At 38.0% G+C, this 144,179-nt stretch overlaps 3 protein-coding genes across 7 annotated transcripts; all 3 read left to right on the forward strand.

The window, feature by feature from the left end:
* The first annotated feature begins 889 nt into the window (after nucleotides 1–889).
* chd4b (chromodomain helicase DNA binding protein 4b) lies at nucleotides 890–45,695 on the forward strand. Of its 4 annotated transcripts, none has more exons than XM_057833799.1 (40): nucleotides 890–1,110; nucleotides 1,212–1,447; nucleotides 1,954–2,072; nucleotides 10,629–10,880; nucleotides 10,955–11,070; nucleotides 14,079–14,178; nucleotides 14,246–14,432; nucleotides 14,677–14,792; nucleotides 14,869–14,992; nucleotides 15,067–15,239; nucleotides 18,332–18,577; nucleotides 18,649–18,852; nucleotides 18,920–19,131; nucleotides 19,626–19,757; nucleotides 19,836–19,935; nucleotides 20,075–20,266; nucleotides 22,048–22,248; nucleotides 22,345–22,482; nucleotides 23,985–24,106; nucleotides 24,213–24,386; nucleotides 25,522–25,663; nucleotides 25,746–25,995; nucleotides 26,082–26,206; nucleotides 26,269–26,361; nucleotides 26,439–26,580; nucleotides 29,388–29,557; nucleotides 29,627–29,816; nucleotides 30,295–30,381; nucleotides 32,970–33,061; nucleotides 33,145–33,278; nucleotides 34,686–34,830; nucleotides 34,926–35,082; nucleotides 38,211–38,296; nucleotides 38,377–38,602; nucleotides 38,684–38,722; nucleotides 39,108–39,263; nucleotides 39,336–39,444; nucleotides 39,529–39,661; nucleotides 39,771–39,966; nucleotides 42,362–45,695. In XM_057833799.1, the coding sequence occupies exons 2-40, from the start codon at nucleotides 1,384–1,386 to the stop codon at nucleotides 42,562–42,564; spliced, it is 5,847 nt and encodes a 1,948-aa protein (XP_057689782.1). In that variant the 5' UTR covers nucleotides 890–1,110; nucleotides 1,212–1,383; the 3' UTR covers nucleotides 42,565–45,695. The 4 variants fall into 4 exon arrangements, with proteins under 4 accessions (XP_057689782.1, XP_057689781.1, XP_057689783.1 ...); XM_057833798.1 differs by having other exon boundaries at nucleotides 1,255–1,447; XM_057833800.1 differs by having other exon boundaries at nucleotides 1,255–1,447; nucleotides 29,627–29,804.
* Nucleotides 45,696–45,917: 222 nt separating this feature from the next.
* ptpn6 (protein tyrosine phosphatase non-receptor type 6) lies at nucleotides 45,918–98,879 on the forward strand. 2 transcript variants are annotated; one of them, XM_057833802.1, is made up of 17 exons: nucleotides 45,918–46,108; nucleotides 53,046–53,484; nucleotides 53,585–53,647; nucleotides 58,533–58,655; nucleotides 61,855–62,049; nucleotides 73,205–73,388; nucleotides 73,447–73,563; nucleotides 79,080–79,208; nucleotides 82,067–82,163; nucleotides 85,483–85,562; nucleotides 85,633–85,779; nucleotides 87,884–88,015; nucleotides 88,090–88,244; nucleotides 89,484–89,551; nucleotides 90,585–90,736; nucleotides 90,898–90,962; nucleotides 98,389–98,878. In XM_057833802.1, the coding sequence occupies exons 3-17, from the start codon at nucleotides 53,640–53,642 to the stop codon at nucleotides 98,486–98,488; spliced, it is 1,752 nt and encodes a 583-aa protein (XP_057689785.1). In that variant the 5' UTR covers nucleotides 45,918–46,108; nucleotides 53,046–53,484; nucleotides 53,585–53,639; the 3' UTR covers nucleotides 98,489–98,878. The 2 variants fall into 2 exon arrangements, with proteins under 2 accessions (XP_057689785.1, XP_057689786.1); XM_057833803.1 differs by lacking the exon at nucleotides 45,918–46,108 and having other exon boundaries at nucleotides 53,398–53,484; nucleotides 98,389–98,879.
* Nucleotides 98,880–101,326: 2,447 nt separating this feature from the next.
* On the forward strand, nucleotides 101,327–115,355 carry rbp5 (retinol binding protein 1a, cellular). Its single transcript, XM_057835520.1, has 4 exons — nucleotides 101,327–101,493; nucleotides 102,961–103,145; nucleotides 108,191–108,292; nucleotides 114,677–115,355. Exons 1-4 carry the CDS (start codon nucleotides 101,418–101,420, stop codon nucleotides 114,728–114,730), a joined length of 417 nt encoding a protein of 138 aa, XP_057691503.1. The 5' UTR covers nucleotides 101,327–101,417; the 3' UTR covers nucleotides 114,731–115,355.
* The last annotated feature ends 28,824 nt before the right edge of the window (nucleotides 115,356–144,179 follow it).

Genomic DNA, 144,179 nt, shown 5'->3' on the forward strand with positions numbered 1-144,179 from the left:
TGGCGCGGAGGCGTGGTTGTGACGTCATGTGAGTGGGGTCTATAGACTCCCCCACCCCTTCTTTCCCTGGACATGCCGTCAACCGGAAATACATCTAGCTGATGATAGTACCAACATATTCATAGTTAGTGTAGACGTTCAATGTATTTGTTTTTCTTTTCTTTTTCTTGTTTCTTTTCTTCTGTTCCCCCATAACCCTGTCCTGTTCGCTGCTTTGTCGTAACAAACAAGGTATGTCTTAAAAAAAAAAAAAAAAAAGGCACTGAAAGATGAGGATTCCCAGTCAGTCCTCCGAGTTTAAATGAATCGGATGTACAGTATATCGTTGTCAACGGCAGGCAATGAGTTTGAGTTTAAGGGTTTTCTTCGCAAAACAGGTTTGAATGGTTTGTCTTTGTGCACCTTCAAGTGACTGGCTGGCGACCAATCCTAAGTGTCCACCTCTGGACAATTTCATCGTGTTTTTCAGCGTTTTTGAGCTGAAATTGTTCCTCGTAGTTGGATGTTTGTCTCTGGACAAATGGCATATTGCTTGATTGGTCACCCCAGGTAGATGTCCATTCATTGACTCTGGAGACCAAGCTTTGCCTTGTGTTTTTAGGTATTGTGTATCATGGGATGGATACTTGCCTGTAGTATTATGGTCTGTCGAGGCACATATTGGCGGGCGGAGGGGGGGGGGGGTCGTCATGACAACGAGGTGGCTCCGAGGGCCTGAGCATGCATGTCTTGGAGTGGTAACGTGCGCGTGAGTGCGTGTGAGCGAGTGCGCGCGCGCGCGAGGGAGGGTGGGGGGTTGGTGAGGGCAGGCCGGGCCCTGTGAGTATTATGGTCTGTCGGTTGCGAGGTAACCATGCAGAGTCCTGCGTGCGTGTGGGAGGGGAGGGGGGATTATTATGGGATGTCTGGCCCCCTTTGTGTGCTCGTGAGGATGTTAGCTAAGCTTCGAAGCTGGGGGAGAGGACAGTGGACCGTGTTTTCGCTTTTCGGCTTCATTAATGGACTTTAAATAGAGAAACCTGCTGAGTTGCGGTCGTACGGACGGAAGAGAAAGCTCACTTTGACCTGGGACCACACACACGCGTCACAGCAAGTTTCCAAGGTGTCAAGGTGGGCCTTTTTTCTGCTTTAACTTTCCATTGCCGTCTTCTAACTTGCCGGTGTCAAGTGTCTCTTAATGAGTCAACTTATTTGATATTGTAAACACACAGTGCCAACCCCCCGTTAACCGCCTCCTCCCTTCCCTTTGGACAGTCCACCCACCTCGGTCCACTCTAGCAAGTCCCACGTCATTTTTTTCCCTCCTCCCTCGTCGAGCGACCGAGGAGCGAGAGCTTTAGGAGGGATTAATTCGAGCGAGGAGGTGGGGGGGCCACTGGAGACATGTCAGGCAGCGACGATGACAGGGACGACTTCGGGGCCGCCGAAGAGCACTCGTTACTCCACGGTAAGCTCCGAGCCCTCCGCCGCTCGTCTTCTTTTTTTGTTGTTTTTCTATGCGTGTGCTGGGGGGGTCGCTTTCACAGCCAGGCTAACGTTAGCACGCTAGCTCCGCGTCGCTCGGTCACGATAGGTTAGTTAAGCTAACTTCACGTGCAGGTGTTCCCCCTCCTTTTCCTTATTTACAATTTGGAGGCGCGCTTTTTCGAGGGGTGCCGCCGCCGTGTGTCAAAGTTGTTCGCCAAAAATGAAAAACAAGTTGTTTTCCCCTCATGTTTTGTGCCACACGGTACGCGTGCACGCGGATTTGTGTGTGCACGCCACTGTGCACGCGCCCACCAACCCCCCCCCCCTCCTCCTTCCTCTTCCTCGCTCGAGCCTGCAGGGGCGTGCATGTCTGCGCCTGCGCTTGAGCCACAACCCCCCCCCCCCCCCACCACCACCACCACCACCACCACCACAACAACACACCTTCACTCACAAAATAACAAGCATTTTGGATGTCACCTGCAGACGAGGCCGAGGACGTCATGTCCGAGGTGGACGAGGTGCCCAAGTCCAAGAAGAAAAAGAAGGCCAAGAAGAGCAACCGGGAGAGCAAAAGCAACAAGAGGCAGAGGGTCGTTAGAGAGGCGAGTTGAATGTCATGTTATTTCATCCAGTGGTGGACTTGGCAATTTTGGGGCCTAAGGCGAATATATCCAGGGGCCTTCTTCATGGGTCAGGGGTTAAAACGGTGAGAAGGGTGTAGAGGAAATATGTTTCCGTACACTAGGGCTGTCCTAAACGACAAATTTTCTCCTGCTTTCTTTTTTTTAACTAAATTATCAATTAAATTTTTGTTGACGCTTATTAATTCACAAATCCATTTTGGAACATTTAAATTCTCTATTAAAGTACAAATAATCATGTAAATATTATAGTGCTGTCAAACGATTAAAAAATGTAATCTAGTTAATCATATGTCAATGGCGTACCGCAAACAACACGTCACTTCCGCTCATTAATATTCATGACATTAGCTACTGTTGCTAAGTAGGGACAAGCCACCGTTTGTCCCTAATAGGAAATGAATGGAAATCGTGTACGAAGGAGATGTTTACAGAGCTAAACCTACCAATTCTCTCCGAAAATGATGTGCCTGGTGCCAAATTCACTGGCAAAGATGTGGAAGAACATAAAAATGTCCAGTTAAAGAGATGGCTTGAGTGTCGAAGGCTGAAAAAGACGAAAAAAAACAAGCCGACCTAAGCATAGCTCTAGCTTTTTTATCGGCGCGACTGACAATGACATTCTCCTGTTTCAACAAGCTATCCTTTACCATCAGCCCTGTCTTTCTGGTTGTCCTACGTCTCTTACCGTTCTTGGGGGTAATTTAGTTAGCTTTGTGTAGCGATCGCAAATGCTACTCAGTGACAGCCAACGAACACTTATAATTTTTTCATTGATAACGCATCTTAATTTTATAATTTATTTAGACTTCCCCCTTACTAAAGTTTTTAAAAAAAATATATATATACAGTATATAACAGAAACGGAAACAGTGGCAGTCAGATACCATTGTAATTCTTTTCAGGTCATTTATTGTCAGACAGAAGCAATACGGCACAATGTTACGCTAAAAAAATAAGTTAAAAATATAAAAATGGCTTACCTCTTTGTCGTCTGAAAGACCATGCCAACCCAACATAATGTTTACTGCATATGAAATGTGAATGGATTCACCGAGCTGGTGTTAAAAGTCCGCGCAAGTTGATTCGGTCTTCACATTTTTTCCTCCCGAGTTTTTGGTTTCCGGAAACGTATGAAGAAAACATCCTTCATGTGTCGTGATGTCTAGAGTCGTTTCTACAAGTTCCAAAAAAGCGATGTGTGATCGGCATATTCGTTTTTGAAAGATTACCGGAGAAAAGTAGCACAAATTAACGTCGTGTATATGCGAGGGCAGGTCTATAATGTCCCACTTCGGCTTTACTTCCGCTTTACAATGCGACGTCACGGTCTAAAAATAGCCTGCGTGCGGTACGCCATTGTGTGATTACCGTAATTTCCCGGATATAACGCGCACTTTTTTCCCCTAAAATCAACTTGTAAAATCATGGTGCGCATTGTAAACGGGTACATAAATGGAGACAGGTATATATATATATATATATATATATATATATATATATATATATGTATATATATGTATGATGGAGACAGAAATATATATAATACATATATATAAAAATATTTTTTTTTATTGACACGGCCATGTTGTGTTGAAGAAACGTATGCGGCGACCATTACAGTACGTGAGGTCACCATTTTGTTTCGGTAATACTTCACTGTAATCGGCCGAATGATTTCGTCTGTGTTAAATTATGCTTTTTTTCACTCTTCATAAAGCACAGAATTTAGTTTCTTGAACTCATTTGAGTCAACGTTTATTGCAGGTCCACAACTCGGACCATAACAAACGTAAGCACACACATTTCCTGTGTCCGTCAACTATATCTGCCCTTCGGGAAACTCAAACCCAAATAACAATAGTTCCTATTGTTACTGTCGTGTTGACAGCGATGAGCTCTCACGGATTTCCGACTTACGTTCTCACTTTCATTTTACCGTATCAATCCATGGAAGAAACATCTATTCACCATGATGAAACGAGCAAGTTATACAGCAGCCTTAAAAGAAAAGTCACATCTTTTTTGTTTTTTCCTAGATTCTGGTAAGTTGGAGAAGTTGTCAAATCATATTATTACTGTAAATACTGTCAGTTTATGGTAATGTTTTGAACTACCAATGTGCTATGCTTGTGCTGTGTTTCACCAGTCAGAAAACTACATTTCTGTATCTGTACACGAGCTCTGTTTTCTTGTATTCTTCTATTTATTGGTGCTAAAATTAGGGTGCGCGTTATAAACGGGTACAATAATTTTCCTTAGATTTTAAAAGTAAATTTGGGGTGCGCATTATACACGGGTCCGCCATATATTCGGGAAATTACAGTAATCATGATTAATCATATTTCCTTCAGGATGAATAAAGTTGCTCTTTAGGAAAAAAAAATATAAGAAAATACTATATTTGACTTAAAATTTGTTTTAAGATGAAATGTATGATGTGTGAATGAATTGATAATTAACCAAATAGAGTTTTAAAATTTTATTTAACAACTCAGCTCGTATAAAATAAAAAATAAAATAAATTGCCTGTATTATACAGCAAAGAGTTTTAACAGATTAAAGTGCTGCAGACTAACAATGTGGCTCAAGTACCGTTTGGCATATTATCCAAAATTAACTGCCAATTTAAAGAGCAGACAAGCACAATACACTAACAATAGCTAGTGTTTCAAAAAATGTGTCGTCGGTTAAATTCAACATTTCACACAAATAAATGCAGCATTTGCAGTTTTACACTAAATGGCCTGAAAGCTGTGTGAGATTTAAAAAAAAAAAAAAAAAAAAAAAAACAATTTTCACACACTTAACTGAAAAACATTACACTAAACTGTGTGTAAAGGTGTTTAGAAACACTTCTTAAGTTAGCCATACTCTTATTTATTTATTTTTTTAAACCCAACTTCTTAGGCAAACTAGCTTGATGACATTTTCAGATAACAGAGCAAAACCTTTTCTTTTGAACAATGTACCCTGTCAAAGGAAACAGTCTCTCGCAAGGAACGGTTGTGGCAGGTGTGACCAGATACTTTTTTTGCAAGGTGGGCCAGCTTACTGTGGGCACTATTGTGCGCAGATCACCACTGTAGTGGATATGAGTCCATGCTGGCACTGCCTTGTACCTGTCTAGTGGTTTGTCATTGGTTGTTGTTGTTTGTTGTCATTAGATTTTCAAGGCCCTCGTCTTCGACTATGTTAATGGGTCTACACTCTACAGTCTCTGGCTACCTATGTAGCGATAGCAGTAGTCAACCTACTTGGTTTCTTTTTGTTGGCAAGTCCGAGTCCGCACTCTGCCAGTGTAGCTTGATGACTGCAGCTTGTTCCCGCAGTGTTAGCGTCTTTGCTAATTCTAACACTAGCGAAGATATGCTTTGCCCAAAGGTGGTACTTTAGGCTGGTTGAGCTTTGATCGAAGGACAGTTCATCACAGCAGTATGTGCACACAAGTTTGGTTTTATCCAGGTTTCCATTAGGCAGCTTTTTAAAACGGAATTTGGTCATCATCCTCACTCATCGTGGCTGGCATTGTGTTCTGCATTGCTGCGTGGAGAATGTAAACATCAGCCTGTGGGACTACGGGAGGCAGATGTGGCCAAACTTGGTGTGAGTGGTAAATTGCATTTTTTTTTTTTTTTAATGCGTTAATATTTCCAGATTAATCATGGTCGTTAACGCGTTATTGTTGACAGGCCTAGTAAATAACAATAATTAATCACAAATAAACAATGAAGTTAAATGCTGATAGCATTCACTAGTGCAAAAGAATGGAAAGTAAACAGATTTAGAACACTGACTTTGCCTTTCCAACATTATTCAAAACAATCCTTAAAAAAAATTCTAGCATTATTATTATTATAGTATACTACTATATATAATAGTAGTATAATAATTATAATAATTAGTCATTGCCAATCATATTTGTCATAAAGGGTGTCATTTGAAAGCTATTCTTAGTGTAGAATCTGTATTCTGTAGTATTTACTCAACATATTATGATATTAATTCTGAAGTATGTGGGATTAACTCCAGAAATCGTTATTTATATGACGAACATGACGTGCTTTTATTTTGAAATGTTCACCGGAGGTACGTTCGCTAAACCGCTAACCGAATGCTTTACACTCCTTAAAGAAATATTCTTCTTCATTGCTTGTGGTGTCACTAATAGATGTAATTTTTTTTTCGTTAGCAAATGCTGTTAACCAGCTGTTGAGTGTTATTGTATGACTGATTGGAACTGTACTGCATTGTTTCGCCACAGGGTGTGCTGTCGTGTATTTTATGTTCGGTATGAAGAAGAAGAAGAAAGTTAAGAGGCATTAACGCCCTGTTCTCAACTTCTCCCTCACTGCACTTTGGCTCTCATGGAGAGCACGTTCGCTCATGTGTTCGAAATAAACGATAGCCGACGTGCAAAGTAGCAAGTGAGCTGTAAAAGTAGCAAGCTTGGTGGCGTGAAAAACGCGAGCGCACTAAGTGAAGCTAACGAACAGCTAAGCGATGCTAAACGGAGCTAAGCGAACCTAAACGTCGCTAAATGAAGCTAAGCGACTGATACTCAGTCCGTCGTTGTGGAACAGTCCATTGTAGTGCATGTGTGTGTGTGTGTGTGTGTGGGGGGATAATATAAATGCAGCATTCAGATGGTTTTCTTTTTTGTTTTGTTATTTGTTTGTTTGGTATGCTGACATCATTATACATGACGAATAGTTGGGGGTGCTGCTAGCTCCGGTGGCCCAAGCCCTTGCTCATTGGAGCAAGGACAGCTGGTTTGGGGCCCCCTACTGGTTGGGGGCCTAAGGCGATCGCCTACTTCGCCTGAATAGTAGATCCGCTTATGATTTCATGATGCATCCACACAACTCAAATGTTGTCACATTTACTGGAAATAAGGATGTACTTGACAATGATAGTGTTAACAATGAGTGTTGTTGTGCTTAAAACCACATTTTCCAAGACCAATTCACCAAGACCATGAAATGTTAGAGCATAAAACCGAGACAAAACAGAGACCAACAAAGATCAACACCAAATAGAAAATATTTATATTAGGGCTCGGCAACAATTTTACACTTTAATCACGATAAATAGTCTAGGATTTTTGTGATTAATTGCTATGTCATACACATAAACCAATAATAAATTCAGCCATTCACAAATCGATCCTGACTTCCCTCTTCCTGTCGTATTGGTTAGGGATGTCACGATTGCATAATTTTGCACCTGAGTCAGTCACCTGATTTTGAGAATCTTCCAATATACAACAAAGTTATGTTGTTAATTTGAACGTAAGTTCCAGACATGTGTATGTTTACAGTACTTCCTCTTCCACTCTTTACGGAAGTGTTGCAGACTATTAAATGTATATACAGCGGTACCTCTACATACAAAGTTAATGCGTTCCAGTACCTTGTTTGAAAGTCGAAATGGTCGTATGTCGTGCAGGATTTTCCCATAAGAATACATTATACCGTATTGGCTTGAATATAAGACGGTGTTTTTTGCATTGAAATAACACTGAAAAAGAGGGGGTCGTCTTATATTCGCAGTCTAGACATGATACCCATTCACGACGCTAGATGGCGCCAGATATCATTGAAGCGATGTTCTGTCATGACAGATCTCAGCTACTCTCCCCATTCCCGACGCTAGATGGCGCCAGATATCCTTGAAGCGATGTTCTGTCATGACAGATCTCGGCTACTCTTTTTAGTTTAACCAGTTTGCATTATTTTATTGCAATGTTTTTTCTTATTCAGATTTCTTTCAAGACTACAGCTACAGTTAGACTTCACTTTAATGGTTAATGCAGTTATTGCAATTTTGTTGTTTTATCATAATAGATTGGTTTATTTACATTTCAAAAACCAGAAGCCATTCATTTATGAACGAATGATTGCACTTTAGTTTACATATTTAAATGTTCAGATATTAAGATTTGAATGAGGCAAAATAACATGCTTTTACTCTCAAATATATTGTTATAATCATTTGTTTCGGATGTACTGTAATTATTTTCTGTATAAAAATTAATTTGTTGTTCAAAAAGTCTTTTTTTCAAACTTGAGTCTTGAAAAAGAGGGGGTCGTCTTATAATCAGGGGCGTCTTATATTCGGGCCAATACGGTAATTCCATTAATTCGTTCCACAGTCTGAAAACCTACTCTAAATCCTTAAAAAATACTGCTGGTACAATTGCAAATAGAAGTTACACAGAGCAAAACAAATAAATTATAAATAAAAATCGGAATAATAATAAAATACTCGTAATAAAAAAAAATAATAATACTTGTCATAATGTCACGAATCGGGTATCATGTTGCGGATGGTTTCATCTTCAAATGTTCTATCAGGTTTGAGGTATTGAGACTGGCCAATTTATCTCCGCCTCTCGAAACTTTTAGGCCGCAACTCTTGCATGCAGTTATTGTACTCGACGGCGATTATAAGATGAAATATGTCCAGACCGCCGACATTTTCCTCTCTGAGTTTGTTTTTCCTGCATATGAAAAGCTGCCCCGGCATTGGTTAAGAGCGGCTATTGGCCCGCTCTCATTGGTCTGGACCAGGTGAATAGCGATAGCTGCTTTGCATGCAAATACTGATACCACCATTTTGGGCCGGATCGGCCCCCCTGCCAGTACTAGTATCTGCGCATCTTTACTTGCGGGAAAACAAAGAAACTGCGGCGGTGTCATAAATCGTCGTACTTCGAGCATGTCATTGGATGTAGAAACAAATGGTGAGTCAAATTTTATGTCGGATGTCAAAGCGATCGTATGTCGTGGTACCACTGTATTTTTGTTTCTTTTGGCAATGCCATTGTATTTCTGAAATATTTTGTTACTTTTTAGTCCTAAAAGAATAAAAATTTAAATGAAAAACCCGATCCTTTTCACCCAGTTCCAATCCTCTAAAAATTTTCCCATCACGTAGTCGGATGGGGACATCCAAACTATTGGTTATTAGGTGTATACCCTCGGTAAATAAAGTCATGGGCGTGTAACACTACTTATAGCTTAGTAGCATATAATGTAGTTGAGTAAATGCAAATACCACACGCTGAGTGAGCCTACCGGTACATGTTAAGTCCACTACTTTAATGAACAGCATTTTGCATTAATGCTGGGTTCTTCTGTGTCTTGAGATGTGCGGTTCTCAATTGAATCTTTTCGGAATACAGACTCGAATGAAGCAGACTAATTTTATTTGGTATCGCTGAGTTTAACGTGTGATTAAAATAATTAACTGTATTAACTCTGAGTTAACGTGCTAAGCCTTAAAACTTTTTCCTTTCCTTATATATATTTTACAGTGGTGGCAAAATGTTTTTAGCACTGAAATTTAATTTCTGTCCAGAGTTTTTAAAATAACATTTAATGAATGAAGGCAAAGTGCTGGTCTTGACAGGAAAAACCCACGTTCGCCCCCACCAGCCAATCTGAGACAAAGGCAAGACCAAGACCCTCAAAACGTGATCAAAATGAAAAAAAAAAAAAAACATGACGTTTAATATAACTTACAGGTAGTCCCCGGGTTATGACGTACCCGACTTTCGTTATTTCGACTTTATGACCCCTGAGTCTCGTCGATTTTTCTTTTTTGTAATGTTGACTTTTGTTCTGTGATGCATGCTTTTATTTTGGCGCGGGAAGCGTATAGCAGGTAGTAATTCCGCATGCGAGTGCATGTACACTGTGAGTGCAGCCGAGTGACAGAAAGAGGTGACAGCCTGCGCGCATATTTGTTGCTTGTGAAGCATATATATATATATAATGTATATTACCCCTTTTGGACTGTTTATTGTGGCTGTATATAACCCCTTTTGGACTGTTTATCGTGCGTTTTCAATTGTGGTCGAATACTTGGGGCGAGTTTATGTATTTGTTTTTGATGATGTGTGGACGCTACATGCTAATCATTAGTTATTGCTGTATCAGCAGCTACTTGTAAATACAAATTGGAATTGTTGTTGTTAAAGATGAGACTGATTTTATTTTATTTTAGTTTCATTCTGCAAGTGTTGATGTCATGAGCAACTGAATAAAGTCAGGGAACCACACGGACGGCTGACATCATCATTTCGGAGCTTAGCTCACTGTCTAGCTCGGACTTAGCTCCAGTGTCATAGCGAGGACAGTACAATGACTTATAATACATGTTTTTGGATAGTTTTTAAAATTTTATTTAGAGAGTGTTTAGAGGTACTTAAAGGGTTAATTCCCACTTCCACGGAAATACTGGGTTACATCGCCAGCGCAGGAACGGAACTTGTTCATAAACCAGGGACTCCCTGTATTCAGGTTTCCGATTAACTCATTAGCCGACATTGACAACAATAGAGGTCCAATACATTTGAACTGGAAGCTGCCGGCAGCAATCGTTCACAATCAAAATGATCATTCCATGCCAGCTCTCTAAGTTCAAAATGGATTGGATGTCCATCACTATCAATAACAATTAAAAACAGTAAACCTGACATGTATATTTTCAACACTTTTTCAACCCAAACAGGAGTTACCCCTCAGTTCCCCCGAGCACCTAATCGGAGCAGAGTCAGCGGAGAGGGACCTAGATGAGGGAGGCCTACGCTCGGAAAGCGACGGAAGCGATTATGCTCCGGGTAGGAAAAAGAAAAAACGCTCCAGTTCTACCAAAGAAAAGAAAAAAGGTAGCTCTGCTGCAGAAAAAGGCAGCTCCAAGAGCAAGCGCAAAGATCCTGAACCAGATGACGACGACGATGATGACGACGACGATGACTGCCAGGTAAATTTGGAACTGTCAAACGGCGCTTGGCGTTAGGTTACGTGTCATACCTTCTTTTGTCTCCCCCTCCTCAGCCGAAAAGCTCCTCCCAGATGCTGGAAGCATGGGGCATGAAAGATATCGACCACGTCTTTACTCAGGAAGACTACAACTCACTCACTAACTACAAGGCCTTCAGTCAATTTGTCAGGTACGGAAACTTTATATATATATATATGTGAAAACCCGTGAAGCACGGCGGAATTAGAACATTGTTCTAAATGTTGTATTTGCCCTCAATATACTGTAGGTTGTCAACATCGCCCCTTTCCCATACTCCGAAACACCGGGAATAGCACAGGATTTAACTGTGCAGCAGTTGTATGTGAAAGCAATTTCCCCGGTCGACTGACACGGTTGTTATGCGCACATTTCACGGGTCGCGTCTTGGTATCATGTCCGGGGCACTTTTCCGGGAAGCGGTGTGCATGAAAGCAGGCGTTAAATTCCTGGGTCACAGTACGATGGGTGATGATGTAAATATCATGGCGGGCCGATAGTCCACTTCCTCCCTCTTCGCAGTAAGCCGAAAAGCGGTAAACAAGCATCAACATAGCAAGCTGGAAATGGCTAAACTAAACTAAAACATAACGAAATAGGGCGTAGGCATAGGAACATAAAACATTGAAATACCTGAGCTGAGCCTCAAGCGGTATAAATAAATAAATAAATAAATGAGGATCTATGTACAATGAAAGCGCAATTGGCTAACTTACATAGCAAAAGTCCGCTAGCTTAAATGATATAAAATGCTTTTTTTAATCGATGCGCTTAACAAATGGTTCGGACGCATATTCCCACTAAAAACGGCTAAGTATACATATAGACTAAATTACAAATGCATTAAGAAATAACAATAGCTCAAACAAAAACAGGGAAGAACAGGGAACAGCTGGATTCAGCCATGTGAAATAGAGCAGACGAGAGGGCAGTGTATCCACCCAAATCAATAAAACTAAATGCAAACACTTTCAAAACAAACCATTACAATGCCACTTTAATTAAACGAATACTCGAAGCAGCAAAATTTAATTCAAATCTTTTTTTCTAATCGAATACTCGAGTTAATCGGTTAATCGTTGCAGCACTATAATGAAATGATATTGTTACTGAACAAAAATACACGCGATCGCAGAAAAGGGGGAATAACACAATGGGTCCGTGACAGTAGGTCGATGGGGATCAATAATACTAAGCTAAGCGGTAGGCAGAGAGCGGGTAAGACAACAAAACAAATACAGTACACTCAAATACTAGCACAACGTAGGGGATTTCAAAAAAAAAGCGGCAGAGGTGTCGAATGGCGCCCAGCAAGCACCGTTTTGGCCCGAATATAAGACTGTGTTTTTTGCATTGAAATAACACTGAAAAAGAGGGGTCGTCTTATATTCGCGGTCTAGACATTATACCTATTCACGACGCTAGATGGCGCCAGATATCATTGAAGTGATGTTCTGTCATGACAGATCTCAGCTACTCTCTCCATTCACGACGCTAGATGGCGCCAGATATCATTGAAGCGATGTTCTGTCATGACAGATCTCAGCTTCTCTCAAGTTTAAACAGTTTGCAATATTTTATTGCAATGTTTTTTCTTATTCAGATTTGTTGTAAAAGACTACAGTTACAGTTAGACTTCACTTTAATGGTTAATGCAGTTATTGCAATTTTGTTGTTTTATCACAATAGATTGGTTTATTTACATTTCAAAAACCAGAAGTCATTCATTTACGAATGTGATTACCCTTTAGTTTACATATTTAAATGTTCAGATATTAAGATTTGAATGAGGCAAAATAACTTGCTTTTTCTCTCAAATATATTGTTATAATCATTTGTTTTGGATGTACTGTAATTGTTTTCTGTATAAAAATTAATTTGGTGTTCAAAAAGTCTTTTTTCAAACTTGAGTCTTGAAAAAGAGGGTGTCGTCTTATAATCAGGGCCGTCTTATATTCGGGCTAATACGGTAATATCTCGACACCCCTTCTCCTGGATCGCCTGGGCTTAAATACAGTCTTGATGAGCTTGAATTGGCTCCAGTTACGAGGTCAGGAACGCTCACTCTGGAACAAAAAACGATTTCACCAACATTTGACAACAAATGCCGACCAAACATTACGTAATGTCCAGGTTATAAAATCGCGCCAGCAGCCCTTCCCGCACGGAGAGCGTCAGTGGGCAACACGGGACTAGTCTGTGAAAGTGTCCAACCCGCGTCATTCTCGGGATATCTCTACATGTGTGAAAGCAATGACGCGAGTAAATCCCGCGTCACCTTACACGGGAATTTCCCTGGATATGTGTGTGAGAAAAGGGCTTATGCTTATAGGCAATTTTGCTTTATAGAATATGCATGTAGTATTGTGGTAATTTTATAAATATTTTATATGTATACATATTTAACATATTGACAGTTGTTCGGTATGTGCATTCAAAATATGATTGGCATTCATGTCAAAGTCAAATAAACATTGAAATCGGGCCCGAGCACATCATTTTCAGAGTACCAAAATTGGGCAAGAGAGATCATGTTTTTAAGAATTAAGTTTACAAAGCAGCTAAATATTTCAGATGTACAAGGAAATTTGCAAAGAAACAAAAATATCTAAGTTTTAAACGAACAGCAAACGTTAACACTGACAGAGGTTGAACGTTCTGGTTGCTGTTTCGGGAAGCTAACGCTAAGATAGCTGGCATGTTTTCCTAGTGGTATAATTTACGCAGACAAAAGGTAGTAAAGTCCGATCTTGTGGCCAAATACATACTGGGGAAAAAAAAAAGAAAAAAAAAAGCCAAATCAGTGGCTGATACTGAAATTACGGATCGGAAAAGGCCAACACTAAATAGTAGGAAACTGAAAAAGAGTGAGCAGCTCAATCTCCAGCAGACATGACATCATAGTGTTCTGTTTAAAACAGGACGGTATCTTTGATTGAAACGATCAAAAATCTGTATTTTTGCTATTTTAATTAAACTAAAATACTATGAACAGCTTTCACAATGATGCCGTGTAGCTCTACATCACTGATCATTCTCAAAAGTATCTAAAGAAGTCAATGAAAACCAGGTAGCCTCTTTGCTTTTTGATTGTATCTCATCATGAGTACGTAATAAAGTAGCAAGTTGTGTCAGCGTGACATTTGTTGTTCTCCTCAGGCCCCTGATTGCAGCCAAGAACCCCAAAATTGCGGTGTCTAAGATGATGACTTTAATGATGGCCAAGTGGAGAGAGTTCAGCACAAACAACCCTCATAAGGTATTACACTGAATCGATTAAAATGACGCAGGAAAGAAGCGCTCTTCATTCTGGGTGTCTCCTGCAGGGCTCTGCGACTGCCAATGCAGCCCTTGCAGCCGCCAACGTGGCTGCAGCTGTGGAGAACATGGTGGTGGCCGGAACTGACGGAGGTACCAATGGAGGTACCGTTCCTGCCAGTACTCAGCCTCCAGCTGCTACGCCGGCACCTCCGCCGCCACCTCTCCGGAAGGCTAAGACCAAAGAGGGCAAAGGTAACTGGGCTGTGTTTAGAATCGAGGTGTGCAAACTTTTTTCTCTTGAGGGCCGCTTTCAGAAAACTCAAAAATCGAATCCTACCTTTAAGCTCCATCTAGTGTGAGAAGTGCAACAGAATGTAGGCTGAATTTAAGGTTCTTCTGCAGGCCATATCCAATAGTAGTTTCATAATTTGCTGCGGGCCAGTAAAAACTGGGCTGCTGCTATTGATTTGCTTGAAGTTCTTCATTTCTGTCTTAGGCCCTAATGCACGTAAAAAGTCCAAGCCTAAAGTTCCACCAAAACCCAAACCCAAGAAGGTGGCTCCACTCAAGATCAAACTCGGAGGACTGAATAGCAAGAGGAAGCGCTCTTCCGTAAGATATTTTCCCCTTTTTCTTTCTTGTACCAACATTGTCCCTGTTAAAATGCATCACCGCTCTCCCTTGTCAGAGCGACGAGGAAGAACAAGACGTGGACAGCGACTTTGACGAGAGCAACTTCTCCGTGTCCGAGGGCTCCAACCGCAGCAGCCGCAACAAGAAAAAGTCCAAGAGTGCGAAGAAAAAGAAGAAAGGTGCATTGTGAGACCAAGTCTTTTGTTCTAGACTATGTATTCCAGCTCACTTTTGCTCTTACTCCTTTTCCCAGTGGAGACAGAGGATGGGGACGGCTACGAAACGGACCACCAGGACTACTGCGAAGTGTGCCAGCAAGGAGGAGAGATCATTTTGTGCGACACTTGTCCTAGAGCTTACCACATGGTCTGTTTGGACCCTGACATGGAGAAGGCACCTGAGGGCAAGTGGAGCTGTCCACATTGTGTGAGTACAGCCAACTAACAATTATGTTAATAATCGTTCAATTAAACGACTAATTGACTCATCAGATAAATGTACATTTTTAATTACCTTCACAATTTACCTTGAAGATGTTTTAGCCGTGTTGTAAGTAACAATTAAGACATAATGGATGACTTTTTCAAAAATAATATTTTATTAAAGATTCTTGACTTAATTATAGCCTAGAACTGTACTGATTATCAAATTCGTTGGCAACTAATTTATTATTCGATTAGTTGTTGCAGCCATATTAATAAGCTTGTTTAGACGGTAAGATGTCCGAAAACTGGCAGACATTTGTTGTAAGGCTGCAGCTATCGATTATTTTAGTAGTCGATTAATCAATGAACTAGTTGGTTGAATAATCGAGTAATCGGATAAAGAACATAAGAAAATAAAATACCTGAGCTGAGTCTCAAATGGTCTAAAAGAATACATAATTGAGGATCTAAATACAACAAAAGAACAGCTGGCTAACGTGCACAGCAAAAGTCCGCTAGCTTAAATGCTAACGATTTTTTTTTTTCCAATCCTCATAACATGGTTCAAGCACGTATTCCTTCAAAAAACAAAAAACAAAAAAAAAAAACCTGCTAAATATTCCTATAAACCACATTACGAAATCATTAAAAGAAGATTAGCTCAAACAAAAGCTTTGCTTAAGTTGCTCTTAACAGGGAGCAGACGGATTCAGCCATGTGAAATGACTTAAGTCATATTTACTGTTGCCACTAGAGGGCAGTGTATCCACCCAAATCAATAAGACTAAATGCAAACACTGTCAAAACAAATCATTACAACACCACTTTAAATAAACGAATAGTCAAAGCAGCAAAAATTAATTCGAATCTTTTTTCTAATCGAATTACTCGAGTTAACCGATTAATCGTTGCGGCACTAATTTGTTGTTTTCCAAAGTAAAATCAATTTTTGTTCTACTTTCACTGGACAAAAATATAATGAAGATATCTGGTAATAATTACAACTAAGTTATATGTATGTAATTTTAAGAATTTAGACAAGTTTAAGGTGAAGAAGGTCCTAAATGATTAATTGGTTCTTAAAAGAGTTTTTGATTAATTTGCTAATTGATTACTTGTCGATTAATTGTTGCACCTCTACATTACATACCTTGCTACCTACCTACCAATGTTTGCCTGGTACACCAGACTCAACGCTGTTCCAGCTATTGAGTCTGGCCACCATTCCCACGGATACAATTTCCAGGGCGGAGCAAGCCACAGCAGACAGCGGAGTGGACCAATCAGCGACGGGCAGACGTGACGTTATTAACTGACGAAGGAAGCACGAGGGACTTGCGCGCGGAAGTAAACATACGAAGAGAGCGGAGTTTATTCAACATGGCTAGCGCGAGACAGACTATTGTCAACGACTCGTGTCGATGTGTTTTTGGTAATTTAAAACTGATTTTACCGCGGATTGGAACATGTTCTCGGTTATCCCGTTGACCATCTGTGTTGTGGAGACGACTTTCGACGCGCAAGAGTGATGTTGCTCGTGAAGAACACGTCACGCAAATAAACGAATCTGATTTGTCGATTGATTTTGTACCTGCTCGAAAAGGCCGTTAATGGGATGGTTCCCAGACTATTTCTCTCAGTGCTTGAAAAATACAGGGAGAATAGTTTGGCAGAGCCAGGCAATACCAATGTACCGAGTCACCTTAAAGGGACAGACAACATCTCAATTATGTGCATTCCAGTGGAAATAATCTAGTTTAATGAATTGAAACAAGCTACTGGAGAAAATTTTAAACACAAGACAATATTTCTAGGAAGTGGCCGTTGTAAGCGTTAGTACATTTTATCACTGCTGGTACTATTTTAGCCAATCAAATGCAAGTATGCTAGATTGCCTGCCCTTCCTCGTGATGTCATTGATACCCATCATCACATGCACCTGTGATCGAGTCTTTTATTGTGTACGTGAGTGGGTATAACTGATGTCATTTGTGTAGGCATAAAATACAAATGAAAAATAATGCTTAAAACAAAGAATCTTTCCTTTTCCCCCCTTTTTTGTTTGTAATTATATTTTTTGATAATTCTATTATTTATAAATAATATTATTAAAATAATTGCTATTTGACAGGCTCAAATAGAGGATTTAGTCTAAAGTTTAGACAATTTCGAAGTAAAAAATATCTCTTAACGACAAATCAACTGTAATAGTTGTCCATTTGATAATCGATTAGATGTTGGTTGTCCAGTAATCGTGGCAGACATAATGGCACTCCGAAGGAAAATACAATACCGTGATCCCTCGCTACTTCGCGCTTCAAACTTCGCGCCCTCAGTCCATCATGGATTTTATTTCAAATAAAAATTATTAAATACAGATGAGCTGTCCCAAGCCGATCGCGCTTTCTCACGCTCACTCCCTCCCTCCTCTCCCTGCTCTTTGTTCGTCAGAGTGTGAACTGGAGTTGCATGTTAAGGTAAACGATGATTGACAGACGGTTAAGCATTGATCTTGCCAGAGACTCGACCTTCAAAGCGCCTCATGCGCCAATTATCGTTTAGCTTGTTAAAAAATTGCTGTGGCAACTCATTGTGTGTAAGTGAGCAGCTGGAGCGGATTTGAGTGGACACTCAATGAAGCATTTAATAAAGACAAGCATTTTTTTTCCCACTTTTTTAAAATGGATTGGGTGTGTACTTTAAAAAAAAAAAAAATCTGTGGGAAAGTAACATGTTTAAAAGTTATCATAATTATTACATTTAAAGTACTTATAAACATTTATTAAGATTTATATATACGGTACATGAAAGCTTTTTTTTTTTAAATTATACTTTGGTCAAAAAGTTTGAAAAAAACCCATGTCTTATATGTATCTCTTTCCAATGACAGATCTGAAGAAATACGTTGAACAAAAAAAAAAAATGTTTTTTTTTCTTGGGGGGGCGCTACTTCGCGATTTTTCCACTTATCGCGACGGGTTCTGGTCCCCATTAACCACAAAAAACGAGGGATCACTGTAATGTGGTTCGTGACAAAAATGAGTTTGACACTCCTGCTCTAACTAGTAAGTAAGCGCTTTTTTCTCGCATCAGGAGAAGGAAGGCATCCAGTGGGAAGCCAAGGAAGACCTCTCAGACGCAGAAGTGGATGACGAGGACGACCGTCAGGACGACGGCGCCGATGAAGAGGACGACCACCACATCGAGTACTGCAGAGTGTGCAAAGATGGAGGGGAGCTTCTTTGCTGCGACACTTGCCCCTCATCCTACCACATCCACTGTCTCAACCCGCCTCTCCCGGAAATTCCCAACGGCGAGTGGATCTGCCCACGTTGCAAGGTACCGACTAAACTGTCTGCTGATTAGTAGTAACTGAAGCAACATTGACCCTCATATCCGCCTCTTGACAGTGTCCTCCAATGAAGGGCAAAGTCCAGAAGGTTTTAACATGGCGTTGGGGAGAGCTGCCAGCCCCCACGCCTGTCCCCAGGCCTGCTGACTTGCCTGCTGATGCTCCTGATCCTCCACCCTTGGTTGGCCGAAGAGAGAGGGAGTTCTTTGTAAAATGGTGCAATATGTCCTATTGGCACTGCTCCTGGGTGCTGGAACTACAGGTACATCGACAATCTTGTTGTTTTTTAACCTGTCCGCATTTTCTAACCTGCTTACTTTGCTTTCCAGTTGGAGTTGAACTGCCAGGTGATGTTCCGCAACTATCAGAGGAAGACCGACATGGACGAGCCGCCGCCCGTGGACTTTGGTGGTGAGGGTGACGACGACAAAAGCACCAAAAGGAAGAACAAGGATCCACTTTTTGTGCACATGGAGGCTGAGTTTTATCGCTACGGAGTTAAGATGGAGTGGCTGATGATACACCGCATCCTCAACCACAGGTTAACACTCTAAATTTAAAATCAAAATGTCCTTTTAATTATGTTATAATATGGATCATATAACCGCAACAAGGGTGTTCCTGGTAGTAGTTGTTCAGAAGTGATGCTGAAAATGCAAACTTTTAATGGATTGGTTGTGATTTCGAGTGAGATTAAGAGTTTGGTGAAGAAGTTATGTTGTGTTACTTATAGGTATCTGAATAACTGTTAATGTGTTATTAGACCCTGAATTAGCTTGTTCTCCATTTTGTTATAATAATTTAAATGATGATAAAATTCCCTTAAAGATGTGACACACTCCAGTGCATTTTATATATTGTTTTTACGTTTACATTGTGCTTTTATTTATTTAATCTGGTGCGATTTAGAGAGAAATTGTCACATTCTTACTAGAGATTTTAAGTGTGATAGAAAAACTGTATACACCAAGTAGTACACCTGATGTGATTGCCACTTGAATAAACACCCAAGTAATATTCCTCTTTCGTTATCAGTGTTGACAGAAAGGGGAACGTTCACTACCTGATCAAGTGGCGAGATCTGGCCTATGACCAATCGACATGGGAGAGCGAAGACATGGACATTCCAGAGTTTGACCTTTACAAGCAGACCTACTGGAATCACAGGTTAGCCTTCATACTTCTCACAAATCGTCTTTTAGATAGACATGAGTGTTCTTTACCATTTTTTTTTTTCCAAATTAGAGAGTTGATGATCGGTGATGAGGGCAGACCTGGTAAGAAGTTGAAAAAACCTGTCAAAGTTAAAAAGGCGGAGCGTCCACCTGCTAATCCAGTGGTGGATGTAAGTATTCTGATTGATTTTTTACAACAAAAATCTTAGTTTTCTCGATGTGTAAACTATAACGTTCATTTTGTGATGTGAAGAAACTGATTTAAAAACAAAAACAAAAAAAACGAATTCCCTTATTTTCCTCTTGCAGCCTACTATCAAGTTTGACCGCCAGCCTGACTACCTGGACAGCACTGGTGGGACCCTTCACCCTTACCAGTTGGAAGGCTTGAACTGGCTCAGATTTTCTTGGGCTCAGGCCACAGACACCATTCTTGCTGATGAAATGGGCTTAGGCAAGACTGTTCAGACTGCAGTCTTCCTCTACTCACTGTACAAGGAGGTGAGTAGGGAGGGCACGCATAATTCACGTCAGTGGAACTGGAACATGATCATATGCAGGAAGTTTTGCGATTAATCTAATTTTGCGAATAACCTATGAAACATGTCCATTGGCAGGAAATGATTAGATGATTGAATTGTCGTTCTAATAATTTTGTAATTGATTGAAGAATTTTATAGATAAATCTGTCAACCAATTTTGAGATAATTTCATTTAGAGTTTCATCTATGAATTCTAATCTAGTTGATAGAATAATTTTTTTGATTAATTGTAGAATTTGATAGATTAATCGCAAAATGACTTGAGAGATTAATCTCATTTTGTGATTAACCTATGAAAAATAATCATTGGCAGTGAATGGGTTAATGACTGACTTGTCGGTGGAGGTTTTTTTTTCTTTTTTTCTTTTTTTTTTTTGATTAATTGAAGAATTCGAAGGATTAATTGCAAAAAAAGTTGACAGTTGGGCTAATCGATTTAATCGATTGGTTGTTGTAGCCTTATTAATAAGCTAGTTTAGACGGCAAGATGTCCAAAAATTGGCAAAATTATGAATTGTTGTTTTCCAAAGGAAAGCAGATTTTTGTTCATGTGCTACTTTGACTTAACAAAAACATAAGGAAGAAATCTGATAATACTTACACATTTCCAACTGAGAAGTTATATGTATGTTATAATTTCAAGAATTTAGACAAGTTTAAGATGAAAAAAGTCCTAAATGATTAATTGGTTGTCGATTAATTTGCTAATCGATTAGTTGTCGATTAATTGTTGCACCTCAAGCTGACAAATCAATCTCATTTTGCGATTGACTTGTCAGTCGAACAAATTTGCGATTAATTGAATTTATTAAACAAATCTGTCAACCAATTTTAGAGTGATCACATTTTGTGTTTAATCTATAAATTGTCCCCCGACAGTGTAATAAATTTTTGATTAACTGAAGAATTTGATAGATTAATCTGTCAACTAATTTTGCGATTAATCTATTAAATAATGTTCACTGTCCTTAAGTAAGTTAATGATCGACTTGTCAGTTGATAATTTTGTGACCAATTGAAGAGTTAAATACCATAGATAAATCTTCAGCCGATTTTGAGATTAATTAATGAACTCTCCAGTCTTTATTTGCACTGAAACATTCATTCATTCATCAATCAGCAGATGAAATTGATTGGATGTGTATTATCGTCTATGGCACTGAAACATGATCATTGGCAGTAAACTAGTTAACCAAATAAGTCAGGCTGCCATTAAATATAATTTTCTGCTTTTACCAACTATCATAACATGTATTCTGTGAATAAAATACGTATTTCGGCTGTCAGTGAATGAATTAAACTCGTCAGGGCACAGCTGTAAAGTATTTACAAGTTTAATTTTGTCTTTAGGGGTGGCGTGGCTCAGTGATAGAATAGTTGTTCCCCAACCCAGAGGTTGTGGGTTCGATTCTCCGCCCTGATGAACTCGTCTAAGTGTCCTTGAGCAAGATACTGAACCCCACGTTGCTCTTGGTGCTGTGACACCAGTAGGTGGATGGCTGGATAGTGTAAAGCCTTGAAAGGTGGAAAGGCACTATACAAGTATAACATTTGTCTGGTCGACCCTCCTCTGTCAGTCAGTGACCGTATTGGGGGTATGAGACATTGGACATATAACAACATTGCCCATTTAAAGGGGAGCAGCTCCAAGTCATGAGCTTTATCCTAAAGGCAGGGCGAGACATTTACTTGCGCGTGTTAAATTTGGAATGTTAATGATGTTTTTTTCCACACACTCAGGGCCACTCCAAAGGTCCCTTCCTGGTTAGTGCGCCTCTGTCCACCATCATCAACTGGGAGCGAGAGTTTGAGATGTGGGCCCCAGACATGTACGTGGTCACGTATGTCGGCGACAAGGACAGCAGAGCTGTAATCCGAGAAAACGAGTTTTCCTTCGAAGGGAATGCCATCCGAGGTGGAAAAAAGGCATCCAAAATGAAGGTGCGAAGGAGAGAAACGATAGTATTAGTGTAAAAATCAGCTCCCAGGGCTAAAAATTATGGTGCGTCTCTCTGCACTCTAATACTTGCTCTGCAGAAAGACTCAACGGTCAAGTTCCATGTCCTGCTGACTTCTTATGAGCTCATTACCATTGACCAGGCTGTGTTGGGCTCTATTGAATGGGCTTGTCTGGTTGTGGATGAGGCGCACAGGCTGAAGAACAACCAGTCCAAGGTGAGTTTATTCCTAATAAATATTATTGTCTTCACATCAAATAAATTGTGTATTTTTATGCATTGGAAGTGTCGTTCCAATATTGGAAGACAGTTTAGCTTCAACATTATTGAATAATAAACTTTCAATTTTAGGATTTTCTGCTACATACTCATTAATGATAAGCAATAAACTATCAATCTCGTAGCTGGTGGGAAACGTTCATGACAGTGTTTACCAACCTTAAATTTTGTATAAATGCAAAGTCATATTGGACGTATTGCCTCATCAGCAGCCACCCTCCGCAATCATGTTTTATATGTCGGTTGGCCCTCCTCTAAGCCACGGCCACCTGTAGCTTTACTGTAGCCGAAGTACTCCCATACCAGCTATTTCGTTTTCTTCGATGGGGGGAAAAAAGTTCAGGAGTTTCACCTCCTCCAGCCATCTTGTAGCACAGCTGACTCACTGACACTGACCAACAACCGGTGGGGGAGGGTTGAGCCTTGCAGCTGCAAGAGAGGGATTTCTCCCTGCATTTTTGGGACATAAAAAATAACTAATACTGTACGGACTGTATGACGGAAAATTTTTGCGGTTTTGAAACCACTATGTTTTCATACCACGGTATACCTTGAAACCATTAATCGGCACATGTCTATTGCAACTTTGTTGTAATGCTTTTTGTAAGGAGTAGAAGCTAGCCTTTAATGTTGATCAAGAGTTAATAAGAAAAATACATGGTCTTATTGTGATTTTTTTTTAATATACATATAATAGGGTTCCATGAGGTACAGTGAAACATTCAATCAAGGCTAACTGTTTTATTAAAATAGGAAAAATAGATGCAAGGACAATTTTCTCTCTCCTTTGTTTTGGAATACTGACGATGTCAAATCCAGTGTATCATGTGATTTACTTCCTATCTTCTTCTACAGTTGTATAAAGGTTTATTGTAAAAGGGTTGCATGCATGTCGTGGGCCACATATTGCATCTATAGTAATTCATATTTGAAATATGTTTATTAAAACAAATGTTTCCACTGTTAAAAGAAAGAAATGAAACAAATATTACACTTGAAAAAAACTGTTTCATTTGAGACTCAAATTTGGTCATTGGGATGGGAGAAAACATAAATGAAATGTTTGGGGTATTCAAAATTTATTTTGTACATGTACAGAATAGAAACTTGAAGGCGTTGCACAGTGACTGACAGATGTGACCCGTCAGTACAATTATAAAGTCTATGGCCCTCCCAGTCAAAATTGATTGGAACGTCGAGGACCCTATATGGCACTGAAACATGAGCATTCATAGCCAGTCCTTCCAGTTTCATTAAATTAAACGTCTGTCGTTGTCAATCTCAAGCAATGAGTTTAAAAAAAAAAAAAAATCGACCATTCTTTTTAGTTTTAAGAAAAAATCTTAACCTTTGGTCTCAGGACAAGTAAATTTACTCAAAAATTGTGTATTTTATGCAATGTAAGTAAAATGTTCCCCAAATAATTCCTTTCTTCGTCAGTTCTTCCGAGTCTTGAACAACTACCCACTGCAACACAAGCTGCTTCTAACCGGCACGCCTCTTCAGAACAACCTGGAGGAGCTCTTCCACTTGCTTAACTTTCTGACTCCAGAGAGATTCAAGTCAGTGCAGCCCCGCCATGAGCTTGCCGCATTTGTCTCAGCGACACCCACGCCTGACCTTGTTTCGCTCAATTTTTTTTCCCACCTCCTCCCTCTTCCTCTGTAGCAACTTGGAAGGGTTCTTGGAGGAGTTTGCCGACATAGCCAAAGAGGACCAGATCAAGAAACTCCATGACATGTTGGGACCGCACATGCTCAGGAGACTGAAGGCGGATGTTTTTAAACACATGCCATCCAAAACTGAACTCATTGTTAGAGTGGAGCTTAGTCCCATGCAGAAGTAAGTGAAACCATTTTTCTGGGACAAAAAACAGCTTGTATAAATGACCTTCATGTGAAAGACGATCGCACAAAGTATTTAAGTATGAAAATGACGGATTTCTTAAATATCTGATAATGGAGAAAACACTTTAAAAAAAACAACAAAAAAATGGCACCGCTTGTGAGCTTTGTGATTTTCCGGTAAAATGCCATTTCTTTCATCCTCAATGCAAGATCGAAGATTATGGAAATCTGAGATATTTGCTGTAGGGCTGCAACTAACAATCATTTTCATAATCGATCTGTCGGACTATTAATTAATTGATTAATTGGATAAATGTCACTTCTTTGGCAATCGGCATGTTGTAAGTAGCAATAAAGACAAAATGGATGATCATTTGATTCAATTGTATCGATTATCAAATTCGATGGTTACAAATTTATTAATCAATTTAATCGATTAGTTGTTTCAGCCTTATTAAGAAGCTAGTTTAGACTGTAAGATGTCCGAAAATTGGCAAAAATGTGAATTGTTGTTTTCCAAAGTAAAAGCTGATTTTTGTTTGTTTTAAACGATTAGTCAGTTATCAAAATAGTTGTTGACTAATTTGGTAATCAATTAGATGTCGATTTATCAATTAATTGTTGCACCTGTAATTTGCTGTTCCTCCTTTTTTAAAGATTCAAAATAATTACTTCTTTTTTTTTAAGTAAAAAAAAATACAAAGAGAATCTTTACTGTTTCTTTTTTGATTTTTTTTTAAATGGAAGAAATAAATGATTCAGTTTTCCGTCTTTATTTTTATTAAAAATGTAAAAAAGAAATTTTAAAAAATCTATGAAATTAATAACAAAAACAAATAACAAAATGCGAAAATACTATTTTTCCACTTTTGTTATACTGTAAATTAAAAAAATAAGTGTTTGCAAATGGTCCTCAAAACATGGGCCTTTGACAACTATATCAACAAAATCAATGATTCATCACCTATCAAAATAGTTATCGATTTATTTGATCATCGATCAGTTGTCGATTGATGGTGGCAGCCATGTTTGACACACTCTAGTGAGCATTATCAGACAAATAAATCCAATACTGCACTGCTGTTTGATGTTTTTTCCTTTCTGAAAATTGTTTTCTTGTTTCCATTTAGGAAATATTACAAATTCATTTTAACACGCAATTTTGAGGCCTTGAACACTCGCGGAGGCGGAAACCAAGTGTCTCTCCTCAACGTTGTGATGGATCTCAAAAAGTGCTGCAATCATCCATACCTCTTTCCTGCTGCTGCGACAGTACGATCCATGTTTTACCGTTCCAGCTTTAGCTACCAAATGAATGCAATAACGTCAATTTATGTGTCTTTTCTCACCACAGGAGGCTCCAAAACTTCCAAACGGCATGTATGAGGGCTTGGCTTTGACCAAAGCATCGGGCAAGCTAATGCTCCTGCACAAAATGATGAAGAAGCTGAAGGAAGGAGGTCACAGAGTGCTGGTTTTCTCCCAAATGACCAAAATGCTTGACCTGCTTGAGGATTTTCTGGAAAACGAGGGCTACAAATACGAGAGGATTGATGGCGGAGTCACAGGAAACATGCGACAGGAGGCCATTGACCGCTTTAATGGTGACTGTTGATCCCTCATGTTATTGATGACTGAAATGGCTAAATTTGTATGTTTTTAACATGATTATTACATTTAATTCCAACAGCTCCTGGGGCTCCCCAGTTTGCTTTCCTCCTCTCCACACGGGCAGGTGGTTTGGGCATCAATCTTGCATCTGCAGACACGGTTATCATCTATGACTCTGACTGGAATCCTCACAATGACATCCAGGTATTGTTTTTACGCACAAGTTGTTTAAAAATGTGTTTAAACTTCATAAAACTGTGTTATAGGCGTTCAGCAGAGCTCATCGTATTGGCCAGAACAGGAAGGTCATGATCTATCGCTTTGTGACCAAAGCTTCTGTAGAGGAGAGAATCACACAGGTGAGGTAGCATTGAAATGCATGCAAAATTTGTATTTAGTCTGTCCTCAACTGCTTTATTTTCTCTTTTTTTATTAGGTTGCCAAGAAAAAGATGATGCTAACCCATTTAGTTGTGCGACCTGGTCTCGGTTCCAAGACTGGTTCCATGTCTAAACAGGAGCTCGATGATATCCTCAAATTTGGAACAGAGGAGTTGTTTAAGGATGAAGTTGGAGAAGGTTGGTGACATTTGCTTGATATCATCTTGCTTTTGTTGCTAAAGCCGTAACAGTTGTGTTAAATGGAAAAAAAAAAACTTTAGCTCTGCTTAAGGTTACAGAATTTAGATGCTCCTTAACCCTTCCAAAGGATCTTTTTAAACAAATGAGAATCAGTGTTGGTTTTTGGCAGCTTTTTAAATCTTTGTCTTTTAAGCGAAAATACTTACCGTAATTTCCCGTATATAAGGCGCACCCATGTATAACGCACACCCCAAATTTACTTGTAAAATCTAGGGGAAATTATTGTACCCGTGTATTACGTGCACCCTACTTTTAGCACCAATAAATAGAAGAATACTAGAAAACAAAGCTCGTGTACAGATACAGAAATGTCATTTTACTGACTGGTGAAACACAGCACAAGCATAGCACATTGGTAGTTCAAAACATTACCATAAACTGACAATATGCACGGTAATAATATGATCTGACAACTTCTCCAATTTACCAAAATCCAGGAGAAAACAAAACAGATGTGACTTTTCTTTTAAACGCTGCTGTATAACTTGATCGTTTCATCATGATGAATAAATGTTTCTTCCATGGATTGATACGGTAAAACAAAAGTCGGAAATCGGAACGAGCGCATCGCTACTGTAACAAGAGGAACTATTGTTATTTGGGTTTGAGTTTCCCGAGGGACTGATATAGTTGACGGACACAGAAAGGCTTTGTTGTGTTATGTTTGTTATGGTCCGAGTTGCCATAAACGTTGACTCAAATGAGTTCAAGAAACAAAATTCTGTGCTTTATTAAGAGTGAAAAAAGGAGAATTTAACACGGACGAAATCATTCGACCAATCAGAGTGACGTATCACAGAAACACAATGGTGACGTCATGTACCGTAACAGTCGGCAACGGATCGCCGCATACGTTTTCTTCAACACAACGTGGCCGTGTCAATTAGAAAAAAATCGGTCTTTATATATATATATATTTCTGTCTCCATCCCTGTACCCGTGTAAAATGCGCACCATGATTTTACAAGTTGATTTTGGGGGGGGGAAAGTGCGCTTTATGGTCGGGAAATTACAGTATTAGTCTTTCGTCTAGTTTTACTCGACAATTCCCAATTTGTCTATAAACTTTAGTTTTAGTCCATGAATAAATAGATAAAAGGTTTACAACAATTTCGAATTGCATCTCTGATGTGACTAGGTAAGAGAAAAGACTAATTCACTGCTTTCACTCAAAAAGCTTTTAGATCTTATATATAAAAAAAAAAAAAATCTTATTTATTACCTAAAAATGACATTAAGCTTGATAACACACATCACTTAAAAGTTAGGTGTTTTTCCCCACGTTTCAATTGAATTTCCATTTGTGTCAAGGTATTTTTAAGTTCTAGTTAAGTTTTAAGTTAGTCTATACTGTAAATCCCGGATTTTGAGTTTTTGCAGTGTTCAAAATAAATATATGATACCTGCTGTATTGGAGCACATTAGGGACCAGTGCTACTTGGTGTTTTATCCAACAATGACTACTGAGCTAAAATTGACAGTTAGCTTTATTATGTTTTTATTTTACACCCTCATCTCTCTACAGCACTTTGTTTTTACAGATTATATAAAGCCTGTACGTAAGACACGTAAGCCACGCATCGACAGTCGTTATAATTAATAGAAACCTAGCCCTACGCAGGGCTAACGTTACGTGAGCAAGGGAGAGTAACGTTAATCCTATTTATTAGCGCTGAGAAGCCTACCGCGTTAAGATGGCTGCTGTTTACTAACGCTGCTGAGTCTGTCATTTCGCATCTAGTTCTATATACATGGGATATCTATGAAACGCATCAGACGCTACCAGCTACCACCATAGCATCAACATGCGGGCGTAGTTTGTAGCAACGTCGGCATAGTTTGTAGCGGCTGTCGGCTGCAGTCAGGTATTATTGCTTCTTCCCTTATTCCCTGACGTCAGCGCGTTGTCCCGCATTAAAAGTAGTCCAGGCAAAACGTGATGCTTAGAGTTGGCAAAATTCAACGATTCCTCGAGGCGAATAAAATTACTCGCATCAGTTTTTAAACTTGAGTTGCTTGAGCATTCGTTTCAGCTCTACATAATCTTAGAGTCTACAAGGACATCAACATATTCATGATGATAATACAGACTCAGCTGGAAAACAGCACATTATTTCCAATTCATTAAACTCACCTGGATGCCACTAATTGTATGTAAAAAGTTTTCAATGAGTTTAAGAAGACACTCAGTCACGCGCTAAATGCTAACGCGAACGCTACAAGTTAAGTGCGTGATGATCAATCAGCACAGATTTATAAAGGCTAAAGCAACATGGCATAGCCAAGATAAGCAAGCAAAACTTACCAAGCAACACCTGTTTCACAAAGGAGCCTGGAATGGGCACGCAGTGAGTAGGCTTCTGTGTGGCCGGGGCGGTTCGGGGGGAGGCGCAGCACATCACAAGTGACTCAACCAAACACTGCTAAGATGTGTGCTAACTGCACATACGATAAGAAAATACACACATTGTGAATTTATAATGGAAACTATGGCAAATTTTCATCTCATTCTCATCTCGTCTGGCGAAAACTGGCATCTATCTCGTAATGTTTTAGTCTCCCAAGACGCATTTTTAGCGCATCACCGTGATGTCATCATCATGAAAAGATTTTTCGTTTACAAAATATTTTCGATATCGTCATCGTTGACGAAAACAAGACTGATGAGGATGAATACAAAATACAAATAAACATATTTAAAAAAATCAACATAAATAATAATAATGAATAAAACCTGCTTGCAGGCGACAACAAGGAAGACGACAGCAGCGTGATCCACTATGATGACCAAGCCATTGACCGTTTGCTGGACCGGAACCAGGACGCCACAGACGACACAGAGATTCAGAGCATGAACGAATACCTCAGCTCCTTCAAAGTCGCTCAGTACGTCGTCAAAGACGAGGACGATGAGGTACACAGCGTTAAGAGCTGAGATAAAGGAGAGGGTAGTTGGCACCGTAATGTCATTCTTACCCTTCAGGAGGAGGAAGTGGAGCGTGAAGTGATCAAACAGGAAGAAAGCGTGGACCCTGATTACTGGGAGAAGCTGCTTCGTCATCATTACGAGCAGCAGCAAGAGGATCTGGCCCGTAATCTAGGCAAAGGCAAAAGAACTCGAAAGCCGGTTAACTACAATGACGGTTCCCAGGAGGACCGAGGTATAAGACAGGGTACAGAAACATATATAATGCAACCTCTTCTCTCTGTTCTGTGACGTGCTGGTAATGTCATTTGTCTTTGTCTTGTCTATTGTTATGTGAGTGCATGAATGGCAAGCCCTGTGAGCGTTTCTCCCATATCCTTGATGGACGCTAAGGATATGGAAGAAATGCTCAAGTAGCTTTTCATCTGAATGGCATGAAATGTTTGATGTTCGTTTGGTGTTTTAGAGACTTAGTTGAATAGTCTTTTTCAAAAAATGCATGATTTAAATGCTACAACTAGAATAATGTGAAATGCTACAACTAGAATAATGTCTACTTAAATAAATGCTAATATTATACTGTTTGGTTCTAATTTTATCAAAGCTAAAATAGCGGAGAAAACGCAACTTGCTAATTTGATGCATGATGTTATAGTAATTGTTGTTGCACTTTCAACTTGAGAAATGATTACATTTCATGGGTCTTTTTGCTCTCTCTCCAACAGACTGGCAAGAGGACCAATCCGACAACCAGTCTGATTACTCGGTGGCGTCGGAGGAGGGCGACGAGGACTTTGATGAGCGTTCTGAAGGTACACCTGAAGGCACCGTTACTATTTTGAGCTGCATGTCAACCTGCTCATTTCCGTTCTCTGTAGAGCATTATCAAAGGACAGTGGAACCTTTAAATTTAAACACTGATAATTTAAAAGAGATTTATTACTATGACTAGACATGTGCCGGTTACCAGTAGGGCTGCAGCTATCAATTATTTTAGTCGATTAATCGATGAACTATTAGTTCGAAGAATCGGATAACGAAAAATTTAATTATCTGAGCTGTCCCCAAACGGTATAAAAAATAAATGAATGAGGATATAGTTTAAATGCTATAAAATGCTAACTTTTTTTTTTTTTACAATTCTCTTAACAAATGGTTCAGACACATATTCCAACAAAAATAGGCTAAATATATCTATAAACTAAATTACGAATGCATGATAAAAAACATTAGCTCAAACAAAAACTTATGTTGGTCTTAACAGGGAGCACTTGGATTCAGCCATGTGAAATGAGTCAGACTAGAAGGCAGTATAACCACCCAAACCAATAAAACTAAATGCAAACACTTTCAAAATAAACCATTACAACGTCACTTTAATTAAACGAATACTCGAGGCAGCAAAATTTAATTCGAATCTTTTTTTCTAATCGAATCTTCGAGTTATTCGATTAATCGTTGCAGCGCTAGTTACCAGTTTCAAGGTATACCGTGGTATGAAGATGTCACGGTTTTAAAACCACTAAAATTTTCCGTCATACCGTTCCTATAGTGTTGGCTAGTTTTTGTGTCCCAAAGGTAGAAATTTATCGCTTGTAGCTTTAGGGCTTACCTCTCCCCTTCTGGTTGTTGCTCAGTAAGTCAGTCAGATGTGCTACACGATGGCTGGAGTAGGTGAAACACCAGAACTTTCCCCCATCAAAGAAAACAAAGTCGTTGGTATGGGAATACATCAGCTAAAGAAAAGTTACAGTAAAACATTTTTGCAGAAGGTGGCTGCCAGAGTAGGCAATACCTCCAATATTATTTTGCATTCAGGTGACCACCCGTCGCTCTATACAAAATTAAAGGTTAGTAAACACTGTTATGAACGTTGCCCACCAGCTACAAGAGTTAGCTCGTGTTTAGTATGTCCAGTGGTGGTAAAATAAATATGGAAAATGGAAAACATTTCAATTATTTGTTCTGGTGATAATAATGTTGAGCTGTGGCTGAGAGTTTAGGCTCACTTGAAGGAATTTATTCATTTTAATTTTGTTTTGAATGTTTCATTATGCTTATGTTCCAATTTGCTAATGTTTTTTTAAAAATAAAAATCCTGATTAATGGAAAAAAGTTTTTTGTTTTAACCCTGACATATCAAAATAGTACATTTTAGTGCTGTAATTGCAATACCGTGAAACCTTGATATTTTTGCTTAAGGTTATCATGCCTTCCGAATCTCATACCGGCACATGCCTACTTTTGACAATTGTAGCACAAATATAATATCACCTCCTGTACAATTGGCATGAAGCAGTTATGCCGCCATACAAACAAAATTCAACGTTTCACGGTTTAAAACAGCTGTTTTTTGATAGTAAAATTGAATGTTTTTGAAGTGGAGTCAAGTAACTTGCTCTGTTTTGAAGTGAACCTCCAGTGGCAATCTATGGTAGTGCAGGTATTGAACATACTACTTTAAAATACAATTTTTTTCACACAGGTGCTCCTTGGGTTTTTGAAATTTCCATATTTCCATGTTGTATGACCTTAGAAGGTGTTGGAATTTTAAGGTTCCTCTGTAGCTTATTTAACATTAACTCATTAGCTGCCGTTGACACCAATAGGCGTCCAATTCATGACATTGGGGGGGAAAGGCTGCGATTACTCTTCTTTAAGTGCCGTTGATTGTGATAGACGTTCAATCCATTTTGAATAGTCAAAATGGATTGGACATTTATCGCAGTCAATAGCAGTGAATGAGTTAAAAACAACTCTCCACCAGTCTTAAAACACTAAAACTCTTCAAATCAAATCTATCTTTAAGCTGCACTTCTCCCTTACTAACAAGCTTTAAAACCACCCCCCTACCCTGCAGACGAAAGCTACGACAGCCACAAGTTCAGCTCAAAAAAGAGCAAAAGTTTTCCGAGCATCTTGTGCACGGGTCTTACACAGCCAAACGAAGACGAAAGGAGTGAGAACAGGCATGAGGAGGAGAAAGTGAAGATTGCACAACAAAAACAGGGACAGAAAACTCTAGATGCCTACTTCGTCTACTTGGTTTGACACGCTAAGAAATAATGTTCATTGTATTCATGTTGCGTTTGTTCTACGTGCACTTTAACTGTTAGATCTTTGGATATTTTTCTAATGATTATGTTTTCTACTGCAATCATTGTCCCCCTTCGTCAGAGATCTGTTACTGGAATTGCATTAAACGTTGCTGTTTACGGTTAGTTGTAAATGTGTGCTACAAATGCCAGCTATTGATGTAAAAGTGTGGAGAGAAAAAGGTGGGTGACATTATTGCATGTAACTATTGGACAATAACATCCAGCATGAGCACACCAAGTTCCAGCACCAACATTTAAACGTTTTAGTGATATAAGATCTAATTGTATTTCTCTCGATGTAGCCAACGCCCGCAGACCGAGCCGCAAAGGGTTGCGGAACGACAGGGACAAGCCTCTACCTCCGCTACTAGCTCGTGTTGGCGGGAACATCGAGGTGAGTTGGCGTCTAGTGATGTCGCTCTTATATGTTTTTGACCCATTTCTGACTCGAGCAATTTCGGTCGAACTATCTGTCAGGTGTTGGGCTTCAACGCGCGGCAGAGGAAGGCTTTCCTGAATGCGGTGATGCGTTACGGAATGCCTCCCCAGGATGCGTTCACCAACCAGTGGCTTGTCAGAGACCTTCGGGGGAAGTCGGAGAAGGAATTCAAGTGAGGATAATGTTTTTCCCTCATGCTTATATAATGCTGTCTAACTATACACAAGGAATTCCTGCTTTGCATACATACGGGAAACAGTGAAGTTACAGTATTCCTCAAGTCGTATTGAATTAAGATGCATATCTCAAATTTTAAACATGTTATAGCAGGTAAGCTACCAGACAAACACCTTGACAATCATTCTTATTTTTTTGCATTTTGTATCTGCACAGCAAGGTTATTGTGGTTAACGAAAATGAACAAAATGGCAAAAACTGGAATTAGAAAGAACATTTCAAAATAAGTAGCTGTAACTGAAAACAAAGACTGATAATGAAAGTTGTACTATGTTGACAAAACATGCAAAACATGCAAAATTTGCTTTCATCTGAAAAGAGTACTTTGGACCACTGAGCAACAGTCCAGTGCTGCTTCTCTGTAGCCCAGGTCAGGCGCTTCTGCCGCTTCTTTCAGGTTCAGAAGTGGCTTGACCTGGGGAATGCGGCACCTGGAGCCCATTTCACTCACACGCCTGTGCACGGTGGCTCTGGATGTTTCTACTCCAGACTCAGTCCACTGTTTCTGCAGGTCCCCCAAGGTCTGGAATCGGCCCTTCTTCACATTCTTTCTCAGGGTGCGGTCACCTCTTCTGGTTGTGCAGCGTTTCCTTCCCACAGACTTCCCACCGAGGTGCCTTAATACAGCACTCTGGGAACAGCCTATTCGCTCAAAAAAATTTGTGTCTTAGCCTCTTGCTTGAGGGTGTCAATGATGGCCTTTTGGACAGCAGTCAGGTCGGCAGTCTTGCCCATGATTGCGGTTTTGAGTAATGAACCAGGCTGGGAGGTTTTAAAAGCCTCAGGAATCTTTCGCAGGGGTTTTGAGTTAATTCGTTGATTCAGATGATTAGGTTAGTAGCTTCTTTAGAGTACCTTTTCATGATATGCAATTTTTTTTGGATAGGGATTTTTGGTTTTTCTTGACTTTTTTGCCAAAATCATCAATATTAAAACAATAAAAGGTTTGAACTACTCCAGTTGTGTGTAATGAATCTAAACTATATGAAAGGCTAATGTTTATCAGTACATTACAGAAAATAATGAACTTCATCACAATATGCTATTTTTTAGAAGGACACTAGTATACTAGTATATATATATGTATATATATATATATAAATTTGTCCGGAAAATACGGCCACTGTCCTATTTTTTCCCCCCTGATATTTTCTCCCGGTTTTCCATTTCCTTACATGCAAATGTACTACTGTGTTTGTTATAGGGGCTCATTTGTTACTTGTTGTAATTGTAGAGTAGCCCGAAACACCTAATATGTGCGTTTCTAATTTTAATTGGCCATTAAATATGATTCTGATTTTGACACGACGTAATGATTTGTTCCCCCAACAATTGTGCACAGGGCTTATGTGTCTCTCTTCATGAGACACTTGTGCGAGCCAGGAGCTGACGGAGCAGAGACATTTGCCGATGGCGTCCCACGAGAGGGTCTGTCCAGGCAACACGTGCTCACTCGCATTGGTGTCATGTCACTCATCAGGAAAAAGGTACAAATTTACCCCAATTTCTTTGTATCGTCTCAATACTGAATTAATTTTAAATAATCACACTGTCTCTTAATGAACACGTAATGGTTCATCAGGTACAGGAATTTGAGCATGTGAATGGTCAGTGGTCCATGCCTTGGATGGCAGAACTGGAGGAAAACAAAAGGGCAGCAGCTTTGGCTGCGGGTGAAGATCCCAAGACCCCTTCGAGCGGGACGCCCGCAGATACACAACCCAATACGCCTGTGCCAGGTACACACACAACCCAATACGCCTGTGCCAGGTGCACACACAACTTCAGCTTTATAACTAAGAGTAGCTTTAGTGCACACGTGTCAAACACCGCAGAAGTAAATAAATCATGTGCGTTGAAGTTTATCGCTAACAGTGTTGGTTTTGGAAGCTCTTTTAATTTTTGTCTTAGTCTTTTGGATAAAAATACGTATTAGTGTCAGTCATATTTTAGTCATTTAAAAATGTTCGTCTTCATCTAGTTTTAGTCGAGGAAATCTCATACAAATTTTGTCTATTTTTAGTAGACAGTTATTCAAAATGTTTTTGCCTGTGAAATTCAAACGTTGTAGTCCAAAAATAAATAAAGGTTTCCAACAGTTTCAAATGAATATTGACAGGCGAGCACATATTGCATAGCGTTACAAGGACAACGGCAACTTCGTAATAAGACACACTCAGCAGGAAAAGCAGTACATTATTTTCAATGACACCCACCTAGAAGCCATGAAATATATGAAAAAAAAAAAAGTCAGAGTGCTTCAGAGGATGCTCGCCACGCTAAAATCGATGCTAATGCTAACGCGAATGCTATGCTATGCACGATGAGGTACATTTAGTGTGTGATGATTACTCAGCACAGACCTTTAAAGGCCAAAGCAACATTGCTTATTTCCGCTTACCAAGATTAGAAAACAAATCTCACCATGGGTTTCCAAGCAAGCAAGATGGAGCGCAGCCTATCTTGAAACACATCCTTAACTCCGTTGAGGAGAGTAAAGGGAGAGGCACAGCACATTTCATATGAATGTCACGACCCAAAACACTGCTACGATGCAAGCTGACGTACTCCATGTACAATATGAAAATGCCACGCATTGTGAACATATGAAAGAAACTATGTCACATTTTCATTTTGTAATCTCCCAATTAATTTTTTTAAGCTCTTCATCGTCATTAAAAAATTGTTCGTCAACAAAATGTTTTCGTTACTGACCTTTTGACGAAAGCAACACTTCTCGCTAACATAAAATTCAAGTAAAATTTCTGTAATTGTCAATGAAAGCTCAAGGATGACAGAATTTAGAGAATATTTTTTTTTTTTTCAAAACATTTAATACAAATAAACATGTTAATTAAAATAAAAAAGAGAATATTTACATTTGTATTTAATCAAAAAACAAATTTAAAATTGATAACTTCCCTCCTCGTTTGTTTTGTTTCCATGTAAAAATGAATGTACAGTAGTCCCTCGTTTTTTGTGGTTAATAAAGACCAGAACCTGCTGCGATAAATGGAAAAACCTCGAAGTAGCGCCCCCAACCCCCGAATTTTTTATTTATTTTTTCTCAATGTATTTATTCAGATTTAGCATTCGAAAGCGTACATATGACGTTTTTTCACGTTTTTCACAAATTTTAATAAAAATAAAAAAAACAACAACAAATAAATATCATAATTATTATTCAATGTAGTATATATATAACTTTTAAACATGTTACTGTCCCACCGAATTATTTTTTAACCAGAATAAAGTAGAAAAATGCTTGGCTTTAATTCAATTCAATTTTATTTGTATAGCCCTATATCACAACAAGGTTGTCTCAAATGGCTTTGCAGAGGCAATATGATACAGTCAGAAACAGCAGATGAAATAAATAAAGTTCAAGTCCTGGGCATCCCTCATCCTTAGACCCTCCATGTCGGCAACGAAAAACTTCAAAAACTCTTTGGGAGAAAATGAGAAACCTTGGGGAGTACCACAGTCAGGAGAGATCCACTCCCAGGACAGATAGACAGGATACACCAGGACTGCTAATGGGAATTAGCAGACGGAGGTACAGTTTGTAAAGATGCAATAGAGTAAGGGAACAAAAAGAGGTCCATCTAGCCAGATGGGATGGGGCGGGGGCAACGAGGACGTCCATCGAGCCACGGGTCAGGATAGTCAGGAGGCTGCGGCTGAAAAATAGCCCCTCCCTAGAAGGGAGGGGGGAAAGGGGACACCGGGTGACTAGTGATGAAGAGACTAGTCAACTAGATATTAAAATTAGAAAATAGAAATAAAGTAAGACAAGTGGTAGGTAGAGTGAGAAAAAGGAGATAGGACTCAGTGGCTGTACTTCCCCCAGCATTGTAGCTTCTAGTGCAGCTTGGACAGAACTCTGAGTCTAGTCCGATTTAACTAGCCTGACCATAAGCTTTGTCGAATAGGAACGTTTTTTTGTCTAATCTTAAATGTACAGACTGTCTTGGCTTCTTTAATACTAGCTGAAAGCTGATTCCATAAAACAGGAGCTTGGTGGCTAAAGGCTCTAGCTCCGACTGTACTTTTAGAAACCCTGGGAACTACCAGTAGACCTGCATTCTGAGAACGGAGTGTTCTGTTGGGGCGGTATGGAACCAGAGCATCGGTGAGATAAGATGGCCCCAACCCATTAATGGTCTTAAATGTAAGAAGGAGGATTTTAGATTTAATTCTTAACTCGACTGGACTAGACTAAACTTTATTCAATGCTTCAATGAGTGAGACCACTCAAATCTGCTTAAGCTGCTCATTTACACACAATGAGTTGCCACGGCAACTGTTTAACAAGGTAAACAATGATCTGTCAATCATCGTTAACTTTAATAAACAACTCCAGTGCACTGTATGACCAACAAAGAGCAGGGAGAGGGCGGGAGCGAGAGGAAGACTGAGCGATCGGCTCGGGACAGCTCATCTTTTTTTTTTTGTTTGTTTGTTTTTTTTAAATTGAAAAAAAAAAATCCTCGACTAGGGGCGTGAAGTTTGAAGTGCGAAGTAGCAAGGGAAAGGAATTTTTATCATTAAAAGGCTAAAAAATGAGGATGTTTATGTCAACAAAGGCTCAAAACAATCAGTTGACTATCAAGAAAGCTGTTGATTCATTTCCTAAACCACTAGTTTTAAATTAGTTGATTAATTGTGGCTTCCCGAGTTGGCAGATATAATTGCTCTCCTAATGAAACCACAGCGACCACAACAAAGATGAGTTTGTCCTTCTGCTTTAGCTAAATGTTGTGGTTAGTACTTTAATAATGCAAGCCATTTGTGATTTATTCAATGTCCATTGTGATTAACAGAGAATAATGAATGTTTGCCTGTTTTTATGTGTTTATTTAAATAGAGGATCTTTCAAGATCAGAAGACAAAGACGACATTAAAAAGGATGCAGAGGACACCAAACCAGCCCAGAAGACTGACGATACTGAAGTAATTGAGCACTCATGCATGTCACATATCACACTTCAGGCTTTCTGACATTTATCACGCCCCTAATTTTCTTTCCCTAGGTTATTGAAATCCGAGATGAGTCCGACAAGTCGCCGCCCTCTGAAAACAAAGAAGACGATTCCACTGGGAAGGAGGATGAAGAGAAGGAGACGCGAGGTGGAGACGAAGGGAATGAACCTGATGATCTTAGCAAGGACCGAAAGGAAAAGGGCGACAAGGGCGTAGCTGTTGAGGTCAAAGGTGAAGGGACAGAGGGCAAAGTGGATGGCGAAGACCGGTCAAAAGGTTAGCCATTTTATTTATTCATTCATTTATTCATTCATTTGTGTATGTGTGTGTTTTTTAATCTGATTTCTTTTGTTACAGCTGAGGAGGCCAAAGATGAGAAGACTGACACAGACAAAGGTGCGCACATTTACTTTTATGCACTTTTCGAAAGTCACTTTATTTACCCATGAGTGGATTTCATTAGGATTCATCAGTGGCTTGGCTGTCATTGACAGTGGCAGTGTATCCTACTCCTGATAACACAAAGTATGAAAATCTCAGTCCAAAGTAAACCAGTCAGTTAAAAAATATAAGATAATTAATAAAAACTAGCAAATTCACTCTAAAACAAAACTGATAAAAACGAACTAAATTAGAGGTGAAACATTTTGAGTTGAACTGAATTGCTTTAAACATCTGATTGCCTTCTCTACCAATGGACTTTGCAAGTTTTTTGGGGAAACCCTGTAAACGATAATAAGTAATCTGAAACTATTATCGCTTTGTCCCACCGATCATCTAGAGGAAAAAGACAGCGTGAAATCAGAGGAATCGACCAGACTTCAAAATGGGGAAAACGCCAGAGAAAGTGCTCTGTCCATGTTGAATGTGAATGAAGAGAAGAGAAAAGCCAGCAAACAGAGGTTCATGTTCAACATAGCGGATGGAGGGTTCACAGGTGAGGGTTCTCACACGCAAACATGCACGTTATCTCGTCTAATTTTTGCCTCATAACCTTTCCACTCTGCAGAGCTTCACTCCCTGTGGCAGAATGAAGAGAGGGCAGCCACGGTCACTAAGAAAACCTTTGAAATTTGGCACCGTCGCCATGATTACTGGCTCCTAGCTGGCATCATACAGTATCCTTGATAGCACATTTGTATTTGGAGACAATATGTAAAATATCTAGAAGTTGTTATAGGCTTGACCAAGATGTTTCTCAGCCACGGCTACGCTCGGTGGCAGGACGTACAGAACGACGTCAGATTCGCCATCCTCAACGAGCCATTCAAAGGGGAGATGAGCAGAGGGAACTTCCTGGAGATCAAGAACAAGTTCCTTGCACGCAGGTTTAAGGTGACCACAATACTAGTATTTAGGGATATTTTGCTACCACTATTACGGTCTTCATATAGAGCAGCAGTAATTGTCTCAGTCTCACTGGTCCATTACTGTCCTCTCTTAGTTACTAGAGCAGGCGTTAGTAATCGAGGAGCAACTACGCCGGGCGGCCTACCTCAACATGACAGAGGATCCAGCTCATCCCTCCATGGCGCTCAACACGCGGTTCAGTGAGGTGGAGTGTCTGGCCGAGTCCCACCAGCATCTCAGCAAAGAGTCCATGTCGGGAAATAAGCCGGCCAATGCCGTGCTGCATAAAGGTAAAGACAGTGATTTTGTGTACTCAAAACGGGACAAGTACTGTAAATTCTGCACTAATAAAGCTCAATGAAGCTGAACCACCCCCAAAAAATACAGCGTTAAAGTCACACTGGTGTGTTCACAGCCAGTCTGAAACCCCAAAAGCACTCAACTTTAAACATTATAAATCCTTTTTTCTTGGTTTCCTAGATTGGCATGGGCAGAGTCCTCTTCAAAACCCCATAGTAAATCAGGGCTAATGGGTGTCAGAAATAGCCCTAGCATAAGAGCTTTGTTGTTACACAGTGTCTGTTCTTTTTAAATCTATCAAACCAATCATCCTAGCCTTAACTTGTTCTTCTATAATGACCCCAAGCATTGAACGCAGCCCCTTAAAGCAATTAAAAAATCCCTAAATGCTCTGGAAAAATGGCTAGCCATTTGTCAGTGCTAGCATATCAGCCTCATTGTAACAAACTTCGGCTGTCTGTAATTTTGGTAACACTTTAAAATAAGGGTCCCTCAATTAACATTTGTTAATGCATTTTGAGACAATAACTAGTGTTTAAGTAACATAACAATAATTAATATAATTGCTTATCTAACATGTAATAATATATTAATTAACATGAGTTAATGGATTAGCTAGTGCATTAGTTAATGCATTAGTTAATGCATAACCAGACAGTAACTAATGGTTTGGTAAAATTAAAAATATACATTGGCCTATATAGGGTTAGGGTTTAGGGTTTGTTAACTTAAGCATTTATAATTTCTCAGTAATGGGAGACATGTGCTACACTTTACAATAAGGGTCCCAAAAAAACATTCAGTAAGGTCAATAAAGGTTAAGGGGGGGAACTTAAGCATTTATAATTTCTTAGTTAAGAGACACATGTGCTACACTTTACAATAAGGGTCCAAAAAACATTCAGTAATGGTTAATTAAGGTTAAGTAATACTTATGATGTATATTCATGTGAAATAATACCATACTTAAAGTTAGGTTAGCAGCACCCAAGGACTCCCAGAGCAATGTTTCTCATTGTAAAATAACATAATCACTTACTAGTACCGGTATACATTAATAACTATTTATTAATGCACTAATGCATATGTGATTTAATGTTAAGTAATGTATTATATATTATAACCTAACCTTGAGTATGGTATTATTTATCGTGAACGTACCTCATAAGTATTAATTAACCTTAATTAACCATTACTGAATGTTTTTTGGACCCTTATTTTAAAGTGTAGCACACGTATCCCTTAACTAAGAAATTATTAATGCTTAAGTTCCCCCCTCTTAACCTTTATTAACAATTACTGAAGGCTTTAAGTTAACAAACCCTAAACCCTAACCCTATATAGGCCTATATATATTTTTTTTAATATTACCAAACTATTAGTTACTGTCTGGTTATGCATTAACTAATGCATTAACTAATCCATTAACTAATGCATTAACTTATGTTAATTAACATGTTAATAAATGTTAGATAAGCAATTATATTAATTATTGTAATGATACTTAAACATTAGTTATTAGTCTTAAAACACATTAACTAATGCATTAACTCATGTTAATTAATATATTAATAATTGTTAGATAAGGGATTAAATGAATGATTTTGATGTTACTTAAACATGAGTTATTGTCTAAAAATGCATTAACTAATGTTAATTAAGGGACCCTTATTATAAAGTGTTTTTATTATATATATATATATATATATATATATATATATATATATATATATATATATATATATATATATATATATATATATATATATATATATATAATTTTAAACAACTCATGCAAATTTTTTGTAATGATACTACGCAGTGGTCAATGAAAATGCTAGCTCTGTATCTGTGCTAGCAATGTAACAAACTCTGGTTATCTGTCCTTTTTCATCTGTTTTACCTCCCATAGTTAGCCCTCGACTAGCCGTATATCTGCGCTAGCAATGTAACAAACTCTGGCTATCTGTCCTTTTTACATCTGTTACTCCACACAGTTGGCCTTCAATCTTCTGTAATGGTACTAAGCATTACACGGAGCACCATTCATTGTAAAACCTTTATTGTGTGATTAAATCTATCGAAGTGGCTGGCTAGCTAAAATATGTTTTACCATTCATGGTTAGCACGTGCACGGCATGTAAATAATTCACTTTTCACAAAGGAGCACCATCACTATGAATGAAGCTAGATGTATGTTTGAGAGTAACCCTACAGGTTAGTATCTCGAGTGCTGTTGGATAATGGATAAACGAACATTTTTGTTAGCCTATAAAAATCCATAGATAAGCAGCTTCATTATCAAAACTCAAGGTTTCAAAGGTAGATAGTCTTATCTTCTGGAAAATATTGTAACAACCTTTTTAAATTCTTTCATGCTTCCAGTTCTCAAACAACTAGAGGAACTTCTGAGCGACATGAAGGCAGATGTTACGCGCCTCCCAGCGACCATCGCTAGGATCCCACCAGTGGCCGTGCGACTTCAAATGTCGGAGAGGAACATCCTAAGCAGGCTGGCAAGTCGCGGACCTGAGGTCAGCGCTCAAAATCAGTCACAAAGCGTGCAGCAAATGCAGGTTTCACGCTGAAGCGGGGATTATTTATCACAGTTTAGCACCCTCCCTTCTTCCAAACCTCTACTTTCAGTCGCCTTGTACAGCACGGACAGGTTAGTCCTCCTCAGTCCACATACACACGCACACCACTTGCCTTTGAACCCAAAAGGACATCAGCTCTGGACACTCAAATTATTAAGACTGGAAGAAACAATATAGTATAAGAAGAATCTCCTCAAAAATGCCTGAACTGTCCAGTGTCATGTACATTCATGTACACAGAAACGGAAATCCCATGTTGCAATGTTTGGACTAATGGCGGAGAATGGAGAACTGGACTGATTTTCCGGCTCATTTTTCCCACGTAGGGACTCGTGACATTTGTTTTTTTTTTCGTTCAAAGTTGTATTGTTCTCACTTTGTTGTGTTTGTCTGTCTTTAGTAAATACAGGTGCATCTCAATAAATGGAAATATTGTGGAAAGCTTTATTACATTTACTAGTTTAATTCAAAGAGTGAAATATTTCAGGATTTTACTTTTTGTAATGGGCATCTCAACAATTTAAAATGTTACAAAATTTCATTAAAGCGGAAGTTCAGAATTTTTGACATTATGCTTCATCTTCGAGTTAGCGGGAGTTTAATTAGTTGGTGGAGTTGATTTCAACAAATTCTTTGCACTTTTTCAGTTATTTGTTAGTTTCATGGCTCCGGAGTGGCTAAGCTAGCTAGTGTCAATTGGGCTGACTTAGCATGCCAATAAAAAAACGATACAGATCTACGAACAGATCCAACATAGTCAAACAGATTAAAAATGCAGATCATTGGTCCGAAACACCCATGCGGCCAAAAAATGTCACACTAAACTGCCGTAATTCATTTCATTTTGCAGGACTATTTTTTTTTTTTTTTTTTTTAAAATGCGTAATACGACCACAATAGAGAGGAGTGCTTCGACCACTTGTGCTCATGCTGGATTCAAGGAAGGTGGGAGGTTGGACTTATGGTTGGACGGATGGTACCAGTTGCAACCACAAAGCGTTCCAAGCGAATGTAAACAGTAAAGATGGCTGATCGCGACAAGTTGTTTTATAATTTGGCCATGAAAAGACACTTTAACCTCCAGCAAAAGTGGAGGCACTTCAGTGATATTTTTTCGGATGAGAAATTGGAAACTCTGACTTCCCACAATCCCCGAATGCAGCATCAGTCTGCTGAGTCAACTGACGGCTGGCAACATGGCCAAATGGGCATTTAGAGGCTGTGGAAACAGACAAAAGAAATGGGCAAAGCAAAGTTTCCACAAATCTCTATGAAGAACGAGGAACAATATAAATTGGTTACTTGCTGCTGGCTACGACTTAAAAAATAAGCTTTGAAAAAAAAAACGATGTGATATCACGCCGCTCTGCTCCTCTTCAGAGCTACTGGATTACAAATGTTGCTGTTCATACTGCAATTATTGACATGCAATGGTAAGTTTTATTAACTTTATCCTGAAAACATAACCAACACTATTGATTCCATGGGCCATCAATGATTTTTCACGTCTGCATATATTGTTTTTTATGGCAAGCTAAGTCAGCCCAATTGATTCGCACTAGCTTAGCCACTCCGTAGCCCTGAGACTAAGAAATAACTAACAAAAAACACGGAATTTGTTGAAATCAATTCAACCGACTAATTAAACCCTCGCTAACTTGAAGATTATCCCTGAAAATTCTGAGCTTCCCCTTTAAGAATGATTTTTGAAGGAGAAGTTAGCTAAGAGTTGATCTTTTAAAAAGTTTTTCATCGTGTTAATGAATTCGCACAATAATTTTCACTTTTTGAACTGAACTACTAAATTAAATAAAAAATTCTGTGATATAATTTCACATAAATTGTGTACAGTACTGTCTGCAAGAGTCTTAGGTCACCATTAGCACTGCTTATTTCGTGATTATATATTAAATAGGTACGTTGGCAAAATTCGAATAGTAAAATTCTCTGTAAAATTACATAAAACCTAACCTAATAAGAGATGAAATGTCTTCAAATGGCCGAATACCATATTTTGATTCAGCTGTAAATGGTGAATATCCAGCCTTAAAAATGAAATAAATATGCACCGTATATATGAAGACTGACTGGTTTGACAGATTTTTAACAGTTCCTCGAAAAAGTCAAGTGTGGATGGTTTTCAAGCAGTTTATTACTCTCCAGGTCAAGTAAACTGTGAAGCTAAACAGACACAAAGAAAAAATACACTAAAATACAAGATAGTTTTTCGAGTGATTGCTAGCATAACGCTAATATGTAATGGTAAACGCCATTCACTTTAGGAAAGTAAGCGTTGCTTTGAACTGGATATTCACAAGCAAATGCCTTGGGAACAATTATTGACAAGAAATATAACAAAGCTCTCAGGCATATGTTTCTAGTTCACTGCCGAAAATAAGTTATATCAACAAACTATTGTCTGCAAGAGGCAGAGTATTTGGTCATACATTGCTGCTAATTTTATGCTAATATATACTTCATATGTGGCTGAAATGTTGGACTACTCTGGTTTATCTTTGTTCCAGAACTAACAGTTTTTTAAACAAATTTAGAAAAAAAATCTAAAATTTATATATATATATTGTGAAAAGAATCGAGAACAGCCGATATGAAAAGAGTACCTACTTCCAAACAGTAACTATAGCACAACAGCTAAATATTAGCAATGACTTGAAAATAGTTTTGACGCGTTTCGTTATTGCTAAATTTCCGCTAAAAATGTAATCATTTGTTCGGCGTGCTTTTGAAAATGGCTCGAAAGATCACAAAAGCAACAAATGGTGACCTAACGCTTTTGTACTCCACAGATATACACTGTTTGTACATGTTAATGCCATATTTGGTGCTCCATTGCAGGATTGCCCTGACATGGCCGTGCCAGTGAGTGCGATTTTTACCATCAGACTATTGTTGTTCCTCTTTGACATCACTTTACCTGGTGATCATTCCTTAAATCCCCAGAAGTTCCTGTATTTTGCTCAAAATTAGGTACGCGAGGAAGTGGCGCTTTTGGGGACATGTCCGCGATCTTTAACTTAATTTCTGTACATGTATCATCACTGTTAAAATTGTTGTTTTTATCACATTTGTTTTTAATGGACCATAATAAAAGGTCAACTGTTTGTTGGTATGATTTTTAAAATTTCATTTGGTGTAACAAACAAGTGACCGAAATGTTTTTGTCTATTGAGTATATACCCTGAACACTGCGGTAACTTGAGCACTTTTCAAGTTTTTCAGAGGAAGAAGGTCATACGAGCGAGTCAGGAAGAAGCATATTATCTCCCGGCAATTTAAGGGAATTAGAGCAAATTACAAGGGCGGGTGCATCGGCTCATTTGAACGTCTCATCACCAGTGGACCTTTTAGGCGGTGAAATGTAAGAGTGAGAATCGATTGCAACACCAAAAAAAAAATAAGAGTGTAAAGTTGGAAGTGTTGAGGTTTGGTTATACATAATGTCACCCGTCACTTCCTGCAGAAAGGTCCACAAGACTGTTGAGATGACGTGAGAAGAGGAACAAAAATGACGAGGGTGAGTAGGCAAATTGTTTGTGTGCTTAACCCGTTAGCTACCTTTGACGGCAATAGGGGTCCAATCAGCCTCTATCCTCCACATGTGTGATACTGTCACTGTCTTTATTTGCAGTATTTGAACTTTTTAACATTTTATAGTGTGAGCGGCTGTTAAAAAAACATACATATATATTTTTGAAATATTATTCATATTGTATTTTTCATTATTCTTTATTCTAAAAAGTAATAAAATAACAGAAGTTAAAAAAACAACAACAACAACGAAATTAGTATATTTAAAATGAATAAAAACAAACTGGCTTTGCCCCCTATAAATCTCCAAAATTGACACACAACATCCCCATAATGTTTATTTCAAAAAACAAAGAAATACACACATATATATTACATATTTTTTAATATTTACTCAAAACAGTAATACTACCTTGACTTATGATTGTACCAAATTTTACTTTATGACCTGTCCCTTGCTTAATTACTTTTTTTTTTTTTTTTTTTGCTCAATCACTGAACAGATTCTAACTGTAATTTGAGGGTGATTTGCGATTACGTGTCTGCAAGAATTGCAGCAATAAACATGATCGCAAAAGCTTCAGACATCTACTCTATCATCTGAACTGCAATAATAAGGATTTTGATGAGTGAATGCGATAATAAATGGAGCATTATTAAAATGATTAAGAAAAGCACTTAGCAATATGCTGACACTGCCAAAATGAAAGTAAATTACAATACTGTAATTACTGGTATTAAAAGAATAGTAAATTATGCATTGTCATGAATTCCTTTTATTGTAAAATGTAAACTGCTTTGACTCATAATGGCCACTAGAGGTCACTATACCAGCAAACCAGGGGTGTAATATACTGTATATTACCACACAACACAAACAAAAGTTGCATAAATTGAATGTACTGTTTACGAAAATTGATCAATTATGACATAGTGTACTTTTTGGGATAATAGATACCAACAAAGACAACATTATTAATTTTTGCCAAATGCAAGGAGTGCTGTGAATTTAAGCATCAATATATTTTTTTCTGCAGATTATACAGATGTACTTAATTTACAGTTGACACATATTACATTTTTTTCGTGATGTTAACTCTTTACCTGCAATTGACAGCGATAGACGTCCAATCCATTTTCCCTGGGAGGTCTGGCAGCAATCGTTCAATTGTTGCCAGCCCCCAAGTCAAAATGGATTAGACATCCATCGCTGTCAATGGCAGGGAAACTTGATCACTCAGCCTTCATAGAAATGGATTTGATGTCTATCACTGTCTATTCTATCACATTGAATGAGTTCAAAAATGAATACAAATAAATAATGTCAAAACTTTTTCCAACCTCACTTTGACCTATAACCTACTGTACGTATATACGGGAACTGAATTGGGGGGGGGGGGGAAGAACTGAGATATTTATGTGGTTTTAGCGTGTGCACCTGTGGTCAGGATCATATTTAAACTTAAAGGGAAAGACAATACCTTTATCACACGCATGAGAGAATCTTGTATAATGAATTGGAAAAAGCACAGAATTTCATTTTTTTGATATGCAAAACATAAATAAAAGAAATGATGGCCACTTCCTAGTGTTGGCTGACATTTATCGATCCTGGTACTATTTTAGCCAGTCACATTCAAGTATCCCATAATACCCACCCTTAGTCCTGACATTACCCATGATCACATGCACAGGTGTGCTCAAATCTATCAGTGGCTACGTTTGCATGGACAAAATATCTTTAGTCCGATCAGATTTATGGATTAAAATTACGATCAGATGCATCGTACATATACAGTATATAAACTTTCAAGTCACAATGAAGGGAAAAAAAGAAAAGTAACGTGTAACGCAGGTGACAATTTGAAAAGTAATGGAGTAAAAAGTACAGATACCTGCTGTAAAACATAGTGAAGTAAAAAGTACCACTTCATATTTGTACTAAAGTAAAGTACAGATACACAAAAATGTATTTAAGTACTTCGTTACATTCCACCGCTGATAATTGGAGGTCTAAGAAAGTGAAGAATAATAGTAATGCATTTTATTTAATAATCACTTCATTTCAAACACGGAGCTCAAAGTGCTACAACATAATGGTACCAAAAAATTTTTTTTCAAAAATTTGCATTCTGTTTTGAGTCACTGCTATTACAGAAGTATTCCTCCTGTCACCCCAGGAGGAAGCCTCTTCTGAAGACTGTACACAAGAAAGCCCGCAAACAGTTTGCTGAAGACATGTCAACAAAGCACATGGATTACTGAAACCGTGTCCTATGGTCTGATGAGATGGCCGGGCTTTCTTGTGTACCGTCTTCAGAAGAGGCTTCCTCCTGGGGTGACAGCCATGCACACCAATTTGATGTAGAGTGCAGCTAATGGTCTGAGCACTAACATGCTGACCCCCCACCTCTTCAATCTCTGCAGCAATGCTTACAACACTCCTGTAACGAGTCACATGACATTTTGAGGAAAAATGACATTTAGTACTCAATTTGGACACTTAGGGATGCATGTAGTTCCCATGTGGTGTACTCACTTTTGTTGCCAGGGGTTTAGATATTAATGGCTATATTTTGAGTTATTTTGAGGGGGAAAATAAAATAACTATCATATAAGCTGCACACAGACTACTTTTCATTGTGTCAAAGTGTCATTTTGTCAGTGTTGTCCCATGAAAAGATATACTTAAATATCTGCAGAAATGCGAGGGGTGTACTCGCTATTGTGATACACTGTATACTAGGAATGTCCCAATGCTATTTTTTATTTTTATTTTTTTTTAACTTCCGCTCCGATTCTTTTCCGATATGCTTTGCTGATACCGATCGGATAGCTATATTTTTAGACCAGCAAAAATAATGTAACCGTAAATGAAAAATCAAATATTTTGTATTAAAGTGAGCCCTGTGGGTAACTAAAAAAGTCAGGGCTGCCAAACTATTAAAAATTTTAATCGAGTTAATTACAGCTTAAAAATTAATTAATCGTAATTAATCGCAATTAATCGCAATTCAAACCATCTATAAAATATGCCATATTTTTCTGTAAATTATATATATTCTGTAAAATAAATTGTTGGAATGGAAAGATAAGACACAAGATGGATATATACAGTGGGGAGAACAAGTATTTGATACACTGCCAATGGGAAAATCCATAAGGACTGTAGTGGGCATTTCACTCTACTGTCATTTAAATCTGTCTATGCTGTCTTCACTCCGAAGCGTCTACTTTTTCCAAAGCTAGACAGCTAGTGAACGACGCCTTAATAATCAGACTTCTTCCTTTTTCATCTGATTTATTAATAAAATAGCCTCAAACCATTGTCCTCTTTAGACCGTCATAAAACTACACCCAAAAAAGTACACAAGCATTGCATTAGCAACAACGTTAGCTTAGCACGCTATACAGGTTCACTAAACATAAACAAAAAGCGTCTCATACAAAAAATAGAACATTTCGCTTACTAACATAATATGTACATTCTTTACAACAACCATACTTACGGACAAATCTTGTCCAAGGATCATATAAGCACAATATTACAACGTAGGCTTCAGCCCGAGACGTCGTGCAGCCATATGAACTGGCAAGAAAAAAATAAACCATGTCGCAAAGCGACCACAAGAGTTCGCTGTTGTGCTGCAGCACAAAAAGCCTTGCTGTAAAACTTACCAAAAGGCAGAATACTGTCTGAGCGGGACATGTGCGTTAATTGCGTCAAATATTTTAACGTGATTAATTAAAAAAATTAATTACCGCGCGTTAATGCGATAATTTTGACAGCCCTATAAAAAATGCTTTGTTTACAAATATTACACGATGCGCTGTTACTATGATAAGTTTCTAAAGAGAAGTAGTTCCACTCAGCACTTTTTTGCTTCGTGGTTTGATCTACAGCAGCCGAGCCGAAAAGCATGATGAAAATACATGCGACTACTGGATCGGGTTCCTATCTTTTGACTAAATCCGATACTGTACGATACTCTAAAAATAGCCATATTGGGCGCCGATACTGAAACTGAGTATCGGATCGGGACATCACTAATTTATACTAGGTGTTCTTTCTCCCTGTAAATTATGCAATTCTGGAGTTGTTATACGCCTGACACCATTTAAAGTATCTCTGAATAACTTAATTTTCTGACTATAAACCGCTACTTTTTTTCCTTCATTTTGAATCCTGCGGCGAATAGTCCAGTGCGGCTTATTTTTTGCTTTATTTGGGGTAATAGGTAACACTTTATTTGACAGCGGTGTCATAAAATGGCACTATCATGGGCATTACTGAATTCTTCTGACAGATGTCATTAAGTGTCATCTGGCAAATTATGTCAATACCTCCATTTATGTCCAGCTCAGATCTTTTACATCCATTCAAAAGTGGGATAATTTCCTGGATAACACTAAATGACATCTGTTATAAGCATTTATTAATGCTCATTACCTGATTGTCTAATGACAGTTTTATGGCGCCACTGTCAAATAAAGTGTTACCAAATACCATAACTAGCAAATTAATGAAACAACTGGAACAATAACTGAAGAAATAATTAGCACAGAACATGAATTTAGACTGTTATTTACATCTGTAAAGCTGCAATGCATTCTAGGAGCATGTTGGACAACAACCATGTTGACAGCAGGTGGCAACATAGGTTGACTGTCTCCCCCAAGGGAGCAGTGGTTCCCAAATGAAGCTTCTTGAAGCAATGAAGCTTTGCAGCCATTTGGTTCAAAGCTTTGCAGCCATTTGGTTCAAAGCTTCATGGTGGTTCATTTGGTCGTATGACAGTCGTATAATGCCGCTGTCAGATAGTGTTCTCTTTTGGTGTAAATATCCCATAATACAGTGAGGACAGCTGCGGCTTATAGTCGAGTGCGGCTTATGTATGAACAAATGTCGTTTTCGTGTCAAATTTGGTGGGTGGCGGCTTATAGTCAGGTGCGCCTTAAAGTGCGAAAATTACGGTAATTAGTTCCAACTCCAAAAGTGCTAGCACATCATCTCAACCGTTTATTATTACTACTCCTGTGTCAATATACAGTGGGGCAAGTAAGTATTTAGTCAACAACCAATTGTGCAAGTTCTCCTACTGGAAAAGATTAGAGAGGCCTGTAATCGTCAACATGGGTAAACCTCAACCATGAGAGACAGAATGTAGAAAAAAAACCCTGAAAATCCCATTGTTTAATTTTTAAAGAATTTATTTCCAAATCTGAGTGGAAAATAAGTATTTGGTCACCTACAAACAAGCAAGATTTCTGGCTGTCAAAGAGGTCTAACTTCTTCTAACGAGGTCTAACGAGGGTCCACTCGTTACCTATATTAATGGCACCTGTTTTAACTCATTATCGGTATAAAATACACCTGTCCACAACCTCAGTCAGTCACTCGCCAAACTCCACTATGGCCAAGACCAAAGAGCTGTCGAAGGACACCAGAGACAAAATTGTAGACCTGCACCAGGCTGGGAAGACTGAATCTGCAATAGGTAAAACGCTTGGTGTAAAGAAATCAGCTGTGGGACCAATTATTAGAAAACTGAAGACATACAAGACCACTGATAATCTCCCTCAATCTGGGGCTCCATGCAAGATCTCACCCCATGGCGTCAAAATGATAACAAAAACTGTGAGCAAAACTCCCAGAACCACACAGGGGACCTAGTGAATGACCTAAAGAGAGCTGGGACCACAGTAACAAAGGCTACTATCAGTAACACAATGCGCCACCAAGGACTCAAATCCTGCACTGCCAGACGTGTCCCCCTGCTGAAGAAAGTACACGTCCAGGCCCGTCTGCGGTTCGCTAGAGAGCATACGGATGATCCAGAAGAGGACTGGGAGAATGTGTTATGGTCATATGAAACCAAAATAGAACTTTCTGGTAGAAACACAGGTTCTCGTGTTTGGAGGAGAAAGAATACGGAATTGCATCCGAAGAAGACCATAACCACTGTGAAGCATGGGGGTGGAAACATCATGCTTTGGGGCTGTTTTCCTGCAAAAGGACCAGGACGACTGATCTGTGTAAAGGAACGAATGAATGGGGCCATGTACCAAGAGATTTTAAGTGAAAATCTCCTTCCATCAGCAAGGGCATTGAAGATGAGACGTGGCTGGGTCTTTCAGCATGACAATGATCCCAAACACACAGCCAGGGGAGCAAAGGAGTGGCTTCGTAAGAAGCATTTCAAGGTCCTGGAGTGGCCTAGCCAGTCTCCAGATCTCTACCCCATAGAAAATCTGTGGAGGGAGTTGAAAGTCCGTGTTGCCCAACGACAGCCCCAAAACATCACTGCTCTAGAGGAGATCTGCATGGAGGAATGGGCCAAAATACCAGCAACAGTGGGTGAAAAGCTTCTGAAGAGTTACAGAAAACGTTTGGCTTCCAGTATTGCCAACAAAGGGTACATAACAAAGTACTGTGATGAACTTTTGGTATTGACCAAACACTTTAAAAAAAATTTAAAAATCAAACAATGTGATTTTCTGTTTTTTTTTTTTCCACAATGTCTCTCATGGTTGAGGTTTACCCATGTTGACAATTACAGGCCTCTCTAATATTTTCCAGTAGGAGAACTTGCACATTTAGCGGTTGACTAAATACTTATTTGCCCCACTGTATTTAATTTGTGCAGAAAATTGGTCACTTGAACGGCGGTAAAAGCTTTAAAATTTGACCTAGGGGTGTGTAGACTTTATATTTACACTGTAATGTGGCTGGTAAATGCATGTCAAGTGCATACGTCCTCCCTTGTGATGCAAGTATTGCGTTACGGTGGGAAACTCGTCAGTTTTTATGTTGAAACACTTTTGCATGCACGTACTTAAGCACTGTGTGTTGTTTTGCTGCAAACAAGGAAGTGTAATGTGTCTCTGACCTTTGTGTTGTCAATATATTCACACTTCAACAGAAAGTGGCAGCAGATGAGAGGGCAAGCGGACTGAGGTGAAAAATCCTGAACTCTTTTTTTTTTTTTTTTTTAATTTTAAGAAATGTATTGTGTGCTTTTTCATGGCAACCTGTGAGGAAAACAACACTATGGAAACTCAATGACCACTTCAAGTATTCAGATTTGTGTTGTAATTTTGGATTTGCACCAAAAAAGAAGGAATCCCGCCACGGTCAGCTCTTCTCGTTCCTGTCGGAGCTTTCACTATTTTGTGAAAGGAGCTACAAAAAGGAAGGAAGAGGACACGACAACGTAGACAGACAGTCAGAGAGAGATAAAGAGGAGGAGAGAAACGCGCTCAGTTGCGTTCAGGGACAGCGGAGAAGAGGACGTTTTATGGTGTTACACTTGTCCGCTTTCCTCACCCACGAGCAGAGTCAGTAAAGAGTTGTCAGTGCAGGTAATTTGATCATACAACATAAGTGCAATAGTCTAAAATGACAAGTGATTCTAGGTGAATTTTAAGGTTAAAGTGTTTTTTTTTTTGTTTTTTTTTGCAGGTTCCAGCCGCTGTTTCCCCCCTCTGATCTTGTTGGCTCGCGCGAAGGCGACGCCATGGTTCGGTAAGTGGACGTTGCCGAGCACTCGTCGTTGGGCAACCATGACAACTTCTCTCTTTCCATTCCTTCTTCTCCTTCTTCCTCTCAGCTGCTCTGATTCTCCATCATGTGATATGCGGTGTGTTTGTTTTGAAGCAGTCTTCCTTAAATTTAGTGTCCAGGACACATTTTGACTCACTTTATTGGGTCAAGAGTAACAGACATGAAATAAAAATGTGAATTAAGCTGCCATTGACTGCGATAGACATCCAATCCATTTGAACAGAGAGGGTGTCAGCGAATGAACGAATAGTTCAAATGGATCGAATGACTATCGCCGTCAATGGCAATTAATGAATTAAACCTGCAGCCGTGAAGCCACGCGACTTTTTGACATGGAGAATCAGTTGGTAGCCAGCATTTATTGGCAGGTGTGATTCGTATATGAAGCAAATTTGCTTAATCCATGACAAAATAGCACGTATTCTACAAAGTACACAAAGAACGCACTGCTGCTTATGTTGTAAACAGGCCAACAACAACAAAAAATCATAAAAAAATCTTGGTGCTGACGACATCAAACAATTCTTCCAGACGAAGCCGTGAATGTATTCTCTGAATCCGTAGGCATCACATTAACATTCATTTATACAGTATGTGAATGTAACTTTATTTGAGCACCTAATTTTTGTTGAGTTTAGTTGAGCGCTGTTTTGAATTTTTGTGTGCGGAATCCAAAAACTGATATCAGTATCCCAGTTTCTTTAAAAAGTGAAAGATATTGTACTTCACGTGCTTATAAAATAACAATCAAATATTGATATACAATAATAAAATATGAAAGAAAAGACATGAATGCAGTTTATTTAACTCTGTTATTACGAAAATACAGTCGAGTGCAAGTAATGATAACGAAATAATTTGAATATGCTACAAAATAACTAACTGCAGTTTTGGAATCACCATGCTAATTATAGTTTTAAATACCATAAAAATTTAATTCAACGGAATTATGTTTTTCAAAATGTTCCCCAGTGTTATTAATTAGTCACAGTGCACTTAGAAAACAATCGTTTAAGAAAGAAGCAATTTTCATCAATGATCACATGTAGTAGCGATGTGGTATTTACCACAGTATTGCCTGCCCTCATGCATCTTTACACTTTTTTTTTTTTTTTTAACCTGGTACTTGCTGTGAAAAATAGTAATCATTCATAATGTTGCACTATTAAATATGATAGAGATGGAAAATTCTTTTTAATGTGAAAGCAGAGATTACTTAAAACACTTAAAACCTAACAATGAAACATAAACAAGATCACATTCATTTTCTCAAAGTAATGGTGTTGATTTTCTCAACCTATCTGTAGTAAAATGCAAATTTATAACGTCTTAATCAATTTTCTTAAATCTAGTCAAATAATTTTCTCCATCTTATTTTGAGCATTAAAGACTAGTTAACAGATTAATGTGTCGAACTATTCCACTTAGTGTAAGTAAATATGAATATTTTTTCTTATTAAGCCCATACTACATCTAAAAGTTGATAATTTCTCAACAAAATCAAGGAAAACATTTAAAATGTTTTGAAAAATATCCATTTTTGAATTAAGAAAATTTCTGGCAAACACGCTTTTTTAAAGATTAAATATACTGATTTATTGCTTAAAATAAGTCTGTTAAACTTATTTTCAGCTAGCTATTTTTCTTATTTTAAGAAATCTAAGTGAGTAAAATTTAAAGGGAAGAACTGGCAGATAATTTCAGTTATTTCTAGTATTTTTATACTGGGGGAAAAAAAAGAAATTTAACTACCGTAGTTTTAAGGAAGTGTTTTTCTGCAGTGTACCTATAAAAGCTTTGTCAGCAAAGTTAAAGGTAGAACTAAAGCTTTCCCGTATGAATTGTGTGATTCAACACATTCATTGTCAAAAGAAGCACCCCCCCCCCAAAAAAACATGCACTCTTAGATGAAAATTGACCTGAAACAATTACTTGAATAATTCAAGTAACTCGATTTTTAAAAAAAAATTGATCGAGGAATTTTTTCCGCCTCGAGGAATCATTTAATTTCGCTAGCTCCAAGCATGACGTTTTGCCCAGACCAATTTTAATGCGGCACAACGCGCTGACGTCACGTACATGCAAAAAGAAGACGGAGGCGGCGGATATATTTGATTTCAACTATGCATGCATAGAGGTAACGACGAACCCGAGGAAAGCGAAGAGAAAGACAGAAAATAACAAAAAGCAGAAAATGTCAAAGGTGTGGGAGCATTTCAAGTTGGACACAAAGGCGAACACTTTTTCATGTATTCACTGTAAGACAGCGCTTGCATACCATTAAACCACGTCTTCAATGCTGCAGCTCAACCGAAGGCACCCGGTTTACTCCGAGGGCGGAGGAGCGATACTCGGGTCAAGGGAAAATGAAGTTAACTAAGTGTTAATAAATAAGATTAATGTACCTTGTTTACGTAATGTTAGCCCTGCGGAGGGCTATGTTTCTATTAGTGCTGTCAAATTTATCGCATTAACGGGCGGTAATTCATTTTTTTACATTTTCACGTTAAAATTTTTGACGCAATTAACGCATGCACGGAATGACCCGTTCCCGCGTTGCCTCAAACACTTTACAATGACGCCGTTTTAACACGTTGAGAGCGGAAAAGGCAGAGAAATGCGAGTGGACACAGGCGTTCATTGGACCGTGCCTTTTTTTGGCCTAAACAACTCTTTCACAACAAATATAAGTATGTGGCAAACGACGTGGGGAAGAATGACTGGAGACGGTCTTTATCTTAACACGCTTAATTGAACACAACTTCCCATCATGCATTTGGGCGGAACAGTTAAGTAGCTACAGTATCTTTTAGTGAAAGCACAACAAAAATAATATTCCTGTCTCTCACAGGGGACTATCTTTTTCTTAACACGCTTAATTGAACACAACGCAGAACATGCTGTATACTATTGTCAGCCACTACTGATAATCATGGTTGCCCAACTTCCAATCATGCATTTGGAGAGAACAGTTAAGTTGCTACAGTATCTTTTAAGGAAAGCACAACATAAATAATATTCCTATCTCACAAAGGAGACGTTCTTTTTCTTAACACGCTTAATTGAACACGACGCAGAACATGCTGTATACTATTTTCAGCCACTACTGACAATCATGGTTGCCCAACTTCCAATCATGCATTTGGGGAGAACAGTTAAATTGCTACAGTATCTTTTAATGAAAGCACAACATAAATAATATTCCTATATCACAAAGGAGACGTTCTTTTTCTTAACATGCTTAATTGAGCACAACGCAGAACATACTGTATACCAAATGGCAGCCACCACTGACAGTCATGGTTGCCCAACTTCCCATCATGCATTTGAGCAGAACAGTTAAGTTGCTACAGTATCATTTAATGAAAGCACAACAAAAATAATATCCCCATCTCTCAAAAAAATAATGTTAACAAAAAGAAAAGCGCTCAATGCAAAGAGAACTGGAATTCCCAATCAAAATAGCTATGCAAAATACACATAAAACTTACTCAGACTTTGCCTTGGATAGCTCTCTAATTAATTTAAAACTCGCCATTGACACCTTGTGGTGTATTCCAATCACTACCCTACGTAGTTAAAGACACTGTGGAAGAACGGCAGGGAGCCCATGTGACGTCCCGCTTGGCGACGCCAACAATGGCGAGCTTTTAGTTTTGTTTTGTTTTTTTGATTGAAAATTTTACAAATTTTATTATAACGAAAACATTAAGAGGGGTTTTAATATAAAATGATCATAACTTGTACTCAAATGTATCTTTTAAGGACTACAAGTCTTTCTATTGTGTCTTATCTTTCCATTCCAACAATAATTTACAGAAAAATAGAGATTTTAGAGATGGTTTGAATTGCGATTAATTACGACTAATTAATTTTTAAGCTGCGATTAACTCGATTAAAAATTATAAATAAAAATACTGTTGATGATTTGCAAACGCATCTTCCATCCAGGTTTTATTTAATCTGTAAAAACACATTGTTGTAGAGCGATGATGAGTGTGTAAAATAAAAGCATAATAAAGCTAACTGTCAATTTTAGCTCACAAGTTTTGATGGATATAACACGAAGTAGCACTGGTGCCTAATGTGCTCCAATACAGCAGGTATCATACATATATTTTGAACACTGCAAAAACTCAAAATCTTTTTAGGACTTACAATTTAGACTAATTTAAAACTTAACTCGAATTTAAAATTAGCTCGACGCAAATGGAAATTCTGTTGAAATACTACACCTAACTTTTAAGTGATGTGTGTTACCAAGCGTAATGACATTTTTAGGTAAGAAATAAGACATTGTTTCATAGGATCTTAAGTTTTTTGAGTGAAAGTAGTGAATTTGTTGTTGTTTTTTTCTAGTCACATCTGAGATAAAATTGTTGGCTGTTTTTAACAATGTACATCTAAAATAAAGAAATTGATTGTCTAAAATTGGTTCAATATTAGGTGAAATGTCTTGTTTTCTTGTGTGTTATTTATAATTGCTCTTTACCAAAAGAAAAAAAAAAAGTTTTTTATCAGATTACTCGATGGTTCGATGGAATTTTCATAATACCAGATATTTGATAGCTGCAGTCCTAGATGAAAATACCAAAATCCTATGGCTTTTGCTGGAGTTTGCTGTTTTCGGTCGTGGTGTTATCCTGGTTCGTACTTTGTCAAGAAAACACCTTATTTTGAGAAACTTGCTGTGGAAAGTGTAAATTGTGCTCTGCGTTGAAGCATTGAAAAGGCTATAGCTTCTCAAACTGCAGTCAAGACAGAAAAACGTCTTTACTTTGCTGCATTATGGCTGAATTAAACAATCTTTTAGACGACTATGTTTTGTGTGTGTGTATATTTGCAGGTGGTTCCACAGAGACCTGACAGGCCTGCAGGCTGAGGACTTGCTAAAAAATCAGGGTATCCACGGCAGCTTTCTCGCCCGTCCAAGTAAAAAGAACGTGGGAGATTTCTCTCTCTCTGTCAGGTAACGCTAATAATCCCTCATTTCCCACATTCGCTCTAGTTCAAATGAATTTGCTGACAATGGCAGTCAACGATTTAATTTTGCAAAACTGATACATATTGTATTTGTTCCAGCTGGTGTATTACTCTGATGATATTGATTGTTTCTTGTGAATCATTTTTGCACTCATTGTCTAAATTAGATGCGTAACCACGTTATGACTTTTTCTGTCCTTGAACTTTTTTTTTTTTTTTTTAAAGACAAGCAGCATTCATGCAAATATAAAAAAATATATATTATATGGCAGCGAATCCCTCCCACTTCAAACGGATTGGACATTTATGGCCGTTAGTGTCAGCCAATGCCAGGCAAAGATTTAAAGCAACACAAGGTACCTTTTCAGTTTTGGTCGATTTTAGAGACGCCGGTGGACAAAAGCGGTAGTGTTTTGCCTTAAAGCGGAAGTTCAGGATTTTTGACATTAGGCTTAATCTTCAAGTTAGCAGATTTTTTATTTTAGGGCTCCGGAGTGGCTAGGCTAGCGCGAGTCACTGACACCATTATAGCATGCCGATAAAAAAAAAAAAAGATACAGATCTACGAACAGATTCAACGTATTCAAATAAATTCAAAACACAGATCATTGTTCAAAACAGCCTTTCGGCCAAAACAATGTCACACCAAACTGCCGTAGTTCATTTCATTCTGCGGGACTTTTTTTTTAGATGTGTAATACAACCCCAATAAGGAGGAGTGCTTCGGTCACTCGTTCTCACGCTGCATTGGAGGAAGGTGGGAAGTCGGACTTATCCCGCTCAATGGGTACCAGTTTCGACCTTAAAGCATTCTAAGCGAATGTAAACAGCAAAGATGGCTGATCGCCACGAGTTGTTTTTTATTTTGGCCTTCAAAAGACATATTGACCTCCTGCAAACCTAACTTCTCATAGGCGATCAAATAGTGGAGGTGTACTAATGATATTTTTCCAGATCAGAGGTTGGAAACTCTGACTTCCGACCTTCCTCAAATGCAGCATCAGTCTGCTGAGTTAATTGATGGCTGGCAACATGGCGAATGTGCATTTAGAGGCTGTGGAAACATACAGAAGAAACGTTTCCACAAATTCCCTATGAAGAATGAGGAAAAATACAAACTGGTCACTTGCTGCTGGCTACAACATAAAAAATCAGCGGTGAAAAAAACCCGATGTGATAACACTCCGCCCTGCTGCTCTGCAGAGGTTCTGGATTACATACAGTATGTTGCTGTTCATACTGCAATTATTGACATGCACTTGTAAATTTTAATAGCTTTATCCTGAAAACATGATTTTCATGTATGCATATGTTGTTTTTTTATTGGCATGCTAAAATGGTGCAATTGACTCGCACTAGCTTAGCCACTCCGGAGCCCTAAAACTAACAAATAAACTAACAAAGGAAACAGAATTTGTTGAAATCAGCTCCACCAACTGACTAAACCCCCGCTAACTCGAAGATTAAACCTAATGTCAAAAATCCTGAACTTCCTCTTTAAGGAAGACTGCGTTTCCCATGAGGACCAGCGCACACCCGCACAATGTTGTAAAATCATGATCTCCCGGTCGCCTGCAGATGGATTAAAAGACATTTCTGTTTCCAGAATCTGTGTGAAGGATGAATAATAATGAGCTAATGAATCCAGTTGTGGCTAAACAATAGCGTATGGCGGTTACCACCCGTGCGGCTAAACACCCAAACTCGTCAGCGCTGACAAGTTCGGTTGGGGTGGGGGTGTCACGCCAGCATGTAAAAGCCAGGCCAATGTTTGTTGTTGAGTATCCTTTTATACCTGGTAGCCTCCCCTTTTTTTCCCCTCCTCAAATAAAACTGTTTGTCTCTTTTGTTACACTGCCATCTTTGCAGAATTTGCGCGAAATCGTACGCATGGACTTCCATCTTTATAGAGAAAGGGGGAAGTTACATATGTCGGAAAGCAATCAGCACATTTGTCGTTTGTTGTGTGGCAGGTTTCCAGCCATTCTCCTCAAAATTAATTAGTGCCAGTGAGAGTGACACAGACCCCCTCAACATATAAAAGAGGTGTGATTCAACTAGTTGTCTGTTGACATATCATCGCAAATGTTAGGAAAATATTTTATAGAAAGGTTGAAAAAGTTACCCAGTGTTAATTTTGGTGCATTCCACGTCATTTTCTGTTGATTTTCGGTCATTTCCATTTCCTTTTGAGGCATTTACGGGTCACTTCCTGTTGATTTTGGGCTATTTACAGGTCATTTCCTGTTGATTTTGGGTTACTCAAATAGGAAGTGACTCAAGAATGTCCAGGAAGTGACCTGTAAATGCTCGCAAAAGACTGGCTGGGAATGCTCTAGAACACGCTATATCTCCATTCTAGTTCAAATGAATTGGATGTATAGCAGCCAGTGAGCTAATGTAGACACTATTTTAACCCTTTATTGCCAAACGTATCACATTTGATACACCTAAAATTTCATGATTTTGATACTAATTCTGAATTTTGACAATTCTTTTTGAAAAAAAAAAAAAAAGATGGATGCAAGTCAACACATGCATCTGCAGGTTCCATGAGAAAAACAAACAGGATTTAGCAAGGGTTATAGATATCAGAGCGCTTATTACACATATTCATTTTGTCTTTTCTTTTTACAAATTTGAAAAAAAGGTTTCATTAGGACCTTATTTTTCAAATTTTGGGATTCTCTGATAATTGCTTCATGTTGCAGGTATTTAAGGGCTAATAAAAGATTTTGGTAGTAACCTGTTTGTGCCTTTAAAAAAATAAAATAAAATAAAAAATTTAATCAGTGACACCTTTTTAAAGCAATACATTGATTCGATAACCTAGGATACAAAGTATCACGATATATCACCATTTCGATATTTTGTCAGACACCTAATAGTTACTGTTACAGGAACATGTTTGTGTTACAGAAATACATTGGGTGGGGGTCTAATACATTTTAAGCACTGGATATACAGTACTATAGTAAAATATATGCAAATGTTTATGTATCATTGTGAAGTCATAGCCTGAATACAATAGTTCAGAAACAAATTCAGCATTCATTGCTAACTTCTCATGTGTGTGATTTTTTTTTTTTTTTCTAAACATATTGGTTATTTATAATAGCCTTCCTGGATGAAAAAGTGTCAAATAAAATTCCATCAGAACTTAAACCTTGTTGTCTGTCCATCAGGGTGGGCGAGAATGTGACCCACATCCGCATTCAGAACACAGGGGACTTTTACGACCTGTACGGCGGGGAGAAGTTCGCCACACTCTCCGAGCTGGTGGAGTACTACACGGCGGACAACGGCGTCCTGCAAGACAAGGACGGCACCATCATCGAGCTCAAGTACCCGCTGAACTGCTCCGACCCGACGACTGAGAGGTCGGTGCTCAAGTTTGTAATTATTGAGTTATACATAGTATTTAATGGTCCAACAGCCTCGAATTGTTTACAATCTAAAGAAGTACAGAGCATTTTATACTAGATGAATACCATATATGAATGAATACACAATATGAATAAAATATCTAAAATGATGCTTTATTTTACCATCGAAAAATAGCATAATGATATTATTTATTTATTCACTGCCAGGCCAGGTATATGTATAGTTTTCAAAGATCCAATTTGACTAGGTTAAAATGGATTAGAAGCCGATTGCCCGTTAATGGTAGTGAAAGAGTTTAGTAATAGTTATGGTAATGGAAGTGTTATCTATCTTTCACAAAATGAGTGTGCCAGTTGCATCATTTGTGATTCAAGTATGATTGAACTGCAGTGGTGGCAAAGTACTCACTTGGTGGAAGTAAAGATACTTGTGTTTAAAAGACTACAGTATAAAGTTTGCAGTAGTACAGTAGTACCGTATATAGGTGGAAGTTCTATCGTCACATGAAGGTGTGCATACTTCTTCAACTGTTATCTCTGTTAATCCTTACTTCAGCTCTTACACACACATACAGTATATACTCTATATATGGCGGAAAACACTCAAGGTGACTTGAAGTTCCGCTCTGAGACCCCCAATTTGGCCATATTTAAACATTGTCCTATACTGTATGTCTGTGTAATACATCATTGTAAAGCTTAAAATCTCAATTTTCTGGGGGAAGAAAATTTTTGAACAGGAGGGCATTTAAAAAAAAAAATTAAACTCCTGAACCCTAACTCGAGGTGAGAGCATGAGGGGGCATAACTAAAGACACCGTGATTTTAACGAGATATTATCGTGTACTTACCTTGTTTCGATCCAAACACTCAGTGTAGTATGTCTCACCGAGTGTCAAGACACAGCTGTGAATGGCCACAGCCGGACTTTTTTGGGATTTTATGGGTGAAACACGATAATATAACAAGGGTCGCACTGCAGAAATTGCAGATATCCAGGAGTGGTCGAGATTTTCTTTTTAAATATTTCCCCTTTTAAACCTTTTTTCCCCCCATTCTTCTTTGTTTGGACCGATTATTATTATCATCTAAAATAAGTCACAAAAAAGAAAAAAAAAAACCAACAAAAACAAAAACAATTACCGTAAGCGATAGTTATGAGGTAGATATCCGTGACCTATTTACAGACACTATTTTTTTCATTGTGACATAATTTGTTTGAAAGTTTAAAATATGCGAGTGACAAATTTTTTAAAGTTGTTTTTTTAAACTAAATATTACACATCAATTAATGATTCTAAGCTAAAAAGGATAGACAATTCCAATTATAAATATAATTTCTTACCTTCTTTTTACGGCTGTGTTGAAACAAAAGCGGTTGCGCGGTGTCTGTAAACGAGTCTCCAGGGTAAAATGGACAAATTAAAAATAGTTTGGGGGCTTAATGCTCCATAACACTGCTATGGCAGCATATAGACAAATTGTTCTATCAAATACAACAGTTCTTTTGGCTTAAAATACAACAGTTTATTTTTAAGAAGAGGGCAAAAGCAGAAACTGCTTTTTCAGTCTTGTCTGTGTTTTCCGCCATATACACTATATAATTTTTCTTCAGTTAAATTGCAGGGTTTATAGCTCACATAATTTATTTTAATTTACCTCCATTGCTCTCAATAGATGATTATTATATTTGAACAATACAATGACTGCTCACTATCATCCAGTCTAAATACATCAGACAACTATCATTAATGAGTCAATGTCACCAAACCTTTGTGTTTGAACAGGAGTGTGTAGATGTTTTTTTTTGTTTTTGTCTTTTCTTTTCATTCAGTGCTTTTATAGAAAAGTAAAAACAGCACATTACATGTACATGTTTTTCTTAAAAAAAAAAAAAAAGAAAGAAAAACAAAGAAATAATGTAAAATAACAACAGTAATAAATAAAATGTACAAAAAACACCTTCATCCAGTATGAAAAAAAAACTTAAAAAGTAAAGTAAAGCATGCGACATTTAATGGGATTTTTCTTTCTTTTCAGTATAAGTACTGGATGCAGGTGTTTTATGTATTTATTTATTTATTTTTCATTAGTTAGGCTTACATGCTGCACGATTTTCTATATATATATTTTTTAAACTAAATTAACAAATGAAAAATAAATAAAAGGATATATAAAACTCCTGCATCCGATACATATACTGTAAAGAAAGAAAAAATATGTTGCATGCTTTACTTTGTTTAAATTTGCAAATGATAACATTAAAAAAACACACTGACATCCAGTACTAATACTGAGAAAATCACGTTTTTCTTAAAAGAACAAAAACAAAAAACAGAAAACCCTAATTTAGCAAACAAACAAAAATTACATAATTGCATAATTTGATTTTTTTTTTTAAAGCTTCATTAGCAAATGGACTGAACAACAAAAATAAACACCTCACATTTATGGAGCCTGAAGCTGGTGGTTTTAAGTGTACTCGCCACCAATGCCCAACTGCACCAGTAGTGGTTAACATTGTCCAATCTGTTGTGAAACTTTCAATAATGTGTGTATAAATACTCAAAATTCGACTTTAGACACATCCCCTACCTACCGCCACCCGTCCGCTGTCCTTCTGTCAGTTGTCTAACTTCCCTTTTGCCACTGCGGTTGGAAACTTGACGTTTTGACACTCTCGAAAGCGATGGCCAGACCTCTCTCGCTCTTCTTCCTCTCTTGCAAATTCTGTCCGTCGTGTCCTCACCGCTGTCTTCCTTCTCATTGCCTCATCTTGGGAAATTCAGTTCAGGAGATGATCTGGTTTTTATCAATCATATGTTTGACACGACGGACGGAGTGGGAAGTCGAACTGCAGTTGGGCTGAATTTATTGTTATTTTTATGCCTTTCTTTTGTTTTGCCTTCTTTTACTCAATTTGTACTTAAAAAAAACCTAACTACCATAATTTTGGACGATAAGCTGCCACTTTTTTCCCTTGTTTTGAATCCTGCGACATTGTCCAGCGCAGCTTATTTGTTGATTTATATGAGTTAATAGGCAACACTTGATTTGACAGCGGCGTCATTGACTGTCTGTTTTCTGATCCCGCACCCAAAAATTTGCTCAAAAGAGCTGTCAGACTTAACTCAACAAAAATTGTGTCCCCATTGTTATGCAGTATGTCAACTCCATTCAATGATTCAAATAAATTTGATAAACAATGGTGCCATGAGATACAAACAACCAGAATTTGGTACCGTATTTTTCGGACTATACGTTTTTTTTTTTTTTTTTTTTTTTTTTATCATTTGGCCAGGGGTGTGACTTGTACTCTAGAGTGACTTATAGTACCTGTGAAATTATTAACACATTAGTAGTTAGCATGTTCTGTATGCTATAGTTATCTGGAAAAAATCTTAATAGCTATTGTTACAGTGGTATGAAAAAGTATCTGAACCTTTTGTAATTTTTCACATTTCTGCATAAAATCACCATCAAATGTGATCTGATCTGTCAAAATCACACAGATGCAAAAACAGTGTCTGCTTTAACTAAAACCACCCAAACATTTCTAGTTTTTCATATTCTAATGAGGATAGCATGCAAACAATGACAGAAGGGGGAAAAATAAGTAAGTGAACCCTCTGTCCAAGGAGACTTAAAGAGCAATTTAAACAAATTTTTACCAAACAAATTAAGTGAGGTGTGTGTCCAATAACTGATGAGTGGTTTAAAGCTTCCCTGCCCACTATAAAACACACACTTGGTAAGAATTGTCTTGACGAGAAGCATTGTCTGATTTGCAACATGGCTCGGTCAAAAGAGCTGTCTGAAGACCTGCGATCAAGTATTGTTGATTTGTGAAAAGCTGGAAAAGGATACAAGGCCATCTCTAAAAGTCTGGATGTTCCTTAATCGACAGTCAGAGAAGTTGTCTACAAATGGAGAGAGTTTGGCACTGTTGCTTCTCTCGCAAGGAGTGGCCGTCCACCAAAGATGACGCCAATAGTTCAGCGCAGAATACTCAGAGAGGTAAAAAGAACCCTGTAGTGTCTGCTAAAGACTTACAGAAATCACTGGCACAGTCCAATATCTCTGTGCACACAACAACTATATGTAAAACTATGGCCAAGAAAGGTGTTCATGGGAGGACTTCACAGGGGAAGCCAATGCTGTCTAAAAAAACATTGTTGCTCGTTTAATTTTCGCAAAAGGCACTTGGACACTCGACAGAAGTACAAATGGAACAGCTCACCAACATCAACACCTCATCCCCACCGTGAAGCATGGTGGACAAAGCATCATGATTTGGGGCTGTTTTTCTGCCACAGGGCCTGGACAACTTGCAATCATTAATGGAAGAATGAATTCAAAAGTTTATCAGGATGTTTTGCAGGAATACCTGAGGCCGCCTGTCAGACAGTTGAAGCTAAAAAGAAGATTGATGCTGCAACAAGACAATGATCCAAAACACAGAAGTAAATCACCTTAAGATGTCGTGGCATGACTGAAAGACTGCGATTCATGCCAGACATCCCAGGAATCTGACAGAAATACAGCAGTTTTGTAGAGGAGAATGGGCCAAGATTATTCCTGATCGATGTGCCCGACTGATCTGCAGCTACAATAAGCGTCTGGTTGAAGTTATTGCTGCCAAAGAGGGGTGACAATATATTAAATGTGATGGTTCACTTACCTATTTTCCCCCTTCTGTCATTGTTTGCATACTATCCCCATTAAAATATGAAAACCTATAAATGTTTGGGTGGTTTTATTTAAAGAAGACACTGTTTTTTCATCTGTAAGATTTTGACAAAGATAAGATCACATTTGATGGAGAAATGTGAGAATTTCCTAAAGCCTTTTTTCATATCACTGAACATTAGCATACCTTACAGTTCTATTGTTCTCTATTCTAATTTTATTTTTAATAGCTCAGGAATCTTTCGCAGGGGTTTTGAGTTAATTTGTTGATACTGATGATTAGGTTAGTAGCTTCTTTAGAGTACCTTTTCATGATATGCTAATTTTTTGAGATAGGGATTTTTGTTTTTTCTTGACTTTTTTGCCAACATCATCAATATTAAAACAAAAAAAGGCTTGAACTACTTCAGTTGTGTGTAATGAATCTAAAATATATGAAATTCTAATGTTTATCAGTACATTACAGAAAATAATTAACTTAATCACTATATGATATTTTTTGAGAAGGACCAGTACAGTATAAAGAAAATATAAATATATATGAATAAATTATTAAATGAAGGAAAATAATTTTGCTTCATTGCTGCTACATGGGCGTTCTGAAGTTGCTTTCCACTGATGTCCTGCATCATATCGAGTACAGTGCTTTTGAGCCTGTGTGTGAGTAGGTTGGAGTTTAATCAAGCGAACATAATACAATTAAAATAGTATTTAAATGCATACATGTGCATTTACTGTGGTTTAGTACAATATGTTTATAGCATGACCACTTCCTCTTTTTGTCACATTTTTTCCCTGCGACTTCCACACCCCCTGTGCCAGTTGCCGTCTAATCCGGCTTGGAGCGATTTCACTCGGCTTTGTTGCAGCTAGAACTTGGCCCACTCACCTGGCCCTCACTCGATTCCACTTGTAGCACAAAAAAACCCACAGTCTTATTTTAAGGAGTAGGAGAGATTGTAATAGCCTTGTAAAGAGCTTGACTAGTTTCAGCAAAACCAGAATAGTCTTTGATATATTTAGCTTAGCAATTGGAGGCGTGAGACACATTTTTCAAGTGTCCCAAACTTCCAAGAAACCGCGTTTATCAAGGTTTCATCAGCCGTGATTTGTGTTACTATGACGATGCCAGCACCGTTCAAAGTTAGTCACAAATGCACCTTCTCATTGGGTTTCAGAATTAGCACCTTTCAAACTAAATGTCTCGAGCCTCCGGAGTTGTAGAATAAATGCCAAGGCATGGGGCATTAATCGGAAAATAATGAAATTAAAAAAAAAAAAAAAATTTAAATGAAATAAAAATGAATTATATGTATGCGTATATTTCGGCGTTTTGGTTTTAGGCCAAGTTTTTCCAACATTCGGTTTTCGGTTTCGGTCAATATTTTTGCTTTCGGTACATCCCTAATATACAATCCCTGACAAAAGTCTTGTCGCTTATCCATTTTGTAGAAACAATTGCTAATAAGCTGACTTTTAATTATTCGATTGGTTTCAGAAATGTCTCATATGAAAGCTAAGGCCCTCCCAAATGATGTTGAATGTACAAAAATATATGTTTCACTGAAAAAAGATTGATCATTTAATGAAGACATAAAGGTCAAATTTTGGCAAAGCAAAAATTTTGTCGCCTACAGAAAGTAGTGTGAAAATTGAGCAAAAAGTGTACTCAAATACAAAAATATGTTACATAGCATAAGCGAATGAAGTAGTGGTGCTGTGAGATCCAAATTTAATATTTTGTATGACTTCCATGGGCTTGAAGGACTGCATCCATGCGGTCCGGCAAGGATTCATACAATTTATTGATGAAGTCATCAGGAACATCAAAGAAGGCATTCTTGCATGCTTCCCAGAGTTCATCAACATTCTTGGGTTTCGTCTTCCATGCTTCCTCTTTCATCCTGTTCATGTCTGGTGACTGGGCTGGCCACTCCTGGAGGATCTTCTTTGCCTTGAGGAACTTTGAGGTAGAGATTGACGTATGTGATGGAGCACCATCCTGCTGCAGAATTTGTCCCTTTTTATGGTTAGGAATATAAGAGGCAGCTAAGATTTATTCATATTTCAGACTATTTATGTTGCCTTCCACCCTGCAGCTCTCTCGCACACCCCATACTGGATGTAACCCCAGATCATGATTTTGCCACCACCAAACTTCACTGTTTTCTGAGTGAATCTCAGATCTATGCGGGCTCCAGTAGGTCTCCTGCAATATTTGCGGTGACTGTGGTGTAATTCAATGGAAGATTCATCTGAAAAATCCACCTTTTGCCACTTTTCCAGCGTCCATCCTTTTGACAGGCTGTGGGCCTTGGCAAATGCCACACAGTTTTTTAATTGTCTGCACCCTGACAATTGCATCAACAAATCTTAGCTGCCTCTTACATTCCTAACCATAAAAAGGGACAAATTCTGCAGCTCCATCACATACTTCAATCTCTACCTCAAAGTTCCTCAAGGCAAAGAAGATCAAGATCCTCCAGGACTATCCAGCCCAGTCACCAGAAATGAACATCATTGAGCATGATTAGGGTAGGATGAAAGAGGAAGCATGGAAGACGAAACCCAAGAATGTTGATGAACTCTGGGAGGCATGTAAGACTGCTTTTTTTATGTTCTTGATGACTTCATCAATAAATTGTATGAATCCTTGCCGAACCGCATGGATGCAGTCCTTCAACTCCATGGAAGTCATATAAAATATTAAATTTGGATCTCACAGCACCACTACTTAATTCGCTTATGTTACATTTAACATATTTTTGTATTTGAAGTACATTTTTTGTTCAATTTTCACACTACTTTCTGTAGGCAACAAAACTTTTGTCTTGCCAAAATTTGACCTTTATGTCTTCATTAAATGATAAATCTTTTTTCAGTGAAACAAATATTACTTTTGTACATTCAACATCATTTGGGAGGGTCTTAGCTTTCTTATGAGCCATTTCTGAAACCAATTGAATAATTAAAAGTCAGGTTATTAGCAATTGTTTCTACAAAATGGATAAGCGACAAAACTTTTGTCAGGGACTGTATATATTATAAAACCACGATATTTATTAAAATATTGTATGTCCATCAGATTGTGTGCATTTAAAATAAACATAGATTTGCCTCAGTAAAATCTGCTCTCAACAATATATTCTTTATCCTCTGCAAAGACTGATTAATATTAGTGAACATGAGCAGCACGATGTTCATTGAACTGAATCAGAAAATGTGGAAAAATTGTTGCGTTCTTGACATGTTTGTGCATTTTTCTTTGATAATACCCGATTATAGAGTCTGTTGTTGGAAAAAAAAAGTTGTGTTGGATACATGGTTGTATCCTAAGTTGTTGGCTGCAATTGAGAGTCATATAAGACCAATCAGTATGGAATGAGCAACACAAGTGTAGTCTCATGTTTGAGCGCTATTTGACGGCGATAAGATGTCCCATCCATTTTGACTTGTGGGCTGCTAGCAATGGGAGAGCTGTTGCTATCAATGGCAGCTCATAAGTTAAGACACCAATGTACTAGTGGATTTTGTTGCAAGCTTTGTCCTGGAAAGAATTCACCCCATGAGTCAAAGTATTGCTTTATACAGTTTGCTTCTGAATATTTCACAATATTTGGCGCCGTCTATCTTGTGGCAGTGGGGGGGTCACGCTCATAGGTGGAGGGGGTGTTGGTGTGAGACCGGCTTGGTTGACAACTAAAAATACTTTGTCCTCTTTAGCCACAAAATCTGTCATCAGAAATTTTCCGACCACAAAGCAGGAAGTTCAGAAGAAAAAAATCGAGAACTGGGTCTAAAATTAAGCCCAACCCAGCCGAGTGTACATTCACTTACACATATGCGTGCACACACACATACACACACATACAATGAGAGGCAAAGGCTTGGGCAGTCATGCATAACAGCATGTCTTCCATACATACAGTTACTTCAAATATGTAAAATATTTAAATGAATAAACATGTTTTTAAAAAAATGAGTATAATTCATCATAGATTGGCTTGGCCTGAAACTTGTATAATAATACTTAAATTTGAATCGTAAAATACAGTATAAAACAAAGTTATTATTGTTAGAAAATGAATGAGATGACTAAAACTAGATTTTATTTAACATTTTTGTTCAATGAAATAAATAAAGACTATAATTAAAAGGGGAGAAAAAAACAGAACTACCTGCAACTGTTTTGTATAGTCTCAAAACTAACTCAACCATATTTAAATTGAAGACACCAAGGCACAGGTCAAACTCAGATCCATCCCACCACATCATTTTATGCAGCCTATAAACGTTAATCATGCGTGTTGACTTCATGTTTCTCGCAAAAATAATATTTGAATAAAATAAAGAGAGAATATTAATTGTTATTTTTTCTCCTTTTAAAAAATCAAATTAAAATAGTCCCCTAAAAACGATATTTACCATTATTAAAAAAAATTCAAATTCTAATACCTAGAAAACAATTTTTTAAAAACTATAATAGCACATAAACTGTTTTTGCTGTTTTAATGAAAACAAAATAATAAAAAGATATTAAAAAAAAAAAAAAAAAAAACTTTTTCCCTTTCTGTTTTATTAGGGAAATAAGTTAAATAAATCAGTAAAAATTAAATTTAAAAAAAAAAAAAAAAATATTTTTTTCATTTTTCAATTTAAAAAACTAATACATTTCCCTCCTTTTTTAATTTTATTAAACACAAAATGAAAATTTTGAAATATAAGAGGCTGAAAAATATATTTTGTCTATTTTTTTGTCATTAGTACCACTAAATGATTAATCGACTCTCAAAATAGTTAGTGACTCATTTACTAATCCAGTGCTTCCCAATTATTTTCTGTTACGCCCCCCCCCCCCCCCCCCCCAGGAAAGACGTAAACGTTCCGCGCCCTCCCAACTCCCTGCCACCTCTGTAAATATACTGTAGTATCATTTGTATATAAAATTCTTTATTATTATAAATACAACTCTGCATAACATTGTTCTTTTTAATATTTTTAATAAAAAGTAATATAGATCAACTTATAATAAAGTGTAAAAAAAAAAAAAACAACCACATCCATTCTGTAAAAATAAACTCAAGATACATTTTTTGACCGTTTGATGCTGAAAAATAAAATTGAATGAAATCAATAAATAATAATAAATTCAAATTGATTAGCAACATTAACTCCTTAGGACAATATGTAGAACAATTAGACCGAAAAAACAAAAATTAATAGAACAAAAGGACAGTGTCATTGGACAGAGGGACAGTTTTTATTTTTGCTGCAGGCAGTATCAGCTCTTTTGCTATGGTGTGGGGCACTGAGCAGCTTGGTATGCCACCTTATATGATGCTGACAGTGCTCGCTGGTTTACTGATGTAACACTAACAAAGCGGGAGGATTGTTGGCAATATTTGGCACTCGCTGAAAAAAAAAAAAATCATGGTGTCCGCTGCGAAATAAACAGTCTAGTCTTGCCTCGTTGCCCACTGTACTAAAAATCCAAGCCAAAAGCTAAATGCTACGTATGCTTCATCATATTTCCTTGTCTAAGCTTTTCATATCTCCCGAGCTCTTTGCTGTGTGCTCTTGTTTTGTTCAAAAATACTGCACACACGCTGAAAATGAGAGTGGCACTGCCACCCACTGAGTGGATGTGCCATTACACTTTATTATAAAAATGTATGTTCCCCAAGGTCACATGCGCCACCCCCAGCATCGCTCAGCGCCAACCTGGGGGGGCCCGCCCCACTATTTGAGAAGTACTGTGCTAATCCATTAGTTGTCGATTAGTAGATTAGAAGCAATATTTCCACATGTCAAAATGACAAAATTCCAAATGAATAAATGGATTTCAGAAAAAAAAATCTTTTGTTGTTTTGGAAACCTAACAAGAATTTTTCTTGAAATTATTAGTTTTATTTTATCTAAAATTAATAATTTCAATACAATAAAAAATAAAAAAATCCTTCCTTTTTTAATTTTATCAAATGTAAAATGAAAACTATGAAATATATTAAGAGGCTTAAAAATATATTTTGTCTATTTTGAGGTCATCAGTATCGCTAAACGATTACCGTCACCAACTCTCAAAATAGTTGGTGACTCATTTGCTAATCCATTAGTTATCGATCAGTAGATTAGAAGCAATATTTCCACATGTCAAAATGACAAAATTCCAAATGAATAAATGGATTTTAGAAAAATATCTGTTGTTTTGTAAAACCTAACAAAACATTTTCTTGAAATTATTAGTTTTTTTTTTTATCTAAAACTCATAATTTCAAGAAAATTGAAAACTATTAAATGCCTAACCCCTCAAAAAGCAAATTAAAATGAACTAGAGAACATAAAATCAAAACTATGAGACTAATGAGACTCCAAAACAATCGTAATCTTAGTGTAAAACAAGTATAACGTGTAAATTGTGCCAATCCAGTTCACCTGACCTCATCCCTCATGTCCTGCCCAGATGGTTTCACGGCCACCTGTCCGGCCCAAACGCCGAGAAGATGCTGATCACTCGGGAAGAATCGGGCACCTTCCTGGTCCGAGAGTCGCTGTCCAAGCCGGGAGATTTTGTGCTGACTGTTCTGACGGACGAGCGAAGCAAAACGGGGGCGAGGAGGGTGTCCCACATCAAGATCATGTGTCAGGTGCGTGCATGTAGTTTTTAAGTTGTTTCGATTATATCTAATTATTCTCTCTTTGTAGAATGAGCGCTACACCGTGGGAGGCTCAGATATGTTTGACACGTTAAGCGACTTGGTGGAATTCTACAAACGGAAAGGCATCGAGGAAATTTCCGGAAACTGGGTATACCTTAAACAAGTAAGCACAGTCTTTCCTGTAGTGTTGCATACTTTTACCATGTTTTGGCTCCCGATACCAATTCCGACACCTGACTATGTGGTATCAGATGAGGCTGATACCGTACCAATACCACGTTTTTTTGAAGAGAAAACAAAAAAGTATATAAATATTTCCTTTAATACTGAATTACTGTGTACACGAGTGTAAAGTATCGTATTTTTCTGACTATAAGTCGCACCTGAGTATAGGACCATGTCTACACATAGCAGGGATTTTTAAAACCAAGGATCCTGCCCTAATACGTCGGGAAAAAAATAATTACGTCCACACCAGCACGTCTGTAGAAAAAAAAAAAAAGCTTCCAAAAAAGGCACCTGTCTTAATTCACTCCAAATATAACCATTGGTCTCATGTGTGACGTAGGGACAAAGTTTGTCGCATTCAGTGACGATCCACAGTTAAATCTTAGGTGATCAGTGTCCACATGATGGCGCCACAAACGCAGAACTCGCACATCTTCTCTTTGGACAGCGTTTTTAAGAACCGTCGTTTAAATGTGCTCATGCGTGTTGATCATCGGCCAAACCCTAGAAAAAGTTCTTCTTTTTGCCAAATACCCTGCTATAGAGCCTACCCACGTACCACGTGCTCGCTGTATGGTTCCGCCCACTTGTCCGTCATTTTGACTCTGTATTAGCATTGTTTTCAATTGATGGCGGAATTTAAAATGCATTTCATGGAAGACCCGGTGCTTTCTGATGCCGCAAACTCACTGGATCTGTTGCATAAAAGGCGTTATGAGGAAAAGCTTCGTTCTATACAGTCGCCAGATCCATATTTGATGCCCAAATCGATGTTTTTCGACCCACTGTCTTCGCCCTGTCTGCTGACATCTGCTACGCTGATATTTACAATTATCTTGTCCACACAAAATCAGCCTATTCCCACGAAAATTTGAAAAACTTCAAGAGCTTGGAGGCTTATAATACTTCGTTGCTGGTTGGGTGAAACAGGTCCTCGTTCGGCAGGAATCTATCTTGTGCTTGGAAAGGTGAGTTACGAAATTTTCAATTCAAAATCTTTTGTTATTGCTAACATCCACTGTCTTGTCTAATGTATTTCATGTCGTTTGTCAATGGAGTTAAGGCTTTTAATGTTTATATGGTTTAGCGATAGCACTCTCACGACATACATACGTGTATGTTGTCGGCGATTAGCCTAGCAATGATCTTAATTGTGGTTATTTGTCAGCCCCGTAGACGAGGCCAGTTTCTTTCACTTGGTACCAGCTAAATATTATTCAAAAAATAACGATGGTGGAAGAAAGGGAAGTCACAAACATCTTGAATTTGAAACTATGTCGTACTACGTCGTATGTTGTCGGCGATTAGCCTCGCAATGATCTTAATTGTGGTTATTTGTCAGCCCCGTAGACGAGGCCAGTTTCTTTCACTTGGTACCAGCTAAATATTATTCAAAAAATAACGATGGTGGAAGAAAGGGAAGTCACAAACATCTTGAATTTGAAACTATGTCGTACTACGTCGTATGTTGTCGGCGATTAGCCTCGCAATGATCTTAATTGTGGTTATTTGTCAGCCCCGTAGACGAGGCCAGTTTCTTTCACTTGGTACCAGCTAAATATTATTCAAAAAATAACGATGGTGGAAGAAAGGGAAGTCACAAACATCTTGAATTTGAAACTATGTCGTACTACGTCGTATGTTGTCGGCGATTAGCCTAGCAATGATCTTAATTGTGGTTGTCAGGCCAAAACCCTCTAAATATATATTAAATGCATCTTACCGGATATAAAATGACTACTACATAGTCTGTGGTGATTTTTTGGTGTCCAGTTTTCACGTCGAATTGCAGCCGTCCATTTCGCTCTCCTCTTTGGATCCCTCGGAATACGGTAAAACTTCAAGTCTCTCCTTCCATCTTCTCTGTTAGTGCAACCAACAGCCACACACGCCTTCACCATTTTGATTATTAATGTTAAGGAGCAGAAAAACACGCCGTAAATAGGAGAAATGTACGTAGCCGTAAGAGGTTAACACTATGTTTTGACGGACAAGTGGGCGGAACCATACAGCGAGCACGTGGTACGTGGGTAGGCTCTATATGTAGACATGGCCTAAGTCGCACCAGCTAAAAAATAAAGAGAAAAAAAACAAAAACAAAAACAAGCTCAAGCTGCTCTCTTACACACAATGAGTCAATGACTTGCTACAGCAACTGTTCAACAAGTTAAACGATGATTGACGCATGCGGCGCTATTAAGTTTTGGCTTCCCAGCATCTCCGGCAAGATCAAACCTTGACGTCTGTTAATCATCGTTAACTTCAGTAAGCAACTCCAGTGCACTGCCTGACCAAGAAAAGCAACAGGAGGGAGAGTGAGACTACGTGATCGGATCGGGTCCGCTCATCTGTTTTTATTTATCTTTCAATAGAAAAAAAAAATCTGCAATGGACAGAGGGCGTGAAGTTTGAAGCGTGAAGTAGCGAGGGATCACTGTACAGGGTGACCAGAAAAAAACTCAAGAATTTTTAACAATCCTATAAAACCAAGAGAGAAAAAAATTTATATACGATAGTATATTTTTTTAAATTACGTCACCTTGTACGAATGCATTCTTGAAAAAAAGTGGGAATTTTTAAAGTGTGGACATGATCAAGTGGTAGCACTGCGAGACGATGACCTTGAGCCAGTAAACACTGCAGTTTTAGTAACCATAGTGAATTCAGGATGTAATTCACAGTATCCCAGCTGAGACATTTCAGCTGTCAGTGAATCTGGAATCTCAAGAGATTACAAGAATGCATTCTTACAGAGGACGTAATTCAAAGAAAGAAGAAAATTCCTTAATTGTTTTTTCAATGGCATGTCTCAAGGTTTGGTTTACGATAAAAAAAATAATTTTCGTCTATCACTCTTAATCATATTGGTTTGTTAAAAAGTTTGTTTTTTTGGGAGGGGTCACTCTGTATAAGTCGCACCAGAGTAGTGAGTATTAAGGCTGATTATGCTTCTGCGTTGTGGTGACGGCAGACCTACGCCGTTAACGCAGACCCGATTTACAACCCTACGCCGTAGCCTGATGTGCACCTCCAAAAAATCCAGACTATACATTACGTCAACGCGTCGTGACGTGAACGTCAAAGGAGTGCGATTGGTCCACTCAGAATGTTGTTTTCAAACATTCGCAAACGCCTTCTGTGTCGCCTACACTTCAACCTTTGTATTAATAACATTTGTTGTCCAATATTGATTAACTGAAGTTAATATACACATACCTGTCAAATAGTGACGTATGCCCTTACAAATTGGTGACTAATCTTACAACTGTTAGGTTTTGTGTTGGTTTTCTCCTAGTGCGACTTGTCCCTGTGATTGCCCATTGATTTCACCTGTAGTGCATGATCCTAGTGTATCCTCCAATCTGCATCCTCCTGTGTTACCCAGCTGTTCCTCGTTGTCTTGTTACCCCTTGTCTGCGTGTGTGTATATAAGCTCCCATTTTCTTTTCACTCCTTGTTGCGTCATCGTCAATGTCCATGTGCACGTCCGAACCTGTTCTCGTCTGTTTTTTCCAAGCCCTTGCGTCCCCCTCAGCAAGTTTTTGATACCCACCCTTTTGTTAGTGACCTGAGTTTTGTTTGCTGCGGTGTTTTTTGGGATCTCCACATTATTTCTTGATACTTTGTTTTTTGCTTCCTTAATTAAATCATTTTTGCACACTCTACCTGCCTCGCCTCCCTTTCCCTGAATTTGAGTCCACACACCACCTACCTGCCCGCATTCCTGACAACAATGTTGTGTATAGCGTGCAATATGAAACAAAAATAGAACTTAGTTTTTAAAACAATATGCATTTATTGGCAATATTGTAACATATAACCTGGTGCAATCAAAGAACAATCAATATCTTCAGCTACATCATGATTACTAAAATTTAACAGTGACTTTTGTTATAATTGTATTTAGCACTTTTGGCAATTTCTATCATGTCTTTCGATGGCTGCAATTCAGCTCGCAATTCAGTTTGACTTGGAGGTAGTTTGTTAGTGTGTCCAATTATAAATTAAAAAGGTCAATTGATAAAATTAACTTACCGATGCAATCTTTGAGTCAGGGAACATTTCTTTTGCTAATTCTGAGAAGTGATCAGCAATAGTTGCAGGCAAATTGTGTTCAGCAACAAATTGGCAGAATAAAATCTCCGCTTTCGTCACTTTCATTTTGCAGACCTCATTTTTATGACTTGTTTTTTTAATCTTACTTTTAAAAAGTAATCGATTACAGTTACAAATTACTTCTCCCAAAAAGTAATTGAGTTAGTAACTCAGTTACCAGCATGTAAGAGTAATTAGTTACTTAGTAAAGTAACTGGTGTTACCTTTCATGTTTTTTTTTCCATTTAAAAACAAACAAACAAAAAAACATAATAACCTTTGCTATGTTTGAAAGTCATTTAATGTTGTGAATCACCTGTTAAAGTTGTTAAAATTGCTCCCGTTTTTGTATTAGTTCCCTTTTGTCTACTTTCGACATGTGAAAGTTTTAAAACTGTTTCATTGTTTAAAGATAGATTCAAGTCAAGATTTTGCCGATTTAGGAGCATTTTAGATAAAAAGTTACTTAGGTTCGCCAAGAAGGTTCACTACAACAGAGCCTTTCTGAGAGGTCTACTGCTTTAAAATGGCGGCTGTTTACTAACGCCGCCGAGTCTGTCATTTCGCATATGTATGTGATATATACATAGGCGTGGATTGTAGGCTGTCGGCTAGAGTCAGGAAATATTGGAGCCACCTAGCCTAGCATCACGTTTGCTACAGTGTCACAACAAACAAACACTCTTCTCTCTCCGTGTCTCTGACTTTTCTCGCGTCATTCAACCAACGTATTAACGCATAGTAACGCTCATTGTCTCGTTGCCGAAACGGTGAAAAAATCCCAACGGAGTAAAAAAAACGTGATGCACGAAAAATGGACAGATTTCGAACGTACGGCGTATACATTTAAAAAATCAGTGCTCAATTGTACAAATTACGCCGAAACCGTACAACTTGACAGATATGTATAAACGTTCCAACTCCGTTGCCAGGAATTCCCCCAAATCCATACAAAGATGACGCCACACCCCTCTAGTGGCTTGGCTGTGAATTACAGAGCAATGCGTTCCCTTGATGCAGAACTTCGAATACTCAATGACGACGTAGGGTCTATACCATCGTTCTGCCAAACCTTGGGGGTGGGGAAAGTGCGACTTATAGTCCAGAAAATACGGTAATTGCTATCATGGCTTGGTCAGACACTGCTAAACAAATAAATCTGCCATTGACTGTGCTAGACATCCTTATTCATTTGAAGTGGGAGGGATCCCATCTCAAACTGACGTTTACTAGTGATAAAGTAACTGGTGGGATGAATAGAGGAACAACACATTTTATTTTTTACCTCATTGACTGCCATTTTCACACCACTTAATGAACAAGATTAATTCATTCATTATGGAATTGTGTTTGTAGCCATATTATTCCACCAGAGTGAACGCAGCAGATATCGATAGCCGTGTAAGACAACTGGACGAGACCACGCCCATGCAGCATGAGGCCGAGGGCGGGAAGAGCAAGGCGGGCTTCTGGGAGGAGTTTGATGTAAGTCAAATCAGGTCTCATGTCAAAATATTATGCATTATTATTAGGGCTGTCAAAATTATCGCGCTAACGGGCGGTAATTAATGTTTTAAATTAGTCACGTTACAATATTTGACGCAATTAACGTAAATGCCCCATTCAAACAGATTAAAATGACAGCACAGTGTCATGTCCACTTGTTACTTGTGTTTTTTGATGTTTTGTCGCCCTCTGCTGGCGCTTAGGTGCGACTGATTTTATGGGTTTCAGCACCATGAGCATTGTGTAATTATTGATATCAACAATGGCGAGCTGCTAGTGTATTTTTTGATTGAAAATTTTACACATTTTATTAAAACGAAAACATTGAGGGGTTTTAATATAAAATTTCTATAACTTGTACTAACATTTATCTTTTAAGAACTACAAGTCTTTCTATCCATGGATCGCTTTAACAGAATGTTAATGTTAATGCCATCTTGTTGATTTATTGTTATAATAAACAAATACAGTACTTATGTACAGGATGTTGAATGTATATATATCTGTCTTGTGGTTTATCTTTCCATTCCAACAATAATTTACAGAAAAATATGGCATATTTTATCAATGGTTTGAATTGCGATTAATTACAATTAATTAATTTTGAAGCTGTGATTAACTCGATTAAAAATTTTAATCGTTTGACAGCCCTAATTATTATATTATTGGCTCTCCCCAGTTGGACAATATTCAATTAAAGCAGTGGGCTGCCATCATGTGGTGGTGAAATTATAAATCCAAACAATTTCAGGATCTATTCAGACAAGCTTCACTGGTAGTATGGGGCACCGTTGTAAAGCACATCATGCTGAAAATTACGTCATCATTTTCTGACATTTAGCGCCACACAGAGTTAAAAACGTGGTGTGAAATTTTTACAGTCACTTTTTTTTTGCACATTTGCAAGATTGTTTAGCAACTTAAATATTTATTCTTAAATAATAAGTATTGGACTTGAAAGTGTAAATCCAGAACTGAATATTTATTTAAATGGTAAATGTAAATGTTAAATGTATTTCCGAAATGTAAATCTGATATGTACAGTATATCCTAAATATTTATCTGAAATTTATATTCGAAATATTTATTTTAAATCTGAATTTCCCGCGTTTCTCACAGTCAGCGAAGGTGGGTTGTAAGAAAATATGTCAGGCGTGTCAAATTTAGCCGAGACTATCGGCAGGGCTATTCTAACTGCAATACAAAGGCTTCCCAGTGAGAAACACGGGATTTTTGCAGTTGAAGTTAGAAAAGTCAACCTTGCTCTCAAGTCCAGTCCAACAGAGACCCCTCATGGCTATTCTTAGTAACTTTACTGGGCTTGTGCGTAAAAGTGACACTAAAAACACAAAATACTCCTTAAATGGTTTCTCCTAAATGTGTATTTTACCTAGATATTGTTATTATCACAATGATTCATGTCCAAGAGCCGACTGTCACCGTTGAGTAGGTTCTATCCATTTTCAAGCAACGTAAAGAAACAGTCTGAGCTATTCCAGCTTTTAGTTTACTTCCGGTCTCCAGTCATGTGAATTTGCATATTACGCTATAATTAGGGCTGTCAAACGATTAAAAATTTTAATCAAGTTAATCACAGCTTAAAATCAATTAATCGTAATAGACCGCTATTCAAACCATCTATAAAATATGCCATATTTTTCTGTAAATTATTGTTGGAATGGAAAGATAAGACAAGACGGATATATACATTCAACATACTGTACATAAGTACTGTATTTGTTTATTATAACAATAAATCAACAAGGTGGCATTAACATTATTAACATTCTGTTAAAGCGATCCATGGATAGAAAGACTTGTAGTTCTTAAAAGATAAATGTTAGTACAAGTTATAGAAATTTTATATTAAAACCCCTCTTAATGTTTTCGTTTTAATAAAGATTGTAAAATTTTCAATCAAAAAATAAACTAGTAGCTCGTCATTGTTGATGTCAAAAATAATTATGGTGCTGAAACCCATAAAATCAGTCTCCACCAAGCGCCAGCAGAGGGTGGGAAAACACCAAAAAAAGACAAGAAACAAGTGGAAATGACACTTTGCTGTCATTTTAATCCGTTTGAGTGGGGCATGTGCGTTAAATGCGTCAAATATTTTAACGTGATTAATTAAAAAATTTAACGCCCGTTAACGAGATAATTTTGACAGCCCGAGCTATAATATATAGTTGCAACCGTTTCCAGATAAAACATTTAAATTTAGTATTTATATTTAGTATTTATATTTAGATTTAAGATTTAGAATATTAATATAAAATTCAGATTTAAAAGAAATATTTCGAATATACATTTCAGATAAATATTTAGGATATACATATCAGATTTACATTTCGGAAATACATTTAACATTTACGTTTACGATTTAAATAAATATTTAGTTCGGGATTTACACATTCAAGTCCAATACTTATTATTTAAAAATAAATATTTAAGTTGCTAAACAATGTAAATGTGCAAAAAAAAAGTGACTGTAAAAATTTCACGCCACGTTTTTAACACTGTGTGGCGCTAAATGTGAGAAAATGTTGTCGAAATTTTCAGCATGATCTGCTTTACAAACAACGCCCCATACTGTAGTACAGTATATAGTTTCTCTGTGACATTGATGGCAATAGACGTCCAATCCAAATTGACTTTCAGCCCTGCCAGCCCTTCCAGTCAAAGTGGATTGGGTGTTAATCACCATTGAGTTGAAAGGAAATTTAAATAAACTATGACGTCTATGGATCTGCCTTATTATTTCTTATGCTGACTGCTTTATCGATTCCAAAGTTTTAGTCAACATTCAAATCCTCATACTTCTCTTGACTACCACCCAGGCTCTTCAAAAGTTGGAGGCAAAGGTGAAAAAGAGTCGAGAGGAAGGCCAAAGACCAGAGAATAAGACTAAAAACAGATACAAGAATATTCTTCCATGTAAGTATAATGTTGAAGTCTCTTCATATACAGTTGTGAACCTGAGTAAACTTATACTGTATGTATAGTGTACAGTGTTGTCACGGATTACTTAAAAAAGTGATTTAATTACTGATTACACCTCAAAAAAGCAATCCAGTTACTTTACTGATTAGTTTATTATCAAAGTAACTTATCAGTTACTTTTACCAATTTTTCTCCTCTTGCTGCCTCAACGTAAAAATAACAGAAAAATGTCATCACGTGTAATTGAGTTTTTCACATAAGGCTTAATCTTTGAGTTAGCAGGGGTTTAATTAGTTGATGGAGTTGATTTCAAACACCATTAACTCGCCCTAGCTCAGCCATTCCGGAGCCCTAAAACTAACAAATAACTGACAAACTGCGCGAAATTTGTTTAAATCAACTCCAACGACCAATTAAACCCCCGCTAACTCCAAGATTAAGCCTAATGTAAAAAATTCCGAACTTCCCGTTTGAAATAAAGACCTAGCCGTTAAAATGTTGTCTATAAAAGTTGTACGCCAATAAAACAAACAACAAAAATTAATGAAATGAACAAAAATCCTACAACGTAAAGTTTTCATAATGGGTCAAAATCATTTTTCAAACAGATCATGTGACTTGCACCTTGGAGACTATCCTTTGCTTTGCTTAGCCAAAACTACACCAGAGGAGGCAAATTCTACACCAGAGAACTTCTTTAAACCTAAGCTTTCAAACGCTACCAACAACAACTTCAACAGTTGATTGAACTCGAACAGTGTCAAGATGTGTTCATATATACAGTATTGGCCAAAAATTTGGAGACACCTCAAAGGTGGATACTTTGAAGAATGGAGAATACAAAACCTGTTTTCAGTTATTTCACTTATTTTTTGCCATTCTATATGTTCTGTTCATTCATAGTTTTGATGTCTTCAGTGAGAATTTACAATAGTAGTGAAAATATATAAAACGCAAAAATGATGGTGTCCAAACTTTTTTTTTTTTTTTTTTTTTTTTTTTTTTTTAAAACCTGTCCTGTTCAGCTGTTTGACACAGAGAATGGAAGTCTAAGTGCCCGGATTCTGAACAGTTTTAATGTTTCACATGGAGAGTCTGATATACTCCCATTGTGATCATTCAAAATACCTTTTTATTATGACAAAGCAGCGAACAGGAAGGGATTATGGGGGGACAGAAGAAAAGAAATACAAGAGAAGAAAGAAAAGAAACACATACACAAACAACAACAAGAAATACATTGAACATCTAAACTAGTTACTAATATGCTGGTGCTATTGTCAGCGAGATGTATTTCCGGTTTACACCATGTGGGGGCCAATTGGCCAGTGAAAGAGGAGAATGGGGGTGGGGGTGTCTATAAGACTATAAGCTAAGTGATTGAAAGGGGTAGAGTGTACACAAATCAGTTCTGTGATCTAGAACCCAGTAATCGTGTGAATCTCTTATGAGTGTAAGCCCGTTGGCGACCAACCCTACGCCGCCGCATCGCCAATCCCGGCACCGGAACCCCCAACCCGAGCATGCCCTACCACATCCAGCAGCACGCAAGCCCCACCGGGCGCGCGACAGCCACGCAGACGGGCGGAGAGACCGCGCGGGCGCCAACCCAGGGCCACGGCCCCCACCCAGCCAGCCCGGGGAGGGAGGGCGGGCGGGGGGGTGGGGGGGACATGCGCAGCCCATCCCTCCTCCCGCCGCCCAGCAAAGGAGCCACCGTCCCCCCCCCGGGACTCAGGGTGGTCCCCTGGGCCACCCGCGCGCCCATCAACCGGCCTTCAGGGATGGCAGGAGGGGACGCATCACCAACCCCACGCCTACACCCACCCCCGCCCGCCCACCCGGGCCACGAGCCACAGCCACAGCCCCCCAACCGGCACGGCACGCCACGGGACCCCCAGCGGCCCACCAAGCCCCAGGCAAGGCAGGGTCCCCCGACGGTGCAGGCGACACCCCGCTGATACACCGGCGCCCAGCCAGCGACCCGCGACGGAGCGCAGGGCGGATGCCCAGCCAGAGAAGAGAGGGGAAGGCGGAGGCAGGAGAACGCCCAGGAACTGCCACGGGGCGATGCAAGATCGGAGACCCGACCCCCCAACCCACTCCCGCGGCCGGCAGCCGAGGCAGAGGGGAGGCCACACCCCGGGAGCCACGCCATATAGAAAAAGTGTGGGACCCACCTACCACCCTATTACTGTGGCTGCCAGGTTCCCGACTGGCAGCCATCACCCAGCACCGTGATGGGGGTGTGAGGGGAGGGTAGTGCAATGTATGCATTAAAATAGGAGAGCTTGGCTTGGGGCAGTGGGACCGCAGCATGGAGTTTCTGTCCAGCCGCCCGTCCCACCGCCCTTTGCCGGAGCTCTCCTGTGGAGTATGATGTGTGTGGTGCATTTAAAAAAGGTGCAGGGATGGCGGGGCCTGTGGTGAGGAGGCAGCCGTGAGCCCCCCCCCCCCCCCCCCCCCCCCCCCCCCCCCAACAGGTCCCAACCATCCCACAGTCCAAACTTTTGACTTTAGTTTCAGAGTCTTCAACATGCTTTTCCCCCAGTCCCACAAATGTAAAACTCCACCTATGATTACAAACTCTAACTATAAAATGTACATAATAACTGCACATATTATAAAGGCTGGTTCCAAACTGTAGAAGTGCTGGCTGTCTAGTTACCTGTCGGCTTTGTTTCGAGTTTTTTCACGTTGTGCTGTAATTCCAAGTGCTTCCTCGTTGAATTGGAGGTCGAGTTTTTAGCGGTCGACAGTCTGCCTGAGCCAGCGCAGAGTTTGCAACGCACGGAGATATTTTTGTCATCTTTACTGGACGGATATGTGAAGTAATGGCTGTATCTCCAGTGAGCAACTGCAACCGTTTGTTGTATCTCTCCGGCTAGTCAGGCTATGTTGTTGACCGCCGTGGCACACAGCATGGTAATACACGTGACCATTTTTTTTCCCGATGAGAAAACGTGAGCTGTGATGTCACTCCCAAACTCAAGAGCAGTGTTTTCTATTCAAATGCTCTTCGTACATGAATACAGTATTCTTCATTCTACATACAGTATGAGGCAGCAACAAAATAGTAATGCACAGGCACTGAGGAAACTAACTTTAATCAGATTGCTGGCTTGGAAAAATGAACGCGTTAGATTGCTCGTTACTGAAAGAAAGTAATCAGATTACAGTAATGCGTTACTTAGTAAGTAAGACAACACGGATAGTGTAAATCTCAAGGTTCCACTGTATAAAAATGAAAATCATCTTTTGCAAGTACCGGTACTGTAGTTCTGGAGTAAATATTTTGAATTCTGTATCCCAGTCAACGATACCAGAGTCATCCTGGAGGACGGTGACCCCGAGGTCGTGGGTTCAGATTATATCAACGCCAACTACATCCGAGTACGTTCTAAAATTTTTGCGGGTCTCCTGAATAGAAACCTGATTTTGTGTTACCTGCCTGTAATTGTAGAACACCTTGTGGGAGTCGGAGAATCAGAAAGTTTACATTGCCACTCAGGGTTGCTTAGCCACGACCGTTAATGACTTCTGGCAGATGGTGTGGCAGGAAAACACTAGGGTCATCGTCATGACAACGAGGGAAGTGGAGAAAGGTCGGGTAAGTGGTTTTTCTCTTTGGTGCAGTTCATTGAAAGACAAATGCTCCTTGGTATTTCTCTGAAGCCACTAGGGGGCATAGTTTCATGCCTTTGGATGCTTGGCGTGGTTTGTTGTTCCTCATTGGTGTTTTTTTGTTTATGATTAAAACAAAATAAAATGCAGTATATATATTAATGTTAAGCATTAATAGCAAAGATCATTGAGGAATTGACACAAGATGAGGCCAAACCACTTCGTTTTCTTATTAGACTGGGCTTTAGTTCACCTTTGTTGTTTCCAGAAAGCACGCATTTTATAAATTTGGGAAATCCTAACTAATAATGTTCCGTTTTACTGTTATTGTGCAAGTTTTAAGAGATGTTTTATTTCAATTACAATAATTGCAATAATTTACATACGCTATAATTTGATTACTGTATTTTCCGGATTATAAATCATACTTTTTTTCCTAGTTTGGCTGGGCCTGCGACTTATACTCAGGTGCAATTTATATGATATTATTTATACTCAAAGCCTGCCCTCTACTTTGAGTTGTTGCAGTTCAAAAGTGATACTGAATATGAAGACTTGAATGAATTTGGTAGTGATTTGTAGTTAGATTGGCAGTTTGTTTTGTTTATCAGTATCTGAATAACTGTTAATATGTTAAAAGATATTAATTGATTCATTTGGGAATTTATTGTCAATTTCTTAGTCTGTGTTTTTGTTGTTTCACAGATTTATTTAAAATGTATTTCCTGTCCCACCTAGATTGTCCAGATTTATATCGAGGTAGATTTGTGTCTTTATTATTCGATCAAAAAAAATTGCTTTGATTAAAAAAAAAATTTAAAAAAAGTCGCTTCAATCAAAATAGATATATTTTCAATCAAAAAATAAGTCACTTCTATCCCCCCCAAAAAATAGTTTGAAAACATTTTCTTTGATTTTTTTTTTTTTTTGATTGAAACCATTTTTTTTTTTTTTTAATTGAAATAACTGTTTTAATTGAAGTAATGTTGGTTTGCGTTTGGGCTACATTTTGGCTAGGATATTTGTGTCTTTATTATTCAATCAAAAAATCAGTTGCTACAAACAAACAAAAAACATTTTCAAAAGAAAAATCACTTCAATCAAAAAAAAAAAAAGAAAAAAAAAGAAAAATTTCAATCATAGAAAAAAAGTTTCGTGAATGCGAAAAAAATATTTGAGACTCAAAAATTTGCATTTGAACACTTAATTTTTCATTGAAAATGTTTTCTTTGATTGAAGAAATCTTTTTTGTGTTTGGGCCATATTATGGGTAGGACATTTGTGTCTAAATCATTCAATCCCAAAAAAGTTGCTTCAATCAAAAAAAAAAATTTTCAATCATAAAAAAAATAATTAGCAAAAAAAAAATTGCCCTCCCCGAAAATATTCTTTTTATTTGAAATCACTATTTTTTTTGAAGTGTCACTTTTTTGTGTGCGCAAAAAGTTTTGAAATAGCGTTTTTGATTGAAGAGGAAACATTTTTGAAGTACCTTTTTTTTTGATTGAAGAGGAAAAAGTTTTGAAGGCACTTTTTCTGGCTTGAATCATTTTGACACAAATGTTCACTTCGTGCTATTGGTCAGACATGTTTGAGTGACAAGTGGCTACGCCAATGGCGTAAGCCTTAAAAGCTTGATGACGCAAGAATCATGGCCTCGTCAGACCGACACACAACACAACACAGCCGAAAATAGCGCACCATACATTTAATTCCTAGAAATGTATAATTTCAAATTTTCCATATGAATATTCAGAAATAATGCATCCAAAATTTAATGTTTTTCCCTCATAGTAGAGCAACTTTTAAATCAATTGCTTGATTGTTGCATTTTCGTCTGTTGTAAAGTCACATCAATTACATGAAAAGCTTCATTCATATGTGCCAGGCGCCAGAAAGCATGAAATCGAATCACTGCACTGACTCCAATGGATTAGACTGAACATAGTAGCTCTATTAGCAGCAGAAGTTGTAGCAATAATCTATAGTAGAAGCCTTAAAAGTTAAGTTTTCAAGATTGCATACAGAATTACAAAGCTAAAAAAGTGGCACTAATGCTGCCTTTTTTGTCATTTTTCCTACGTATGCAGAATAAATGTGTACCTTACTGGCCCGACAGCGAGGGCTCCAAGGTGTTGGGGCGCTACGTGGTGTCCATCAAGTCGGAGTGGGAAGCGGCCGATTACAAAGTTCGAGTCTTGGAGGTGGCGCTCGCCAGCAAGGTGAACACCTCACACCTCCGACTTGAAACTGAACAAAAAAAAATCTTACATTGTCACCTCACGTCATCCAACAGCCTAAACGTTCCCGCACCGTGTGGCACTACCAGTATTTAAGCTGGCCCGACCACGGCGTCCCCCAGGAGCCCGGCGGCGTCCTCAGCTTTCTCACGCAAGTGAATTCTAAACAAGAGGAATATCCTGATGCTGGTCCAATGATCATCCACTGCAGGTACACATACACGCAAAAAAACCTTGATCGGGTGTGACTCCTAAAATTCTGAATAGCTGCCATCACCTCAAGTCAGAGTAATCAGAATGCAAATATGAAGCAAGACAGCACCTTGGATAGCCTTGTAGCTGGAAAGATAGTAATTATGTAACCTACTTATGGCATGGCATGGCAAGGCCAGCCCATCTTGGCATATAATGAATAGTGATGTGTTAGGTTTGACAATTTGTTATAAAACAAAGTACACTGTGATATGTAAAGTCTGATTTTGCAGACAATGGGTAAATGCACTCAATGTAAGAAATATGATTTTTTTTTCTTTGATCTAAAATTTTTATTGGGAATTGAATGATTTAGACACAAATGTCCTACCCACAATATGGGCCAAACACAAAAAGGATTGCTTTAAAAATCAAAGAAAACATTTTCAATGAAAAATTAAGTGTTCAAATGGAAATTTTTGAGTCTTAAATATTTTTTGCATTGAAAAACTTTTTTTCTCTGAGTGATTTTTTTTTTGTTTTTTTTTGATTGAAGTGATTTTTCTTTTGAAAATACTTTTTTTGTTTGAAGTGACTTATTTTTTGATTGAAACCACCGATCAAATGGACAGGATTTATTTAAGTGTCATATAAACAGTAATTGTGGCTCTAAGATTGAGCCCTGAAGAACTCCATTCAGCCATTTAGATGTGAGCTCTTTCAGACATACAGGTCACAAACCAACTCACAGCACACTTCCACACACAAGTTAAAGAGCTTCTGTTTGTACATTGGAAAGATCAATAGGCTCTGCTCTTTATCTAAGTAGCTCAATATATCTTTAAAAAAAGTGCACTCTCATGCTTTCTAAAACAAGATTGCATATTCGTGTAAAATAAACTCCTAGTTCTTGTGAAGCAACATTGTGAAAACTAAAGCTCTCTGGTTTGTGAATGGATGGCGGTTTAACATTTCTGGATTAAGTTTCAAGTCAAATGACAATTCATCCTTGCGGAATGTTGCTTGCTGGTGACACCAGGTCTATTCAGGCTTGACTAAACATGTGATAGTTTGCCTATAAGATACAGTCAGTGGTGCCTTTATTTACCTATGTGAGAGCGCTTAACTCTTTGGCTGCCATTGACGGCAATAGATGTCCAATCCATTTGAACTGGGAGAGACTGGTGACGCTCATCCGTTGAGTGAACAACCTCAAGTCATTGTACCACTTTACTGATTCTGCAATGTGTCCATGCAGCGCCGGAATTGGTCGGACGGGTACCATTGTGGTGATTGACATGATCATTGAGACCATCGACACAATAGGTAAGGCTGCCATAGTTGACAACTAATTGATTATCAAATTAATCAATGACTATTTTGACCATTTATTAATCATTTAGAGCCATTGTTGACCTAAAAAAGTTTTAAATCCTCTTTTTTTGATCCTCCTAAGCGACAATATTATCTTGTATTAATTTCATCATTTACAGTTTTTGTTTAAAATAACAGTAACTATTCTTTACTGTTACTAAATGAGCAAAATTGTCTTAGTTTTATTTAACCCTTTCTTGCCAAAGGTATCACATTTGATACTCTTAGGATGTCATGATTTTAAGACTAATTCAGAATTTTGAAATGTCTTTCCTCAAAAAAAAAAAAAAAATGGATGCAAGTCAACTCATGCACCTGCAGGTTCCATGAGAAGAAAAAAAACAGGATTTAGCAAGGGTTATAGATATTACAGCGCTTATTACACATATTATTTTTTTTTCTTTTTTACAAATTTGGAAAAAACAAAGGTTTCATTAAGACTTTTTTTTTCAAATTTTGTGATTCTCTGACAATTGCTTCATATTGCAGGCATTAAAGGGTTAAAGATAATCAATGTAGTCATTTATCTTGTATTATTTGTATTTCTTAAAGGGGGGAAAAAACAGTAAAAATTCTCATTTATGTTGTATAATTGTTTGTTTTGTTAAAAAAATATCAAATCCGGTAAATATTCACATTGATTCTTTTTTGTATTTTTTACATGTTATTTTTTTGTAAAATTTTTTTAGCTTTATATCAATATATCAAATATAATAATTATTTTTTATTTTTTTAAATTATTTTTTTATTAAAAAAAAAAAAGAAAAACTGAAAAGTAAAAAATTTCTTTATTCTTTCAAATTGTTTTACTTTTATTGAACTATATTAAATTTTAATAATAATAATGACAATAATTTTAGCCCGTTTCAGCAAACATTTGAAAATATATTTACTTTTTACTTGTTTGTTTTATCTAAAAATATCGAACATTGTAAACATTACATTTATTTTGTATTCATTTTAAAGTTGTCCCGTTTCCCTCCAGGTCTAAACTGTGACATTGACATCTCCAAATACATCCAAATGGTGCGAGAGCAACGCTCGGGCATGGTACAAACAGAGGCTCAGTACAAGTTCATCTACTTAGCAGTATCTGAATACATCCAGACCACCAAAGCCAAAGATGGCGCCTCCATGGTGAGTTTTATTTTTCAGTTTTAATGGAACAAAATTTTTCCAGCGAGAAGTGAAAGTTCAGCATGTCGATAGGCCTTTGAACTTTTTTATCAGCGAGATGAACTTTGGCCTAAAAAGAAATCCATTGAGAGATGCCACTTCTGTCTGTCTCCTCTTTACAGGAGGCGGAGACAGAGTATGAAAATCTACAGCTCAAACACCCCATGGGGAGCAGGAATGTCACTAAGTGAGTGGAGAATCCAAAAAGTCATTCTAGGATAGTCTACAAAACAACTAATCAACAGAAAAACAAGATATTTTCATCCTTCTGCTGTGAATTGGAATGAATTTATCACTAGTAGATGTCCAATCCGTGCACATTCGCTGCCACCCTCCCACTTCGAACGGATTGGAAAAAAGAAAGAAAAAAAGTCAGAGCGTTTAAAAGGATGCTCGCCACGCTGAAGTTGATGCTAATGTGAATGCTATGCTAACGCAATGAATCACATTTAGTGTGTGAGGATCACTCAGCACAGACCTTTAAAGGCTAAAGCATCATTGCATATACTCTCATGCCAAGATCAGGAAACAAACAGCCTAGCTTGAAACACATCCTAAACTCCGGTTAGGAGACCGCGGGAGAGGCGCAACACATCTCATATGAGTGGCGCGACCCAAACACTGCTACAATGCAAGCTGACGTACTCCACGTACAATATGAAAATCATATAACGCATTGTGAACATATGACAGAAACTATGCCGCGTTTTCGTCTTGTTGTCAACGCGTCAGACGAAAACTGCCATTCGTTTCATTATGTTCTGGTCTCCCAAGCCACATTTTTAGCTTGTGATCGTCACTTCACCGTCCTTGAAAAATTGTTCGTCGAGGAAATATTTTCGTTATTGTCATTGTTGATGAAAACAACGCTGATAGGAAGTGACTCAAAGTCAACAGTAGCAACAAGTAACCTTTAAATGCCCTAAAATGAAAAGGAAATGACCTGCAAATGCCCATGAAAGACTGGCTGGGAATGCTCTTGTTTCAGTGCGCTAGGGCTAGCGCCATCAATGGTAGCCAGTGAGTAAACATAGAGGCTATTCCTAGATTTTGGCGGCTTTTTTTTTTTTTAAACAGTGACAAATTTTTCAAACAATATATTGATTCTTGCTGGGCGCATATCGGTAACCTTTTGGGCTACAAAGTATAGCAAAATACTGTGTCACCTTTTTGATATATTGTCACTAGTGTTGTTAATAAAGGCGTTAGAGCATAACAGCGTTATTCTTTGTCAGTAGTGACTAATCAAATTACAGTATTGGCCCGAATATAAGACAGCCCTGATTATAAGACAACCTCCTCTTTTTCAAGACTCAAGTTTGAAAAAAAGACTTTTTGAAACCCAAATTAATTTTCATACAGAAAATAATTACAGTACATCCGAAACAAATGATTATAACAATATATTTGAGAGAAAAAGCATGTTATTTTGTCTCATTCAAGTCTTAATATCTGAACATTTAAATATGTAAACTAGTGCTGCAACGATTAATCGATTAACTCAAGTATTCGATTAGAAAAAAAAGATTCGAATTAAATTTTGCTGCTTCGAGTAGTCGTTAAAGTGGCGTTGCAATGGTTTCTGTTGAAAGTGTTTGCATTTAGTTTTATTCTTCTTCTTATTATTTTATTCTAGTCTGCCTCATTTCATATGGCTGAATCCAGCTGCTCCATGTTAAAACCAACATAAGCCAAGTTTTTGTTTGAGCTAATGTTTTTTCTAATGCATTCGTAATTTAGATTATTGGTATACTGTATTTTTTATACGTTTTTTTTGTGGGAATATGTGTCGGAACCATTTGTTAAGAGCGTTGTTGAAAAAAAAAAGCATGAGTGTTTTATAGCATTTAAGCTAGTGCACTTTTGCTATGTAAGTTAGCCATTGTTCTTTTGTTGTACATAGATCCTTATTTATTTTTTTATACCGTTTAAGGCTCAGCTCAGGTATTTTAATTTTTCATGTTCCGTATCCGATTACTCGGTTATTCGAACTAACTAGTTCACCGATTAATTGACAACTAAATAATCGATAGTTGCAGCCCTAGTTTGAACAATTTACATCGAAAATAAAGACGATTGACTGAAAATGTTTCAATATTAAATGAAATGTCTTGTTTTCTCATCTAAATTTATAATTGCTCTCTACCTAAAAAAAATGTTTTATCCGATTTCTCGATTAATCGATAGAATTTTCAGTCGAATACTCGATTAGTAAAATATTCGATAGCTGCAGCCCTAATGTAAACTAAAGTGCAATCACATTCGTAAATGAATGGCTTCTGGTTTTTGAAATGTAAATGAACCAATCTACTGTGATAAAACAACAAAATTGCAATAACTGCATTAACCATCAAAGTGAAGTCTAACTGTAACTGTAGTCTTGAAACAAATCTGAATAAGGAAAAACATTGCAATAAAATAATGCAAACTGGTTAAACTTTGGAGTAGCTGAGATCAAGATTTGTTTTTCAAATGTAAAGTGCGTTATAAATAAAATGTATTATTATTATTATCTGTCATGAAAGAACATCACTTCAATGATATCTGGCGCCATTTAGCGTCGTGAATGGGGAGAGTAGCTGAGATCTGTCATGACAGAACATTGCTTCAATGATATCTGGCGCCATCTAGCGTCGTGAATGGGTATTATGTCTGGACCACGAATATAAGACGACCCCCTCTTTTTCAGTCCTATTTCAATGCAAAAAACACCGTCTTATATTTGGGCCAATACGGTAATTGCTTTTCCCATGTTTGCAACGATGTTACCGAGGATGTGAAGGCGAGCGTTACTACAATTTTGGTGAATGACGCGGGAGACACTCAGAAAGCAGAGCGAGAGGTGGGAGGAGGGAAAGGGGTTGTGACCCCATTGCAAACGCGATGCTAGGTGGCTCCGAGCATTAGCATAGCATTCGTGTTCTCACTAGTATTAGCATTTAGCGTGGCGATCGTCATCTTAAACTCTCGGGCAACTTTTTTTTTTACATACAGTTCATGGCGTTCAGGTGGGTACAATTAATTGAAAATAATGGAAAGTATGCATTATCATCACCAAGTGCGCATTGTCCTTGTAGATGCTACAATATATTAATAATTGTTTTTTGTTTTTATTATCAAAAGTAGTCACTTGCCCATAACTTTTATTGAATGACGTATACGTAAACCTTGTGGGATTTTTTTTCCTTTTTAAATCAAAACAATTACAGCAACGATGGGAGGAGAAGAGATTCAGAGCCTTACCTGCACATTGAAAAATATACAGTATATATATTAGGGGTGTTTCTCACAGCATTTGAGTGTTAAAGTTGTATACCATTACAATCTTACATAGATGAAATTTTCAAAAATGTAAAAAGTGTGACCTATGGTTTTTTTTTTTTTTGGAATGAAAAAGACAGTTCAATTCAATCAGTTAATATAAACGTATTTGATGTGAAAGACGTTATAGAATGGATCATGAAATAACTTGTTGAACATGAAAAGTAACGTCAGTTACTTTGCCGAATAAATACTTACCGTAATTTCCCGAATATAACGCGCTTTTTTTCCCCCAAAATCAACTTGAAAAATCATCGTGCGCATTATAAACGGGTACATGGATGGAGACAGAAATATATATATATATATATATATATATATATATATATATATATATATATATATATATATATATATATAGACCGATTTTTTTTTATTGACACGGCCACGTTGTGTTAAAGAAACGTATGCGGCGACCCGTTGCCGACCATTACGGTACGTGACGTCACCATTTTGTTTCGGTAATACTTCACTCTAATCGGCCGAATGATTTCGTCTGTGTTAAATTCTGCTTTTTTCACTCTTCATAAAGCACAGAATGTAGTTTCTTGAACTCATTTGAATCGACGTTTATTGCAGCTCCGCAACTCGGACCATAACAAACGTAAGCACACACACTTCCTGTGTCCGTCAACTATATCGGTCCCTCGGGAAACTCAAAGCCAAATAACAATAGGTCCTATTGTTACTGTCGTGTTGACATGACAGCGATGGGCTCTCACGGATTTCCGACTTACGTTCTCACTTTCATTTTACCGTAACAATCCATGGAAGAAACATTTATTCATCACGATGACACGAGTAAGTTATACAGCAGCCTTTAAAAGAAAAGTCACATCTGTTTTGTTTTCTGCTAGATTCTGGTAAGTTGGAGAAGTTGTCAAATCATATTATTCCCGTAAATATTGTCAGTTTATGGTAATGTTTTCAACTACCAATGTGCTATGCCTGAGCTGTGTTTCACCAGTCAGTAAAATGACATTTCTGTATCTGTACACGAGCTCTGTTTTCTTGTATTCTTCTATTTATTGGTGCTAAAATTAGGGTGCGCGTTATAAACGGGTACAATAATTTTCCCTAGATTTTGGGGTGCGCATTATACACGGGTGCGCCTCGGGAAATTACGGTACTCTTACATAAAGATAATTGAGTTACTAACTCAATTACTTTTTGGGAGAAATAATTTGTAACTGTAACTAATTACTTTTTTAAAGTAAGATTAACAACACTGATTGTCACACCCCAGGGCCGTTCCTGACCAATTTGGTGCCCTAGGCAACACATTTGTTGGCGCCCCCTCCCCATTTTCACCACATGTATTTAAACACTCACACTGAAAAAGCACATTATCTCTTTGTAATTTATTATATAAAAAAAGACAACGAACAAGTGCATAAATCAAAAGAAAAATGCTGTAATAACTATTCAAAAGCACCAATAAAAACACTTAAAAAACAAATGCATTAAATAAATTACAATTGTTATTACAATATGATTAACACCCACCCACACAAACCTATACAAAGACACACTTTAAAATGAAACTTTTTTTTCCCACTTTGACCCAGGGGTGAAAATGAGCCAGAACGGTCAGGAACACAGTTCCGGTATAAGATTCAGGTGCTTTGTTTCCGAAAATATGACGGCAAATGTCAAAACGCTATGTTTAAAAAAATAAAAATAAATAAATGCTAATTTCATCTCCAAGAAGAAAACAATCTACCAACATCAGATTTATATACACAAGTGTTAACAACAAGCATAATGAAGTGCTTGTGTAGCGTAATCCATTTCCATCAATATTTATTATTTATTTTATTCCACGAACGGCATGGAGGTTTCCCCAGCTGCTGCAGTTTTCTGAGTCTGACGATGATGAGTCATGTCAACGTGCGAATACACGCAGCAAAGCAAAACGCCTGGTCTCATTTGAAATGAGTCACAGATAGTTAGCTGTGATTGGTTCAAATGTGCATGTTTTCTGGAGCAGCAAAAAAAAGGTGGAATTGATGCGACAAAAAAGGGCAATGCAACATAAAATGGATCTAATCTTTAAAAGCAACGAAAGACATGAGGAGGCTTATCATATTTAGTTTTATTTGCTCTGATGGGGAGGTTCAGAACATCTGAGCTGTCAATGTACACTTTAGACTTAAATTGGTTCATTTATGTTAGGCTATTTATTCATTTCCTTATGATTTAAAACAGTCAATGTTTGCACGATCTTCAAAATATATTCCATTTCACTCTGCATAATATGTCATTTTTACTTACTTTTCTGAATGTGTGTTGCTCATATCTTTATTATAAAAAACAAGCAAAAAAAACCCGTAAATGTTTACATTAACTTCAACTTTAATATACATCCTATGTTCTTAAGTAGTTAAAATTGAGATTTGGCATTTAGTATGTGAGGAAATGAGGGAAAATAAAATTAGGAGCTGGAGGTTGGGGTTATTGCTGTTTTTGTTAAAAAAAAAATCCAATTTTGAATGAAAATCAGTTTTTTTTATGTGTTATAGAAATAACTGTGCTAAAAAAAGTGTAAGAGGTTTTGCCCCCCCCATAAAAAAAAAAAAAAAAGAAAAAAAAGAAAAAATATAAATAAATAAAATTTCTGGCTCCGTGGCAACCTTCGCGTCGGGGAGTTCCGGCAAGAAATTCTAGCCGCTTTCACCCCTGCCTTGACCTATAACCTTACTCACCTTGTCTTCACTGATGCAAAAGCATCTATTGCACTTTCATATGACAGTTGTTTTGGAAGGTGCACTTCTTTCCTGGACTTGGTGGGCTTGGACTTGGTGCTGATGTGGATAAGTTCGCTGTAAAAATGGCCCAGGATGTACAGAGGTAGACGGAAAATATTTCAGAAGAGCATCTACAAAGAGAAGAAAGTGCAATGTTACATTATATTAGACAAATAGCTGTTGATTGTGAAACCAGCATGACATAACCATTATAGCGCCTAAATTCTTGCAGCCTACTGTACCTGTCTATTGGATCCGGCCACTATCTTTGATGGGCGTAGTTAAAAGGAAATAAATTCTTGAAGCACGGCAACTACACAGGACAATCCAATAATAATGAATTAAATAATATATGATAGCAAAAAAAAAAAAAAAAGATAAATTGAATATGTTTTTACATGAACGTGATCGCCATTTTTAATGAATTAATGACACATTTAATAACAAATGTTTGCATTTAAATCCATGGCACTTTTAGTCCCCCATACCACAGAACTTTGAAATTATTAATTCCGTATTTAATGGTGTATTTATTTAATTAACCTTGGCACTTTTAGGCAAGGCAAATTTATTTGAAAAGCACAATTTAACACAAAATGGTTCACATCACATGAAAATAAGCAAGATAATTTTAGTCTTCCATACACTTTGTCCAAATTTCTCTAAAATTGGAGGGTGAGTAAATTTAACTGAAACTAATCCACAGCTGGATGAATACTGAAAATATTTCTAAAACAACAGCCACAGCCTGGTTAATGATACAGTATAATTTTGCTTTAGCACTAAGTCATATAAGCTATATGTAAATAACCGTCTACGTGCTTATGCTGTTGAAAAAAATCATCACAACAAACCTCTGTTTTTCTTCACGTCTTTGCTCTGTTGTCTTTTCATGAAGATGACTTGTCACCGTAACGTCGCTCAATTGCGGAGGTGAAAAATTGCACCTTCAGGTAGCTCGCTGGTCTGCTGGGTGGTGAGTGAGACTAGGGTCTGTGGTGAAATTATCGCATCACAGGGAAAAGTGAAACGGGCAGAAGGCACACGAGAAAAATGATTTCATTATTATTTAAAGACTTATTATGAACGGTTTTGTTTGTTGTATAATTTTTTGAATACTGCTATCATCAAATATTATTTGAATATTTTTCTTGACACCTTTTTGGACACTGGTGCGCCCCTAGGCGGTTGCCTAGATCGCCTTATGGACGGCACGGGTCTTTCACACCCCTAGCTTTCACATGGCGTGGAGCCTCCAAAGATCACACTCAAGTGACGACTGAGGAAGCCCTTTTGACGCATTTGTGTAAAAAGTCGGATTTCTGTTTTAGTGTGACATATTAGCCATTTATGTTCCTCAAACAAAAATAATACTGAGAAAAGTGTTTAAAAAATCATTTATTTCATTAATTTTAATTCAAAATGTAAAATCCTAAAATAAAATAAAAACTTTATCACAAATAATTTGCCTAACATTTGTTTTATATATATATATTTTAAATTTTTTAGTTATTTAATTGTTGTATTGTGTTTTTCTCTTTACAGAAACAAGGAGTCGGATATCTACGAGAATTTCACCAAAGCAAAGAAAGACAAGAAGAAACCAAAGCCCGAAAAGAAAAGTGGCTCATTAAAGAAAAAATAAGTTTTTTTTGTGTTTTTTGAAAGAATGTTTTGAAGTCGTCTTGTGTTATTTATGTCAGCCCATTTTGTTTCTTCCACCTTTAACAAAACATGATTGTTTCCGTTTAATAAGACTACAATTCATTGCCACACTCAATTTGTGAGAAATCCAACAATAGATATTACATTTCACTTTTTACTGTTCTGGGCTACTTTAGCACATGTACTGTTTCAATTTACACTTTTTTTTTTAACATACTAATACTACTGAATTCTTTACATGTACAATAAAAAATGAAACTTTCAGTCACAAAGAAGCATTGACATTTTTTGGTCACCATATTCGTATCAAGAATCTACAGTAAATGTCAGTGCAAATACTGTAAGTGTTGTACCTTAAATAGAAAAAAAAAATAGATTTGTATATGATGTATTATTCCTAAACTATCAAATCAATAAAATAAATATTTTAGTTTTTTATATTTTAGTTTCGTTTTTTCAGATGTACTGTTATTATTTTCTGTATAAAAATTAATTTGGTGTTCAAAAAGTCTTTTTTCAAACTTGAACCTTGAAAAAGAGGGGGTCATCTTATAATCAGGGCCATCTTATATTTGGGCCAATACGGTAACCCAAATAAATCAACAAATAACCCGCACTGGACTATAAGCCGTAGGATTCAAAATGAGGGAAAAAAGTAGCGGTTTATAGTTCGAAAATTACGGTCGTCTTGAGCCCATTCAAAATTTCTTTATTTTTTTTAAATAAAATAGTCTTTATATGCAGGTATATTAAATACTCTTACTTTGTTAGTTTTTAAACTTATTATATAATGTACAAATTGTAACTGCAATAATTAAAACTTTTTCAGTTTCAAATAGAGTTGTCCAAGATTGGATATTATCGACATCGTTTTTTCTCATATTAGTTTTGGGCCAATATGCATGTTGTCTTCAAAGTGAATGGACAGTAGAAGCCTTCTGCCTTTGTACAAGGGCTGGTCACTGCTTGGCAGAGCAGTTACACTTATTGACCATTAGATGTCTCCAAACTAAAATGCTCGGGGTTAATTATATGAGCATTATCATTATTAAAGCATCGAGTGGGACATCACAATACAATTAGCCAAAATAAGTTAAGCCCCGATCGCAGAGATCGTTTTCGGTACGATAACGGTATCAGATTTATAGAGTTGGACAATATAGGGATATCGGTTAACTCTATATCATTGCTATGGAATCTTTTTTTTTCTTTTTTTCAAAAATCCTATACGCATTCAATTGTTCTAATTTATGGATGAAACAAAATATCTTAAATATTATTCTGAAATTCTGCCTTTTATTGAACTAACAACTTGTTAACTCATTGGCTGCCAATGTGATGATAATACAAGTATACAATAAATTACTGTTTTTTTTTTAATGCCTTTTAATTATAGTACCTTACTACAAACATTTTCACAATATTTTTCATGTTACTTTCAGTCAATTTATTTTTAAGCATTTTTCAGATTTATACCATCAATATCGGTCTAAAATTGGTCTTAATTTTAAAAAAAAATTATTTTAATGTGTTGTTATTTTTATGTATTATAAAATACTGTCAAAATGATTGAAGTGGTTTATTTTCGATTAGAAACAGATCTTTGTATTATTATTGGTTAATTGCAAGTTTGAATTTTACGATTATTATTAGTGCTGCAATGATTAATCGCCTAACTCGACTATTCGATTAGAAAAAAAAATATTCGAATTAAATTTTATTGCTTTGAGTATTCGTTTAATTAAAGTGGCGTTGTAAACGTTTATTTTGAAAGTGTTTGCATTTAGTTTTATTGATTAGGGTGGATACACTGCCCTCTGGTCTGCCTCATTTCACATGGGTAAATCCAACTGCTCCCTGTTAAGACCAATGTCAGCTATGTCAAGTTTTTGTATGAGCTAATGTTTTTTTTATGCATTCATCATTTAGTTCATAGGCATATTTAGCCGTTTTTTGTTGGAATATGTGTCTGAACCATTTGTTAAGAGCATTGTAAAAAAAAAAAAAAAAAAACGTTAGCATTTTAGAGCATTCAAGCTAGCGGACCTTTGCTATTTAAGTTAGCCAATTGTTCTTTTGTTGTACATAGATTTTTTTTTTTTTTTTTTTTTAACACCGTTTCAGGCTCAGCTCAGGTATTTTAATTTGTCATGTTCCTTATCCGATTACTCGATTATTCGGACCAGCTAGTTCATCGATAAATCGACTACTAAAATAATCGATAGCTGCAGCCCTAATTATTATTATTTTTAAATCTTCATTGATATTCAGTGGAGAAGTTCTAAGGCTGGGGAAGTTAACACCAAGTTAACTCACAAATGAATTACCACAATAATGTAAACCGCTATAATATTATTAAATTATATTTAAAACAAAAGTATGCTAAATACTGTACTACATTATCAGATTGTGTATATGACACTGCGATTAATCGGAATGAATCTCACGTGATTAACACGTGTGATCATTTTTCTAAGCCCTACTCAAAATACATATTTCTATTGTCTTATTTAAAGTATGCTGAACGCTACTTTTGAATTCATCATCGGATTATGGGCAAAGCAGTGCGATTAATCACAGTTAATCCCGCGATGATCGCGATCAAATTGTGGAATCATTGCCCAGCCCTAGTTTTTGTTGTTTTAAAAGCGAGAGTCCCTCCCAATCCTCCCCTTCCCACTCATGTTTGGCTCTGAAGCAACGCCCCCTTGAGTGGAAGGCAATCGGTGAGAAGATTGAATGAAGCCTCCTCCCTTCTTCCCTCCTTCCCTCTTGCATGAGGAGAAAAAAAGAAGCCGCTGAGCCTTTTGTGAGTCATTGCCGCTTTCCGGAATCAACTAGTTTACAGGTCGGAGAATTCATTTGCAGAAACATCTTTCAGCATTTTCACTGCTTCTTTGCAGGACAGCATGGCCAAACCTGACTACTCTGGTACTTTTCATATGGTGGAACAGGAGAACATGGATGCCTATCTCGCAGCTTTAGGTAAGAAATGCTTCTTTTTAAATTGCGCTTCCCTGAAGTTTAACTCATTCAGTGCCATTGACTGCGATAGACATCCAACCTATTTGAACTGGGAGGAGCAATCATGCCTTCCCAGTTAACTCTTTGGTTGCCATTGACAATGATAGATGTTCAACATTTGGCTGGGATGGAGGGATGGAAGCAAATCATATTAATTTTAAAAAAAAAATTATTTTCTTGGCTTTAAAAAAATCATAATCATCAAAAAGAACAACAAAAAATAAATAAAAAAAGAATTGCTTTTTAATAAAAAGAAATAATACAAATGCTAATGAAGACTTTATAAAGGAATACAAAAATTGAAAAATAATATTTTTCCAAATAAAGTGGAAAAACAACAAAAACAGGACTACTTTTGGGGCATTTCTTTCAAAACCTCTCAGTGTATGATCATATTTCAATGCCATTGACAGTGAAAGACGTCTTATCTATTTTGGCCTGGAGGCGTGACAGCGATGGATTATTTTAAATAAAATATTTTTTAAAAATTTATCCTTTCATTTTGCAAAACATATCTAAAAAAATTAAAAAGAAACAATAGCTTTATATATACTGTATATATATATATATATATATATATATATATATATATATATATATATATGTATGTATATATATGTATGTATATATATGTATGAATGTATAATCTATAAAAGTATAATAAAAAAAAAAATTAAAGAATAGAAAATTTAAAAATCCTGGAAAATAATTCATTCCTTTAAAAAAGATACGTAATAAATTAATTCAAACGATTAGAATCAGTGATATACGTCCAATCTATTTTGACTGAAAGTCCAGGCAGTGAATTTTTTAAATAGTTAAAAAAAAAAAAGTATATATTAAAGATTAAAAAATAAATACAAAATAAAAAAATAAAACTTCCCAAAATTAACCCCCAAAACCCTAACTCTAACCCTAAAACCATAACTTTTTTTCTTTAAATAATACAAATAATAAAAATACAATTAAAAAAAAAAAAAAAAAAAAGTCTATAAAAACTTTTTAAAATGTTTTTTTTTTAAAATCACAAGAATAAGTTAAATAAACAATAGCAACTCTTAAAACAAGATTCCATTGTCAACATTTCTTTCATAACCTCTCAGAATACTCATGCCACAGCACCACTGACAATGCTAGACGTCCAATCCAAAATGAATTGGACGTTTAGCGTCGTCAATGGCAGCCTATTACTTAATAATGCTTTACCCTCACGTAACAGCTGCACATAGGGGCGAGCACGTCATTAAAAAGGAAGAATGGCCCACACCCTTAATTTCGATAATGCAATAATCTCCATTTGCAGCTGCATTAGAAGACTGAGCTCATCACCCTGTCCTCTGTGTGACCCCAAATGAACACACACACACTGTGGAGAAAAAAAATAAAAGGCATGCCTAGTTTACATTCAAGTACACTCCCCCTGTTTAGACATCAACTTTGCTCTGAGGAAGCTCGTATGTCTACTCAAGCCCACCAAAGACATCACTCATGATCCCGCCACGGGGGCCATGAAGATCCGCACCCTCACCACTTTGAGGAACTTCAACATGGATTTCGTCATTGGGGAGGAGTTCACAGAAGACTTGGGCCCAGTGGACGGTCGCACGTGCCAGGTAGGGAATGTAATTCTAGCTTATGAGCTTTGGAACAAGTCGGCTTTGTGTGTGAGAGCAAAGTCAGCCGGGACTCCTGCGGGGATTTTTTTGTTACAACGGCCTCCTGCGGTTCAGCTCACAAAAGCAGGAGGTGTGTGAAAGACTCCTGATGAAAACAGTAACACCCAAACAATTGCAAAGACACCTACACAGATCCGCCTTTGTAGACTTGAATACTAGAGACTCAAAATGAAGCCCTTGTAGGTGGTTGCACGTAGCAACATGGAATTTGATCGAAATGCCTGTCATGGGGGCAGTTTACATGGCGACTCTGCGACACAAAGACGCAATGACTGAGTAGCGGACTCGCCTCGAGTGCATATGGTGTCGGCGAAGACGAAAAATTATGAATCCTGCCTCCAAAGTGGAAGAATCCGATTGCGGGAGATTGAGGGAGGCTTGCTCCGTATGAATATCAAAAGCTCCCGCGGCGCGACACCGCGCCGATAACCTCAGCACTCGTACACGTCACATTCGGCGTGCGCAGCGGTGCTACTAAACATTTAAAACAGCAAATATGGCGGAATGTTGGCTTTAATTTACTGCTGTAATAATATTTTTAAATTAAATATGTTGAATGTTTCTATTTTTGTGCCTTTTTGAACAAAAGAAAAATTCCATTGCTTCGAGTGGGCGGGCATATTTTTTTCCGGGCTGAGGAGCTTGTTGCGGTCAAAGTGCATCATGTAAATCTGCACTGCCCCCTCGGGCCTGGCATGAATACTACATCGTTTTCATGCGGAATTTCGACATTGTTCGAATGGAGACGGGCCCATATAAATGCAAATTTGAAATTGTTCGTATTCTCGGAGAGTCACCATGTAAACGGCCTCTTGATTAGACCCACAAAAAAGAAAAACACATGCTTAACCCCTATACAGTGGTACCTCTACACACGAAGTTAATTTGTTCCAGGACCTTGTTTGTAAGTCGAAATGGTTGAGCAGGATTTTAAGATAAGAAAACAGTGGTACCTTGACATACGATCGCTAAGACACACGATCTTTTCGACATCCGGCATCAAATTTGACTCACCATTTGTTTCTACATTCGACGACATGCTCGAAATACAACGATTTATAACAGCACCGCAGTACTTTGTTTTCCCGCAAGACGAACGCACGGCGGATTTTCTTGTGAGAGAAATCAATATGGGTTCCAAGAATGTTAGTGCAGGTGGTGAAAAAAAGGAAAAAGGTGAGGCTTACCATTGAAATGAAGATCGACAATACGGTCGTAGAATGTCTGCTATTTCCACGGTCTTCCTGCGACCTCCGTTCGACAGTCTTTGTAAGTTAAGGTGACAATTATTATTGTGGTAACGTCACCAAAAAATCGCCAGCTTCGTCAGGTTTCTAATCATTTACCGTGCTGGCCCGAATCTAAGACGGCCCTGATAATAAAATGACCCCCTCTTTTTCAAGACTCAAGTTTGAAAAAAATACCTTTTGAACACCAAATTAATTTTTATACACAAAATAATTACAGTACATCCGAAACAAATGATTATAACAATATATTTTAGAGAAAAAGCAAGTTATTTTGCCGCATTCAAATCTTAATATCTGAACATTTAAATATGTAAACTAAAGTGCAAACACATTCGTAAATGAATGGCTTCTGGTTTTTGAAATGTAAATAAACCAATCTATTGTGATAAAACAACAAAATTGCAATAACTGCATTAACCATCAAAGTGAAGTCTAACTGTAACTGTAGTCTTGAAACAAATCTGAATAAGGAAAAACATTGCAATAAAATAATACAAACTGGTTAAACTAAAAAGAGTAGCTGAGATCTGTCATGACAGAACATCGCTTCAATGATATCTGGCGCCATCTAGCGTCGTGAATGTGAGAGTAGCTGAGATCTGTCATGACAGAACATCGCTTCAATGACATCTGGCGCCATCTAGCGTTGTGAATGGGTATAATGTCTAGACCGCGAATATAAGACGGCCCCTTTTTGCATTGAAATAACCCTTTTTCAGTGTTATTTCAATGCAAAAAACACAGTCTTATATTCGGGCCGATACGGTATTTCAGAACTTGTGCAACACAACATGCCTACGGTCCGCCGCAGCTGAACAAAGTGAAAGTAAAATGTCCTCTCAAGTCAAGTCAGCCTTGCAGTACGTTCAGGTACACCACGCAAAACCCATCCGCTACAATAGAACCCGATTCGTTACATATTTACAGGTATTATTATTATTACTATTATTATTATTCCAATTTTTATTCATAATTCATTTGTTTTGCCATCGACTTCATTACATTGACGGGTCACACCCGTCATACACTGCACCACGCCTTCAAGTAGGGGGCCTGCCCATATCAAGAGGAGTTATTCTCAAACACACTCACGCAGCAATCTAACGCCTGATTTAGGTTAAAAAAGTACGAAAGCTGTACCGCATACAAAAAGGAAGGATTGTCTCAGGAGTGATTTGTTCGAGGATTCAAGGTAATTATTATATTTTTCGTACCATGCATGCATTTTGAAACGTTGTGAAAATAGTCAATGGGAGAAATTAGCCGCTACGGCATTGGTGTCATAGTTCGCAATATTTACGTAAAATAAATGCTAACTGCATGTTTCTTTTTTTTTTTTTTTTTTTGCTTTTAACCAAGAATTGAGACTGTTTTACATCCATATCTATAAAGAATTCAGGGATATAAGCATTTATTCACAAGAATTTTCAACGAAAAAAGCTGTTTTCGTAAGGCGGCCGCAGCAATTTCGACATAGTTACGTAAAATAAATGCTAAATGCCCGTTTTTTTTTGCTTTTAACCAAGAATCGAGATTGTTTTACGTCCATATCTATAAAGAATTCAGGGATTTAAGCATTTATTCACAAGAATTTTCAATGTAAAAAGCTCTTTGTGTTTCCACTCAGTCAGCTTTGACGGAGATAGGCCCCCTATTAATCGGCCCTGTGTCCCATCAATATCATTATGAAGTCTATGGTTTTGCTCTGTGTAATTGGTATTTGCAATAGTACCAGCAGCATTTATTAAGGATTTATTGTAGGTTTTCGGGCTGAGGAAAGAATTAATGGAATTATAATTCGTTCTTGTGGGGAAAAACCTCTTCAACATACAACCATTTCGACTTACAAACAAGGTCCTGAAACGAATTAACTTTGTATCTAGAGGTACCACTGTATATTATAATTCCATTAATTCGTTCCACAAACCGAAAACCTACACTAAACCCTTAATATATACTGCTGGTACCATTACAAATGGCAATACCACATAGCAAAACAAATAGATTATAAATAAAAATCAGAATAATAATAACTTAATAATAATAATTCCTAATTTTCTAATGTGACGGATGTGGTTTGCGTGCTGTACCTCAACGCACTGCGTGGCTGACGTGACAGTGACATAGGTGTGGTAGAGATTTTACTTTCTCTTTTATTGTCCTGTTGCTGTTGGCGTCAACTGCGGCGGACAGTAGGCGTGTTGTGTTGCACAAGTTCTGAAATAAATGATTAAAAACTTGACGAAGCTGGCGGTTTCTTCGGTGATGTTACCACAACAATAATTGTCACCTTAACTTATAAAGACTGCCGAACAGAGGTCTGAGGAAGACCGTCGAGATCGTAGACATTCTACGGCCGTATTGTCCAGCCAGTTGACTTGATTTAACTTGGCCTGAAAATATCAAATAAATAATTAGATAAAATAATCAGGGAAAAAAAAAAAAAAAAAAATTATGTGCCATTTCGGCTTTTCAGTTTTCGGCCTTGTGTTTCCAATATCCGGTTTTCGGTTTTGAATTGTGTTTTCCGGACATTCCTAATTTAATTTTATTTGAAACGATTCATATACATGTATATGGCAGAAAACACTTAGGTGACTTAAAGTTCCACTCTGAGACCCCCACTTTGGTCAAATTTCAAAATTGTCCTTCTGGGGGAAGAAAAATGAGGAGGGCAGAAAAAGGAGTGGTCGAGATTTTCTTTTTCAAATATTTATCCTTTTACACTTTTTTTTTTTTTTTTTCAATTTTCTTTGTTTGGATCGATTATTTATCATCTAAAATATCGGGGAAAACGCGACAGTAACAAAAAAAAAAAAAAAAAAACTAAATACTAAACTAAGCAATAGTTACAGTATGAGGTAGATATCCGTGACCTGTTTACGGACACTATTTTTTTTTCATTTTGACGTAATTTGTTTGCGAGTGAATGATTTTATAAAGACGTTTTTTTTTTTTTTTTACTAAACATTCTACATCAATTATTGATTCAGAGCTAAAAATTGACATTTCCAATAATTAATATAATTACTTACCTTCTTTTTATGGCTGGGTTGAAACAAAAGGAGTTGCGCGACATCTGTAAACATGGGTCTCCAGGGTAAAATGGACAAATTAAAAATAGTTCGGGGGCTTAAATCGCCATGAAACTGTAATGGCTGCATATAGACATATTGTTCTATCAAACACAACAGTTGTTTTGGCATAAAATACAGTAGTTTATTTCAAAGAGGGGTGCAGGAGCAGAAACTGCTTTTTCAGCCTTTTCTGTGTTTTCCGCTATGTGAATATACATATATATGTATATATTGGTGCTGCAACGATTAATCGATTAACTCGAGTATTCGATTAGAAAAAAAATATTAAAATCAAATTTTGCTGATTCGAGTATTCGCTTGATTATTGTGGGCTGGGCTGTATGTATGTATGTTCAAGACCTCCATTCTAAACTAATGCAATAAAAACATTTAAGAAAAAACAAAAATCAAAAAAATTCGTTCATAAAAGTGTTAACGCAATGACCTTGGACATTTACATGGGTCTTTGTATGTTAAACTAGTTTTACAGATTTTGTTAAAAAGAAATTCAGCCCCTGAACCTAGTTCCACTTAGCAACATGTCATTTGGTACAAATGACTATGACTAACAAGGGTTTTTCATGTACTCTACTTAACATTCAGAACATGTGTTCAGCTGTCCTCACAGCATGTTCTTGCCCTCCACCCCCTTTAGACCACCGTTAGCTGGGAAGGGGACTCGCTGGTTTGCGTACAGCGAGGCGAGAAAGAAGGCCGAGGCTGGACTCATTGGCTGGACGGTGACAAACTGCATTTGGTGAGCAAAAAAATGTACATATTAGATCAGAACTGCCCAAACTACAGACCGCGTGCCATAATTGCCATCATGGCTTGGAGTTACACTGCTTAGAAACCTTTGTGAAACAGGAAAAAAAGACTAAAGGCCGAGTTATGCTTCCGCGTCACACCTGCGCCGTCAAAGAAGACCCAATTTATGACCCTGCGCCATAGCCTAACGTGTACCTATTGATTTTTCAAACTCTAGTGTCATGTCAACGCATATGACATGAAGGAAATGGACTGTGATTGGTCTGCTCAGACTGTTGTTTCCGGTTCAGAGCGAAATCACCGCCATTGTAAAACATTATTTTTCTCCACATAATAATGGACCAAGGCGACGGGAGTATCATCGAAGAGCAAGTCTCGTCAAGATATCATAAAGCTTGCCAAATGGCAAGGTCAGCGATTGAATAAAAAAATGAAAGAACCACCGAGACGTGTGTGTTCGGAATCGAGTAGCCACATGAAGCGGTGACTCAGTCGGCCAAAAACTGCCAGCTTTTTATCACTTTATGTCGTATTTTTGGTTGGTGCACTTCATCATTTATTGGTACAAACATTTGCTGTGAGTATGTGACTTATCTAAGTGTCACACTTCAAGTATATGAAGAATAAAGCACAGGTTTGGTGTCAAAAGAGTTGTTTTGATGCGTAATTTTCAAAAACTGACAGTTCACACACGATTCAGAATCACTGATTGAGAGTGCCTCCGTGCTTTTATGATAACGTTAACATCAAGGCTTCCAACGCAGTTTGGGAAGTTCCATAGACGCCAGAAATCTGCTATGGCTTGCCACTGGCTGCTTGTAGGAAACACGCACACAAATCTTTGCAGACCTCGGACAAAACGCTGGACGCAGTGCTCAACGCCAATTTGAAGCTAGCTGCCACAGCTAGCTGGTTTTCACCCGAGGCTAGAACTCTCTATGCGGCATCAAAAGTTGGACAGACTGCCTCGAAACCGTCTTCTGCGTCGCCTGCGCCTCAACATTTGTATGATCAACATTTATTCAGTGTTGATGAGCTGAAGATCCACATTCAAGCGTTCCATCTTGCATTGTCTATTTTTTCTCCGTTAACCCAGAGAAGAGGAAGTCAACAAGCATGCCCCAAAACCGTACAAACATAACGCAAACATCCCTCTAGTGGCTTGGAGGTGAATTACAGAGCAACGCGTCACCTGGCCGGAGAACCATCGAATGTCGAATGACGCCGTAGTCGCTGCGCTGTCACCGCAACGCGGGAGCATAACTCAGGCTTACTTGTTGAGTGCAGTCAATGCCATTATACCACATTAGTGCGTTAGCTTACTTTAGGGGTGCAATTCCGGTCCTCGAGAGCACCTATCCAGCTTGTTTTCCATGTGTCCTTCCTTTAACACACCTGAATCAAACGATCAGCTCATCATCAAGCTCTGCAGGAGCCTGGTCGCGATCATTATTTTTTCATTCAGGTGTGTTGGAGGAGGCAGACATTGAAAACAAGCTGGATAGGGGCTCTCGAGGACCATACTTGGGCACCCCTGGCTTTGTTCATATACCAACCACTTTTGCTAGCAGACTATAGCACAGTAGTACGTGAACTTAGCTCAGGTGCTAATCACTTTTTGCTAGGGGACTACAAAAATGTTCGTTAGCTGACTTTCTGCCGTTTTCCCTCCTTCTAACAACTGTTGGAAATGAAATCTTGAACAAGGGCGTAGGTTTGGTCTCAACATTGGTAGGGACGATATGGCATAACCTAACACTAACACTTTTTGCTAAGGATGGGACATTCTTAGTGATCAATGCAAAATATATGTGAATTGACTTGTACTAACTTTTATGTGCATTGGTTCAGCCTACACCGTTCAATTCAAACCTTTGTTTTCAAAACTTATTAAAGAAACATTTTGAAAACTTCCAGAAAAAATGTCCGGATATTTTGAGCAAAACTAAATTGCATTATTTAAACATAAATTATATTAACATATACAATAAATACAAGCTTGTTAATCATATCTTAACTATCCAGAAATGCAAAACAAACATTTGTCTTAAGACCACTCAACATTGTCTAAATAAAGAAATTAAATATAACTGAAAAAACTTTTTGGTCAGGGAATAACAACAAAAAATAAAAATGGAGCTGTCCTTCAGCTAAAACACTAATGTTTTTGTCCACAAGCACAGCTAAACTCAACAAAAAAAAAAAAGAAAGCTCCTGTGAGCTGCTTTAAGTCCGCATAAAATAGAAAAGTTAAACTCCATTCACTATATTTCTCACAGTTTAATTACAAAAATACAAAATTGACAGCACAAAACACATACAGGAGGACACCTCTTTAAGCAGCGTCCTACTCGAGTTTTGCAGGTAGAAGTTCCCACAGTTTAAAGTGCCTGTGACACGAAAAAGCATGTTTATTTCATAATACACGCGGTATTTTATGCCCCTGAATGATATGGACCGCTTGGATGTGTGTGGAAGCAATCGCTATATTTATTTAGTTTTTTGAATCCCGCGCCTTGAAAATGAGTGACTTCCGGCTTCGGTCTTGCATTGAGGAGGAGGGCGCTGTGACATGTACGGTAGAAGACGTTCTCTTCACTATACAGTGTACTGTTGTGTATGAGGACGAAGGATTCAGCTGATTTTGCGGATTAATACTTTTATTTTTTGCATCACGCCAGCCAAACGCCTGCAGAAAAATCATTCTGTATGCGGGAGAGGCGTATGCGCCTTTTTGGAGTTTCAAAAGGTTCCCATTCACCGTGGATATTTACTGTGGGACCATTGGACTTACAAGGAAGTGAGTAAACATCTTGTTTTGTATTATGTCAAATACGAATACAGTGATTACAAAGTAAACACTATAAAATTCCTTTAAATAAAGGACTACTTACGTTTGATCATTGATAGGCATGTAAAAAGCTATCCTCATGCTCATTAGCAGTTAGCTGTTAGCACGTTAGCTGCACAACTACTCCAGCCACCCTCCTCCAGGGAACGAACTGTAAATTGCTCTCCGCCGGGCGGTTTGCCGATCCGCAAAGAAACTCGACAACCGGGTCGTCATGTCAAATAATCCAGGCTAGTTATGTGTGATTTTCCACTTCGAAGACTTTGAAACATCCCTCGGTTCGGGTTAGCATGTCGGCTAACTGTCACTCCTTCTGGTCTGTTTACATTCTCCGAAGCCGGGGAAGGGAAATTACATATGTCCGATTTAGGTGTCATAAAATATCGTTCGGGAGGTGTGACAGTAAAGGTGAAGTCGACAGTTTTGACCACTATGGAGTATTTTTGCCATGTCGTCTTGAATAAATGGATTTTTATTATTTTATATTCCATTTAGCACAAGATTGTTATTTGTCATGACCATGCCATTTATTTAGCAATTGGGGAAAGTACTTGGGTAAAAAGAATATCCTGTAAAAATACTGAAGTAAAGAGACAGAAACAATGACATTTTGCCGCTCTCTTCGTCGCGTTTTCCTCATTGTGAATAGTTCCCCCTCGACGGGCTGACTGGTCCTTCTCAAGCCATTTATATATCTATGGGGGAAAAATACTTGGATAAAAAGAATATCCTGTAACAATATTGGGAGTAGAGAGACTGAAACAATGACATTTTGCGGCTCTCTTCGTCGCGTTTTCCTCGTTCTGAACAATTCCCCCTCAATGGGCTGAATAGTAAAACCGATGAGCCCAGTCTACCGCTGACGTCATCCACCTGTTGGGGACGCTAAAGCCCTATAATGGTAGGCGTGGCTAACCGGCAGATTAAAAGACTAATTTCTCGTCATCTGCGCTTTGCTAAATTGTTGTATATAGTCGAATCATCTCAAAATATGATTCTAATTCACATAATAATGCCATTTAAGACTTTTCTTCTGGTGTCATATGCTCTTTAATGTTATACTAACGCTGATGCAGGTGGGACTTTCAGTAGCAAAATTTGTGGAGTGTTCCCCACTTTCACAACATTGTCTCTAGGGCTGTCAAATGATTAAAATTTTTAATCAAGTTAATCACAGCTTAAAAACTAATTAATCGTAAGTAATCGCAATTTCAAACCATCTATAAAATCTGCCATATTTTTCTGTAAATTATTGTTGGAATGGAAAGATAAGACACAAGACGGATATATACTGTAGCTCGCTGTATAGCCAGGACTGAGCCGTCGCGTCCTGGTGAGGACAGTATATTCGCATTTTGTTTTTGCATGCATAATGTAACATCATACTGTACACTTATTCAGCATGTTGTTCTCTATATTGTATTTTTATATTAAATTGCCTTTCAAGATGACATATCTTTCTATGTGTTGGATTTTATCAAGTAAATTTCCCCCAAAAATGCGACTTATACTCCGGTGCGACTTATTTGTTTTTTTCCTCTTCGTTGGGCATTTTAAGGCTGGTGCGACTTATACTCAGGTGCGACTTATAGTCCGAAAAATACGGTATATGTTAACATTAATGAAACTGAAAAATGTAGTGAAACACATGCTGCTGCTTTTCTTCTTGTAAACGGCCTGGTTTAGAACGAAAGAAGGCTAAAGCATGTTTTGAAAAATAAATTTCTCCCATGAAAATAAGAATTTTATCTTTTCTCATTTTTACGTTGGAAACACATAAGCATATTTGCAAGGGCATAGGTTTGCATAGGGACGGTAGGGCCATAACACAACCAACTTTTCAGGATGCTCAATTTATCCCCACCACTTTTAAGCAACCTTATTTGCATTATATAAGGACTTCAGTTATATAGGTCATTTAGATTGTCTTCCTATATGTTGTAAGGATATAATTGATCCTACCGTTATTAAATGAATTACAGTACTTGCATTATGTTCAGACTTACACTGACCCCTTTTCACTTGCTGAATGTGCCAGTCCATTTTTCACCTGAAACGCACATTTGATTAGCTGATGACTTGAAACCCCCCACCCCGGCGCACAGACAGACAGACAGACAGACAGACAGACAGACAGACAGACACACACACACACACACACACACACACACACACACACACACACACACACACACACACACACACACACACACACACACCCATTTACAGCCGGACAGAAATACAACATGCCGCCTCCCCCGCCCCCTCCAAAGACAAGGGATATTAGGGATATTTTTCCGCCAGCAGCAGCCAATGTAAGTAATGTAAAAAGAGGTCAATGTTGTGGAGGTGGGGAACATTCCACTATTTTTTCTACTGCTGCAGTGCTTCAAGTCGAATTTACTCACTGAGATTTCTGGAAATAAGAAAAACAGCTAGCTGAAAATAAGCTTAACAGATTTATTTTAAGCAAAAAGTTGGTATATTTAATCTTAAAAGAAAAAGTTGTTTGTCAGAAATTTTTCTTAATTCAAGAATATTGTTCAAAACATTATTTGATTTTTTTTCTTCTGGATTTAGGTGAAAGATGACCAACTTTTAGATGTATGGGCTCAATACGCACAAATAGTAATATTTGCTTGAAGTAAGTGGAATAATCTGACACATTAATCTGTTAACTAGCCTTTAACACTCAAAAAAAGATGGAGAAAATTATTTGACTAGATTAAAAAAAAAAATCAGATTGAGACGTTATAAATTTGCATTGTGAAAGTTAGTATAGGTCAATACAGGTTTATTTTGCATTAATCATTTAGCCTATCAATTATTTAGGTTCATATTGGTGAAAAATGTAGCCCTGACCCCCATTCACCAAATATGTTTGGTCTTATCAATGTCCCGTCCCCAGCAAAAACTGTACATGCAGTTTATGCTGTTATATCGTCCCTGCCAATATTAAGACCAAACTTACGCCCTTGCATATTTGTGAGAAATATAGCCCTGACCCGTTCACCTAATCTGTTTGGTCTTATTAATGTTCCATCCCCAGCAAAAAGCGTACAAGCAGGTTATACTGATATAGCCCCCCTTCTAATGTTGAGACCAAACCTACGCCCTTGTATGTCGGGGCCCCTTCAGATACTAATATTGGTATCGGTGCTTCAGTAGCTTATAGTCAAGTGTTCTATGAGTATCAGACAAGAGTTGTTGAGGTTGTGTGTCTCATTAAGATGTCTCAAACAGACGCCATTGTTCTACTGAGTAGCTTTGTAAGGATTTCATATATCCGTATAGAAAAGGCTGGGAAAAAAGGGAGCGCTGAATAGCTGCTAAAGGATTTTGAAGTAGTCTCAGAGAAGGATTACAGGGTCAAATAATGAAGAGGAAGGGGGAGGGTTCACGTTTGGATCGATCCTGTCATTGGCTGACACTCCCTTTGTGTTCAAGACTCCTCTGTTGATTGTCACTGCTAATTAAATGCCTCCTTCGTCTCCTCCTAATGGCTTTTTTCCTTCTCCGCAGGAGATGAGAGTGGAAGGTGTCGTTGCTAAGCAAGTTTTCAAGAAGGCTGATTGAAGTCTGGGAGAACTGTGGACCCCCCACTAATCGTGTGGTGGTGGGGTGTGCAATGTAAACTCTGTATAAGGAATAGTCAAGGTACATGTATAATGTTTACATTTACTGGGCAGTATGTATTTGAACTAGAAGATGAATTTCTGGACGATGTGTCTCTTACTGTAGATGTTATGTCACTTTATATTCATTTCAGGTCACTTCGTTGTTAATTTTAGGGTACTTACAGGTCACTTTCTGTTGACTATGGGTCACTTCCTGTTTTTTGGGGGGTATTTTCTGGTCTCTTCCTGTTGATCTCATGTGATTTTTCCCATTAGAAATGAATTGGAAATAAATGTGGATGTTTTTGTCAAATTTTGGTAGAACCGTACATTTTTGGCCAAAACCATTTTATAGAATTTTTGTATGCCTTTATTTACTGAATTTTTGATGTGTACATTATGTGAATTGGATAAAAAGAAATGTAGGATGACATTCATTGTCATCCAATCCAGCAGTAAATGCTGCCAATTATGCACCTGAAATCATTACTACTCCTTTTGCAACCTTATTTCTCCAAAATTGATTAAATTGCTCCTTAGCCTCATAATTCTACAGGAAAAAAATCCAATCAGCATTAACATTTTTTTTAAAAAAATAGAACAATTAAAAAATTTACTTGATAAAATCCAGCACATAGAACAGATATGTCATCTTGAAAGGCAATTTAATATAAAAATACAATAGAGAACAACATACTGAATAAATGTACAGTGTGTCAACAACGAAATGCGAATATACTGTTCTCACCAGGACGCTACGGCTCGGTCCTGGCTATATACCCTTCCCACCGACGTCACAAAACCACGTGCTCGCTGTATGGTTCCGCCCACTTGTCCGTCATTTTGTCTCTGTATTAGCATTGGTTTCAATTGATCGAGGAATTTAAAATGCATTTCATGGAAGACCCGGTGCTTTCTGATGCCGTAAACACACTGGATGTGTTGCATAAAAGGCGTTATGTGGAAAAGCTTCGTTCTATACAGTCGCCAGATCCATATTTGATGCCTAAATCGATGATTTTTGACCGGCTGCCTTCGCCGTCTCTGCCTGACCCTGATATTTACAACTATCTTGTCCACACAAAATCAGCCTATTCTCACGAAAGTTTGAAAAACTTCAAGAGCTTGGAGGCTTATAAATGCTACGTTGCTGGTTGGGTGAAACAGGTCCTCGTACACGAAAATTCGGCAGGAATCTTGTGCTCGGAAGGTGAGTTACGAAATTTTCAATTCAAAATCTTTTGTTCTTGCTAACATCCACTGTCAAGTCTAATGTATTTCATGTCATTTGTCAATGGAGCTAGGGCTTTTAATGTTTATATGGATTAGCGATAGCACTCTCACTACATACATACGTGTATGTTGTCGGCGATTAGCCTAGCAATGATCTTAATTGTGGTTGTCAGCCCAAAACCCTCTAAATATATATTAAATGCATCTTACCAGATATAAAATGACTACTACATAATCTGTGGTAATCGTTTGGAGCCCAGTTTTCTCGTCGAATTGCAGCAGCCCATCTCGCTCTCTCCTCTCCGTGTCTCTCGGAATCCGGTAGAACTTCAAGTCTCTCCGTCTATCTTCTCTGTTATTGCAACCGACCGCCACACACGCCTTCACCATTTTGATTATTAATGTTAACGAGCAGAAAAACACGCCGTAAATAGGAGGAATGTACGTAGCCGTAACAGGTCAACACGATGTGTTGACGGACAAGTGGGCGGCACCAGTCAGGAGAGCGGAGTTGTGACGTCACGTGGGTAGGGTCTATAGACCCTACTCACGTGACACCACAGCCACACCCCCGTGCCATGTTGTCCGTATACTCGTCATGTTAATACATTAGCGCTTCGTAAATTCCTCCTATTATGGCGTGTTTTGCTGCTCGTTAAGTCGTGTGTGGCGGTCGGTTGCAAAAACAGAGAAGATAGACGGAGAGACTTGAAGTTTTACCGTATTCCGAGAGACCCGGAGAGGAGAGCGAGATTGACTGCTGCAATTCGACGAGAAAACTGGGCTCCAAACGACTACCACAGATTATGTAGTAGTCATTTTATATCTGGTAAGATGCATTTAATATATATTTAGAGGGTTTTGGGCTGACAACCACAATTAAGATCATTGCTAGGCTAATCGCCGACAACATACACTCAGACGTTGTGAATGAACTATCTGAAAATATATAATTATAAGGGAATAATAAGACTGTTGTCTTACAATTAATTTACAATTTCACTATTGAGGTCAAAAGCCAAAAAATAAATTCAACTAGGGACAATCTGGAGTAGTGCTATCGCACTTCATATTTATTACATATTATTTATTTATGTAGTGAGAGTGCTATCGCTAAACCATATAAACATTAAAACCCCTAGCTCCATTGACAAATGACATGAAATACATTAGACTTGACAGTGGATGTTAGCAAGAACAAAAGATTTTGAATTGAAAATTTCGTAACTCACCTTCCCGAGCACAAGATTCCTGCCGAATTTTCGTGTACGAGGACCTGTTTCACCCAACCAGCAACGTAGCATTTATAAGCCTCCAAGCTCTTAAAGTTTTTCAAACTTTCGTGAGAATAGGCTGATTTTGTGTGGACAAGATAGTTGTAAATATCAGGGTCAGGCAAAGACGGCGAAGACAGCGGGTCAAAAAACATCGATTTAGGCATCAAATATGGATCTGGCGAATGGATAAACTGAAGCTTTTCCACATAACGCCTTTTATGCAACGCATCCAATGAGTTTACGGCGTCAGATAACACCGGGGCTTCCATGAATTGCTCTATAACTTGCACCACTAATTGAAAACAATGAGAATAGGTCTAAAAAATACGGACAATATGGCGGCCGGATACGGCGACATGTCATTTTGTGACGTAGGTGAGTAGGGTCTATACAGCGAACTCCCAAAAGACAATGCTGGACGTCCGTATAATTTGCTGAATCAAGTTGGTCCTCGATAGCAAACAGGTTTGCATCAACGTAAATAAATGATAATTAGGTACTATTACAGCAATAACGTAACAGGTTAGCATGCGTTCGCTAGCATCGTTCAAACAACCACACAACTGGCTCTAAGTGTCCGATCACGGGTGGAAAACACACAACAACAACAGAAAAGATGATACACGCAGGCGTTGCCTCTGTAGAGATATTTTAAAAGCATAAACAATGAACGTAGGTTCGCAGCCGTCTTTCTCTCTCGCTAACTCGCCCACTCACTCACTCAGAGCTACGTAGCTGTCAGTCTTCTTCTGGCGTGTGAGCGCTCTTCTTCACGTAAACAAGTGCGAGTGCGCCCCCACGTGGGCGTGAAAGCACCACAAACTAAATGCATCCATTTCAATATAAAAAAGTCAATAACACAATTGAACATACATTGCCAAAGGCAGAACGCGAACGTGGCCATAGCTATTAAGTTATTCAGATAAGTTTACAAAACCATCAGTGTCACTCCAAAACACCAAAATAAAATGTGAAATTATATCACAATGTGTTAATAATTTCACACATATGTCGCACCCCCAGCCAAAATATGAAAAAAACGCAACTTATAGTCCAAAAAATACAGTAATTACTCTTTCCTTCAGGTAACTGAGTAACTAAGTCAATTACTTTTTGGGAGAAGTACTTTGTAACTAATTATTTACTTTTTAAAAGTAAGATTAACAACACTGGTCATAAAGATGAAGTCTGCAGAATGAAAAGTGACGAAAGCGGATATTTCATTCTGCCAATTTGTTGTCGAACACAATTGGCCTGCAACTATTCCTGATCACTTCTCAGAATTAGCAAAAGAAATGTTCCCTTACTTAAAGATTGCATCGGTAAGTTAATTTTATCAATTGAACTTTTTAATTTTTAATTAATTGGACACACTAACGAACTACCTTCAAGTCAAACTGAATTGCAAGCTTAAGTGCCATGAAGTGCAGCCATCGAGACATGACAGAAATTGCTAAAAGTGCTACATACAATTATAACAAAAGTCACTGTTAAATTTTAGTAATCATGATGTAGCTGAAGATATTGATTGTTCTTTGATTGCACCAGGTTATACAGTATGTTACAATATTACCAATAAATTCATATTATTTTAAAAATTGGGTTTTATTTTTGTTTCATATTGCATGCTACATAGAACGTTGTAAGATTAGTCACCAATTAGTAAGGGCATACGTCACTATTTGTAAGATTGCCAACGGCCTCGGGTTGACCGGTGTATGGCTGTGGAAAATGGACCAAACACAGGGAAAACGCAAGTTGTCAGCTATGTGGGATCATTTTCATCTCATCGGAGAATAAGGTATTTATTTAAATCTTCACCCGGTTTGTCTCAGATTTTCGACTTGTCATGTTCCGTTCAAAATATAATTAATTTTAAGTAGGGCTGTCAAAATTATTGCGTTAACATGCGTTAATTTAAAAAAAAAAAAAAATTAATCACGTTAAAATGTTTGACGCAATTAACGCAGATGTCCCGCTCAGACAGATTTAAATGACTGGACAGTGAAAAGCTCACTTGTTGTTATGGAATTTTGCCGCCCTCTGCTGGCGCTCGGGTGAACGACCATCTTGCATATTGCCTCAAACGGATTACAATGAGTCCGTTTATGGACATTAAGAGCGAAGAGAATGCCACCGGCCGCTTGGAGGCAGCGCCGTTCCATACTGATGTTATTTCTTCTAAACGTGGGAGAATTAGTAGTTGTGAGACGTTTATGCTGTATTCACAATGCAATGCAAATTGCTATTTGTGCTCCACACATATTTCGGTAAGTTTTCTTTCTTTTAGTGGCAATTATGTGTTTCTTGTTGTATTTTGGGTAAGATATGTACAGATATATGTTATACAGTAAAGGCGAGTGGACACAGGCGTTCTTTGGACCGCACTGTTTATTGGCAACTCCTTCACAACAAACATACAGCGGGGAGAACAAGTATTTGATACACTGCCAATGGGTTTTCCCATTGGCAGTGTATCAAATACTTGTTCTCCCCACTGTAAGTATCGTTTAGTGAAAGCACAACAACAATAATATTCCTATCTCTAAAAAAAAAAAAAAAAAAAAGTTCACAAAAAGAAAAGCACTTAAGTCTATAGTAATGAGGCCGTATTCTGACACATAGTTAAACAACAATGCAAAATGAACTGGCATTCCATATCAAAATAGCTGTGCAAAATACACGTAAAACTTAGACTTTGGTCACTCTATTTTTATTATTGTTATTTTTATTCTTATTACTTTTATGTTAACTCTACTTTTGATTGAAAATTTGACAAATTTTATTAAAACGAAAACAGGAAGAGGGGTTTTAATATAAAATTACTATAACTTGTAACTATAACATTTATCGTTTAAGAACTACAAGTCTTTCCATCCGTGGATCACTTTAACAGAAAGAATGTTAATGCCATTTGTGGATTTATTGTTACAATAAACAAATACAGTACTTATGTACAGTATGTTGTATGTATATATCCATCGTGTGTCTTATCTTTCCATTCCAACAATAATTTACAGAAAAATATGGCATATTTTAGAGATGGTTTGAATTGCGATTAATTACGATTAATTAATTTTAAAGCTGTAATTAACTCGATTAAAATTTTTAATCGTTTGACAGCCCTAATTTTAAGGTAACTCTTAGTTTATTATTCACATTATTTTTTTTGCGGGTGAGATGTCGCATTTGTACTTTCGACCATTCCTTTTCTGTCCCACAGTAGCTTTGTTGAAAATTTATTAAAAACCGTTACTTAAGCTAAAATGTATTTATTGTCCACTTCAATTTTTTTTCCTGATGGCGTATGGTAGCACTTAGATGACGAAGTGGGGAGTCAAGGAGGTAATGCAACTGTAGATGCAATTGCAGAAGTGAAACGATACATGGCTGAGACGAACATGGCATGAAATGCAGAACTTCTCATTTCTACTATACTCAATATGCAAACCTCTGTCAACTGGCCAAGGAATTCATGTGCATGCTGGCATCGTTGGTTCCATGTGAGTGTGTGTTGTCCACACCAGGAAAAATTGCTTGTTATTAAAAAAAAAAAAAAAAAAAAAAAAAAATGAACCAACTAAATTTTAAACATTGAAAAAATTTTTTGGGGGGATAAAATGTTATCAGAACAAAAAGTCCACTAACATATTCATTATTATTTACATTTTCACATTATATGTTCACATAATTTAAAGATTTGGAATAATGCAATATGAATGCGGACCTACAGTAAATGATTTTATTAAACATGCTAGGTCAGGGGTCCCCAATGACCGGGCAGCGGACCGGTACCGGTCCGTGCCGCATTTGGTACCGGGCCGCGCAGAAATAACAAATAATTTATTAACGACTGCATTCCGGCCGATTGACTTTGGCCTGTGCTGCTTAACACCCCAATATCCCTGTCTACTCTAGATATACAACTACAGGATAAGAGGTCGTCATAGAAATGCATTGATTGGACTGTTGGCAGTACATCTTGTTTTGTATATCTATGTGCTCTTGGCCTCGATAATTAAGTATGACGTAAGCATGAAGCCCATCTCATTTGTTCCTGGAAATAATTAGCCCTACACTAGAATGACTGAAAAACGGACGTCTTTGGCATAAGCGGATTTTATGGGGGGCAAGGTCCCCCCTGGTGTCCGAAAAGTGTCATTGCATGTAATTGACTTTCCTATATATATATAAATAAAAGTTGAAAAGCAATAAAACTGCAACAAAAATGAATGAAATGAACAAAAAAAAATTTTTTATAACGCGTCAAAATTATTTTTAGAGCACCTTAGACGGTCATTTGCTTTATATATAATTAACAAAAAATTTTAATTAAAAAAATATTTTAGAAAAGGATTTTTTTCTTTGACCGAAAAAATTTTTTTTGATTGAAGCAACTTTTTTGGGGGGATTGATTGATTTAGACACAAATGTCTTAATCATAATATGGCCGAAACACAAAAAGGATTGCTTCAATCAAAGCAAACTTTTTTATACTTGGGCTGTGCCGAGAGTCCTGACATGTTTTTATAACTTTTCCGGGCGCTCCTTGTCCCAAAAGTGATTTTTGACCGTTTTTGAAATTTTGAAAAATGCGTAAGCACCCCCCCTTACAAAAAAGTCAAAATGGACTTTTCTTAAAAGTTAACTTTTTTTGGCAAATTTGGGCTGTGCCGAGAGTCCTGACATATTTTTAGAACGTTTCCCGGCACTCCTTGGCCCAAAAATTTTTTTTGACCGTTTTTGAAATTTTGAAAAATGCGTAAGCACCCCCCCTTACAAAAAAGTCAAAAATGGACTTTTCTCAAAAGTCAAATTTTTGGGCATAATTGGGCTGTGCCAAGAGTCCTGACATGTTTTTGGAATGTTTCCCAGCGCTCTTTGGCCCAAAAGTGGTTTTTGACCGTTTTTGAAATTTTGAAAAAATGCGTAAGCACCCCCCCTTACAAAAAAGTCAAAAATAGACTTTTCTCAAATGTCAACTTTTTTGGCATATTTGGGCTCTGCCGAAAGTCCTGACATGTTTTTAGAACTTTTCCCGGCGCTCCTAGGCACAAACGTTTTTTTTGACCGTTTTTGAAATTTTGAAAAATGCGTAAGTACCCCCCCTTACATAAAAGTCAAAAATTGACTTCTCTCAAAAGTCAACTGTTTTGGCATATTTGGGCTGTGCTGAGAGTCCTGACATGTTTTTAGAACGTTTCTTGGCGCTCCTTGGCGGAAAAATGATTTTTGACCGTTTTTGAAATTTTGAAAAATGCGTAAGTACCCCCCCCCCCTTACAAAAAAGTCAAAAACTGACTTTTCTCAAAAGTCAACTTTTTTGGCATATTTGGGCTGTGCCGAGAGTCCTGACATGTTTTTAGAACGTTTCCTGGCGCTCCTTGGCGAAAAAATGATTTTTGACCGTTTTTGAAATTTTGAAAAATGCGTAAGCACCCCCCCTTACAAAAAAGTCAAAATGGACTTTTCTTAAAAGTTAACTTTTTTTGGCAAATTTGGGCTGTGCCGAGAGTCCTGACATATTTTTAGAACGTTTCCCGGCGCTCCTTGGCCCCCAAATTTTTTTTTGACCGTTTTTGAAATTTTGAAAAATGCTTAAGCACCCCCCCTTACAAAAAAGTCAAAAATGGACTTTTCTCAAAAGTCAACTTTTTGGGCATATTTGGGCTCTGCCGAAAGTCCTGACATGTTTTTAGAACGTTTCCCGGCGCTCCTTGGCACAAACGTTTTTTTTGACCGTTTTTGAAATTTTGAAAAATGCGTAAGTACCCCCCCCTTACATAAAAGTCATGAATGGACTTTTCTCAAAAGTCAACTGTTTTGGCATATTTGGGCTGTGCCGAGAGTCCTGACATGTTTTTAGAACGTTTCCTGGCGCTCCTTGGCGAAAAAATGATTTTTGACCTTTTTTGAAATTTTGAAAAATGCGTAAGTACCCCCCCCCCTTACAAAAAAGTCAAAAATTGACTTTTCTTAAAAGTTAACTTTTTTTGGCAAATTTGGGCTGTGCTGAGAGTCCTGACATATTTTTAGAACGTTTCCCGGCGCTCCTTGGCCCCCAAATTTTTTTTGACCGTTTTTGAAATTTTGAAAAATGCGTAAGTACCCCCCCTTACAAAAAAGTCAAAAATTGACTTTTCTCAAAAGTCATCTTTTTGGGCATATTTGGGCTCTTCCGAGAGTCCTGACATGTTTTTAGAACGTTTCCCAGCGCTCCTTGGCCCAAAAGTGATTTTTGACCGTTTTTGAAATTTTGAAAAATGCGTAAGTACCCCCCCTTACAAAAAAGTCAAAAATTGACTTTTCTCAAAAGTCAACTTTTTGGGCATATTTGGGCTCTGCCGAGAGTCCTGCCATGTTTTTAGAACGTTTCCCGGCGCTCCTTGGCAAAAACGTTTTTTTGACCGTTTTTGAAATTTTGAAAAATGCGTAAGTTCCCCCCCTTACAAAAAAGTCAAAAACTGACTTTTCTCAAAAGTCAACTGTTTTGGCATATTTGGGCTGTGCCGAGAGTCCTGACATGTTTTTGGAACGTTTCCCAGCGCTCCTAGGCTCAAAAGTGATTTTTGACCGTTTTTGAAATTTTGAAAAATGCGAAAGCACCCCCCCTTACAAAAAAGTCAAAAATGGACTTTTCTCAAAAGTCAACTTTTTGGGCATATTTGGGCTCTGCTGAGAGTCCTGACATGTTTTTAGAACGTTTCCCGGCGCTCCTTGGCCCAAAAGTGTTTTTTGACCGTTTTTGAAATTTTGAAAAATGCGTAAGTACCCCCCCTTACATAAAAGTCAAAAATTGACTTTTCTCAAAAGTCAACTGTTTTGGCAAATTTGGGCTGTGCCGAGAGTCCTGACATGTTTTTAGAACGTTTCCTGGCGCTCCTAGGCTCAAAAGTGATTTTTGACCGTTTTTGAAATTTTGAAAAATGCGAAAGCACCCCCCTCACAAAAAAGTCAAAAATGGACTTTTCTCAAAAGTCAACTTTATGGGCATATTTGGGCTCTGCTGAGAGTCCTGACATGTTTTTAGAACGTTTCCCGGCGCTCCTTGGCCCAAAAGTGTTTTTTGACCGTTTTTGAAATTTGAAAAATGCGAAAGCACCCCCCCCCTTACAAAAAAGTCAAAAAATGACTTTTCTCAAAAGTCAACTTTTTGGGCATATTTTGGCTCTGCCGAGAGTCCTGACATGTTTTTGGAACGTTTCCCGGCGCTCCTTGGCCCAAAAGTGTTTTTTGACCGTTTTTGAAATTTTGAAAAATGCGTAAGTACCCCCCCTTACAAAAAAGTCAAAAACGGACTTTTCTCAAAAATCAACTTTTTGGGCATATTTGGGCTCTGCCGAGAGTCCTGACATGTTTTTAGAACGTTTCCTGGCGCTCCTTGGCCCAAAAGTGATTTTTGACCGTTTTTGAAATTTTGAAAAATGCGTAAGTACCCCCCCTTACAAAAAAGTCAAAAATTGACTTTTCTCAAAAGTCAACTTTTTGGGCATATTTGGGCTCTGCCGAGAGTCCTGACATGTTTTTAGAACGTTTCCCGGCGCTCCTTGCACAAACGTTTTTTTTGACCGTTTGCGAAATTTTGAAAAATGCGTAAGTACCCCCCCTTACATAAAATTAAAAAATGGACTTTTCTCAAAAGTCAACTGTTTTGGCAAATTTGGGCTGTGCCGAGAGTCCTGACATGTTTTTAGAACGTTTCCTGGCGCTCCTAGGCTCAAAAGTGATTTTTGACCGTTTTTGAAATTTTGAAAAATGCGAAAGCACCCCCCCTTACAAAAAAGTCAAAAATGGACTTTTCTCAAAAGTCAACTTTTTGGGCATATTTGGGCTCTGCTGAGAGTCCTGACATGTTTTTAGAACGTTTCCCGGCACTCCTTGGCCCAAAAATTTTTTTTGACCGTTTTTGAAATTTTGAAAAATGCGTAAGCACCCCCCCTTACAAAAAAGTCAAAAATGGACTTTTCTCAAAAGTCAAATTTTTGGGCATAATTGGGCTGTGCCAAGAGTCCTGACATGTTTTTGGAATGTTTCCCAGCGCTCTTTGGCCCAAAAGTGGTTTTTGACCGTTTTTGAAATTTTGAAAAAATGCGTAAGCACCCCCCCTTACAAAAAAGTCAAAAATAGACTTTTCTCAAATGTCAACTTTTTTGGCATATTTGGGCTCTGCCGAAAGTCCTGACATGTTTTTAGAACTTTTCCCGGCGCTCCTAGGCACAAACGTTTTTTTTGACCGTTTTTGAAATTTTGAAAAATGCGTAAGTACCCCCCCTTACATAAAAGTCAAAAATTGACTTCTCTCAAAAGTCAACTGTTTTGGCATATTTGGGCTGTGCTGAGAGTCCTGACATGTTTTTAGAACGTTTCTTGGCGCTCCTTGGCGGAAAAATGATTTTTGACCGTTTTTGAAATTTTGAAAAATGCGTAAGTACCCCCCCCCCCCTTACAAAAAAGTCAAAAACTGACTTTTCTCAAAAGTCAACTTTTTTGGCATATTTGGGCTGTGCCGAGAGTCCTGACATGTTTTTAGAACGTTTCCTGGCGCTCCTTGGCGAAAAAATGATTTTTGACCGTTTTTGAAATTTTGAAAAATGCGTAAGCACCCCCCCTTACAAAAAAGTCAAAATGGACTTTTCTTAAAAGTTAACTTTTTTTGGCAAATTTGGGCTGTGCCGAGAGTCCTGACATATTTTTAGAACGTTTCCCGGCGCTCCTTGGCCCCCAAATTTTTTTTGACCGTTTTTGAAATTTTGAAAAATGCTTAAGCACCCCCCCTTACAAAAAAGTCAAAAATGGACTTTTCTCAAAAGTCAACTTTTTGGGCATATTTGGGCTCTGCCGAAAGTCCTGACATGTTTTTAGAACGTTTCCCGGCGCTCCTTGGCACAAACGTTTTTTTTGACCGTTTTTGAAATTTTGAAAAATGCGTAAGTACCCCCCCCTTACATAAAAGTCATAAATGGACTTTTCTCAAAAGTCAACTGTTTTGGCATATTTGGGCTGTGCCGAGAGTCCTGACATGTTTTTAGAACGTTTCCTGGCGCTCCTTGGCGAAAAAATGATTTTTGACCTTTTTTGAAATTTTGAAAAATGCGTAAGTACCCCCCCCCCTTACAAAAAAGTCAAAAATTGACTTTTCTTAAAAGTCAACTTTTTGGGCATATTTTGGCTCTGCCGAGAGTCCTGACATGTTTTTGGAACGTTTCCCGGCGCTCCTTGGCAAAAAAATGATTTTTGACCATTTTTGAAATTTTGAAAAATGCGTAAGTACCCCCCCCTTACATAAAAGTCAAAAATGGACCTTTCTCAAAAGTCAACTGTTTTGGCAAATTTGGGCTGTGCCGAGAGTCCTGACATGTTTTTAGAACGTTTCCTGGCGCTCCTAGGCTCAAAAGTGATTTTTGACCGTTTTTGAAATTTTGAAAAATGCGAAAGCACCCCCCCTTACAAAAAAGTCAAAAATGGACTTTTCTCAAAAGTCAACTTTTTGGGCATATTTGGGCTCTGCCGAGAGTCCTGACATGTTTTTATAACGTTTCCCGGCGCTCCTTGGCCCAAAAGTGATTTTTGACCGTTTTTGAAATTTTGAAAAATGCGTAAGTACCTCCCCTTACAAAAAAGTCAAAAATTGACTTGTCTCAAAAGTCAACTTTTTGGGCATATTTGGGCTCTGCCGAGAGTCCTGACATGTTTTTAGAACGTTTCCCGGCGCTCCTTGCACAAACGTTTTTTTTGACCGTTTTTGAAATTTTGAAAAATGCGTAAGTACCCCCCCTTACAAAAAAGTCAAAAATTGACTTTTCTCAAAAGTCAACTTTTTGGGCATATTTGGGCTCTGCCGAGAGTCCTGACATGTTTTTAGAACGTTTCCCAGCGCTCCTTGGCCCAAAAGTGATTTTTGACCGTTTTTGAAATTTTGAAAAATGCGTAAGTACCCCCCCTTACAAAAAAGTCAAAAATTGACTTTTCTCAAAAGTCAACTTTTTGGGCATATTTGGGCTCTGCCGAGAGTCCTGACATTTTTTAGAACGTTTCCTGGCGCTCCTTGGCGAAAAAATGATTTTTGACCGTTTTTGAAATTATGAAAAATGCGTAAGTACCCCCCCTTACAAAAAATTCAAAAATTGACTTTTCTCAAAAGTCAACTTTTTGGGCATATTTGGGCTCTGCCGAGAGTCCTGACATGTTTTTAGAACGTTTCCCGGCGCTCCTTGGCCCAAAAGTGTTTTTTGACCGTTTTTGAAATTTTGAAAAATGCGTAAGTACCCCCCCTTACAAAAAAGTCAAAAATGGACTTTTCTCAAAAGTCAAATATTTGGGCATATTTGGGCTCTGCCGAGAGTCCTGACATGTTTTTAGAACGTTTCCTGGCGCTCCTTGGCCCAAAAGTGATTTTTGACCGTTTTTGAAATTTTGAAAAATGCGTAAGTACCCCCCCTTACAAAAAAGTCAAAAATTGACTTTTCTCAAAAGTCAACTTTTTGGGCATATTTGGGCTCTGCCGAGAGTCCTGACATGTTTTTAGAACGTTTCCCGGCGCTCCTTGCACAAACGTTTTTTTTGACCGTTTGCGAAATTTTGAAAAATGCGTAAGTACCCCCCCTTACATAAAATTAAAAAATGGACTTTTCTCAAAAGTCAACTGTTTTGGCAAATTTGGGCTGTGCCGAGAGTCCTGACATGTTTTTAGAACGTTTCCTGGCGTTCCTAGGCTCAAAAGTGATTTTTGACCGTTTTTGAAATTTTGAAAAATGCGAAAGCACCCCCCCTTACAAAAAAGTCAAAAATGGACTTTTCTCAAAAGTCAACTTTTTGGGCATATTTGGGCTCTGCTGAGAGTCCTGACATGTTTTTAGAACGTTTCCCGGCGCTCCTTGGCCCAAAAGTGTTTTTTGACCGTTTTTGAAATTTTGAAAAATGCGAAAGCACCCCCCCCCCCCTTACAAAAAAGTCAAAAAATGACTTTTCTCAAAAGTCAACTTTTTGGGCATATTTTGGCTCTGCCGAGAGTCCTGACATGTTTTTGGAACGTTTCCCGGCGCTCCTTGGCAAAAAAATGATTTTTGACCATTTTTGAAATTTTGAAAAATGCGTAAGTACCCCCCCCTTACATAAAAGTCAAAAATGGACCTTTCTCAAAAGTCAACTGTTTTGGCAAATTTGGGCTGTGCCGAGAGTCCTGACATGTTTTTAGAACGTTTCCTGGCGCTCCTAGGCTCAAAAGTGATTTTTGACCGTTTTTGAAATTTTGAAAAATGCGAAAGCACCCCCCCTTACAAAAAAGTCAAAAATGGACTTTTCTCAAAAGTCAACTTTTTGGGCATATTTGGGCTCTGCCGAGAGTCCTGACATGTTTTTATAACGTTTCCCGGCGCTCCTTGGCCCAAAAGTGATTTTTGACCGTTTTTGAAATTTTGAAAAATGCGTAAGTACCTCCCCTTACAAAAAAGTCAAAAATTGACTTGTCTCAAAAGTCAACTTTTTGGGCATATTTGGGCTCTGCCGAGAGTCCTGACATGTTTTTAGAACGTTTCCCGGCGCTCCTTGCACAAACGTTTTTTTTGACCGTTTTTGAAATTTTGAAAAATGCGTAAGTACCCCCCCTTACAAAAAAGTCAAAAATTGACTTTTCTCAAAAGTCAACTTTTTGGGCATATTTGGGCTCTGCCGAGAGTCCTGACATGTTTTTAGAACGTTTCCCAGCGCTCCTTTGCCCAAAAGTGATTTTTGACCGTTTTTGAAATTTTGAAAAATGCGTAAGTACCCCCCCTTACAAAAAAGTCAAAAATTGACTTTTCTCAAAAGTCAACTTTTTGGGCATATTTGGGCTCTGCCGAGAGTCCTGACATTTTTTAGAACGTTTCCTGGCGCTCCTTGGCGAAAAAATGATTTTTGACCGTTTTTGAAATTATGAAAAATGCGTAAGTACCCCCCCTTACAAAAAAGTCAAAAATTGACTTTTCTCAAAAGTCAACTTTTTGGGCATATTTGGGCTCTGCCGAGAGTCCTGACATGTTTTTAGAACGTTTCCCGGCGCTCCTTGGCCCAAAAGTGTTTTTTGACCGTTTTTGAAATTTTGAAAAATGCGTAAGTACCCCCCCTTACAAAAAAGTCAAAAATGGACTTTTCTCAAAAGTCAAATATTTGGGCATATTTTGGCTCTGCCGAGAGTCCTGACATGTTTTTGGAACGTTTCCTGGCGCTCCTTGCACAAACGTTTTTTTTGACCGTTTTTGAAATTTTGAAAAATGCGAAAGCACCCCCCCTTACAAAAAAGTCAAAAATGGACTTTTCTCAAAAGTCAACTGTTTTGGCAAATTTGGGCTGTGCCGAGAGTCCTGACATGTTTTTAGAACGTTTCCTGGCGCTCCTAGGCTCAAAAGTGATTTTTGACCGTTTTTGAAATTTTGAAAAATGCGAAAGCACCCCCCCTTACAAAAAAGTCAAAAATGGACTTTTCTCAAAAGTCAACTTTTTGGGCATATTTGGGCTCTGCTGAGAGCCCTGACATGTTTTTAGAACGTTTCCCGGCGCTCCTTGGCCCAAAAGTGTTTTTTGACCGTTTTTGAAATTTTGAAAAATGCGTAAGTACCCCCCCTTACAAAAAAGTCAAAAATGGACTTTTCTCAAAAGTCAACTTTTTGGGCATATTTGGGCTCTGCCGAGAGTCCTGACATGTTTTTAGAACGTTTCCCGGCGCTCCTTGGCCCAAAAGTGATTTTTGACCGTTTTTGAAATTTTGAAAAATGCGTAAGTACCCCCCCTTACAAAAAAGTCAAAAATTGACTTTTCTCAAAAGTCAACTTTTTGGGCATATTTGGGCTCTGCCGAGAGTCCTGACATGTTTTTAGAACGTTTCCCGGCGCTCCTTACACAAACGTTTTTTTTGACCGTTTTTGAAATTTTGAAAAATGCGTAAGTACCCCCCCTTACAAAAAAGTCAAAAATTGACTTTTCTCAAAAGTCAACTTTTTGGGCATATTTGGGCTCTGCCGAGAGTCCTGACATGTTTTTAGAACGTTTCCCAGCGCTCCTTGGCCCAAAAGTGATTTTTGACCGTTTTTGAAATTTTGAAAAATGCGTAAGTACCCCCCTTACAAAATAGTCAAAAATTGATTTTTCTCAAAAGTCAACTTTTTGGATATAATTGGGCTGTGCCGAGAGTCCTGACATGTATTTGGAACGTTTCCCGGCGCTCCTTGGCGAAAAAATGATTTTTGAGCATTTTTGAAATTTTGAAAAATGCGTAAGTACCCCCCCTTACAAAAAAGTCAAAAATTGACTTTTCTCAAAAGTCAACTTTTTTGGCATATTTGGGCTTTGCCAAGAGTCCTGACATGTTTTTGGAACGTTTCCCAGCGCTCCTAGGCTCAAAAGTGATTTTTGACCGTTTTTGAAATTTTGAAAAATGCGAAAGCACCCCCCCTTACAAAAAAGTCAAAAATGGACTTTTCTCAAAAGTCAACTTTTTGGGCATATTTGGGCTCTGCTGAGAGTCCTGACATGTTTTTAGAACGTTTCCCGGCGCTCCTTGGCCCAAAAGTGTTTTTTGACCGTTTTTGAAATTTTGAAAAATGCGTAAGTACCCCCCCTTACAAAAAAGTCAAAAATGGACTTTTCTCAAAAGTCAACTTTTTGGGCATATTTGGGCTCTGCCGAGAGTCCTGACATGTTTTTAGAACGTTTCCCGGCGCTCCTTGGCCCAAAAAATGTTTTTTGACCGTTTTTGAAATTTTGAAAAATGCGTAAGTACCCCCCCTTACAAAAAAGTCAAAAATGGACTTTTCTCAAAAGTCAACTTTTTGGGCATATTTGGGCTCTGCCGAGAGTCCTGACATGTTTTTGGAACGTTTCCCGGCGCTCCTTGGCCCAAAAGTGTTTTTTGACCGTTTTTGAAATTTTGAAAAATGCGAAAGCACCCCCCCCCCCCCCCTTACAAAAAAGTCAAAAATGGACTTTTCTCAAAAGTCAAATATTTGGGCATATTTTGGCTCTGCTGAGAGTCCTGACATGTTTTTGGAACGTTTCCCGGCGCTCCTTGGCAAAAAAATGATTTTTGACCATTTTTGAAATTTTGAAAAATGCGTAAGTACCCCTTACATAAAAGTCAAAAATGGACCTTTCTCAAAAGTCAACTGTTTTGGCAAATTTGGCTGTGCCGAGAGTCCTGACATGTTTTTAGAACGTTTCCTGGCGCTCCTAGGCTCAAAAGTGATTTTTGACCGTTTTTGAAATTTTGAAAAATGCGAAAGCACCCCCCCTTACAAAAAAGTCAAAAATGGACTTTTCTCAAAAGTCAACTTTTTGGACATATTTGGGCTCTGCCGAGAGTCCTGACATGTTTTTGGAACGTTTCCTGGCGCTCCTTGCACAAACGTTTTTTTTGACCGTTTTTGAAATTTTGAAAAATGCGAAAGCACCCCCCCTTACAAAAAAGTCAAAAATGGACTTTTCTCAAAAGTCAACTGTTTTGGCAAATTTGGGCTGTGCCGAGAGTCCTGACATGTTTTTAGAACGTTTCCTGGCGCTCCTAGGCACAAAAGTGATTTTTGACCGTTTTTGAAATTTTGAAAAATGCGAAAGCACCCCCCCCCCTTACAAAAAAGTCAAAAATGGACTTTTCTCAAAAGTCAACTTTTTGGGCATATTTGGGCTCTGCTGAGAGTCCTGACATGTTTTTAGAACGTTTCCCGGCGCTCCTTGGCCCAAAAGTGTTTTTTGACCGTTTTTGAAATTTTGAAAAATGCGTAAGTACCCCCCCTTACAAAAAAGTCAAAAATGGACTTTTCTCAAAAGTCAACTTTTTGGGCATATTTGGGCTCTGCCGAGAGTCCTGACATGTTTTTAGAACGTTTCCCGGCGCTCCTTACACAAACGTTTTTTTTGACCGTTTTTGAAATTTTGAAAAATGCGTAAGTACCCCCCCTTACAAAAAAGTCAAAAATTGACTTTTCTCAAAAGTCAACATTTTGGGCATATTTGGGCTCTGCCGAGAGTCCTGACATGTTTTTAGAACGTTTCCCAGCGCTCCTTGGCCCAAAAGTGATTTTTGACCGTTTTTGAAATTTTGAAAAATGCGTAAGTACCCCCCTTACAAAATAGTCAAAAATTGACTTTTCTCAAAAGTCAACTTTTTGGATATAATTGGGCTGTGCCGAGAGTCCTGACATGTATTTGGAACGTTTCCCGGCGCTCCTTGGCGAAAAAATGATTTTTGAGCATTTTTGAAATTTTGAAAAATGCGTAAGTACCCCCCCTTACAAAAAAGTCAAAAATTGACTTTTCTCAAAAGTCAACTTTTTTGGCATATTTGGGCTTTGCCAAGAGTCCTGACATGTTTTTGGAACGTTTCCCAGCGCTCCTAGGCTCAAAAGTGATTTTTGACCGTTTTTGAAATTTTGAAAAATGCGAAAGCACCCCCCCTTACAAAAAAGTCAAAAATGGACTTTTCTCAAAAGTCAACTTTTTGGGCATATTTGGGCTCTGCTGAGAGTCCTGACATGTTTTTAGAACGTTTCCCGGCGCTCCTTGGCCCAAAAGTGTTTTTTGACCGTTTTTGAAATTTTGAAAAATGCGTAAGTACCCCCCCTTACAAAAAAGTCAAAAATGGACTTTTCTCAAAAGTCAACTTTTTGGGCATATTTGGGCTCTGCCGAGAGTCCTGACATGTTTTTAGAACGTTTCCCGGCGCTCCTTGGCCCAAAAAATGTTTTTTGACCGTTTTTGAAATTTTGAAAAATGCGTAAGTACCCCCCCTTACATAAAAGTCAAAAATGGACTTTTCTCAAAAGTCAACTTTTTGGGCATATTTGGGCTCTGCCGAGAGTCCTGACATGTTTTTAAAACGTTTCCTGGCGCTCCTTGGCGAAAAAATGATTTTTGACCGTTTTTGAAATTTTGAAAAATTCGTAAGTACCCCCCCTTACAAAAAAGTCAAAAATGGACTTTTCTCAAAAGTCAACTTTTTGGATATAATTGGGCTGTGCCGAGAGTCCTGACATGTATTTGGAACGTTTCCCGGCGCTCCTTGGCGAAAAAATGATTTTTGAGCATTTTTGAGCATTTTTGAAATTTTGAAAAATGCGTAAGTACCCCTCCTTACAAAAAAGTCAAAAATTGACTTTTCTCAAAAGTCAACTTTTTTGGCATATTTGGGCTTTGCCAAGAGTCCTGACATGTTTTTGGAACGTTTCCCAGCGCTCCTAGGCTCAAAAGTGATTTTTGACCGTTTTTGAAATTTTGAAAAATGCGAAAGCACACCCCTTACAAAAAAGTCAAAAATGGACTTTTCTCAAAAGTCAACTTTTTGGGCATATTTGGGCTCTGCTGAGAGTCCTGACATGTTTTTAGAACGTTTCCCGGCGCTCCTTGGCCCAAAAGTGTTTTTTGACCGTTTTTGAAATTTTGAAAAATGCGTAAGTACCCCCTCTTACAAAAAAGTCAAAAATGGACTTTTCTCAAAAGTCAACTTTTTGGGCATATTTGGGCTCTGCCGAGAGTCCTGACATGTTTTTAGAACGTTTCCTGGCGCTCCTAGGCTCAAAAGTGATTTTTGACCGTTTTTGAAATTTTGAAAATGCGAAAGCACCACCCCTTACAAAAAAGTCAAAAATGGACTTTTCTCAAAAGTCAACTTTTTGGGCATATTTGGGCTCTGCTGAGAGTCCTGACATGTTTTTAGAACGTTTCCCGGCGCTCCTTGGCCCAAAAGTGTTTTTTGACCGTTTTTGAAATTTTGAAAAATGCGAAAGCACCCCCCCCCTTACAAAAAAGTAAAAAAATGACTTTTCTCAAAAGTCAACTTTTTGGGCATATTTTGGCTCTGCCGAGAGTCCTGACATGTTTTTGGAACGTTTCCCGGCGCTCCTTGGCAAAAAAATGATTTTTGACCATTTTTGAAATTTTGAAAAATGCGTAAGTACCCCCCCTTACATAAAAGTCAAAAATGGACTTTTCTCAAAAGTCAACTTTTTGGGCATATTTGGGCTCTGCCGAGAGTCCTGACATGTTTTTATAACGTTTCCCGGCGCTCCTTGGCCCAAAAGTGATTTTTGACCGTTTTTGAAATTTTGAAAAATGCGTAAGTACCCCCCCTTACAAAAAAGTCAAAAATTGACTTTTCTCAAAATACAACTTTTTGGGCATATTTGGGCTCTGCCGAGAGTCCTGACATGTTTTTAGAACGTTTCCCGGCGCTCCTTGCACAAACGTTTTTTTTTACCGTTTTTGAAATTTTGAAAAATGCGTAAGTACCCACCCTTACAAAAAAGTCAAAAATTGACTTTTCTCAAAAGTCAACTTTTTGGGCATATTTGGGCTCTGCCGAGAGTCCTGACATGTTTTTAGAACGTTTCCCGGCGCTCCTTGGCCCAAAAGTGTTTTTTGACCGTTTTTGAAATTTTGAAAAATGCGAAAGCACCCCCCCTTACAAAAAAGTCAAAAATGGACTTTTCTCAAAAGTCAACTGTTTTGGCAAATTTGGGCTGTGCCGAGAGTCCTGACATGTTTTTAGAACGTTTCCTGGCGCTCCTAGGCTCAAAAGTGATTTTTGACCGTTTTTGAAATTTTGAAAAATGCGAAAGCACCCCCCCCCTTACAAAAAAGTCAAAAATGGACTTTTCTCAAAAGTCAACTTTTTGGGCATATTTGGGCTCTGCTGAGAGTCCTGACATGTTTTTAGAACGTTTCCCGGCGCTCCTTGGCCCAAAAGTGTTTTTTGACCGTTTTTGAAATTTTGAAAAATGCGTAAGTACCCCCCCTTACAAAAAAGTCAAAAATGGACTTTTCTCAAAAGTCAACTTTTTGGGCATATTTGGGCTCTGCCGAGAGTCCTGACATGTTTTTAGAACGTTTCCCGGCGCTCCTTGGCCCAAAAGTGATTTTTGACCGTTTTTGAAATTTTGAAAAATGCGTAAGTACCCCCCCTTACAAAAAAGTCAAAAATTGACTTTTCTCAAAAGTCAACTTTTTGGGCATATTTGGGCTCTGCCGAGAGTCCTGACATGTTTTTAGAACGTTTCCCGGCGCTCCTTACACAAACGTTTTTTTTGACCGTTTTTGAAATTTTGAAAAATGCGTAAGTACCCCCCCTTACAAAAAAGTCAAAAATTGACTTTTCTCAAAAGTCAACATTTTGGGCATATTTGGGCTCTGCCGAGAGTCCTGACATGTTTTTAGAACGTTTCCCAGCGCTCCTTGGCCCAAAAGTGATTTTTGACCGTTTTTGAAATTTTGAAAAATGCGTAAGTACCCCCCTTACAAAATAGTCAAAAATTGACTTTTCTCAAAAGTCAACTTTTTGGATATAATTGGGCTGTGCCGAGAGTCCTGACATGTATTTGGAACGTTTCCCGGCGCTCCTTGGCGAAAAAATGATTTTTGAGCATTTTTGAAATTTTGAAAAATGCGTAAGTACCCCCCCTTACAAAAAAGTCAAAAATTGACTTTTCTCAAAAGTCAACTTTTTTGGCATATTTGGGCTTTGCCAAGAGTCCTGACATGTTTTTGGAACGTTTCCCAGCGCTCCTAGGCTCAAAAGTGATTTTTGACCGTTTTTGAAATTTTGAAAAATGCGAAAGCACCCCCCCTTACAAAAAAGTCAAAAATGGACTTTTCTCAAAAGTCAACTTTTTGGGCATATTTGGGCTCTGCTGAGAGTCCTGACATGTTTTTAGAACGTTTCCCGGCGCTCCTTGGCCCAAAAGTGTTTTTTGACCGTTTTTGAAATTTTGAAAAATGCGTAAGTACCCCCCCTTACAAAAAAGTCAAAAATGGACTTTTCTCAAAAGTCAACTTTTTGGGCATATTTGGGCTCTGCCGAGAGTCCTGACATGTTTTTAGAACGTTTCCCGGCGCTCCTTGGCCCAAAAAATGTTTTTTGACCGTTTTTGAAATTTTGAAAAATGCGTAAGTACCCCCCCTTACAAAAAAGTCAAAAATGGACTTTTCTCAAAAGTCAACTTTTTGGGCATATTTGGGCTCTGCCGAGAGTCCTGACATGTTTTTAGAACGTTTCCCAGCGCCCCTTGGCCCAAAAGTGATTTTTGACCGTTTTTGAAATTTTGAAAAATGCGTAAGTACCCCCCCTTACAAAAAAGTCAAAAATGGACTTTTCTCAAAAGTCAACTTTTTGGGCATATTTGGGCTCTGCCGAGAGTCCTGACATGTTTTTGGAACGTTTCCCGGCGCTCCTTGGCCCAAAAGTGTTTTTTGACCGTTTTTGAAATTTTGAAAAATGTGTAAGTACCCCCCCTTACATAAAAGTCAAAAATTGACTTTTCTCAGAAGTCAACTTTTTGGGCATATTTGGGCTCTGCCGAGAGTCCTGACATGTTTTTAAAACGTTTCCTGGCGCTCCTTGGCGAAAAAATGATTTTTGACCGTTTTTGAAATTTTGAAAAATTCGTAAGTACCCCCCCTTACAAAAAAGTCAAAAATGGACTTTTCTCAAAAGTCAACTTTTTGGATATAATTGGGCTGTGCCGAGAGTCCTGACATGTATTTGGAACGTTTCCCGGCGCTCCTTGGCGAAAAAATGATTTTTGAGCATTTTTGAGCATTTTTGAAATTTTGAAAAATGCGTAAGTACCCCTCCTTACAAAAAAGTCAAAAATTGACTTTTCTCAAAAGTCAACTTTTTTGGCATATTTGGGCTTTGCCAAGAGTCCTGACATGTTTTTGGAACGTTTCCCAGCGCTCCTAGGCTCAAAAGTGATTTTTGACCGTTTTTGAAATTTTGAAAAATGCGTAAGTACCCCCCCTTACAAAAAAGTCAAAAATGGACTTTTCTCAAAAGTCAACTTTTTGGGCATATTTGGGCTCTGCCGAGAGTCCTGACATGTTTTTAGAACGTTTCCCGGCGCTCCTTACACAAACGTTTTTTTTGACCGTTTTTGAAATTTTGAAAAATGCGTAAGTACCCCCCCTTACAAAAAAGTCAAAAATTGACTTTTCTCAAAAGTCAACTTTTGGGGCATATTTGGGCTCTGCCGAGAGTCCTGACATGTTTTTAGAACGTTTCCCAGCGCTCCTTGGCCCAAAAGTGATTTTTGACCGTTTTTGAAATTTTGAAAAAAGCGTAAGTACCCCCCCTTACAAAATAGTCAAAAATGGACTTTTCTCAAAAGTCAACTTTTTGGATATAATTGGGCTGTGCCGAGAGTCCTGACATGTATTTGGAACGTTTCCCGGCGCTCCTTGGCGAAAAAATGATTTTTGAGTATTTTTGAAATTTTGAAAAATGCGTAAGTACACCCCCTTACAAAAAAGTCAAAAATGGACTTTTCTCAAAAGTCAACTTTTTTGGCATATTTGGGCTTTGCCGAGAGTCCTGACATGTTTTTAGAACGTTTCCCAGCGCCCCTTGGCCCAAAAGTGATTTTTGACCGTTTTTGAAATTTTGAAAAATGCGTAAGTACCCCCCCTTACAAAAAAGTCAAAAATGGACTTTTCTCAAAAGTCAACTTTTTGGGCATATTTGGGCTCTGCCGAGAGTCCTGACATGTTTTTGGAACGTTTCCCGGCGCTCCTTGGCCCAAAAGTGTTTTTTGACCGTTTTTGAAATTTTGAAAAATGCGAAAGCACCCCCCCCCCCTTACAAAAAAGTCAAAAAATGACTAATCTCAAAAGTCTACTTTTTGGGCATATTTTGGCTCTGCCGAGAGTCCTGACATGTTCTTGGAACGTTTCCCGGCGCTCCTTGGCAAAAAAATGATTTTTGACCATTTTTGAAATTTTGAAAAATGCGTAAGTACCCCCCCTTACATAAAAGTCAAAAATGGACCTTTCTCAAAAGTCAACTGTTTTGGCAAATTTGGGCTGTGCCGAGAGTCCTGACATGTTTTTAGAACGTTTCCTGGCGCTCATAGGCTCAAAAGTGATTTTTGACCGTTTTTGAAATTTTGAAAAATGTGAAAGCACCCCCCCTTACAAAAAAGTCAAAAATGGACTTTTCTCAAAAGTCAACTTTTTGGGCATATTTGGGCTCTGCCGAGAGAAAAAAAAGTAATTTTTGACCGTTTTTGAAGTTTTGAAAAATGCGTAAGTACCCCCCCTTACAAAAAAGTCAAAAATTGACTTTTCTCAAAAGTCAACTTTTTGGGCATATTTGGGCTCTGCCGAGAGTCCTGACATGTTTTTAGAACGTTTCCCGGCGCTCCTTGCACAAACGTTTTTTTTGACCGTTTTTGAAATTTTGAAAAATGCGTAAGTACCCACCCTTACAAAAAAGTCAAAAATTGACTTTTCTCAAAAGTCAACTTTTTGGGCATATTTGGGCTCTGCCGAGAGTCCTGACATGTTTTTAGAACGTTTCCCAGCGCTCCTTGGCCCAAAAGTGATTTTTGACCGTTTTTGGAATTTTGAAAAATGCGTAAGTACCCCCCCTTACAAAAAAGTCAAAAATGGACTTTTCTCAAAAGTCAACTTTTTGGGCATATTTGGGCTCTGCCGAGAGTCCTGACATTTTTTAGAACGTTTCCTGGCGCTCCTTGGCGAAAAAATGATTTTTGACCGTTTTTGAAATTATGAAAAATGCGTAAGTACCCCCCCTTACAAAAAAGTCAAAAATTGACTTTTCTCAAAAGTCAACTTTTTGGGCATATTTGGGCTCTGCCGAGAGTCCTGACATGTTTTTAGAACGTTTCCCGGCGCTCCTTGGCCCAAAAGTGTTTTTTGACCGTTTTTGAAATTTTGAAAAATGCGAAAGCACCCCCCCTTACAAAAAAGTCATAAATGGACTTTTCTCAAAAGTCAACTTTTTGGGCAAATTTGGGCTGTGCCGAGAGTCCTGACATGTTTTTAGAACGTTTCCTGGCGCTCCTAGGCTCAAAAGTGATTTTTGACCGTTTTTGAAATTTTGAAAAATGCGAAAGCACCCCCCCTTACAAAAAAGTCAAAAATGGACTTTTCTCAAAAGTCAACTTTTTGGGCATATTTGGGCTCTGCTGAGAGTCCTGACATGTTTTTAGAACGTTTCCCGGCGCTCCTTGGCCCAAAAGTGTTTTTTGACCGTTTTTGAAATTTTGAAAAATGCGTAAGTACCCCCCCTAACAAAAAAGTCAAAAATGGACTTTTCTCAAAAGTCAACTTTTTGGGCATATTTGGGCTCTGCCGAGAGTCCTGACATGTTTTTAGAACGTTTCCCGGCGCTCCTTGGCCCAAAAGTGATTTTTGACCGTTTTTGAAATTTTGAAAAATGCGTAAGTACCCCCCTTACAAAAAAGTCAAAAATTGACTTTTCTCAAAAGTCAACTTTTTGGGCATATTTGGGCTCTGCCGAGAGTCCTGACATGTTTTTAGAACGTTTCCCGGCGCTCCTTACACAAACGTTTTTTTTGACCGTTTTTGAAATTTTGAAAAATGCGTAAGTACCCCCCCTTACAAAAAAGTCAAAAATGGACTTTTCTCAAAAGTCAACTTTTTGGGCATATTTGGGCTCTGCCGAGAGTCCTGACATGTTTTTAGAACGTTTCCCAGCGCTCCTTGGCCCAAAAGTGATTTTTGACCGTTTTTGAAATTTTGAAAAATGCGTAAGTACCCCCCCCTTACAAAATAGTCAAAAATGGACTTTTCTCAAAAGTCAACTTTTTGGATATAATTGGGCTGTGCCGAGAGTCCTGACATGTATTTGGAACGTTTCCCGGCGCTCCTTGGCGAAAAAATGATTTTTGAGCATTTTTGAAATTTTGAAAAATGCGTAAGTACCCCCCCTTACAAAAAAGTCAAAAATGGACCTTTCTCAAAAGTCAACTGTTTTGGCAAATTTGGCTGTGCCGAGAGTCCTGACATGTTTTTAGAACGTTTCCCAGCGCTCCTTGGCCCAAAAGTGATTTTTGACCGTTTTTGAAATTTTGAAAAATGCGTAAGTACCCCCCCTTACATAAAAGTCAAAAATTGACTTTTCTCAGAAGTCAACTTTTTGGGCATATTTGGGCTCTGCCGAGAGTCCTGACATATTTTTAAAACGTTTCCTGGTGCTCCTTGGCGAAAAAATGATTTTTGACCGTTTTTGAAATTTTGAAAAATGCGTAAGTACCCCCCCTTACAAAAAAGTCAAAAACTGACTTTTCTCAAAAGTCAACTTTTTGGGCATATTTGGGCTCTGCCGAGAGTCCTGACATGTTTTTAGAATGTTTCCCGGCGCTCCTTGGCCCAAAAGTGTTTTTTGACCGTTTTTGAAATTTTGAAAAATTCGTAAGTACCCCCCCTTACAAAAAAGTCAAAAATGGACTTTTCTCAAAAGTCAACTTTTTGGATATAATTGGGCTGTGCCGAGAGTCCTGACATGTATTTGGAACGTTTCCCGGCGCTCCTTGGCGAAAAAATGATTTTTGAGCATTTTTGAGCATTTTTGAAATTTTGAAAAATGCGTAAGTACCCCCCCTTACAAAAAAGTCAAAAATTGACTTTTCTCAAAAGTCAACTTTTTTGGCATATTTGGGCTTTGCCAAGAGTCCTGACATGTTTTTGGAACGTTTCCCAGCGCTCCTAGGCTCAAAAGTGATTTTTGACCGTTTTTGAAATTTTGAAAAATGCGAAAGCACCCCCCCTTACAAAAAAGTCAAAAATGGACTTTTCTCAAAAGTCAACTTTTTGGGCACATTTGGGCTTTGCTGAGAGTCCTGACATGTTTTTAGAACGTTTCCCGGCGCTCCTTGGCCCAAAAGTGTTTTTTGACCGTTTTTGAAATTTTGAAAAATGTGTAAGTACCCCCCCTTACAAAAAAGTCAAAAATGGACTTTTCTCAAAAGTCAACTTTTTGGGCATATTTGGGCTCTGCCGAGAGTCCTGACATGTTTTTAGAACGTTTCCTGGCGCTCCTAGGCTCAAAAGTGATTTTTGACCGTTTTTGAAATTTTGAAAAATGCGAAAGCACCCCCTCTTACAAAAAAGTCAAAAATGGACTTTTCTCAAAAGTCAACTTTTTGGGCATATTTGGGCTCTGCTGAGAGTCCTGACATGTTTTTAGAACGTTTCCCGGCGCTCCTTGGCCCAAAAGTGTTTTTTGACCGTTTTTGAAATTTTGAAAAATGCGAAAGCACCCCCCCCTTACAAAAAAGTAAAAAAATGACTTTTCTCAAAAGTCAACTTTTTGGGCATATTTTGGCTCTGCCGAGAGTCCTGACATGTTTTTGGAACGTTTCCCGGCGCTCCTTGGCAAAAAAATGATTTTTGACCATTTTTGAAATTTTGAAAAATGCGTAAGTACCCCCCCTTACATAAAAGTCAAAAATGGACCTTTCTCAAAAGTCAACTGTTTTGGCAAATTTGGCTGTGCCGAGAGTCCTGACATGTTTTTAGAACGTTTCCTGGCGCTCCTAGGCTCAAAAGTGATTTTTGACCGTTTTTGAAATTTTGAAAAATGCGAAAGCACCCCCCCTTACAAAAAAGTCAAAAATGGACTTTTCTCAAAAGTCAACTTTTTGGGCATATTTGGGCTGTGCCGAGAGTCCTGACATGTTTTTATAACGTTTCCCGGCGCTCCTTGGCCCAAAAGTGATTTTTGACCGTTTTTGAAATTTTGAAAAATGCGTAAGTACCCCCCCTTACAAAAAAGTCAAAAATTGACTTTTCTCAAAAGTCAACTTTTTGGGCATATTTGGGCTCTGCCGAGAGTCCTGACATTTTTTTAGAACGTTTCCCGGCGCTCCTTGCACAAACGTTTTTTTTGACCGTTTTTGAAATTTTGAAAAATGCGTAAGTACACCCCCTTACAAAAAAGTCAAAAATGGACTTTTCTCAAAAGTCAACTTTTTTGGCATATTTGGGCTTTGCCGAGAGTCCTGACATGTTTTTATAACGTTTCCCAGCGCCCCTTGGCCCAAAAGTGATTTTTGACCGTTTTTGAAATTTTGAAAAATGCGTAAGTACCCCCCCTTACAAAAAAGTCAAAAATGGACTTTTCTCAAAAGTCAACTTTTTGGGCATATTTGGGCTCTGCCGAGAGTCCTGACATGTTTTTGGAACGTTTCCCGGCGCTCCTTGGCCCAAAAGTGTTTTTTGACCGTTTTTGAAATTTTGAAAAATGCGAAAGCACCCCCCCCCCCCCCTTACAAAAAAGTCAAAAAATGACTAATCTCAAAAGTCAACTTTTTGGGCATATTTTGGCTCTGCCGAGAGTCCTGACATGTTCTTGGAACGTTTCCCGGCGCTCCTTGGCAAAAAAATGATTTTTGACCATTTTTGAAATTTTGAAAAATGCGTAAGTACCCCCCCTTACATAAAAGTCAAAAATGGACCTTTCTCAAAAGTCAACTGTTTTGGCAAATTTGGGCTGTGCCGAGAGTCCTGACATGTTTTTAGAATGTTTCCTGGCGCTCATAGGCTCAAAAGTGATTTTTGACCGTTTTTGAAATTTTGAAAAATGTGAAAGCACCCCCCCTTACAAAAAAGTCAAAAATGGACTTTTCTCAAAAGTCAACTTTTTGGGCATATTTGGGCTCAGCCGAGAGAAAAAAAAGTAATTTTTGACCGTTTTGGAAATTTTGAAAAATGCGTAAGTACCCCCCCTTACAAAAAAGTCAAAAATTGACTTTTCTCAAAAGTCAACTTTTTGGGCATATTTGGGCTCTGCCGAGAGTCCTGACATGTTTTTAGAACGTTTCCCGGCGCTCCTTGCACAAACGTTTTTTTTGACCGTTTTTGAAATTTTGAAAAATGCGAAAGCACCCCCCCCTTACAAAAAAGTAAAAAAATGACTTTTCTCAAAAGTCAACTTTTTGGGCATATTTTGGCTCTGCCGAGAGTCCTGACATGTTTTTGGAACGTTTCCCGGCGCTCCTTGGCAAAAAAATGATTTTTGACCATTTTTGAAATTTTGAAAAATGCGTAAGTACCCCCCCTTACATAAAAGTCAAAAATGGACCTTTCTCAAAAGTCAACTGTTTTGGCAAATTTGGCTGTGCCGAGAGTCCTGACATGTTTTTAGAACGTTTCCTGGCGCTCCTAGGCTCAAAAGTGATTTTTGACCGTTTTTGAAATTTTGAAAAATGCGAAAGCACCCCCCCTTACAAAAAAGTCAAAAATGGACTTTTCTCAAAAGTCAACTTTTTGGGCATATTTGGGCTGTGCCGAGAGTCCTGACATGTTTTTATAACGTTTCCCGGCGCTCCTTGGCCCAAAAGTGATTTTTGACCGTTTTTGAAATTTTGAAAAATGCGTAAGTACCCCCCCTTACAAAAAAGTCAAAAATTGACTTTTCTCAAAAGTCAACTTTTTGGGCATATTTGGGCTCTGCCGAGAGTCCTGACATTTTTTTAGATTGTTTCCCGGCGCTCCTTGCACAAACGTTTTTTTTGACCGTTTTTGAAATTTTGAAAAATGCGTAAGTACACCCCCTTACAAAAAAGTCAAAAATGGACTTTTCTCAAAAGTCAACTTTTTTGGCATATTTGGGCTTTGCCGAGAGTCCTGACATGTTTTTATAACGTTTCCCAGCGCCCCTTGGCCCAAAAGTGATTTTTGACCGTTTTTGAAATTTTGAAAAATGCGTAAGTACCCCCCCTTACAAAAAAGTCAAAAATGGACTTTTCTCAAAAGTCAACTTTTTGGGCATATTTGGGCTCTGCCGAGAGTCCTGACATGTTTTTGGAACGTTTCCCGGCGCTCCTTGGCCCAAAAGTGTTTTTTGACCGTTTTTGAAATTTTGAAAAATGCGAAAGCACCCCCCCCCCCCCCTTACAAAAAAGTCAAAAAATGACTAATCTCAAAAGTCAACTTTTTGGGCATATTTTGGCTCTGCCGAGAGTCCTGACATGTTCTTGGAACGTTTCCCGGCGCTCCTTGGCAAAAAAATGATTTTTGACCATTTTTGAAATTTTGAAAAATGCGTAAGTACCCCCCCTTACATAAAAGTCAAAAATGGACCTTTCTCAAAAGTCAACTGTTTTGGCAAATTTG

The sequence above is a fragment of the Corythoichthys intestinalis genome, chromosome 4 (genome assembly GCF_030265065.1).
Source record: "Corythoichthys intestinalis isolate RoL2023-P3 chromosome 4, ASM3026506v1, whole genome shotgun sequence".
NCBI lineage: Eukaryota > Metazoa > Chordata > Actinopteri > Syngnathiformes > Syngnathidae > Corythoichthys > Corythoichthys intestinalis.

Excerpts from the sequence above, each read along its gene's own strand:
- chd4b (XM_057833799.1), top strand. The coding sequence starts at position 1,384 with ATGTCAGGCAGCGACGATGACAGGGACGACTTCGGGGCCGCCGAAGAG. Across the intron at positions 14,793-14,868 it reads GCAAGAGGAAGCGCTCTTCC|AGCGACGAGGAAGAACAAGA; the intron begins GTAAGATATTTT and ends CTCCCTTGTCAG. Across the intron at positions 25,996-26,081 it reads GGCCATTGACCGCTTTAATG|CTCCTGGGGCTCCCCAGTTT; the intron begins GTGACTGTTGAT and ends TAATTCCAACAG.
- ptpn6 (XM_057833802.1), top strand. Across the intron at positions 82,164-85,482 it reads ATACAAGAATATTCTTCCAT|TCAACGATACCAGAGTCATC; the intron begins GTAAGTATAATG and ends TCTGTATCCCAG. Across the intron at positions 90,963-98,388 it reads GGGAGCAGGAATGTCACTAA|AAACAAGGAGTCGGATATCT; the intron begins GTGAGTGGAGAA and ends TTCTCTTTACAG.
- rbp5 (XM_057835520.1), top strand. The coding sequence starts at position 101,418 with ATGGCCAAACCTGACTACTCTGGTACTTTTCATATGGTGGAACAGGAG. Across the intron at positions 103,146-108,190 it reads TGGACGGTCGCACGTGCCAG|ACCACCGTTAGCTGGGAAGG; the intron begins GTAGGGAATGTA and ends CACCCCCTTTAG. Across the intron at positions 108,293-114,676 it reads ACGGTGACAAACTGCATTTG|GAGATGAGAGTGGAAGGTGT; the intron begins GTGAGCAAAAAA and ends CCTTCTCCGCAG.